The sequence below is a fragment of the Phocoena phocoena genome, chromosome 10, assembly GCF_963924675.1.
Source record: "Phocoena phocoena chromosome 10, mPhoPho1.1, whole genome shotgun sequence".
Classification (NCBI taxonomy): Eukaryota; Metazoa; Chordata; class Mammalia; order Artiodactyla; family Phocoenidae; genus Phocoena; species Phocoena phocoena.
In genome coordinates this window covers 39568810-39683443 of record NC_089228.1, presented here as the reverse complement: position 1 = coordinate 39683443, position 114634 = coordinate 39568810, and the positions used below count along the sequence as shown (strand labels likewise).

Here is a 114634-nt window from a genome sequence, read left to right as displayed (position 1 = left end):
CCATGGCAACCCACCTATAGCCTCAGCCCTGTCTTGCCCTTTCACATTTTACATCGGAGTTGGCCATATGTCCCTTGCCTGGGACCAGGCCCTCAACATGCATACGTGACCACTGATAGCAGAAAGGAGATGACACAAACGTTTTTTCCATTGCAACCTTTGAGAAGGAGACAAAACAGGCAGGGAGGCATAGAGGCCTTGTCAGTGCCTTCTACAGTGATTGACTGGTGAGTCTGCCGTTTGACCATTAGACCTCTTACCCCTGAGAAAACAGGTAACAGACTTTCATGAATGGCATAGAGCATTGTCAGTCCTCCCTGAGAGTAAAACTCTGGATGGTGAGTTCTATATGCATATGATGGCTACAGTGTGATGGGTGTGTAATGGAGGGGACCTGAGCCCAGCAAGGGGGAAAGAGGGTGCTCTGGGGAGAAAACTGCTTAGGACAAGCAGAGGGACTGGCATGGTAGAGTGAGAAGTGACACTCAATTCAGTGCTCAAGGGAGGCATGCAAGGGGGTGGGTCAGGGTGGGACTGGAGAGATGGACAGACCCAGGTCTGGAAAAGCAATAACGAGCCAGATGATTTTAGAGGGGAGAGCAGATCCTTGTCCACGTTAGCCAACACCCTGGCTTCAGTGTGTGTGTGTGTGTGTGTGTGTGTGTGCGTGCGTGCGTGTGTGCGTGCGTGTGTGTGTGTGTGTGTGTGTATGTGTATTCACGAGGGGTGAATCATCAGGGAGCCGAGCAAGGGCGTGTCGCCCCAGGGCAATGGCCAAGGGGAGAGGAGGGAAGGGAGAATAGAAGGAGGGTTGTCGCAGAAGCTGAGAGAGTGTGGGGCTGACTGGGATGGAGTCACTGCAGAGGGGATGAGGCAGGTTTACTCCCTGACAGGTTGAACAATGAGAGGGGTGGGTTCTGAGAATGTGATCATGGGCTGGTCAGAGTCCTGGTGTAGATATGAGATGAGTGTGGGGGGAGGTGACTGTTCAGTTTTGACCACATTGGTTCTGAAATGCCAGGGGCATGAAATGCCAGTTTCCCTGGGTGGGGCACTGGGCAGCAGGTGCTGTGAGCGCCCTGCCCAGATCCCCCTCACTGGGCGGCTGCCCCCCAGCCCCGTCCCCCATCTGTTTGAAATGTGCAATACGGATGCTAATGGCTCACAGGTGCCCCCTTCACAGCTGCCTTCACAGCCTCCCAGGAGATGCCTGGGGGGTTGTGTCCCCTCTGCCCTCAGTCTGTGGATGGGGACTGACTATGAGGGGACATCAAAGCCCAGCCCCCGCCTCAGTCAGTCCTAAAGCAGGGGTTCCAGGCTTTTGTGCGTGAGGCTGAAGCTCATCTCAGGGTAGAGCACGTCCCTGCTCAGCTCCTTCCTCTGCCCTATCCTGCTCCCCTCCGCCTCCGTCCTCCTGACAACACTCCTCAATAAATCAGATGCCTCTCACTTCCCAGCTGAGACCCTGCTTCTAGGGGACGTGGCCTGTGATGGTGGTGGAGCTGTGCAGAGTTCACCCACTCGTCCCAGGTGGGTCAGGCGCGGGGCCTGATGTGGAGAGAAGAGAGAAGAGCCCGAGGCGTCCAGGGTGGTGGTGCCGGAGGGGAGTGGGGTGGGCGTGGTGCTGTAAGCCAAGGGGCATTGAGGATTTTACAAAGTGGCCAGAGTAGGACAGGAGCCCACGAGGCCCAGGGAGATGACTCCTAATATTTTCCTATTGTTTGTGCAGATGTGAAGGCCACTAACTTCAGTGGGGGGCAGCACAGAAGCCAAACACAGCGAGTGGAAGAGAGCAAGAGGTAAGGAAGAGGGAGGGAATGAGTGAGGACAAGGAGGGGCTTCTCCATCCCCCAGACCCCTGCTGTGCCAAGGAGGGAATCTGGGCTGTAATCAGGCAAGGTCCTTGTGGACCCTGCCCTTGAGCCCCACCAGTGAGGTCTCAGGAGTTAGTCTGGGGGCTCCCGAGACGGGACAGGGGACTCCAGGTCAGCCTCAGTGGGGCAGAGGGAGAGAATTCTGAGGGATCTAGATATCTGAAAGGAATTGCTCTCCTGCCCGTGTGGCCCTGAGCAGGAGAATTGATCTTTCTGGGCCTCTGTCTCTCTATCTGTAATTGGGAGCAACATTATCTCCTTTAAGGGGTTGGTCTGTCATTTAGGTAGAGAAGGAAGTTCAAGGACCTCATAGGGGCCAAATGTGAATCTCAGAGGGTGAGAGAGTCAAGGAGACAATAGTTAGAGTGTGTTAGTCTCAGGGCACAGTGCCGGCTCGTCTGTCAGTGCAGGGACCCAGAGAGACACTTGGAATCCCCATCAGAGCAGGAGGAGATGAATTAAATGCAGCCCATGCACACACACAGTGGACTTCCCTGAGGGCACCGAACTGGCCCTTCTGCACTAGCCTTTTCCCATGTGGCCATTAGAAGGTAGCAGCTGGCACAGTAGGGCGGGGTACCCTCCAGACTGCCTGTGCTCTGACTCAGCAATGCCCCTGCCAGTCAGAGCCCAAAAGTCTCGTCCCACAGCCCCCATGATCTCTCTAGCCTCAGCCCGAGGATGAGGGCTGCCCTGGTCCCTGGGGTCCTACTTGCAGCCCCCTGTTCTCCTGTGTGTCACTCTGCCTCTGTGTCACCTCAGCCAGAGCAGGGTAGGACGCTGGCAGGGGAGACAGAGGGCTACATTGTCACTTTCATGGGCCCTAGGCACTTTCACCTTTGTGGACCCATTCATCCACAGAAAAGTATTAAAAATTACATTTTGTAAGTGCATTCATGTAAAGATGGATATAATCAAGGCTGCATTATATATATATATATTTTTCGTGAATATTCGTACATAAAATGGGTACTTTAATATATTCTTTGAGGAAATGAAAAACATTTGTTAGCTAATGAAAGCTTCAAAAAGAGTTGGTAGAATATTTGAAAAGACTACAAAAACTACTGTTTCACAAAAAACTCAAGCAGTTTTAATCATGTAAAATAAAATACAATAAAAAACATATCGGGGGATTATATTCAGCTACAAGCAACAGGAAACACCCACAGCCATCTTGACAGAAGGAGATGCTTATTGTCACATGGAAACAATGGATCACCAATGCCACTGAACAGTGCAGCAGAGAAACTCCCATGTCATTCTTATTAGCGGCACCATTGTGAATGTCGTGGTGAGTCAGGAACACATACTTACTAGTATTATTAACAACATAAAGTGTTTCCTACACATATTAGACACTAGATATAATCCAGAGAGGAGTGGAATCAGAGAATATTTCCAACCATAAAATACTGAAATAACTTTCAAAGTGGACACAAGAGGCCTTACAGAAAAAATTCAAACTCTGATGGATATTTGATGTGTAAGCTGTGAAGATATCAGGGGAGACTACATGTCTATAAAAATGGAAATCTAACATTTGTTGGTGGTGTTGAGGACACTCTTGACTACAAGGACACAGAATCTGGAAAATAAGCTGGGAGATGGTGTCCTTGAAGCTCCTACGTATCTGCCTCTCTCCCAGTGTGCAGGCTCCATGATCTGAAGAATGTCTTCTCTGCATCTGCTTTAAAATCACACACACAGGTGAGTTGTTGGTGAATGCTAACATGGAACCACAGAGGGGATAGATTCTGGAAAGTCTAGGTCCTAATATGACTCACAGGCAAGATATCTCCAACTCCAGATTTTTTGTATTATCACAAGTCTCACAGTCTATTCAACAAATACCAGTCAGAAGGAAACACAAAAAACAAATAGGAAAAATCATAATTTACATAACAGTATACTCTTTGACATCCTAGTCATACATGAAATTTATTCCAAGTGTTTAATAGAATGGAAAATGGGAAAAGGTTCCTATATGCACCACCACCAAAGAGGATCTTTCTCAGTAAAAAGGGTACAATATATACAATAGATTATATATCCAGGAACTGCCACACAAAACTACTAGGAAAATCCCAACAAATACCAAACTGCCATTTTTCAATGGCCCATTAACAGAGAATTAATAGAACATTAAAGAAATTTAAGCCTCACTGCATACTAGAAATACACTTAAATTCATCCATGGATCCAACAGGCTTCAAAAGTAAATAGAACAAAACTATCTAATTAAAGGAAAAATCACTACCTTTAAACGTTATGTACTATTGTTGAAAGACAATTTACAGAATTAATTCACATTAATATTAATTTGTGAAATTAGTAGAAATCCACCATTGAAGGATACCCTTGAAGAAATATCCTGAGTAAACACAGCATATTTATAAACTTTTTTTGTTTTGTTTTTGGTTGCATTGTGTCTTCACTGCTGTGCACGGGCTTTCTCTATTTGCCACGAGCCGGGGCTACTTTTCGTGCGGTGCATGGGCTTCTCATTTTGGCAGTTTCCCTTGTTGCGGTGCACGGGCTCTAGGCACATGATCTTCAGTAGTTGTGGCACACAGGCTCAGTAGTTGTGGCTCGTGGGCTCTAGAACGCAGGCTCAGTAGTTATGGCGCACAGGCTTAGTTGCTGTGAGGCATGTGGGATCTTCTAGGACCAGGGCTCGAACCTGTGTACCCTGTAGTATTGGCAGGCAGATTCTTAACCACTGCACCACCACGAAGTCCTATAAACTTTTAAAACAACTCTTTCTGGACTTCACTGGCAGTCCAGTGGTTAAGACTCCATGCTTCCACTGCACGGGACACGGGTTTGATCCCTAGTTGGGGAACTAAGATCCCCTGCATACTGTGCAGCCCGGCAAAAAAATAATAATAAATAAAAGTAAGAACAACTCTTTTGGGCTTCCCTGGTGGTGCAGTGGTTGAGAGTCCGCCTGCTGATGCAGGGGACACGGGTTCGTGCCCCAGTCTGGGAAGATCCCACATGCTGTGGAGCGTCTAGGCCAGTGAGCCATGGCCACTGAGCCGGTGCGTCCGGAGCCTGTGCTCCGCAACGGGAGAAGCTACAACAGTGAGACGCCTGCGTACTGCAAAAAACCCAAAAAAACAAAAAAACAACTCTTTCATATTGAAGGTTTTCTGGAACATTAGACATAGATTTCTTTCCATCAAGTTATCTCATGTTACTTACATTTATCTTCTCCATGGGAGCTTTTACATATTAATGATATTGGCCAATTGAAGTGTTTCCCAGGCTGTTCACAAACAACGTTTTATCTAGTAAATCCTTTTATGGTTTCATAAACTACTAAGATCAGAAAAGCCATTCCCACATTCGTCACATTTTATATGATTTCTGTCCAGTGTACAGTCTCAGGTCTTTGAAGGACTGAGAGACAAATGAAGGATTTCCCACATTCCTGTCATTGATAGGGTTTCTGTCCATTGTGAATTCTTTCATGCACTTGAACATATGTGGAAGTGAAGGTTTTCCCTTCATTTTTACATTCATAGGGTTTTTCTTAAGTATGAGTCCTTTGATGTATTTTCAAAACCACTGGATACCTATAACTTTTACCACATTGTTCACATTGATATTGTTTCTCTCCAGTGTGAATCCTTTCATGTATTTTAAGAGAACTGGGATTAATGAATACCCTCTCACATTCTTTATATTTATAAGGTCCATCTCCAGTGTGTGTTATCATGTGTTTCTGAAGGGTTATTTTCCATGTGAAGGCTTTCCCACATTCCTTACATTCAGTTTTTCTCTGGTGTGGATTCTTTCATGACTTTGAAGAGACCCGGCAGTATTCAATACTTTAGAACATGTTTTATGCTCATATGGTGTCTCTTTGGTGTGATGTCTTTTGTGTAGCTGTAAGAAACTGAAATGATTGAAGGCTTTACCACACTGCTTACATTCACAGAGTTTCTCTCCTCTGTGAATTCTTTCATGTATTTGAATAGTTTCAGGACTTTTAAAGGCTTTTCCACATTGTTTACATTGATAGGGTTTCTCTCCATTGTGACTGTTTTCATGCATTTGAAGACAACTGGGATAAATGAATGCTTTCTCACATTTCTGACATTTATAAGGTAAATCTCCAGTGTGTGTTACCATGTGTTTTCGAAAAGTTGTTTCCCACTTACATTCATAGGGTTTCTCCCCTGTGTGAGTTCTTTTGTGTAGTTGGAAGGATTTTTGATATTGAAAGACTTTTCCACATTGTTCACATTCATAGGGTTTCTCCCCAGTGTGACTTCTTTCATGTGTTCTAAGAGAACTAGGAGAAATGAATGCTTTCCCACATTCTTTACATTTATATACCTTCTTACAGTACTTTTGATACTCTCTTGGTTTGTCTTCAATGTGACATTTCATGTGTCTATTAAAGGATGAATGATGCATGAAGACTTTTGCAGATGCACTGCATTCCCATGGTTTTAAACCAGGAGTTTTCTTCTTCAGATTGAGAGTTGGAATAAGGGTGAAGTTTTCTCCACAGGAACTACTGTCTTTACTTTCAGAGAGTCTCTCTACCATAGGACTTCTTAATTTTCTCTCCTGGTTTTTGTACTGATCTTCAATATCATGATCTTCCTGCTTTCTTTCTACTGAGACCAGGTTCCGGAAGTTTTCCCGCATCACATCTCTGTAGAGTTTCCTCTGTGAGGAATCCAGTAAAACCCACTCCTCCAGGGTGAAGTTCACAGCCACATCCTCAAAGGCCAATGAGTCCATTTTGAGGTTTCCTGGGTCTGTCTGAGTCCCTCCTAACAACTCCAAGGACCAGTGCAGAACACAGAGCAACAGAAGGTACATGAGAGTTAATGGGCCAGTGAACCGGACAAGACATGCGACCTCCTGCGCTCTGTATTATATATTCATTATATATTCGTTCTTCTCATTATAAAAAAAAATTATTTAAAAATATTTTGTGGGGGGGCTTCCCTGGTGGCGCAGTGGTTGAGAGTCCGCCTGCCGATGCAGGGGACACAGGTTCGTGCCCCGGTCCGGGAAGATCCCACATGCCACGCGGCTGGGCCTGTGAGCCATGGCCGCTGAGCCTGCGCGTCCGGAGCCTGTGCTCCGCAACGGCAGAGGCCACAATAGTGAGGCCCGCGTACAGGAAAAAAAAAAAAAAAAAAAAAAATTTTGTGGGCCCCAAAAGTATCATGGTCTCTAGGCAGTGTGCCTACTGTGCCTAATGGATAAGTCAGTCCTGGGGAAGTGGTTTTCCTGGTATCAGGGCAGCCACCCTGGCAGGGAAATAAACGCTGCTTCTGTCTGGGGACAGTGGGCACTTGCTGGAGCTGCTCTGAGACCACCCCCGCTGGCCATCTGTGGGTATTGCAGATTAAGTGGGAGGCCTCATGTGACTGAAGGCAGTGCCTGGGGATTTCTCTGCCCTGGTGTCTTGTCAGGCAGAGGTCTAGGAGCTGGGGTTCCCCTGGGGTACCTCCTGTTTCTACTGGATTTCATCTCTGTTGAGTGAGATTTTGTTAAGACTAAAATCACACCTCTCCAGAACACTGGCGCCATAAATTTTTGTCAGTAAAACTGAGAACTAGCTATTACATAGAATTGTTTTGTGCTAGGACAAAGGAATTGTCCTAGCTGAGAACTAGCTTTTACATAGAATTGTTTTGTGTTAGACAAGGAAATGGAGACACAGAGAAGTTATTTAAAGCTGAGGTGATAGAGCTGGCTGTTTACCCTTAAATAACTCCATTTGTATTTCTTGAGACTAAGGGTAGCCTCCTATATAACTACAGAGCAGTTATCAACTATGTACATTTACATGGATACAACATTTTTTCCTATATGCTGGCCCAGTTCCATTGTGTCAGTTGATAAAATAATGTGCTTTAGTTTACAGCATTTTGTCACCTCCGGTATAGGATTCAGCCTAGGGTCAGGTGTATCAGGAATTTGTGACTTTCTATTAACCTCCTTTAATCTGGAACATTTCCACAGCTTTCTGAATTTTTTTTTTTTAAAAAAGTTTGTGTGTGTGTTTGTGTGGAAAGAGGTTGTTGGTTGTTAAGGTGTCAAGGTGTGTGTCATGTGTGAGGTGTTGTGAAGTGTATTTGTGAGGGTGTTGGTGTGGGCACAGGTGTGTTTGCTTGTGTATGTGTAATATATATGGTATGTGTGGGGTGTTTGTGGCTATGTATTTGAGTATAATTTTTGTGATGTGAGGTTGTATAGGAGAAGTGTGGGTGTGAGTTTGTGGGTGTGTGTGTAGGTGTCCGGGTGTCTGAAATGTGTTCAGGGGATGTGTCTGGGTGTGTGTGGGTATGTGTGAAGTTTATGAGGGTGGACTGAGTTTGCATGTGTGTGGATGTGTGTGTAAGAGGAGTGTATAAAGTGTGTGTGTGTGTGTGTGTAGTTCAGGGGTGTGTATGTGTATATATGGCTGTGCAGGGGTGTTGTGAATGTGGGTGTACAGGCTTATATGTGATTGTAGGGGTGTATGTGTCAGCGTGGTTCTATGGGCATTTGTGGCAGTGTGTTTGTGTGTAATTTATGTAAATGAAAATTTTATGTATTCACTTTAATCTCCAAAAGTTATATTTATACTCATTAAAATATACTTTAAGCAGCATAAACAGAAATAGTGACTCATTATTCCCAAGGGAAGGGGGCAGCTATGGGGGAAGAATTTGATTGAAGAGTAGAAGCAAGTTACAAATAGAATATAATGCTTATCCTATTACTCAATGTTGTATCTTTTTTTTTTGGCTGCACCAAGCGGCTTGCTGGATCTTAGTTCCCAGAAAGGGATCTAACCCATGCCCCCTGCAGTGGAAACGTGGAGTCCTAACCACTGGACCGCTAGAGAATTCCCTCAATGTTGTGTCTTTAAAATTAAAAAAGACATTTTATTTGGCAATAATTTCGAACTTATGGAAAATATCAAAAATAGTACTTAAAACTTTCATATTCTCTATTCCCAGGGTCACCTACATTTTGCCTAAATTGTTTGTTTCTCTCTTTCTCTTTCCCTCCTTCTCTCTTCCTCCCTCTCTGTCTCTGTCTCTCTCAGTGGTTCCTATGTCCCCAGGGTTTGGGTTTCATTCAGCGGTGGTCAGATCACCAGATCGGGAGCCCATCGCCAGTGCAGAGCGAGTTTGTTGCTCACAGTTCCCGGGGCGGGGGAGGAGTGGGTCGTGCTGGCCCATAGGAGAGGACAGTGACAAGCAGAGAGCCAGGGCGGGGCACTGCGGAGAAGCCCGTGTGATGTTCTCCAGGGAAGGAATGGACGAGGCTTGAGGGTGAGGCTGACCAGGTTTAGGATGGGCTAGCTTGAGTAATTTCAGTGAGCTGGGGCTGGGGTGTAGGGGCTGCCCAAGTTGTTGATGCCTGACCCTGGGGCTATTAGGACAGGGGGTTAGAGTCTCAGCAGCAGAGAGGGTGGGGTGGGGTGCTGGTCAGTTTGCATGTGAAAAGCGAGCTGAGGGAGAGAGTCTGCTGTCTCTAGGCATCTGCTAACCCTGGGAGGGGATGTGAAAACATCAGAAACAGAAAGTAGAAAACCTGGTTAACACAGGGCTACTTACATAATGTAATCACTGACACATCTGGATTATAACCTCATATCTCAAAGCTCTTTTATACATTCAATTAGTACTGTATTTTTCCCTCTTTTTCTGCCTTCTTTTGATTTTAAAAAAATTATTTATTTATTTTTTAAGATTCTTTTTGTGGGATTTTAGTTCCCTGACCAGGGATCAAACCCGGAGCCCTAATCATCGGACTGCCAGGGAATTCCCCTTTTGAATTGTTTTTATGATTCCTTTTTTTTTTTTTTTGATTTTTAAAATTTATTTATTTATTTATTTATGGCTGTGTTGGGTCTTCGTTTCTGTGCAAGGGCTTTCTCTAGTTGTGGCAAGCGGGGGCCACTCTTCATCGCGGTGCGCGGACCTCTCACTATCGCAGCCTCTCTTGTTGCAGAGCACAGGCTCCAGACGTGCAGGCTCAGTAATTGTGGCTCACGGGCCCAGTTGCTCCGCGGCATGTGGGATCTTCCCAGACCAGGGCTCGAACCCGTGTCCCCCGCATTGACAGACAGATTCTCAACCACTGCGCCACCAGGGAAGCCCAATGATTTTTCTTTATGTCTGCTTTTGGACTACTATTTATACTTCTGTTTAAATACTTTTATGTGATTGGCCTAAGGTTTACAGAATACATCTGTAATTAATTGCATCTGTATTCAATAATATATCACTTCAACATGGAGTGGAAGGAGCTTCCCACAATGCACTGACAACATTGTCCAGTGTTTTCACGTGTAGGTGATGTTTTGTTGGTTGGGAAGCCAAAGATTTCCATCTGATGCCTCTGCCTTGTGTGTTATCAACAGTGCAGGAGTGACTGAAAAATAACAATACTCAGAGGCTAGTTTCAACTTTCAAGTTTCTTGACACCATGAGGGTGAATCCACAAAACTGAATCTCTCCAGCAAAGTGAAATTGCTGCCTTTTGCAAAGTAACGAACTTGATGCTCCTGGTACTAGGACTACCCCTGTGCCAAACTTGAAATGCCTATTAAAACCTAGCCCTTTTTGGTCTTGTAGTAGAAAAAGCCACACTCCACGGGGCTCTGACCCTATGCACTCCTAATGAGATCTCTGAACACTTCTCTCCAGGCAAGGATGGTGCTTCAGGCTGTCTTTTTTAGGTTATAAACGTGCTGCTTCAGGACTTCCCTGGTGGTCCAGTGGTTAAGACTCTGCTCTTCCAATGCAGTGGGCACGGGTTTGATCCCTGGTCGAGGAAGTTCCGCATGCCATTCGGTGTGGGGAAAAAAAAAAGTGACTTAATCCAACTATAATGCAGTTAATTAAAAAATATATTTTAAAAAAAGGTGCCGTTTCAGCCAACACTGGCCTTACCGTGTCCTTTAAATTAATCTGTGTTGTTTCATTTGGTGGACATTGCACACAGTCAGGTAGATGATCTTGCTGAATGGCTGTAGAGATAGAGGTTTTAGGATGACCACTACCTCTGACTGTGAGGGGTGCTGCCACCAGGGAAAAGCCACGTTTAGGATGGTGACATTGGGACAAGTGCACAGTGGGAGTCCTCGAGGCTCCCCTGCGCAGCCACATGGTGGCAGCAAAGCAGTTTAGAAGAGAGGGGTGGATGGGCCAGGAGATCACCGCACGCCAGCTGTGGACACACAAGTGCTTAAAGAAAGCAACCAGCGGGCTGTACAGACTGCCTCCCGCTCAGGCCAATTTGTCCTAAAGAGCCTTTCCAATGACAGTGTGGGGGACTGAGAATTATGCAGCCTGGAATGGGACACTACCGCCCATTCAGGAGGCATCACTAGCTTGTTATTGGGCATTAGTGGATGTTAAGAGCCTAACAGAGAAACACCCCTATCATGGGAAGGGTGAGAAATGAAAACCCCAACAAAATGACTATTTCCCAGAGAAGAGGTAAATGGGGTATTTGGAGCGAAACATCTAGACAGAAACGTGGCCGGTCACGTTCCAGATGTGGCTCTCTCAGATGTGGGGTCCGTGTCAGAGCTTCCTGGGGACTTTGGTCCACCCAGGTTCCTGAAGATGCCTGATCCTTCAAGGCTGAATCAGCTAAGTTAAAGACAAATGTGTGGGCTGTGCCACTGCAGCTGCTCAGCCTCAGAGACATCTGTTTACACCTGTGCATGAACAAGGGCCTGCTGTTCAGAGTCTCTGACCCTCACCTCCAATTTCGGATGGGAGGAATTTCTCCATGGGGGAGAGGAGGGCCTTCTGTGCAACTGTAAGAAATCTTCCATTTTACAGACAAAGAGAAGGAGGGGCAGCTGGTGAAAGTCTGGTTTAAGTTGACATAGGTGGTCAACAGGTTGGGCAGAGGCCGCAACCGGGGGACCAGAAGCCAGGGCACTCAGCCCTGGCCCTGCTCCTTCTCTTAACCACTCTGCTCTGTTTGCCTGGAAGTCCTGGGCTCTGGGGCTGGGATGAGGATGTGTCTAAACACAGGTGAGGCTGTGCTTTGTCCAATTGGGGGTTTTAAGTGCAGAGCATGATGGGAAAGGATGGCTGGCTCAACCAGACTGGACGGGGAAATAGAGGGGAGCTGGGAAAGGTGGGAGCCCCAGATTGGGGACAAGGTGGTGACAACACTCTTGCAGCAGCCTCTGCAGGAGCCTCTGTTCCCATCTCTTGGCTGGTGTGTCCTCTGTTGGGTTAGGAGGGGGAGTGGGGAGAGTGCCCAGGGCCCAGCCTGACCATCTCAGGGCACAGCTACTGTGGCCTCAGAGATCCTCCCTCTCTTAATGCTGCTCCTTTATCCACCTCCCCCCCCCCCCACACCGCTCCATGCTTCCCTCTCCCCCTGCTTCTCTCTCTCTCTCTCTAAGCAAGAGCCTGGAGAGAGAACTGCAGGAAAATGGAGCCAAGTGGGTTTCTCTGAGGTCATTGTAGCTGGGTTCACTCTCCCTTGCTGCTGAGAGTTCCACCAGAGCAGAGTATTTGCAAGGAAGTCACAGCTAGTGAGAGGCAAACCAAGAATTCAAACACATATCGGCCTGACTCTAGAGTCTAAGGACCTGGGTAGCCCTGGGTCTCTTCTGGTCTCTTCATACTAACAGCTGCTCTTAATGGAGCATCAGTTATAGGCCAGTTGCTCCCAAGGTCTTTCCCAGGGTTGACTCCTTTGTCAGACCTTGTCCTTGAACAACCGGTTGCCTGTACCCATGGAAGGATGGGGAAGGGGTCCTCAGTCCTAAGGTTTAGGAAATGCAATGGTGCAAAGGCAGGAAAGCAAAGGGAGGATTACAGACACCCAGTAACCATGTGTATTGCTAATTATTTTCTACTGTAATCACCTTCTTTTCCTCCGTTGACTTGGGGAAAGGACACAACTTGACCAAGAGGCCACTGGGGCAACACCTGGACTGTGAAACCCAGTTGCACAGAAGCCCACCTCTCCTTCCTTCTCCAAGGCTGAGTGCGCAACCAGCGCCATCCTTCCCAGTTGCTACCTTCTGAGGTGCCCTGGCCGTGCCCCCAAGAGTCCAGCAGGCTGGCTGAGTCAAGGAGTTACCCCAGGCCTACAACCACATGGTCTTTCCTCCAGAAAACTGTACAAGAATCTCCTTCTTGGCCTGTGGCCCCTCTATTGCTTTGGCCCATGATCTTTCCGGCTGTGTTCTCACCAACTCCCACATTGACCCCCCAGCCTGGTGTCTCATCCATAGCACTGGACAGGGAGCCACTTGGGGTCAAATCAGAAGAGACTTCCTGAGGCTGTGGGAGCCAAGAGGAGGAGGTGCCATTTCTGGATGGAGGTCAGGGAAGCCTTCCCCAGGCGGAAGGGCAGGGCAAGCAGAGGGACCAGGTGCAGAGATGGGGAAGAGCAGGGGGCTCAGCGCTGTCTGAGTGGCTGCAGTGGATGGGGCAGCCTGACACCTGAGGCCTGCAGGGCAGGGGTGGAGGACAGCAGGGAGCATCAAGACCCAGACCCCGATGCCCCTGCCTCAAGGCAGCGGGGGAAATGGCCCAATCAGTGTTTGGTATGAGCCCCTAGACAATGGTGTGGAGGGCGGACAGTGGTCTGGGGAGAGCCTGGAACCAGAGAAGGTGGAGTCCGGAGGCTGTGGCTACGCTTGCGAGGAGAGAAGGCAGTGGTAGGAGCTGGGCTGGGCTGGTGGGAGGCCAGAGGGAGTGTCCTCAGGAGGAAGAAGGAGCAGGTGGGACTCCCAGGCTTTCAGCTCAGGGCTCCTGCGGTGGCACGCAGCCAATAGCAGCCAACAGCCCAATGCGGACAACCAGGGGCACTCATGGGAGTCTTGAGCTCAGAGATACAGACCAGTGATGTGTGTCCCTGATAACTAGTATCTTGAGAAGGGGTGTCCCCAGGAATGTGTGAGGACTGGGAGGAGAAGCAGCCCGGATGCAGCTGTGCCAGCCCTGCCTCTTAGGAGGAGGGTCCTTGGAGGAGACCGAGCAGGAGCCACGGGGGAGGCAGGAGGGCACCCAGGAGAGTGGCAGCAGGGGACAATCGGTCAAGGGCCATTTCAGGAGGACAGACGTGTCTCTAGAGTCTGTATAGTTGAAGACAAGGCTTGAGTGTGAATTTGGATCCAGTGAGGACTGGCCAGCCTGCAGTGGCCTTGAGTGTGAGAGGCGGCACTGAATTGGGGTCCCAGTGCAGATGACCCCTCCCATGCTTGGTTGAGGAGGGGTCAGGGGGACAGGCCATGTCTGGTGGGGACCCATGGAGAACTATTTAACCGAGAAAACAGTGAGGATGAATCCAGGACAGGAGACAGAGGGAGCCAAGCCCCTGACTGGCTGAGGGCTGGGCCCAAAAGACAAGATGGTGTGGGGTTGACTGTCTGCCTAGGGTTTGGCTAGGTGTGTAAGGCTCTAGAAGGAGCTGGTACAGTCATCGACTCATCGACATTAACTGATGGCTACTCTGTGCCAGACAGTGCCTAGAGGAGGAGATTGAGTGCTGAATACACTCCTTTACCCTATTCCTGAGGAGGCCAGAGTGTGGAGGCAGAGGGGACGTAAGACAGAGCCTGGTCTTCCCTCTCCTGGAGGACTCAATGCTCTTGAGCAACCCTGCCTATGACACTCCCCATGGGCCCCAGGAGAGGCCCAGATGTTGTCAGGGAGATGGAGAAACCATTTCTTCACCTTCCACAGGAGGCTTCCCGCTCCCACTGCCCAGCAATCCCGTGAGGCAACAGCAGGGGCTGAGGCAAGTCCAGCTCACAGCCGGAGAGGAGATCAGGGATGGGGCAGGTCAGGAAGACACGTGGTTGGGCCATTGCATCAGGCCCAGGAGGGGCATAAAGGAGGGTCCTGCATGCTGGGAGGAGGCCGACTTGGGGACCATGGAGACTCAGAGGGCCAGCCTCGCCCCGGGGCGGTGGTCACTGTGTCTACTGCTGCTGGGACTAGTGGTGCCCTCGGCCAGCGCCCAGACCCTAAGCTACAGGGAAGCTGTGCTTCATGCTGTGGATCGTCTCAACGAACGGTCCTCAGAAGCTAATCTCTACCGCCTCCTGGAGCTGGACCCGCCTCCCAAGGCCGTGAGTCAGGAGGACCCTGGGGAGGGGGCTGTCTCCCACCAGCCATGGCTACACTGTCACCCCCTCTGCTCAGGCTGTACTTCCTGTCAGGAAGGGACTTCTCCCTCTAGGTGGGCTCCCACCTCTTCCAGGAAACCTTCCCAGAGCTGGGTCCCCTCCCAGCATGAGGCTTCCTGCCTTAGCATCTCTGCTGCGGGAATAGGCTCTGTGTACACCCTGTTCAGGCTTAAGGGCCTTCTGGGAGCTCCAGGGATAGAGGGTGGTCACTGGCTCTGCCATGTGGCCTCCCTGCTAAAGTCCCCCTGCTCCTCGTTATCTCCCTACCAGGGAGGGCTCTGCTCAGCCTGGAGGTTCCAGTGACAAGGTCTTTCCCTGCAGGTGGTCCCTGACTTGCCTCAGCCCCTCCATGGGGAAGGTGTTCTTACCAGAGCTGGTCTGAGGTCCTCTCCTGCTCTCTGTGTGCACCTGAGGCCTGGAACGGGCTCTGTCCCCTTCCCTTGTGAACCCAGCACCATGCCAGGGGCCAGGCACACAGGAGGGGCTGGAGAGACTGCCATCTAGGTGGGGGCAGGGAGACAGATCAGAGTAGGAAGCATGAGCCCGAGCCCAGTCTCCTTACTTTTATCCTTGACCAGGATGGTGACCCAGACACCCCAAAGCCTGTAAGCTTCACAATGAAGGAGACCGTGTGCCCCAGGACATCGCAGGAGCCCCAAGAGAATTGTGACTTCAAGGAGAATGGGGTGAGGCTGGGGGCTGGGGGCTCCCTGGGAGCTGAACAGGGGCTTGGGGACCATTTCCAGCCCCTGGTGTGAGGCTGGGAGGTTATGGTCTGGTGGCTCCAGTTTGACCCGAGCCTCCCCTTCCAGCGGGTGAAACAGTGTGTGGGGACAGTCACTCTGGACCAGGTCAAGGGCCAAATGAACATCACCTGTGATGAGGTGAGTGGCCCCATCTGAGCTGCAGGGGTTTCTGGGGGCGTTGGACTGTGTAACACCCTTTGGACCAATTACCCGCTGCCCCTTCCAGGGCAGAGAAAGGCCCTCCTACCTGGCCCCTCCATCACCCGAGCCCCAGGCCTCCAGGACTGGCTCTGCCATCCCTTAGAGCAGTGTTTCTCTAAGTGGGGTCCCACCTGGGAACTTGACAGAAAGGCAGATTCCCAGGCCGCACTCAGACCTCCTGAATCAGACTCTGGGCTGGAGCCCAGCCGTTTGTATTTTCACAAGGCCTCCAGGGGATTCCGACTATGCTGAATTCTGAGAGGCACTGACTAGAGTAATGTGCTTTCAGCCCCTACTCCCGTCTAGCTTTGCTGGGATGGGCTTGTGACCCTGGGAAACCCCTTGCAATCTGTGGACCCCAGTTTCCTCATCTGTCTGTGGGTGTAGGGATTCAACCTTGTGCTCCAAATGTCATAGCTAGAGGGCAAACTGGGGTCCAAGTCTCCTGGTGTGGTCCTGGAAAGGGGTGTCCAGGTGGGGAGCGGTCTTGTGTTACCCCTGGGTCCATTCTCCACAAGTAACCTGGTTCTTCCTGGTTCACAGCTGCAGAGTGTTGGGCGATTTAGGCGTCTGCGTGACAGGATCCGAAAAACTTGGCGGAAAGTTCGTCCGATAGTTGGCCCACTAATCTGGTTGTCTGGGTAAATTGTGGGCCCATGGAAGAAACCTACAGGTGTCTGCCTTGGCTCAAGCTTCCGGACTCTGAAAAATAAAATATTCTGAAAGCAAATTCCTCCATTACTTAATTTCACTTGTCTCGTCTCCTCCCACTTACTGGGACCAAATCCTTAACTATGGGAGGCCTCCTATATGTGCCTGTGTGTGTGCGTGTGTATGTGTGTCTGTCTGTCTGTGAGAGTGTGTGTTTTTCTGTGTACGTATGTGATTGCACATGCAAAATAGAGGAATGGTTGTTTTTTCCAGAAGGGCATGTTGTGAGGCAGCAGGACCAAGAGGTCCAGGACATCGTCTCCATTCTCAGGTCCCTCCCATGCCATGGACCAGGCCATGAACATGCCTAAATGAACACTGACAACAAAAAAAATTGAATATATGTATATTTTTATTTTAAAAAATTTTATTGAAGTATAGTTAATTTACAATGTTTTTTTTTTAATTGAATATTTTTCATCTCAGCCCTTGAGATGGGAGATGTAATTGGCCCCTGTTGGGAGGTCTGCAGGCCTTGTCAGTGCCTTCAAAAGTGATTGACTGGTAAGAGGGCCTGCTCTTTGACCATTAGACACCTCAGTCCTAAGGTTTAGGAAGTGCAATGGTGCAGAGGCAGGAAAGCAAAGGGAGGATTACAGACACCCAGTAACCATGTGTATCGCTAATTATTTTCTACAGTAATCACCTTCTTTTCCTCCCTTGACTTGGGGAAAGGACACAGCTTGACCAAGAGGCCACTGGAGCAACACCTGGACTGTGAAACCAGGTTGCACAGAAGCCCACCTCTCCTTCCTTCTCCAAGGCTGAGTGCGCAACCAGCGCCATCCTTCCCGGTTGCCACCTTCTGAGGTGCCCTGGCCATGCCCCCAAGATTCCCGCAGGCCGGCTGAGTCCAGGAGCTACCCCAGGCCTCATAACCACATGGTCATTCCTCCAGAAAACTGTACAAGAATCTCCTTCTTGGCCTGTGGCCCCTCTAACACTTTGGCCCATTATCTCTCCCAGTTATTCTCTGTCCACCCTCCAGCACCAGTGCCCTAAGTTCTTTCCCAGGGTTGACTCCTTTATCAGCCCTCATCCTTGATCAGCCACCCGAGGTGTGTGCTTTCCAAGGACAAATTTACTGAGAGAAAAATGGAGGCACAAAGAGACTGAGAGCTTCTTCCCCAAAAGTAAACAGCAAGTGAGGGGCAGAGCTAGGACTCTGGCTTCAGGGTCTGTGCCCTGGACCATTTTATGGCATGTCAGTCATCAGAACCAACTTCCCCAGGACCTGTCCCATCTGTCCTGACTCCAGGAGAGCAGAAGATCCACTTTCTGGAGGAGTTCCCATTTGTCTTCAGAGGACACTGTCCAGATCCCCTGTTCCTTGTAGAACAGCTGAGAAGGGCACTTTTGGAGCCCGGGTGCTCCTGTCTTCCCTGGCTCAGCTTCTGGTGCCCGTTCTGTGGGAGGGCCTGGGTCGATCCTGAGCTTCCCTTCCTTATTCTTTTTTTTTTTTGGGGGGGGGTGCTGCACCGCGTAGCATGCAGGATCTTAGTTCACTGACCAGGGATCAAACCTGCGCCTCCTGCAGTGGAAGCTCAGAGTCTTAACCACTGGACCACCAGGGAAGTCCCCTGATCCTCCCTTCTTCAGCTCACAGGGCCGGGTACCCAGCTCTCCACCCCACGCTCGGTGTCTCCGAGCACAGGGGAGCTTGTCCTGAGGAGCAAGGACTCTGGAGATCAGGCCGGCTGGGCTGGGCAGCTGCAGGAGGCTGTTCCAGCCCAGGAAGCAGCCTGCTGTGTGGGCCCCACTGGGCCTGAGCAGGCTGGGGGCAGGGGGGTGCTGGGCTGGAGAGGAGGCCATGGCCCTGTCACGAGCTCCAGATGCCCCCAGAGTTGGACGGCTGTGGGTGCTGTGGGCGGTGGAAAGAGCATTGGCCCGGGAGTCCAGTCCCAGCCTGAGTCCAGTCCCAGCCCTGCCACGTGCCCCCACCCACAGCCTTGCTGAGCCCCCTTGTCCCTTGCTCTCCTGGGGCCTGGTTGCCCTTCTAAGCAATGGGAGTTGCTATAGTCAGCGCTGCTACACTTGTGTATGTTTGTGTGTGTTTAGAGCCCTTCTTTATTTCTTAGAGAAGACTTCAGAGAACCAGAAAATCAAAGTGATAAGTACATGTTGTATTTCCCAGGGAATTAAAATTTCCGCCATCTGAGGAACTCCTGAAGCAGGTACTTGGAGCTCTTCCTGCCATGACTGTATTTTGGGGGCTGGGGGCAGGGCCAGCGTCACGAGGGTGTCACCAGTGCAGTCACAAAGGCCCCTGTGCTCAGAAGGGCTTGGTACATGGTAATGACTTACTCTTTTTTTTTTTTTTTAACATCGTTATTGGAGTATAACTGCTTTACAACGGTGTGTTAGTTTCTGCTTTATAACAAAGTGAATCAGCTATACATATACATATATCCCCATATCTCTTCCCTCTTGCGTCTCCCTCCCTCCCACCCTCCCTATCCCACCCCTCTCGGTGGTCACAAAGCACCGAGTTGATCTCTCTGTGCTTTGTGGCTACTTCCCACTAGCTATCTGTTTTACATCTGGTAGTGTATATATGTCCATGCCACTCTCTCACTTTGTCGCCACTTACCCTTCCTCCTCCCCGTATCCTCAAGTCCATTCTCTAGTAGGTCTGCGTCTTTATTCCCGTCTTGTCCCTAGGTTCTTCATGACAATTTTTTTTTTTTTTAGATTCCATATATATGTGTTAGCATACGGTATTTGTTTTTCTCTTTCTGACTTACTTCACTCTGTGTGATAGACTCTAGGTCCATCCATCTCACTACAAATAACTCAATTTTGTTTCTTTTTATGGTTGCGTAATATTCCATTGTATATATTCCACATCTTCTTTATCTGTTCATCTGTTGATGGACACTTAGGTTGCTTCCATGTCCCGGCTATTGTAAATAGAGCTTCAGTGAACATTGTGGTACATGACTCTTTCTGAATTATGGTTTTCTCAGGGTATATGCCCAGTAGTGGGATTGCTGGGTCATATGGTAGTTCTATTTTTCATATTTTAAGGAACGTCCATACTGTTCTCCATAGTGGCTGTATCAATTTACATTCCCACCAACAGTGCAAGAGGGTTCCCTTTTCTCCACACCCTCTCCAGCATTTATTGTTTGTAGATTTTTTGATGATGGCCATTCTGACTGGTGTGAGATGATATCTCATTGTAGTTTTGATTTGCATTTCTCTAATGATTAATGATGTTGAGCATTCTTTCATGTGTTTGTTGGCAATCTGTATATCTTCTTTGGAGAAATGTCTGTTTAGGTTTTCTGCCCATTTTTGGATTGGGTTGTTTGTTTTTTTGATATTGAGCTGCATGGGCTGCTTGTAAATTTTGGAGATTTGACTTATGCTTGAGGTCTTGAAATTCCCATGATTTTGCACAAGGGGCCCCACGTTCTCATTTGGCAGATGACGTAGCCAGTCCTGGCCAGTGGTGACTCCACACTTGTCACAACACAGGAAGGAGGTCCTGGAAGCCATTCTGAGAGAACTTATTTCCCTGGGTACTTGACTCGAAAATGCCTGAGTCCTTGCCCTCAGCCGTGAGCAGTCAGAGGACAGGGGAGAGCCCAGGAAGGGAAGGAAGAGAGTGGGAATACAGAGCAGAAGGGGACCCCCAGAACAGTCCTTCGGTGCCTCTGGAGGGGCAGTTTCTGCCTTCCCAGGGCATCTATGACCAGATGCATTGACCTTCACTAAGACAAGCCAGGCTGTGGGGAGGGACCACAGAGGCACCCAGGAAAGGTGAAGCTGTGTGGGCCCCGTGTGCAGTGCACCGTCTCACTCCATCCTCCTGGAAGCTGGGGTCCACATAGGCCTGACCTGCTTCCTGCTTGCAGCACATAGTCTCTTGGAGGCCGACCCTGAGACCCTGGGGTTTGCAGGTCTTTGTTCTGGTAGAAGAAAGAGGGAGGATGTGCCTTCTCAGATGTGCCTTCTCAGATGTACCTGAGGCATCCAGAGTCCCCTCTGGGGAGAGGACACCCTCTTAGGCTCTCTGGGGGCAGGCCTGGCCTGCGGCCCTAGCTGCCCTGTCTATACCCATGTCCCCAGTAAAATCCCACTCACGGGAATGGTACTCACGCCCACCAGTCTGCTACATGTCTGGGGCTGGCCCTAAGCCTGATCCTCTTCTGCAAAGCTCAGGCACCCTCCCACTCAGCCTCCACCTGGGCCCAGCTCACCTTGCTGCGGAGAGGAGCTGGTTAGGCGTTTGATCAAGGTAGGGTAGTACTGCCCTCCTGCTAGCTGCTCTCCTTCTCCAAGGCCCGTGCCTGGGAAATCCCAGCCTAGCTGAGGGCTTTCCAGGAGGACATAATCTCCCCAGCTCTTTGCTTCACATGAAGTTGTACAAGGGAAAAGAGGAAGCTGACCCTGAGCAGAGGGTCCTGACCTTCATCCCTGACCCAAATTCCCACCCTCACAGCAGCCATGGCTGCCTTCCCTGCTCACTGCAGAGGGCAGGAGGGGGGTCTGAGTTCCAGCCCTTGTCCCTGTAGAAGGGTGAGTGTGGTGGGTTGAGTCGAGGGCAGTTGATCCACGTCCAGGTCTGTCATTTTTCAGAGGGTGGGAGGGCCTTGTTGGAATGATATTGCCTGTGGGTCTCATTTTACTCATCAGCTGGTCAAATCAGAGAGCTAGTGGGTGTCCCCACAGTTGGGGACACAGCAGCCTAGGGTCCAGTTCTCTTTCCCATAAAGTGTCTGGACAGGAAGGATGGCTGAGAGGAGCAAAGGAGTGGGTGATGTAGGGTCAGGGCTCATACCTGACTTTGTTGGGGTGAAGGGTACATGAGGATTTCTCAAGGACCACATGTGGAGTCAGGGGCAACCTGCCTGGGGACAAGGGCTGTGGTGTCTTTCCTGAGAAGACCTCCGCTCTGATAGGCTATGAGGACTAAACCAGGAGAGCCAGATGCTGGAGGCATGAAAGGCAGGCCCCCCATTACAGGAAGTGCAGTGTGAGGACCTGGCAGAGGACCCTACACGGGATCCAGGGAGGATGGGGAAGGGGACTTCAGTCTGAAGGGTGAGCAAATGGAAAGGCCCAGAGACAGGAATGCACAGGGAGTGTTTCATAATACCCAGTAACCATGTGTATTGCTAATTATTTGCTACTGTAATCACCTTCCTTTCCTCCCTTGACTTGGGGAAAGGACACAGCTTGACCAAGAGGCCACTGGGGCAACACCTAGACTGTGAAACCAGGTTGCACAAAAGCCCACCTGTCCTTCCTTCTCCAAGGCTGAGTGCACAACCAACGCCATCCTTCCCGGTTGCCACTTTCTGAGGTGCCCTGGCCGTGCCCCCAAGATTCCCGCAGGCCGGCTGAGTCCAGGAGCTACCCCAGGCCTACAACCACATGGTCTTTCCTCCAGAAAACTGTACAAGAATCTCCTTCTTGGCCTGTGGCCCCTCTATTGCTTTGGCCCATGATCTTTCCGGCTGTGTTCTCACCAACACCCACACTGACCCCCCCCAGCCTGGTGTCTCATCCACAGCACTGGACAGGGAGCCACTTGGGGTCAAATCGGAAGAGGCTTCTTGAGGCTATGGGAACCAAGAGGAGGAGGTGCCATTTCTGGATGGAGGTCAGGGAAGCCTTCCCCAGGCGGAAGGGCAGGGCAAGCAGAGGGACCAGGCGCAGAGATGGGGAAGAGCAGGGGGCTCAGCGCTGTCTGAGTGGCTGCAGTGGATGGGGCAGCCTGACACCTGAGGCCTGCAGGGCAGGGGCGGAGGACAGCAGGGAGCATCAAGACCCAGACCCCGATGCCCCTGCCTCAAGGCAGCGGGGGAAATGGCCCAATCAGTGCTTGGCATGAGCCCCTAGACAATGGTGTGGAGGGCGGACAGTGGTCTGGGGAGAGCCTGGAACCAGAGAAGGTGGAGTCCGGAGGCTGTGGCTACGCTTGCGAGGAGAGAAGGCAGTGGTAGGAGCTGGGCTGGGCTGGTGGGAGGCCAGAGGGTGTGTCTTTAGGAGGAAGAAGGAGCGGGTGGGGCTCCCAGGCTTTCAGCTCAGGGCTCCTGCGGCGGCACCCAGCCAACAGCAGCCAACAGCAGCCAACAGCTCAGTGCGAACAACGAGGGGCACTCATGGGAGTCTTGAGCTCAGAGATACAGACCAGTGATGTGTGTCCTTGAAAACTGGTATCTTGAGAAGGGGTGTCCCCAGGAATGTGTGAGGACTGGGAGGAGAAGCAGCCCGGATGCAGCTGTGCCAGCCCTGCCTCTTAGGAGGAGGGTCCTTGGAGGAGACCGAGCAGGAGCCATGGGGGAGGCAGGAGGGCACCCAGGAGAGTGGCAGCAGGGGACAATCGGTCAAGGGCCATTTCAGGAGGACAGAGGCGTCTCTAGAATCCGTATAGTTGAAGACAAGGCTTGAGTGTGAATTTGGATCCAGTGAGGACTGGCCAGCCTGCAGTGGCCTTGAGTGTGAGAGGCGGCACTGAATTGGGGTCCCAGTGTAGATGACCTCTCCCATGCTTGGTTGAGGAGGGGTCAGGGGGACAGGCCATGTCTGGTGGGGACCCGTGGAGAACTATTTAACCAAGAAAACAGTGAGGATGAATCCAGGACAGGAGACAGAGGGAGCCAAGCCCCTGCCTGGCTGAGGGCTGGGCCCGGAGGCAGGATGGTGGAGGTTGAAGTCTGCCTAGGGACAGGCTGGGCGGGTAAGACTCTAGAAGGAGTTGGTACTGTCCTTCATTCATCAAACTTTAACTGAGTGCCTCTGGGGTTCCAGGCAGTTCCTGGAGTTGGAGGTTGGTGTTGAATACACTCCTTTACCCTATTCCTGAGGAGGCCAGAGTGTGGAGGCAGAGGGGACGTAAGACAGAGCCTGGTCTTCCCTCTCCTGGAGGACTCAATGCTCTTGAGCAACCCTGCCTATGACACTCCCCATGGGCCCCAGGAGAGGCCCAGATGTTGTCAGGGAGATGGAGAAACCATTTCTTCACCTTCCACAGGAGGCTTCCCGCTCCCACTGCCCAGCAATCCCGTGAGGCAACAGCAGGGGCTGAGGCAAGTCCAGCTCACAGCTGGGGAGGAGATCAGGGATGGGGCAGGTGAGGAAGACATGTGGTTGGGCCATTGCATCAGGCCCAGGAGGGGCATAAAGGAGGGTCCTGCATGCTGGGAGGAGGCCGACTTGGGGACCATGGAGACTCAGAGGGCCAGCCTCGCCCTGGGGCGGCGGTCACTGTGGCTACTGCTGCTGGGACTAGTGGTGCCCTTGGCCAGCGCCCAGGCCCTCAGCTACAGGGAAGCTGTGCTTCATGCTGTGGATCGCCTCAACGAACGGTCCTCAGAAGCTAATCTCTACCGCCTCCTGGAGCTGGACCTGCCTCCCAAGGCCGTGAGTCAGGAGGACCCTGGGGAGGGGGCTGTCTCCCGCGAGCCCTGGCCACACTGTCACCCCCTCTGCTCAGGCTGTACCTCCTGTCAGGAAGGGACTTCTCCCTCTAAGTGGGCTCCCACCTCTTCCTGGAAACCTTCCCAAAGCTGGGTCCCCTCCCAGCATGAGGCTTCCTGCCTTAGCATCTCTACTGTGGAAACAGGCGCCGTGTACACCCTGTTCAGGCTTAAGGGACTTCTGTGAGCTCAAGGGATAGAGGGTGGTCACTGGCTCTGTGATGTGACTACCGTGTTTTGAGTCTGCTCTGCACTTCTTTGTTCCCTACTTGGGAGGGCTCTGCTTGGCCTATAGGTTCCGATGACAAGATCTCCCCCTGCAGGCGACCCCTGACTTCCCTCAGCCCCTCAGAGGTGCAGGTGGTCTCATCAGAGGTGGTCTGAGGTCCGCTCCTGCTCTCTGTGTGCCTGTTAGGCCAGGAGTGGGCTCCGTCCCTTCCCCTGTGCACCCAGCACCATGCCAGGGCCCAGGCACACAGGAGGGGCTGGAGAGACTGCCATCTAGGTGGGGGCAGGGAGACAGATCAGAGAAGGAAGCATGAGCCCGAGCCCAGTCTCCTTACTTTGATCCTTGACCAGGATCAGGACCTGGACACCCCGAAGCCTGTGAGCTTCACAGTGAAGGAGACCGTGTGCCCCAGGACGACCCAGCAGCCCCCGGAGCAGTGTGACTTCAAGGAGAATGGGGTGAGGCTGGGGGCTGGGGGCACTGGAGGATGCTTCCCAGGGATGAGAACAGGGGGCTTCCGGGAAGATTTCCAGTCCATAGGCTGAATTTGGTAGGTGATGGTCCGGGGGGTTCCAGTTTGACCTCAAGCCTGCCCTTCCAGCTGGTGAAACAGTGTGTGGGGACAGTCACCCTGGACCAGTCCAAGGACCAATTTGGCATAAACTGTAATGAGGTGAGTGCCCCTTCTGTGTTATGGAGCTGATAATGGGGTGGGTTGTGGAACATCCTTTGGACCAAATACCCGTTTCCCCTTCGAGGGCAGAGAAAGGCCCTCCTACCCTGGCCCCTCCCTCACCCGAGCCCCAGGCCTCCAGGACTGGCTCTGCCATCCCTTAGAGCGGCGGTTCTCTAAGTGGGGTCCCACCCGGGAACTTGACAGAAAGGCAGATTCCCAGGCCCCGCTCAGACCTCCTGAATCAGACTCTGGGCTGGGGCCCAGCCATTTGTATTTTCACCAGGCCTCCAGGGGATTTTGACTGCTGAATTCTGAGAGGCACTGACTGGAGTAATGTGCTTTCAGCCCCTACTCCCATCCAGCTTTGCTGGGATGGGCTTGTGATCCTGGGAAGACCCTTGCCATCTGTGGGCCTCAGTTTCCCCATACGTCTGTGGCTGTAGGGATTCATCCACATGCTCCAAAGGTCACAGCTTAAGGCTGAACAGGGCCCAGTGCTTCTGGTGTGTCCGTTAGGGGGTTGTTCATGTGGGGAGGGAGGGCTCTCGTCTTGACCCCTGCCTAGTCACAAAAGAAATAAATTTCATTGTGGTTCACAGCTTCAGAGCGTCAGGAGAATTCGTTTCCCGTTTCCACCTTTTCCATGGCAATGGCCACCCGCAGGGTTCTAGCCAACTTTCCACATTCCACGGATTCCCAGAAAACAGTGAAGGATTGCCTGATGTCACACCCATTAAGGGCTTTTGGTGAACCCTGAGCCCGGGGAAGAGTCCTGAGGGTCTGATAAGTTCTGGCTCAGAGTTCTGGATGGTGAAAAATAAATTCTTGTGAAAATAACTTCCTCCAGGTTTCAATTTCAATTTTCTCGTTCTTACCACTTACTGGGACAAAGTCCTTACCTCGGGGATGCCTCCTCTGTGTGTGTGTGTGTGTGTGTGTGTGTGTGTGTGTGTGTGAGAGAGAGAGAGAGAGAGAGAGATCACTCCTGTAAACATAGTCGTGGGTGAGGCCCCTGTTCCTTCCAGGAGGACATGGGGAGAGGAAGCAGGGCCAACAGCGTCTCCATTCTCGGGTCCCTCTCGTGCCCTTCACACACCTCTGCCCTCCTCCTCCAACACCCAGTAGGGACTTAAGGAGACCTGCTCTGTGTGCAGTGCTGGTGGGGATGCGGTCCCTGCTCACATGGTGGTGACAGTCTGGAGGGGCCAGACATTTGTTAAACACTCACAGAGACACAGTTCAGTCTTAGGGCTAAGCCTACAGTTACAATGCCCATAGCGTTCCATTTCTCCTTGACAATCTGAAGTCTGGAAAATCCTACTCCTCCTGGCTTTTCCTCTGGCATTGAACACATCACTGTTTCTTTAGCTGGGTCCGAGATTTCAGTGGTGGGCTTGTGTTTAGGGAACTACCTGCTACAAAAATATGCAGCATTAAAAAGAAGCATCCTGAGATGTAGAGAACAAACCTATGGACACCAAGGGGGAAAGCGGCGGGAGAGGGTTGTGGTCGTGGTGGTAGGATGAACTGGGAGATTGGGATTGACATATATACACTAATATGTATAAAATAGATAATTAATAAGAACCTGCTGTATAAAAAAATAAATAAAATTAAATTAAAAAAAAAGAAGGATCCTGTTCATCAGGGTGAAGAGCTCTGCATGAATGTGAAAGACATACAGAGTGACACATGGGTCACATCTCTGTGTGCCTGGGTGTTTCAGACACTATGCACATCCTGCCCCCTCCCCATTCTCTAGCTGACCTTTGCTCTGGGGCAGACTGGAAACACTGGGGATTCTGAACGCAGGGAGCAGCCTCAACCAACCATTGGGGGGACTCAGTGGAAAAATACCTCCTCTTCCTCACTCCTTGGGGGGTCCACTCCCAGACATGTCACACCTCCCCCTGAGGTCCCCAGCTGGCTTGAGCCCCTGTCACCCACTTCTGTGACCTGTTCATTGACACGTCCTCTTCTGACTCAGGTCCTGCCCTGTCTCCCTTCTCTACACTCGTGCTGGTGCTTTCTGGAATCACCTCCCAAACAAACTACTTCCACTAAATGCTTGTCTTAGGTCTGCTTGTGGGCCAACCTGTACCAAGACACAGATTCCCCGCTCTGAGAGGGACAGAGGACAGGATCTCACAGAGCACTTACTTTGCTACCTGTCAGGCTTGTCTCCTCTTGGTGAGCAGGTGGGGCTGATCTCAGGCAGGTTAGAGGAACCTCATGCTTCTCACTCTACATCAACCCAAGCTGAGGAAGGAATCCCTGCAGAGGACACCCAGGGAGCTGTGTTGTGTCTGTGCCAGAGGATACAGGCTTGCCAGAGCCTGTTGTTAAATGGTCAGGATTTTCTAAGCTGGTTGTTAAACTCTTGGTAGCTTGAAATCGGCCTTGATGGAAGTACTTACACCATGGAAATCAGCAAATGCTACATGTCAGGCCCATCACAGCTGGCACATCCCTGACCAACCTGAGAGAGGGATCACTCATCAGGATGATATGGGTCTGTGCTGATCACATCTGTTTCCAATTTCCTCCCATGACTGCCCATCCTGCTACCATGGCAACACTTTTCTATCCTCAGCCCTGCCTTGTCCTTTCATATTTTACATCGGAGTTGGCCAGATGTGCCTTGCCATGATGAGGCCCTCAAGATGCATATGTGACCACTGATAGTGGAAAGGGTTGGATGCTTACATTGTTTTCATCTCCACCCTTGACCAGGGAGCCAAAGTGGTCCCTGGCAGGGAGGTCTGCAGGCCTTGTCAGTGCTTTCTAAAGTGATTGGCTGGTGAGAGTGTCTGCTGTGTGACCACTGGGCCCCTTACCCGTGAAAGAACAAGTATCAGACCCTTCCATAAATGGCTTTGAGCATCAGACCAGGGCAGTAGCCAACAGAGGAGGGGAGAGAGAATGGAAGGAGGGTTGCCCAAGAGGCTGGCAGAGTGCGGGGCTGACTGGGATGGAGTTACTGCAGACAGGATGAAGCAGGTTGACTCCCTGACAGGCTGGACGATGCAGCGGTGGGGGGGTGGGGAGCTTCCAGAGAGCATGGTCACAGTCTGGTCAGTGTCCTGGTGTAGGTATGCGATGTGGGTGGAGGGAGATGAAAGTTCAGTCTTTACCAGGTTGGCTCTTAGGTGCCAGGGGGATGCTGGTCCCTTCGCGGGGCACTGGGCAGTAGGTGCTGTGAGTGCCCTGCCCAGATCCCCCTCGCTGGGCGGCTGCCGCCCCCGCACCCCCCCATCCCCCAGCTTTTTGAAATGTGCAATACGGATGCTAATGGCTCACAGGTGCCCCCTTCACAGCTGCCTTCACAGCCTCCCAGGAGATGCCTGGGGGGTTGTGTCCCCTCTGCCCTCAGCCTGTGGATGGGGACTGACTATGAGGGGACATCAAAGCCCAGCCCCCGCCTCAGTCAGTCCTAAAGCAGGGGTTCCAGGCTTTTGTGCGTGAGGCTGAAGCTCATCTCAGGGTAGAGCACGTCCCTGCTCAGCTCCTTCCTCTGCCCTATCCTGCTCCCCTCCGCCTCCGTCCTCCTGACAACACTCCTCAATAAATCAGATGCCTCTCACTTCCCAGCTGAGGCCCTGCTTCTAGGGGACGTGGCCTGTGATGGTGGTGGAGCTGTGCAGAGTTCACCCACTCGTCCCAGGTGGGTCAGGCGCGGGGCCTGATGTGGAGAGAAGAGAGAAGAGCCCGAGGCGTCCAGGGTGGTAGTGCCGGAGGGGAGTGGGGTGGGCGTGGTGCTGTAAGCCAAGGGGCATTGAGGATTTTACAAAGTGGCCAGAGTAGGACAGGAGCCCACGAGGCCCAGGGAGATGACTCCTAATATTTTCCTATTGTTTGTGCAGATGTGAAGGCCACTAACTTCAGTGGGGGGCAGCACAGAAGCCAAACACAGCGAGTGGAAGAGAGCAAGAGGTAAGGAAGAGGGAGGGAATGAGTGAGGACAAGGAGGGGCTTCTCCATCCCCCAGACCCCTGCTGTGCCAAGGAGGGAATCTGGGCTGTAATCAGGCAAGGTCCTTGTGGACCCTGCCCTTGAGCCCCACCAGTGAGGTCTCAGGAGTTAGTCTGGGGGCTCCCGAGACGGGACAGGGGACTCCAGGTCAGCCTCAGTGGGGCAGAGGGAGAGAATTCTGAGGGATCTAGATGTCTGAAAGGAATTGCTCTCCTGCCCGTGTGGCCCTGAGCAGGAGAATTGATCTTTCTGGGCCTCTGTCTCTCTATCTGTAATTGGGAGCAACATTATCTCCTTTAAGGGGTTGGTCTGTCATTTAGGTAGAGAAGGAAGTTCAAGGACCTCATAGGGGCCAAATGTGAATCTCAGAGGGTGAGAGAGTCAAGGAGACAATAGTTAGAGTGTGTTAGTCTCAGGGCACAGTGCCGGCTCGTCTGTCAGTGCAGGGACCCAGAGAGACACTTGGAATCCCCATCAGAGCAGGAGGAGATGAATTAAATGCAGCCCATGCACACACACAGTGGACTTCCCTGAGGGCACCGAACTGGCCCTTCTGCACTAGCCTTTTCCCATGTGGCCATTAGAAGGTAGCAGCTGGCACAGTAGGGCGGGGTACGCTCCAGACTGCCTGTGCTCTGACTCAGCAATGCCCCTGCCAGTCAGAGCCCAAAAGTCTCGTCCCACAGCCCCCATGGTCTCTCTAGCCTCAGCCCGAGGATGAGGGCTGCCCTGGTCCCTGGGGTCCTACTTGCAGCCCCCTGTTCTGTGTGTCACTCTGCCTCTGTGTCACCTCAGCCAGAGCAGGGTAGGACGCTGGCAGGGGAGACAGAGGGCTACATTGTCACTTTCATGGGCCCTAGGCACTTTCACCTTCGTGGACTCATTCATCCACAGAAAAGTATTAAAAATTACATTTTATAACTGCATTCGTACATAGTTGAATACAATCGTGGCTAGATACAATGTTATATATTCATTGCTATCATAGTCATGTTAATATTCTGTTCTTAAAAGGAATTAAAATTAAAATATTTTTGTGGGTCCCTAGAAGTATCATGGTCCGTAGGTACAGTGCCTACTGTACCTAATGGATGAGTTGGTCCCTAGGGAGGTGGTTTTTCTGGTAGCAGCGCAGGCGCCCTGGCAGGGAAGTAAATGCTGCTGCTGCCTAGGGAGACTAGTAACTTGAAGGTGTTGCTCTGAGATCGCCCCCGCTGGCCATCTGTGGGTACTGCAGGGCAAGCTTGAGGGCTCATGGAGACCTCCAAGGGGGACTGCCTGCGGTTTTTTCTGCCCTGGTGTCTTGGCAGGCAGCAGGCTAGCAGCTGGGGTTCCCCTGGGGACTCGATCTTCTATTCGTGACTCTTTTGAATCTCAGCTCTATTGAATGAGATTTTGTGAAACTAGACTCTCCACTCTTCGAAGCACTGGCAACATTACTTATTGTCGGTAAAACGGAGAACTAACTGTTACTTAGAACATAGACTTATTCCGTGCTGTCACAGAGAAGGAAACCAAAACGGAGAAGTTATCTAAAGCTAAGGTGGTAGATAGAGCTGGCTTCCTTAGCCTCATAGAATTCTATTTGTATTTCTTATGATTAGGGGTAGCCTCTTATATAACTACAGAGCAATTATCAACTCTATACATTTACATGGATACAGTACGTTTTCCTATATGTCAGATGATATAATCATGTGCTTTACAGAGTTTCTCACCTGCGTTACAGGTTCCTGCCTAGGGTCAGGTGTGTCAGGAAGCTGTCAGGTCTCATTTGCCTCCTTTAATCTGGAACATTTCCATAGGCTTTTGCCTCCTTTTATTCTCAAAAATGTTTCTGTGTTTCTGTGTGTATGTGTGGATGGGGGTTGGATCGTTGGGTGTTAACATGTCAAGGTGTATGTATGTGTTGGAAGTGTTGTGCAGTGTGTTTGTGAGAGTATCGGTATGTTGTGTCCCTAGGTGTGTGAGAGTGTGTGTGTGTGTTTGAGTGTAGTTTGTGTGTATGTGAAGTTGTATAGAATGAATGTGGTGTGAGTTTGTGGGTATATGTGTAGGTGTCAGGGTGTGTCTGAAATGTGTATGTGTGTCTGGGTCTGTGTGGGTTTGTGGGGGATTTATGACTGTGGGATGTTTCTTCTGTGTGGCATATATCAGTAGAGTTGAGTATGGGGATTTCTAAAATGTGTGTGTGGATGTGTGTGTATGAGGAGTGTATAAAGTGTTTGTGTGTGTATGTAATTCAGGGGTGTGTATGTGTATGTATGGCTGGGCATTCATGTGTGCATGGGTGTTGTGAGTGGGCATGTGTAGGTTTATATGTGAGTGTAGGGGTATAGTGTCAGTGTGGTTGTGTGGGTGTTTGTGGCAGTGTGTTTGTGTACATTTATGTAAATGGAAATTTTATTTATTCTGTTTAATTTGCAAAAATTAGATTAATACTGGTTAAAATATGTTTTAAGCGACATAAAAGGAAATAATGTTTTATTGACGCATTATTTCCAAGAGAAGCGTGCAACTATAACAAGGTCTTAGGGGCAAGAATTAGACCGAAGAGTAGAAGCAGTTTACAAATAAAAGGAATGTAATGCTTATGCAATCCCTCAATGTTGTAACTTTAAAAATTTCAAAAACATTTTAGTTGGTAATAATTTACAGAAAAGTAGAAAATGTACAAAAAATCTTTCATATTCTCTATTCCCAGGGTCACTTACATTTTGCCTAAATTGTTTCTCTCTTTCTCTTTCCCTCCCTCTCTCTTCCTCCCTCTCTGTCTCTGTCTCTCTCAATGGTTCCTATGTCCCCAGGGTTTGGGTTTCATTCAGCTGTGGTCAGATCACCAGATCGGGAGCCCATCGCCAGTGCAGAGCGAGTTTGTTGCTCACAGTTCCTGGGGCGGGGGAGGAGTGGGTCGTGCTGGCCCATAGGAGAGGACAGTGACAAGCAGAGAGCCAGGGCGGGGCACTGCGGAGAAGCCCGTGTGATGTTCTCCAGGGAAGGAATGGACGAGGCTTGAGGGTGAGGCTGACCAGGTTTAGGATGGGCTAGCTTGAGTAATTTCAGTGAGCTGGGGCTGGGGTGTAGGGGCTGCCCAAGTTGTTGATGCCTGACCCTGGGGCTATTAGGACAGGGGGTTAGAGTCTCAGCAGCAGAGAGGGTGGGGTGGGGTGCTGGTCAGTTTGCATGTGAAAAGCGAGCTGAGGGAGAGAGTCTGCTGTCTCTAGGCATCTGCTAACCCTGGGAGGGGATGTGAAAACATCAGAAACAGAAAGTAGAAAACCTGGTTAACACAGGGCTACTTACATAATGTAATCACTGACACATCTGGATTATAGCCTCATATCTTCAGCTCACCCATTTCCTGAAGATGCCTGTTCCTGTTCCTGGATGGATCAGCTAAGTTAAAGGCAGGTGTGTGGGCTGCACCACGTGCAGCTGTTCAGCCTCCAAGATACCTGTTTATACCTGTGCATGAACAAGGGCGCTCCACTCAGTGGGTGGAGTTGTGGGCTGTGTAGCCGCCCTGGAAGACATCCCCCAAAATCCACCTTGTTACATTTTTCACTAATTTGTGGGCAGTACACCATGAACTGACAGCGTGGTCAGGTGCCTGGCCGTGGGACAACTGAACGGTCAAGTCCCAATCTTTGTGGGGATAAACATTATGGCAAAACATAATGCTTTGTTCAGCACCCACAACCCCTGTTCATGACTCCTGCAGATGCCAATGAAAAACGGCCATTCAAGGATAACATCAATGGAATCAACAAGTGAATCAAATCTGCACTGCCCAGGTGGGGACCCATATCATGTGGATACACCATCACACAGGGAATGGTGATCCATCTACCTTCAGCATCAAACTCAAAATAAGGCCTAGCGATGCCAGCACCTGAGGCCAAGGAAGCCTGGCCAGTGTGGCTGACTGCCAGCTCCACAGCTGAGTGACAAAGGGAACTCCAGGGCAATAACCAGCGATGCCATCCCCATCTGCACAGCATACGTGGCATATAGTATTCCAGGACTCTCAGATGGTCTATGTTTCACACCTGGATTCACAAAATACATCCAATCCACAATGGCACTGCCTTACAGTAAGAACTACTGGGAGCACAGAGTTACCCAGATCGCTCCCCAGACCTTTAATGCCCTGTCTCATTTCCAAGCAGTCGGTGCCATTGGGAGATGGAATGGACTCTGACAGGGAACACTGAAAGGATAAGTGGACACCAAGGCTCACCTCCCAGCGGAGCACACACTTAAGGAAGGCATCTTGAGCTCTAAATGGGACGATTCCCTGGAAGACCACCTTCTAGTTACATAGAATGTTTAATTATGATCCTCAGAAATGAGGGAGGAGGCCCACACAATCTGGAAGACTCTCCAACCACATGAGTAATCTTTCTCACCCCACTTTTCTTCTTCCCATGCACCCCTGGAAGCTCCTAGTACTGGAATTTGCAAGTTGCCCAGAAGAGCCTTGTGGTGGGTGAGATTACCCTAGTGCTCATTGTGCTGCCTGCCCTGCTGCTGGAAGGGTAGGAGGGACAGTGGTGATAACGATCATGAACATGAGGTGACAGCCCCTAAGGTGGTCCTGCTGGTGTGGACGCCCCGTCAGGGCAGAGGGAGATGTTCTATGATGGGTCAAGGAGTATAAGGATGAGAAGCTGCTGGGCACGTAGGGAGGAGTCTGGGCATGTGGTGCCGGTGAGACAAGGGGAGGACTGGAGACGGGACCAGTGATCGCTGAGGGACTGGTCGTTCGATCACTTGGTTGTGAAGAGAGTAACTACCCTGGTGATGGGAATAGAAGGCCTTCGACTCACAGTGTCAAGGGTGGGAGGAGGCACCATTCACCTCTCTCTCAGCTTTTGTCTGCAGGGCGTCTGGCCACTTTCACCCAGACTGCTACTCTCATCCTCAGCTTGATCAACGGCCAATGAAGAGTCTTGATCTAAGGACTCTTGGAAACCTTCCCGCAACTGCTGCCCCCAGGAGTGAACAGCCTCCACCAAACAGGACAGAACAGACCTTCTGGATACTGATATGACTTTTTTAAGCCTCATCATGAAATTTTGAACTCTTTTATATATTTTGCACAGACTGTAGTAACTGTAGTAAGTTTAAATGCTTGTGGGATTCTGACCCCACAGGAGCAAGACCTCCTGCTGGGCTTGCTGCTACTTAGTATGTGGAAGTCTGGCCTATACTCACCCACAACACACAACCTAGTCTAAATTCTCTCTTGTGGTGATAAAGAGTGCCTTGCCCTAGACTTCCCGCTGGCTTTAGAGGTGGGGTATGTGCAGTTGCCAACCTGCTGCATCTGGGTTAATAGCAATACATTTAGCTGATTTGACTCCAGGTGGGAGCCTGGCCAGTCTGTGCTCCAATGGGCCTGATCATCCTCCTGGGGGTCAGTCACGGTCACTCTCGTCTGATGTTGCCTAAGACACAGAAGACACTTGGGTCCACAGCCCTTCAGTACAATTAATTTGAGTATGTGAGGGGGCAGCCTATGTCTCTCAAAATAATTCAGTTGGTTATGTGAAAATTTGGGGTGTAGCGTTGTAGGGCAATGGCTCTACCCTAGTGACCTTGCATATATGCATATAGGCCCTGCAGGCAAGGCTTGAACTGCAGCTATCCGGATCTTGGCAGAAGGCCTTGTGATCCTCCTTGGAGCCTGCTGCCGGAGTACAACAGGCCCTTTGTCCTGGCCGCCGCCAGCTTCAGCGTGGAATCCTCTAAGAAACTCCTTCTCCTCTCAGTTGAGACTGTGGCTGACTGGCTGAGTGGGGCTCTGTGGTAGTGGTGAAAAGATTCAAAGATATTATTTGGGTGTAGGATGGGGAAAGATGGAGCCCAGTCAGGTGAGGGGACGACCACTGTGATGTAACCGAAAGTGAGGTCTGGCTGTTCACCGCTCGAGAGTCAATAATGAGGCAAGGTTGGTGGAAAGGAAAGTTGGCTTTATTTCGGATGCTGGTAAGGTAGGGAGGGTGGGGAGGTTTGGAGGGTGTCCAAACGCCGATTCCCCGCCACTGACAATCAGTGGACAAGACCTTTTATAGACGGGGGAGGGGCTACATGCGGAAACAGCACCGTCAGCCTTGACGGTCATCTTGAAATTGCTCATGTGTTGGTCTGACCAGCGTCATCTTGATTGTTTTAAGTACAGTTAATCTTCAGTTCCAGGGTCGTTTTTTTCCCATTTCCTTGAGGCCAGTTCTCGGAATTGTGGCAGCTTCTGTCATGGCCACAGTCTGGGCATGATGTAGTTAACTTCTTCCACCTGGTGTGGGTTTCAGTATCTATAAGACAGCTCACAGGATGTGGCTCAGAACATTATCTGTAGCCCTTGAGAGGGAACTAAAATTCTTGGTCTTTGCTCAGTGACTAAACTATTATTGTTTTGTTCTGCTTGACTGCTTTTCTTTGCTCCTGCATTTTTTCACTTCTCTGGTCAAACTTATTCTTTGGCTAAAGTTTTCTACAGACAAAAGGCAGACTGAGGACATGGGGGGCAAGGATCATAGGGTCCTGCTCCATTTCAGAGAGAGGAGTTTCTTAGAGCTTCTGTCCTTCCAGCCACTTTCTGTGGCTCCACACACAGAGGTAAGAAGTGTGCCCTGCTTGGGGAGAGAAGAGGGCAAGGAGAGGAAGGGCCAGGAAAGAGTCGGTTCCATGGTAGGAGGGAGAGTTAGGGAAGTTTTTGTTTTTATTTTTTGATGTTTTCTTTTTTTCTGTCTTTTTCATTATTTATGACTTTGTTGTTGTTGATCTTGTTTGCTGTACCATGAGGTCATAGCAGTCCTTCCTGTAATAGAAACTGACAGCATATAGAGACAGAACTCACTGATGACCATGCTTGGGGGCTAGAAATACATACATGTACAGAGCGAGAAGGACAGTGAAAAGATTTAGTTTACCTGTGAGAACCATCCCGCGGATGTCTCGTATTAACAAGTGCAAAATAGAAACAAACACATAAACCCTGATCAAAACGAAAGCAAGTAAAACTACCTAACATTAAAACACAGTGTAAGCAGCCGCGTAGTACAGGGAGATCAACTCGGTGCTTTGTGACCACCTAGAGGGGTGGGATAGGGAGGATGGGAGGGAGATGCAAGAGGGAGGAGATATGGGGATATGTGTATATGTATAGCTGATTCACTTTGTTATACAGCAGAAACTGACACACCATTGTAAAGCAATTATACTCCAATAAAGATGTTAATAAATAAATATTTTTTAAAAAAGAAAAGGAAAGGGCTATCACATACAGAAATGTGGACATGTGAAAAATAAATAAATAAAACTAGTCTTTGGAACAAAAACAATAAATAAATAAATAAATAAAATGCATGAGAGCAATGAAAAAAAATAAAACACAGTGTATAAAATGGCATGAGAAATTTAAGTCACTCGACAGTCTTTTAGTCAAGGAAAAGCTGTGTTTGTGTCCTTTTAAATTTCACCCTGAAGGGCTTGCAGAAGTGATGGAGGTTAAAGCTGCCAGCCTTGTTCCCTCTGACAGGGGATGCAGTTCAGAGTGGGCCAGTGCTCCTTTCTCATTCTCCGTTTTGGTGGACTTTCCTGCCAGTGTGTTGATGCCCTCCCCAAGCTCCGCGCTGTGCCATCCTGTCTGTGCTGCTGAGGCAGTGAAAACTGTAGGGAAGAGAATCAGTACAAGAACACAAAGCTTGAGTCTGCTGTTGCTGATGAAACTGAGCGGTGTCCTGCGATGGGAGCCCCTCTTCCCCACGGTCTTTTTGGGTGAGTTTGGTGATTGCTCGTCTCTCCTGACCTCACTCCATCCTGTGATGTCATCACTGCTCAGAGAGGTTTCCTAGAGCCCACATTCTATTCTTCTAAGGCATGCAAAGGGAAACTTTACCCTGGCGGCTCTGTAGGTCAGATGCCAGGAGGCTTGATGGGTTTCTCTGCTCTGTGTTCACAAGGCCCAGCTAAGACGGCAGGGCTGGATTCCTTTCGAGAGCCTCTGGGGGAGAATTACTTCCAAGCTCATTCAGCTTGTTGGCAGAATTTGGTCCTCTGTGCTTGTAGGACTGAGGTCGCGAATCCCTTGCCTGCTGGTGGCTGCCGTTGTTCTCAGCTTCTAGAGGCTGTCCCCGGGCTTTGGCTCATCTTTCTCCACCTTCAGAGCCATCAATTGCCAGTGGAGTCTTTCTCTTTCTTCCAATCTCTCTGACTTCTGAGGGCTTGAATTTCTTAATACTTTTTGAGCCGAGGGACCCATGTTTTCATCTTGCAAGTTATGTAGCTGACCCTGGCCAGTAGTGGCTCCACCTTTCCCACAACACTTGAAGGAGGCCCCAGAAGCCATTCTCAGAGCAACTTACTTCACTCCGTACTTGTCCAACGTGTACGTGTTGTCTTCGCCCATGATCTTGAGCATCCACAGGGCAGGGGACAGCTCAGGAAGGGAAGAAAGAGAGTGGGAGTTGGCACAGAGCAGAAAGGGACCCCCCAGAGCAGCCCCTCAATGCTCATAGCAAAGTAGGTCAAAAAGCTGAGTCTCCAGGCCTCTTAAAGCAATGGGCTGTAGGAGAGATGCAGGGTTGGCCAAGGTGGTGTTTGGTGGGCCAGACAGAGGTGGCCAGGGGCTCATCCAAAAGAGAGACAGGATGCCCCATACTGGGCCAAGGAAAACTCACACTGGAGCCAGAGCTCTGTGTACTGCCATCAACCCTGACTCGACCAAGACCTGCTTCCCAAGGCCACACCCCCACCCTGCCTTGGGCCTCAGTTCCTTCCTTGGCCTAATGAGACTGGTGGTAAGCCCTGCTTACCTGACTAGAGTGCTGTGAGTTCAGAGGAGGTGGACATACAGGAGCCCTTTGTACCCTGAAGGACCAGACACACAGGTCACATCCTTGGACTCAGGTCTCCAGAGACAACATGTCCATGGGAGGCTGTGAGGAGGGACAGGACACAAGGGGCCCCAGGCTCCCCCCACAGTGTGGTTTCCATGACCATCCCAAGGATTACCGTCAGAGTTGTTGCTTTGGTGACTGGATGGACCCCAGGCACCCCACTCAGTGGTGCCACTGGAAGAAAACTCACTTCGATGAGGTTGCCCATGGGCACACAGGTGACTATCATGGCAGGGAGCCATGGAGGGAGCCTCTTGCTTCACCAGCTTCAGGGACAGCAGGGGGATCTGTCTCATGTCCACTTCATAGCCAGGGTTTCACACCAGCACAGCATGGCTCTCACCAAACACAGCTCTAGCCCACCCAAAGTCTTGCCACCCAACAGCCCTCCTAGTCTCCATCCCCATCCAACCTACAATCCCGCTTCCCCAGGCTCTTCCCTTGTGTGTTGTTTTCATCGAGCTTGATATCTGAAAGGAAGTTCTCCCAAGGGCGAGGGGTTGTTGCTGGAGCCATGATCAGCAGCTCTTAACTGATAGTGTGCAGTCAGAAAAGTGCCTTTAAAATCTCCAGATGACTTTATTTTGTTTTGTTCTTTTTGTTTTCTTTTTTGGTTTAATATTTGTTGGCTTCCAAGTTACTTTTTGGAAATAAGAAAAGCAGGTGCCACCTGGATCTATTGAGTTGGACCTGGGATCATGAGAAAGGTAGGGCTGAAGAAATGGAATCAAAGGAAATTGTGTTCTGATCTCCAGTCCATCCCTCTCCCCAGGAGTTGGTCCCTTCTCTCTTTACTTCCAAAAGCGCATACTAAATGTTAGAACCCGGGTGGAGCCTCTGGAGGGGCTGTTTCTACCTTCCCAGGGCATCCACGAGCAGACTTAAGACCTCCACTAGGACTTGTCAGTCTGTGGGGAGGGACCACGTAGGCACCCAGGAAAGGTGGAGGGGTGTGTGGGCCTCGTGTGAAGTGCCCTGTCTTACTCGAGCCTCCTGGAGGTTGATGTCTTTGTAGGCTCAGCCCACTTCTTCCCGAAGCTCGTGGTGTCCAGGAGACAGACCCTGAGATCCTGGGGGTTTGCAGGTCTTTGTCCTGGTAGAAGAATGAGGGAGGATGTGCCTTCTCAGATGTACCCAAGGCATCCAGAGTCCCCACGCTCTGGGGAGATCGCACCCTCTGTCACCCTCTGGGGATAGAACTGGCCTCGGCCCCCAACTGTCATCTCTACATCCATGTCCCCAGTAAAACCCACTCACAGGAATGGTACCCATGCCCACCAGTCTGCTGCATGTCTGGGGCTGGCTGTGAGCATGGCCCTCTTCTGCAAAGCTCAGGCACCCTCCCACTCAGGCTCCACCCGGGCCCAGCTCACCTTCTCACACAGCCCCAGATGCTGCGGAGAGGATCTGGTTGGATGTTTGTTGTCGTGGCTGGTGGTGAGATCCGGAGCCGGAGCCTGGCGCAGGCTGAGGTCCTTGGACAGGGAGGTAGGTTGGCCTCAAGCTTGGCTCTGCAGCAGCAGCAGCAGCACGGTCGCCCTGACGCCACCAAGTATTCTGGCTACAGTGTGGCGGGTGCAGCCTCTGTTTGGTTTTATGTACCCACCCCCAGAGAGGGGTGGCACTGCCCTCCTGCCAGCTGGCCTCCTTCACCAAACCCCAGGCCTGGGAAACCCCAGCTGGGCTGAGGGCTTTCCAGGGGGATGTAACCTGCTGCAGAGCTCCTTGCTTCACATGAAGTGGGAAGTGGGAAGGAAGAAGCTGACCCGGAGCAGAGAGAGGGTCCTGACACTCAGCCCTGACCCAAGTCCTCACCCTCACAGCAGCCGTGGCTGCCTTCCCTGCTCACTGCAGAGGGCAGGAGGGAGGGCCGAATTCCCTCCCCTGGTCCCTGTGAGACGACCAGCGTGGTGGGTGAGTCGGGGCATTTGGTCCAAGTCTTGCATCTCCTGTTTCCTGGATGGTAGATCCTTATTTGAGTGATTTAACCTGTAGGTTTCATTTTCCTCATGAACTGGACAACTCAGGGAGCTGGTGGGTGTTCCCCAACGTTTGGGGGCACAGCAGCCTGAGGTCCAGTTCCCCTTCCTGCCCAGAGTCTCATGGACAGGAAGGATGGCTGGGAAGAGCAAAGGAGAGGGGCGCTGCAGGATCAGGCCTCATACCTGAGTTTGTTGGGGTGAAAGGTGCATGAGGATTTCTCAAGGACCAGATGTGGAGTCAGGGGTAAACCCACCTGGGGACAAGGGCTGTGGTTTGTCTCCCGAGAAGACCTCCGCTCTGACAGGCTGTAAGGACTAAGCCAGGAGAGCCAGACTGGAGGCATGGAAGGCAGGCCCCCACCACGGGAGTTGTACTCTATGGACCTACACAGGATCCAGGGAGGATGGGGAAGGGGACTTCAGTCAGAAGAGTGAGCAAACACAAAGTTTCAGAGGCAGGAAAGCACAGGGAGGATTTCAGCGTTACCTAATAGCCAGTAACCATGCGTATTGCTAATTATTTTCTACTGTGATCACCTTCTTTTCCTCCCTTGACTTGGGGAAAGGACACAGCTTGACCAAGAGGCCACTGGGGCAACACTTGGACGGTGAAACCAGGTTGCACAGAAGCCCACCTCTCCTTCCTTCTCCAACGCTGAGTGACCAACCAGCGCCATCCATCCAGGCTGACAACTTCTGAGGTGCTCTGGCCAAGGCCCCAAGAGTCCCGCAGGCCGGCTGAGTCCAGGAGCTACCCCAGACCTCACAACCACATGGTCATTCCTCCAGAAAACTGTACAAGAATCTCCTTCTTGGCCTGTGGCCCCTCTAACATTTTGGGCCATTATCCCTCCCAGTTGTTCTCCCTCTATCCCCAGCACTGGTGCCCCAAGCCTGGTGTCTGATCACAGCACTGGACAGGGAGCCACTTGGGGTCAAATCAGAAGAGATTTCCTGAGGCTGTGGGAGCCAGGAGGAGGAGGTGCCATTTCTGGATGGAGGTCAGGGCGGAAGGGCAGGGCAAGCAGAGGGACCAGGCGCAGAGATGGGGAAGAGCAGGGGACTCAGCATTGTCTGAGTGGCTGCAGTGGATGGGGCAGCCTGACACCTGAGGCCTGCAGGGCAGGGGCGGAGGACAGCAGGGAGCATCAAGACCCAGACCCCGATGCCCCTGCCTCAAGGCAGCGGGAGAAATCACTGCTTGGCATGAGTCCCTAGACAATGGTGTGGAGGGCAGACAGTGGTCTGGGGAGAGCCTGGAACCAGAGAAGGTGGAGTCCGGAGGCTGTGGCTACGCTTGCGAGGAGAGAAGGCAGTGGTAGGAGCTGGGCTGGGCTGATGGGAGGCCAGAGGGAGTGTCCTCAGGAGGAAGAAGGAGCAGGTGGGACTCCCAGGCTTTCAGCTCAGGGCTCCTGCGGCGGCACCCAGCCAACAGCAGCCAACAGCTCAGTGCGGACAACCAGGGGCACTCATGGGAGTCTTGAGCTCAGAGATACAGACCAGTGATGTGTGTCCTTGAAAACTGGTATCTTGAGAAGGGGTGTCCCCAGGAATGTGTGAGGACTGGGAGGAGAAGCAGCCCAGATGCACCTGTGCCAGCCCTGCCTCTTAGGAGGAGGGTCCTTGGAGGAGACCGAGCAGGAGCCACGGGGGAGGCAGGAGGGCATCCAGGAGAGTGGCAGCAGGGGACAATCGGGCAGGGGCAGTTTCAGAACACAGAGTGTCTCCAGTGCCTGTGGAGATAAAGACAAGGCTTGAGAGGGGCCTCTGGATCCAGTGAGGGCTGGTCAGCCTGCCGTGGCCTTGAATGTGAGCCTGCAAAGAAGTGTTGTCAGTGGTGTAGATGACCCTTTCTCAGGCTCCTTTGGAGAGGGGCCAGGACAATAGGTCGTGTTTGTCAGGGACAGGGGACAGGACATTTTTAGACTGAATAAGCAGTGAAGAATCCAGGAGAAGGGACAGACAGAGCTCACTGGCTGAGGGCTGGGCCCAGAGTACAAGATGGTGAGGGCTTGACTGTCTGCCTATGGTCTGCTGGATGGGTAAGGCTCTAGATGTGGTTCGTACTGTCCTCCATTCATCAAAGCTTAACTGAGTTCCTACTGGGTTCAAGGCAGTGCCTGAACTTGGAGGTTGCTGTTGAATCACTCCTTTACCCTATTCCTGAGGAGGCCAGAGTGTGGAGGCCGAGGGGATGTAAGACACAGCCTGATCTTCCCTCTCCTGGAGGACTCAACGCTCTTGAGCAACCCTGCCTTTGACACTCCCCACGGGCCCCAGGAGAGGCCAAGACGTTGTTAGGGAGATAGAGAAACCATTTCTTCACCTTCACAGGAGGCTTCCCGCTCCCACTGCCCAGCAATCCTGTGAGGCAACGCAGGGGCTGAAGAAAGCCCAGTGAACACCCTGGAAGGTAGCCAGGGATGGGGCAGGTCAGGAAGGCTCCTGGTTGAGCCTTTGCATCAGGCCCAGGTTGAGCATAAAGGAAGGTCCTGCGTGCTGGGAGGAGGCCGACTTCGGGACCATGGAGACCCAGAGGGCCAGCCTCACCCTGGGGTGGTGGCCACTGTGGCTACCGCTGCTGGGACTAGTGGTGTCCTCGGCCAGCGCCCAGGCCCTCAGCTACAAGGAGGCTGTGATTCGTGCTTTGGATCAGCTCAACGAGTGGTCCTCAGAAGCTAATCCCTATCGCCTCCTGGAGCTAGCCCTGCCTCCCAAGACCGTGAGTCAGGAGGGGCCTGGGGAGGGGGCTGTCTCCCACTAGTCTTGGCCACACTGTCACCCCCTCTGCTCAGGCTGTACCTCCTGTCAGGAAGGCACTTCCCCTCTAGGTGGGCTCCCACCTCTTCCAGGAAACCTTCCCAGCGCTGGGTCCCCTCGCAGCATGAGGCTTCCTGCCTTAGCATCTCTACTGTTGGAACAGGCGCCCTGTACACTCCTTTTGGGCCTAAGGGTTCTCTGGGAGCTCCTGGGATGGGGGGGGTCACTGGCTCTGCCATGTGACTTCCCTGCTTTACGTCCCCTCTTAACTCGGTGTCCCGCTACCAGGGAATGACTCTGCTCAGCCTGGAGGTGCCAGTGATAAGGTCTCTCCCTGCAGGCGACCCCTGACTTCCCTCAGCCCGTCAGAGGTGCAGGTGGTCTCATCAGAGCTGGTCCCGTCCTGTTCTCTGTGTGCCCACAAGGCCAGGAGTGGGCTCTGTCCACTTCCCCTGTGCACCCAGCACCAAGCCCAGGGCCAGGCACACAGGAGGGGCTGGAGAGGCTGCCGTCTAGGTGGGGGCAGGGAGACAGATCAGAGAAGGAAGCATGAACCTCAGCCCAGTCTCCCCGCTTTGATCCTTGACCACGATGAGGACCCAGACACTCTGAAGCCTGTGAGCTTCACAGTGAAGGAGACCGTGTGCCCCAGGACGACCCAGCAGCCCCCGGAGCAGTGTGACTTCAAGGAGAATGGGGTGAGGCTGGGGGCTGGGGGCACTGGTGGATGCTTCCCAGGGAGCCTAATACGGGGCTTCGGGGAAGATTTCCAGTCCGTAGGCTGAGTTTGGGAGGTGATGGCCCGGGGGGTTCCAGTTTGACCTCAAGCCTCCCCTTCCAGCTGGTGAAACAGTGTGTGGGGACAGTCACCCTGGACCAGTCCAAGGACCAATTTGTTATAAACTCTAATGAGGTGAGTGGCCCCTTCTGTGTTATGGAGCTGATAATGGGGTGGGTTGTGGAACATCCTTTGGACCAATTACCTGCTGCCCCTTCCAGGGCAGAGAAAGGCCCCCCAACCCTGGTCCCTCCCTCACCCGACCCCAAGGTCTCCAGGACTGGCTCTGCCATCCCTTAGAGCAGTGGTTCTCTAAGTGGGGTCCCACCCGGGAACTTGACAAAAAGGCAGATTCCCAGGCCCCGCTCAGACCTCCTGAATCAGACTGTGGCGTGGAGCCCAAACATTTGCATTTTCACAAGGCCTCCAGGGGATTCTGACTGTGCTGAAGTTTAAGAGGCATTGACTCAAGTCATGGGCTTTCAGCCCCTGCTCCAGTCCAGCTTTGTTGGGATGGGCTTGTGACCCTGGGAAACCCCTTGCCATCTGTGGGCCCCAGTTTTCTCATCTGTCTGTTTGTGTAGGTATTCAACCACCTGCTCCAAGTGTCATACTGGAAGTGGATTAGGGCTCCAAGCTTCCTGCAGTGGCCCAGAAATGGGGGTGTTCAGGTGGGGTGTGGTCCTGTGTTAATCTTGAGCCAATCCCCAAAAGAAGCCTGTTTCCTCCTGCTTCACAGATTCGGAGTGTGGGGCTATTTCGATGGCTGGGTGACTTCCTCCAGAGAGGTGGGAGAAGATAGGCAAAAAGACTGAGAGAATTGGTCAGAGAATCAAAGATATCTTTGGGATATTTCAGCCCAGTGAATACTGCTAAGAATCAGCTTATCCTGGCTCAGACTTTTGGACTCTGAAAAATAAATTCTTCTGAAAACAATTTCCTCCACATTCAAATTCACTTATCTCCCCTCCTTCATCTTACCAGGACCAAGTCCTTAACTCTGAGAGTCCTCTTGGGTGTGTGTGTGTGTGAGAGAGAGAGAGAGGATCACTCCTGTCAATACAGAGATGGGTGAGGCAGCTGTTCCTTCCAGGAGGGCATGGGGAGAGGCAACAGGGCCAAGAGGTCCAGCACAGCGTCTCCATTCTCAGGTCCCTCTCGTGCCCTTCATACACCTTTGCCCTCCTCCTCCAACGCCCAGTAGGGACTTAAGGAGACCTGCTCTGTGTGCAGGGCTGGTGGGGATGCTGTCCCTGCTCACATGGAGGTGACAGTCCGGAGGGGCCAGGCATTTGTTAAACACTCACAGAGACGCAGTTCAGTCTCAGGGCTAAGCCTGCAGTTACAATACCCATAACGTTTCGCTTCCTCTTGACAGTCGTAACTCTGGAAAAGTGTGCCCCTCATGTCTTTTCCTCTGGTATTGAACACATCACTGTGGCCGTTCCTCAATGCCGTTCAAACAAAAAGCAACCAGACTCATTGAAAGAGGGATCAGATTTGTGGTTAGAGTGTGGGTGGAGATTGGATGAAGGTTGTAAAACGTACAAACTTTCAGTTATAAGATACAAAAGTACAGGGATGTAATGATGAGTATAGTAACACTGCTGTGTGGTATAGTTGAAAGTTGTCAAGAGAGTAGATCCTAAGAGTTCTCATCACAAGTAAAAAAAAACATTTTTTTTCTTTTCGTATCTATATGAGATGATGGATGTTAATGAAACATTGTGGTAATCATTTCACAATATATGTAAGTCAAATCGTTATGCTGTACACCTTAAACTTATACAGTGCTGTATGTCAGTAATATCTCAGTGAAACTGGAAAAAAGTACTTTTTAAGAGTGTAAAAGGATTATTGCAGCAAAAAGTTTGTGAACCGCTGCCCTAGAGAAACTCTCCATGGGTGTGCAAGGGGACACACAGGATAACAACCAATTGGAATACTGGTCTATTTTTACAATACATACCGTACAGCTGTGAACAAAAATGAACGGATTACCGTATATCATTAAAGAAATTGTGCAAAATGAGCTAGTAGATACGTTATAAGGCTATTTATAGAATGTTTAAGAGCATGGAAACAAGACTACGTTCTGCTTATGGGTACCGGTGGTAAAAACAGAAAACGTCCGGAGGAGAAATCAGCAGGTTAACGCGATAATACAGTCTTTCTCCGACCCGCGGGGGTCGCTTTCTGTTCTGAAACTACGCTTCCCGGCAGGCCACGCGCTGCGCCGTGACGCACTTCCTGCAGATGCACGTCCTTCCCTCTGCACCGCCCGTGGCCAGGGGCGGGCTGTGAGATCGCTTAGCGACTGGACGCCGACGGTGGTACCGTTATCGTTGCCGCTTTGCCTACCCAGGCGCAGATGTGGACCTCGCGGGAGCAATTCCAGCTTGGCAGTGGACGGTGAGTCGGGCGAGCTGGCGAAGTGCCAGGGCGAGAAGAGGGTGACCGCGCCCCCCGTCTCCCCCCGGCTCTCCGACCTCAGGCGCCGGGCTGGCGTGGGCGGTATCCGAGGCTGAGGCTGGTCCTTCAGGAGGTGTGGAGATGGAGGGTGCGGGCTGTGGGCTGTGCAGTTCACCCCTCCTGACTGCTCGCCTTCCTTGTGGGTGGGGCAGGGTTTCCTCCCTTGGTGTCCAGTACCCTATCCTCGTGGTTTGCAGCTACCTCTCCAAATCTCCCCGCCTCGACTTCCGCCGCGGGGGTCCCATTTGCGCTCTCTACTCCGGCAGCCGTTGGATGCCAGTGACTATTGAACGCTTCAGGTGTGGCTAATGCTTCTGATGAACTGCCTTCTTAATTTTACTTCCAGTTAATTAATATCTATCTGAATAATGAATAAGTCTAAAACATTTTTCCATCAGACACAAGGTTATTGTTTTGCTGAGACTATACTTCCCTTTAATCCTTGAAAATTTAACGTCTTTTTGAGATGTACTGTAAGTGTCAAATACACACCTGATTTCCAAGAGATGGTTGGGGGGATTTCCCTGGTGGTCCAGTGGGTAAGACTCCGCTCCCAATGCAGGGGAGCCGGGTTGGATCCCTGGTCGGGGAACTAGAACCCACACGCATGCGGCGCCTAAGAAGTCTGCATGCCGCGACTAAAGATGCCGCAACCAATATCCCGCGTGCTGCAACTAAGACCTGGCGCAGCCTAAATAAGTAAATAAAATAAATATTTTTTAAAAAGAGAGAGATGGTTGGGAAAAAAGTATAAACTATGATAACTTTTTAACACTATGTGTTGAAATGATAATATCTTAGATATGTTGGGTTAAATGTTATTAAAGGTAATTTCACTTTTTATTTTTAAAAAGATTTATTTATTTTTGGCTGTCGTTGGGTCTTCACTGATGCGCGCCGGGGCTTTCTCTAGTTGTGGAGAGGGGGGTTACTCTTCATTGCGGTGCGCAGGCTTCTCATTGTGGTGGCTTCTCTTGTTGCGGAGCACGGGCTCTAGGCGCACGTGCTCAGTAGCTGTGGCTCACGGACCCTAGAGTGCAGGCTCGGTAGTTGTGGCGCACGGGCTTAGTTGCTCCGCTGCATGTGGGATTTTCCCGGATCAAACCCGTGTACCCTGCACTGGCAGGTGGATTCTTAACCACTGTGCCACCAGGGAAATCCCTAATTTCACCTTTTAAAAAACTATTTGAGAAGGCTGCTAGGGAATTTTTTTTTTGGCCGCATGGCGGGTCAATGCGGAATCTTAGGTCCTCGACCAGGGATCGAACCCATGCTCCCTGCAGTGGAAGCGTGGAGTCTTACCCACTGGACTGCCAGGGAAGTCCAGGAAATTTTAAATTACATGTTTGGTTGGCACTGTAGCTCTCATATTGCTCTTGGATAACAATGCCCTGTGAGAAGGGATATTTTTGCATCTGGTAGAGCCTTCCTAGCCTCTTGGGGAAGGCTTCCTAGAGGAGCTGATGTGTCTGGAGGGCATTCTTACCCTGTCTTGTCTGAGGGGTCTGTATCTACCACATTGCATGTTTCTGTTGGAGGTTCCTGCAGAATGGCTTTTTCAGCCCCTTTTCCCTAGCCACCATGAGCCTTCCTGGGGTGGGTCGTGCTGTAGAGAGAAAAGTAAGGACATGATGGTGATTTGAGAGCATGAGATTGGAGGAGGATGCATCTCACAACCAAATGTCTCCTGAGACTCATGTTTTCTTTTCTGCCAAGGTGAAGAAGATTCTAATGGTTTGGTTTTAGAAGCCATGTTTACACTTTTAATAGATACTGAACTGCCATGTAGATGGTAGTTTGCTCCCACCAATTATTAAAGAGGCACTGTTTCCTCACTGAGTTGCGATGTCATATTTGCCACATACTATGATTAGATTGCCCTTTCTTCCACCCACCCACCCATCCATCTATCCATCCATTCATCCTTCCATCCTTCTTACTCTGCAGTCTGAATTGTAGATATGACCAATCTGTGATTGACCTGTATCATGAGGGAGGGGGGAAAAAACCTTAATTGCTTTTAGGCACTTAGATTTTTGGAGGTCACTTGTTGCCAGAGCATAACCTAGCTTATCAGTCAGATAGTGATCCTTTTCTCCTTGTCAGTCTGAAAAGTCTGGCTTTTTCAGTGTGAATTCTAGATGTCTGGTCACTCTGCATTTTCATTCAGTCATTGGCTCGATAGGCATTTATTGAAGCAGTGATAAATGAAGCTACTCTGAAACCAGAAGCTTAGATACTAGGCTTGGCGCTGCCACTTGGGAGTGATACAGTCTTGTGAGCAAGTGACCTAACCTCCCAGTGCTTGGTTCCCTCTTTTGTGAGATAGAGGTAGCAGCAGTATTTACATCATGGCTTTGTCATGAAGATTAATGAAGCAGTGGACTTAGCACGGTGCCTGGTAAGTGGTACCTGCTTAATCAGTGTTAGCTACTGCTAGTGGTAGTTCTGGAAGAAGAAGAGCTGTGTAGGATAAGTTATGCTGAAGTAATAAATGACCTCAAATCTCAATGGCAGTCTAACAACAGCAGTTTAACTGGAATCCTATCTAACCCTTAGTGGGTTAGCTTTGGCTCTTGGGTTAGCTTTGGCTCTACTTCGTGTCCTTTCGATCCATGACCACGGGTGAAAGGGCAGACCCTATGTGGGCAAGGAGCACTGTGACAGAGGGAGAAGAGCAAGAGAGATGAAACCACACAGTGGCTCTTAAAGTTGCTGTTTAGAAGAGAGACATGTCATTTGCACTCACATTTCACTGGTGAGGCAAGTCACTTGTATGTGCCTGATGTCAGTGGGTGGGGAAGTGTAACTCTTGCAGAGAAGGAAAGCAAATACTTGGGAATAGCACAATCCAGTCTGAGGAATTTACCCTAATTGCTAGGATTACAAAAATGTCTGAAGAATTGTATTAAGCACTGTCAGGGACAGGTAGTTGGAGGAGTCCTGGAGAAAATAGGATAAGTCGGAAAAAGGCTGTAAGAACATGAAGTTATATCTGGGGGCTTTCTTCTTTCTGTTCCAGCTTTTATAGATTGGTGAGAACAAATTGGCATAGTCTCAGGGTCAGAGTTTCCCTTCAACTTCCTCTCTCCTAAAAAGTCATATTGAAGAGCTTCCCTGGCGGTCCAGTGGTTAAGACTCTGCTTCCACTGCAGGGGTCATGGGTTTGATCCCTGGTCGGGGAACGAAGATCCTGCATGCCACGTGATGCAGCCAAAATAAATAAATAAATAGTCATATTGAAAAGAGTTCAATGTATGCATCCCCTTCTTTCTATTCTGTTTCATTACTCTATTGCTGCACTACTGCTAAAGCGCTTTACTATGGCGTGATAGTGTGTTGTCAGATTTTAGAAGACAAGTCTTCTTAGTCTTTATTTTCATAATTTTCTTGACTATTCTTATATATTTTCTTTAAAGGAATTTTAGAATTATCTTGTCTAGAGCCATAAAAAATCTCTGTTGTGATTCCGGCTGGTGTTGCATTGAGTTTATTTAATTTGGAAGGAATTGATTGGCTTGCAGTTTAATTCACCTTGTCCAGAAGCATGGTATGACTCTTCATCTACCTGCATATCCTATTATGATCTCCTGAATAAACTCACATTCTAGAAGGGAGATAGATGGAGAAACATAAATGTAAACATGTAGTGTGGTGTGACTGAGAAGAGACCCAGGTTGGACATAAGAGGGAGTTAAACCTCTGCCTGTGACATTGGAGTATGAGTCAAGGCTTACTGGAGCAGGAGAACCTGAGTGGTCACAAAGGGACAGTAGTCAGCAGTGGACTGAGACTCTAGTCAAGGAGTCTGCAGCACTTCAGGTTCGGTAACAGCAGTTCCCTAACACTGCTTGCCTTTCTCTGGGCCATGTTGCTGGAGGTCTTTGACTCAGGTTTGTGGTGAGACAGATAATGCAAACTTCTGATGGGGTCATATGCCTTACAGATACTGAAATGGAAGATAGACAGCTTCCCAGAAGACACTGTAGGGCCTGCGGTTCTACCTAACTGATGGGACTTGGTTCAAAACTCAGTATTGGGCTTCCCTGGTGGCGCAGTGGTTGAGAGTCCGCCTGCCGATGCAGGGGACACGGGTTCGTGCCCCGGTCTGGGAGGATCCCACGTGCCACGGAGCGGCTACGCCCGTGAGCCATGGCCACTGAGCCTGCGCGTCTGGAGCCTGTGCTCCGCAACGGGAGAGGCCACAGCGGTGAGAGGCCTGCGTACCGCAAAAAAAACCAAAAAACATAAAACAACTCAGTATTGTAGAAACTCCTTAGAGCACAGGAAATTGACTACAGCTGGAACCTAGACCAGCGGAGCCAGAAGCTGGGCATTGCATGCCCTGCACAGGGTCTGAGAATAGAAGCCCAGGTACTGTTCCGTCATGGCCATGGTATTACCTGCCGCTTCCATGAAGAGTTGGAGACGTGGGAGTAGTGGGGGTTGTTGAAGTCTCTGCCTTAAAAGAAATAGTATGCTAATCATGGGGCTTATCCAAAGTGGCTGAGCTATTTGGTGCTAGCAGCAACCTGATAATCTAGACCTTGGGCTGCTAGCTGAAGACCTGATCTCTTCCCCTCCCCTCTCCTCCTCTCCTTTTCCTTAAAGATGGCTGACAAAGGCCAAAGTGTGATGGGAAGAAGGGAGGGAGGCTGTGCCAAGTGGTCCTGAGTGAGGTAACTGGCGGGAGCCGCAGTGCTCAGGTGGCTTTGTAGCTGGACACTGCTGATGGAGGGGAGCCTCTGGCTGCTGTGTGGCTCCAGTAGGGGCCTTTCCCTCTCTGGCACTCACACCAAGGCAGGTATGGATATTGTGGGGCTGAGGGTCTCAAGTTTTGGGGGACTTTGGGGATCCCCCATTAAGGTATGTTATTCCCATTTGTGATTTTCCAGGGGGGCAGGGGGTGGTGCTTGTGGAAGCAGAGCTGGAGGAGGTGGCTCCCCCTCTCTGATCAGGCCCGTGATACTTCTTTGTAGCCAAAGCAGCAGCCTGTGGGCTACATAGCTACAGCCTGTGTGGTGATGCTCAGAGCTTCCCTTGATAGACTAACAGGTGAGTCAGCGAGCTGTGTCCAGCAGGTGGTACAAGGGTTAAGAGAATGTGTGGAAAGATTTAACAGTGTAGGATTGAGGCTGCTATATTTAGAAGGCCTGCTTGCAAGGTTGGCCCTTTGCTGGCATCTGGGAACTTGGCACTTGACCTATTCCCTAACTAACAGGTATAGTTCACTGTACTTTGACACCTGCCTTCCTTCTGGGAGTCTGGAATTTTTATAGCTTCTCAGCAGAGGGTGCCTACATGACTTAACCCCAATAAAAACCTTGGGCACCTGAGGCTTTAGTGGCCTCCCCTGAGTAGAAACACTGCACATACGTTACTGAATTTTTCACTGTTGGAAACTCACTTTGTCCCCTTATGGGAGGGAGAGAGCATGAGGAAGCATGTGCATGGATTTCTCCAGACTCTGCCTGTGTCATTTTCCCTTGCTGATCCTGTTGCGTATCTTTTTGCTGTTATAAGCCCTAACTGTGACTACAACTGTGTTGAATCCTTAGAGTCCTTCTAGTGAGTGAATGGGGGGGTGATCTTGGGGACCCCTGATACAGGAGGGATCCAAGTAAATGTAATTTTGGTATCAGTGCCAGAGAAGTTTGGAAGCCAAGGCATTGAATGCCTAGCACCTGGCTGGGAAGCTGTGCTTGAGCCAAGTTCTCAGCAGGGCCAAACTGTACTCTTTCGAAGTGGCCAGAGTTGAACCCCTGGACTTAAGGAGTCAGTGAAAAGAGACACTACACAGTTCAGCAGAGGGGAGAATACCAGTGGGAAGAAAAGAGTTCCACATCACCCATAGGGCCTATAGAAACCGGTACTCCATTGCCAAAGATGCTCCCTTGCCCTAGTCCTAGAGACCACTGGCACCCCAGAGACCAGTGGCGGCTGCAGATCAAGTTCATGACTGTCTAAGAGGGAGGTGTCTAGACCTCTTAAGTTATAGGCAGGAGCGGATGGGCACTGAGGTATTGAAGGGGAAGATGGGATTGGCTCTGACACTCCAGTGATGCCAAAACTCTTTTGTGGAACCAGGATTCCATCTGAAAGCCTAGCTGTCAAACCTGAAATGGTGACTGTGTCTCCAACTGGGAGAGGCATAGTTCCTCCCCAGTGCCCCGCTCAAGTCTGGCAGATATGAGTCCTGTGGATGTCTTTCCTGTCAGTATTCAACTACCAAGTCCTTGAGGCAATGGGCAGTACCTAGGGCAGGCCTGGTATGGTAGTCCCCTGCTAGCCCCTACCATACCCCAGACCTAATGGAAGATGTGGCACCCCAAAGAAGCAATTCCCTGTGCCCAGGATATCCCATAGGAGAGCTTAGAGACCCTGAAGGAAGTTGCAGAGGACAGAGACTTAAGGGCAGTGAGGGATCAGGACAGGTCTTCATCTGGGAAAATGCAAGGGTTTTCCCTGGTGGCTTGTCATGGTGGTGTTCTGGAAGGCTGCCTTCAAGCACCAGGTCATTTCTGGCTTGAGATGGGTCCAGTGTTTTGGTGATGGTGAGTTCTCTGAGGTGTCTCTGAGCAAGCAGGTGGCCCTGAGACTGCTCAGCCAGTACTTTAACCTGGCCACCTTCAGGAACCTGGTTGCTTATAGGAAGGCCATGTACCAGGCCTTGGAAAAAACCAGGGTATGAATTGGCAAGCCCTTCTCAGCAGTCCTGAAGAGCTGGAGATCAACCAGAGTCCATGTTGGAATGGGCCCATAGGGGCTTCAAGCTAATTGGCCTCCAAACCAACAACTGACTAGCTGGTAAACTGAAGGTGGGTTGTGCAGGCAGTGAAACATGGAATCAAAAAAAAGGAAAACAGGACCTGAAGATGCACAGCTGTCATTTCTGACAACTGCCTGCCATCTGAATGCCAAAAGTCAAATTGCTTCAATAATGGCAGAGACCTCAGGGGAGAAGACCAGAGTCCAAAGCAAATAACTTTGGATATAACAAACAAGTGCAGTCTAGAATAGGGCTTGGCAAACTTTTTATGTAAAGGGCCAGATGGTAAATATTTTAGGCCTTGTGGGCTTCATGGTTTCTGTAGCAACTACTCAACTCTGCTGTTGTATAAAAGCAGCCAAATAGGTAAATGAATGGACATTGCTATGTTCCAATAAAACTTTATTTGTGGACCTTGAAATGTGAATTACATATGATTTTCATGTGCCATGTGATAATATTCTGTTTTTTACTTTTTCAACTGTTTAAAAATATAAACACTTTTCTTAGCTCATGAATGGTATAAAAACAGGCAGTAGACCAGATTTGTTCTGTGCATAGTTTGCCAACCCCTGGTCCAGCACTTAGCTCTTTGTCCTGTGGTAGGGGCTTCTCTGTCTCCTTCTGTCCACTCTTTGAGAATGGGCTCTACCTCTGCCCAATGTGTCAGGTCCAGTTCAATTGAAGGACAGTAAAATTGAAGAAAGTAGAGACAGTAACCACCAAGTTGAACTTTAAAAGGAGAATGATTTTCCCTGTTGTAACGAATGGCAAAGATATTTTGTAGTACACTGAGCTAGAAAGGATCTTTGACTTCCTTGAATGCTGTGCAGAGTGTCCAACATGGACAGAGGCACCTGCTGGTGAAGTCCTGGACTGTGCCTGTCATCCAACACCTCTTGCCGCTCAGTGGTCTCATGATGGGGAGAGAGGATGACACCTAAGAGTCAGTTGAGGGATCCTCAACTGTGTGAGGCTCAACTTAGCTGTGTGAGGCTACTCTGTGTACCTCAGTTTTCCCACCGGCTTAGTGGGATCAGAGCCACCCTGTCTCTGGCAGGGGGAGGCTCTGAGCAGACTGAGGAGCCACCTCCTTGTGTGCTGCTCAGATCTAGCCACTGGGAGTGGTCAAATGTGGTACTCATTTTTTTCTTCTAAAACTTTAGAACTTGCAATAATTACTGGATTTTTTTTTTCCTCTTTTGCATTTATCTTCAGGAACCTCGTTGCTTATAGGAAGGCCATGTCAGAAAAACAGTAGCTAAATCACTCAAACCACAGTGCTAACTATGGTTGTGACTTGACAAATTGCCCAAGATCCTTATCAAACAACACTATAATTTTATTTTGAATTTTAAACTGCTTCATTTTTCACAGGGATGTGCAGTTCTGGATGAATGTGTAGATTTGGGACATTTTACGGGACAGAATGATGGTTTTCTAAGACATGTAGGAGGCTGTATTGTGTAAATGTCTCTCTTGAATCATCTGACACATTCTCCTCAGCTTAGTACAGAAGCCAGGGTTGCTCTTGGGGTCCATTTAGAGTGTTTCCCAAGATGGTGATTATTTCAACAGAGCTGACGTCATCATCACTTTGAGGACCTTTTTTTTTCCCCCAATACCGAGGACAAGGCCACCCTTGGCTAAATCCCTCCAACTAACCACACTGTAACCCTCTGAGGAGCCCAAGAAGGAGTGGGTCAAATTATAAGCTTCCATATGTCTTGTAGACAGGTATGCCTTATCAGTATCTCCCTCTTTCTCACTGATGTGAGGGGTGTCAAGGAGGAAGCTTAGGGCTACTGCTAAGACCCTCCTTTAGTGATGCCTTCCGCAGGGATCAGAAACATGTTCTTTTTATTTCCTCTCATTGAAGAGATGGCAGGGAAAGCTTAAGCTTCCACCCAAGATGGTTTCGTGTGTGTGTGTGGTGGTGGTGTTTTTTTTTTTTCTTTTTTATTTGAGTATAGTTGGTTTACAATGTTGTGTTAGTTTCAGGCATCCAAGATGTTAAAGCCTTGCCTTTTAAAATTCCATGGTAATTTGTTTTTTTTTTAATAAATAAATTTATTTATTTATTTTGGCTGCGTTGGGTCTTTGTTGCTGTCTGCAGGCTTTCTCTAGTTGCGGCGAGTGGGGGCTACTCTTCAGCGAGCAGGGGCTACTCTTCATAGTGGTGCACGGGCTTCTCATTGAAGTGGCTTTGCTTGCTGCAGAGCACAGGCTCTAGGCATGTGGGCTTCAGTAGTTGTGGCACGCAGACTCAGTAGTTGTGGCACACAGGGTCAGTAGTTGTGGCTCACGGGCTCTAGAGCACAGGCTCAGTAGTTGTGGCGCACAGGCTTAGTTGCTCCATGGCATGTGGGATCTTCCCAGACCAGAGCTTGAACCCGTGTCCCCTGCATTGGCAGGTGGATTCTTAACCACTGTGCCACCAAGGTAATTTGTTTTTAAGGGGAGTAAGGCAAGCTGTATTTTAGAAATGCTGTTGTAGTGGTCTTTAATACCTTCTACTCTTTACTAGTGCTCTTGTATATAAAGTAAGGAAAAACGTTGAAATTTTAAAAATTCATTTTTCTTAAATCACATTTATATTTCTGTGTTTAAAATTTTCATAAACATTTTTTCTGGGGGGCGGGTAACTGGAGCCATGTAACAAGTATGGGGAAAAAAACTATGCCTTGTCGGAACAGTTTTGCTGATTTTTAGGGTGGAAAGATGATGGGTACTTAGAATTTACCTTATTATATTTAATTAAGATCAGTATTTCTTTAAAAACATAAGTAAACAGGGAAGGGGTGTAGACCGTAGAGGTTAACTCAGGTGTTAAGGTGAGAGGTGAGAGGAGCTGAGGTCCTGGATGGGATAAGGAGGGGCTGAGACTTCTGATTCAGGTGAGAAGGCACAAGTGGCCACAGCTGAGACTCAGAAGGGTTCTCAGGAATAAACCTGATAGGTCTGGGTTCTCAAGGCTGCTGTTTCTTCCCCCAGTTCTGTCTTTTAAGGACTCTGCCAGACTTGGTAAAGAGGAGAAGCCTAGATATCTGGTGAGTTGGGGCCACCTTTCTCTTCTCTGAAATGCTAGCTTATTTCTCAGAGATTCAGCGCATCTCTCTTTCTTGGGGAGGGAGGCAGAGATGAACACTGAGGTGGCCATCAACGTTCATCAGATCAGCATTCACGCCTGTGTTTGCCGTTGTGCTAGGCACTTTAAAATGATTTCTGCATTTAGTTTTTTTTTTAACTTTTTGAGCTTATAGAAAATCATAACTAAATTTAATATGAAGAATTTAGGGCATTCTAAAACATAAGGGTAACTTTTTTGTTTTGTTTTGTTTTAGTTTTTTTTTTTTGGTGGTACGCGGGCCTCTCACTGTTGTGGCCTCTCCCGTTGCAGAGCACAGGCTCCGGATGCGCAGGCTCACCGGCCACGGCTCATGGGCCCAGCCGCTCCGCAGCATGTGGGATCTTCCTGGACCGGGGCACGAACCCGTGTCCCCTGCGTTGGCAGGCAGACTCTCAACCACTGCGCCACCAGGGAAGCCCAAAGGGTAACTTTTAATAAAAACGTGGGGTTATTAAAGTCCTAAAATGCACTATTAAAGTTCCCTTCATCAGAGTTCACACAAATAATTATATTACCTTAATAGTATCTCATAGTCTAGTCTTATACACTGGACTTCTTTTTAACTATTACTGAAATTTTCAAGCATATCTAAAAGTAGAAGAAAAGAGTTAATGAACCCTCATGTATCCATCAACTTACTTCAGTAACTATCAACTCATGGCCAGTTTTATTTTTATTTATTTATTTATTTATTTTTTTGTGGTACGCGGGCCTCCCACCGCTGCGGCCTCTCCCGTTGCGGAGCACAGGCTCCGGACGCGCAGGCTCAGCGGCCATGGCTCACGGGCCTAGCCGCTCCGCGGCATGCAGGATCCTCCCAGACCGGGGCACAAACCCGCGTCCCCTGCGTGGGCAGGCAGACCCTCAACCACTGTGCCACCAGGGAAGCCCTCATGGCCAGTTTTGTTTCATCTCCAACCTTACTGGATTATTTTAAAGCAAATTTAAGACATGGTACTGTTTCATCTGTAATTTCAGTCCTGTGTTTATCCTTAAAACAACTTTATGAGGTAAAGAGAGTCCCCCTTTGGGAGACGTCTGGTTCAGAGGGATTTCGTGACTTTCTTATAATCACACATGAACACCTAAATTGAACTCAGATTGCTCTGACTCTCAAAGCCATGAGTTTTCTGTGAGGCCTTCTTGACTTTTTTTCGTCCTAGAAAACTATTCAATAATAAAAGAACATGGAGAATTCACCTTCTTGTTCTGATGCTTCATCCCACCCTTGCTCCCCTGATCCCATCTTATTTTCTACACCAAAAGTGTAATTTACTAATTCTTGGGTACAGGACTGTGTAAAATTCTGTGAACTAGCCAAACAGAATGTAAGTACACTGTCCTTATTCTCAAAGAGCCAGTAGTCTTTGGGAAATAATGCATAGAAATAGGAAATAATGACACCTGGTAATTATGATGAAGACAGTTAAAACAAAATAGTTCAGGGAAAGACATGACTAAGTGTTAGCCTGTAGCTGTTAAAACAATGCACAGCCGCAAAGAATGGCCTTAGGTTTTGGATTGACAATCAAATTAATGGTACACAATGCATTTTAACTCTGCATTAAGTCTAGGTAGCTTCGTGAAAGGATACAGGACAGAAAACATAGCAGCTACATCATTGGTATTTTCCTCAGGGAATTTTGCATTAGCGATGGTCAGTTTCCAGGCCCCAGGACCACAGATACCAACCTTGATTGTCAGAGATGAGAGTGACTTGGGAGCAAATCACTTTCTAACAGGGAAGTAACTGCCTTATTTCTACTGCCTCCCCAACACTTTATTGAGATTGCTTTGTATAATCTAGGTCCTTTGCATTTTCATTTAAATATTAGAATCAGCTTATCAGTTTCTACAGTGAGATTTATTATTATTATTATTTTTTGCGGTACGCGGGCCTCTCACTGTTGTGGCCTCTCCTGCTGCTGAGCACAGGCTCTGGACGCACAGGCCCAGCGGCCATGGCTCACAGGCCCAGCCGCTTCGCGGCATGTGGGATCCTCCCAGACCGGGGCACGAATCCGCGTCCCCTGCACTGGCAGGCAGATTCCCAACCACTGCGCCACCGGGGAAGCCCCCAGTGAGATTATTTTTTAATATAAATTTATTTATTTATTTTTGGCTGCGTTGGGTCTTGGTTGCTGTGCGCGGGCTTTCTCTAGTTGCGACGAGTAGGGGCTACTCTTTGTTGCGGTGTGCAGGCTTCTCATTGCGGTGTCTTCCCTTGTTGCAGAGCACGGGCTCTAGGCACGCGGGCTTCAGTAGTTGTGGCACGTGGGCTCAGTAGTTGTGGCCCGCAGGCTCTAGAGTGCAGGCTCAGTAGTTGTGGCACATGGGCTTAGTTGCTCCACGGCATGTGGGATCTTCCCAGACCAGGGCTCGAACCCATGTGCCCTGCATTGGCAGGCGGATTCTTAACCACTGTGCCACCAGGGAAGCCCTACAATGAGATTTTGATTAGAATGGCTTTGAATTTTTACATCAGTATGGGGGAGAACTAACATCTTAACATTATTGAGTCTTCTGGTCCATCAACACAGTATATCTTCACTTATACAGATCTTTATCTTAGGAATCTTAACAGTTTTTGATGTACATGTCCAGCACATATTTTGTTAAATTTATCTCTCAGTATTTCATGTTTTGTTTTGATGTTAGTGTATTGGAATGACACTATTTTTTAAGGTTTTTTTAAAATAAAAATTTAATTTTAAAATAGTTTCAGATTTACAGAAAAATTGCAAGGATAGTATATAAAAAGAATTCCCATATATCCCACATCTAGTTTTCTCTGTTATTAACATCTTACATTAGTATGGTATTCTTGTCACAATTAATAAACCAATTTTTATGTTATTATTAACTAAGTCCATACTTTATTCAGATTTCCTTAGTTTTTACCTAATGTCCTCTTTCTGTTCCAATATCCCATTCAGGCTATCGTACTACATTGGTTGTCATGTCTCCAAGGAGGTGTTTAGGTCAGGTATTTTATAGATTGTCCCTTAATTGGGATTTGTCCAATTTTTTTTTTTTTTTTACATTTGGGACATCTATTATTACAAAAATAAACATCCAGCGTTCCTGTAACCAGAGAAAGTGGGTACAAATCCTCATTATTTTAGGCGTCACTTTGAGTAAGAGATACTGTTTTAGTATTCTTCAGCTGTCATACCTGAATATCACAGATTGGGTGACTTAAACAACAGACATTTATTTTCTCATAGTTTTGGAGGCTGGAAGTCCAAGATTAAGGTGCCAGCAGGGTTGGTTTCTAGTGAGAACTTTCTTCCTGGCTTGCAGATGGCTGCCTTCTCACTGTGTGTCCTCACATGGCCTTTCCTCTGTTCACATGCACATTCCTGGCGTCTCTTCCTCTGTTTATAAGGACACCATAACTTTATGATGTAATTTAACTTTAACTATCTCCCGAAAGGCCGTGTCTTCAAATGGAGTCACATTGAGGGTTAGATTTCAACCTATGAATTTTGGGGGGATGCAGTTCAGTCCATAACATTCCATCCTCGTCCCCCCATTCACATCCTTCTAGCATGCAAAATACATTTACCCCAATCCAACAGCCCCAAAAGTTTTAACCCATTCCAGCATACTCCAAGTCCAAATTCTCATCTATTTATCATTGAAATCAGGTATGGGTGAGACTTGATGTTTTTTCTGATTAGACTGAGATACAGTTTTCTGGGAGGAACACCACAGAGGTGAAATACTTTTCTTATCACATCACGCCAATGGTAGATAGTATCAGCATTCCTTACCACTGTTAATGTTAACCTTGATCATTTGGCAGAAGGAGGGTTGTCAGGTTTCTACACTGTAAAGTTACTACCCTGCCTTCCCCATAACTTATACTCTGGAAAGAAGTCACTATGCAGAGCCCACTTGAAGTGTGGGTACAGTCAACCTCTTGGAGGGTCGAGTAACTACATAAATTGTTTGGAATTGTTCTGCATGGGAAATTTGTCTATTCTCCTCCATTTATTTATTTATTTGATTTATTCATTTATTTATATCAGTATGAGTCGTGGCTATGTATTTTATACTTTGGGTTATAACCCAGTATCACTTTATTTTGTTGCTCATATTGTTTCAGGAGCTCTTTAGTTGGTTCTTGTGTCCCTTTGACGTACTCCCATTATTGTGGTTTTTTGCCTTTTTTAAGTACTTCCTTACTTTCTGGCTCTACAGTATGCTCCAGGCTCATTTTGTTTATGTCCTGCTCCAGTCCTCAGATCAGCCGTTGCTCCTTTCATTGGAGAATGATATTAGAAACCAAGATCTGTATGCTAGGTGTGCCCTTTGCTACTGGAGTGTCATTGCTTCCAGGCCCTCTCGGCTGACAGAGAAAAGAAATGTGATTGTGTATACTAATCTCTGTATATACTCGTTTATAAATATTTCTTTATGTAATTATATTAAGCTAAAGATGAGTTTGTTCTGATGCCTCCAGCTCAAATCCATTACCACATGGATCATTCTAGCCTCCTCACCTTGCTTATTTATAACCTCCCACCAACAGTGAGAAACCTGACTTCCACTATTCACCATCCACTCACTTAATTTTTCAATTCCAGTTAATAAGTATAGTGACTTCAGAATTGTTTACCTGTGCCCCTGTGGAAAACAGCTTTATCAATTAGCATATAGTACTTACTTATATATAGTTCCTTTTGTCTACAGACGCCACTCATTTCCGAAGTAAGCTACTTAGATTAGCTCCTTTTTTCTCCACCACCTTTAGGGAGGTTATTTCATATATTTGTAATACATTTTTTTCACATTCTTCATTCCATCCTGGGATCCCCTGACCTCCTAAGTGAATTTTTTAAATTTACACACATTAAGGTTTATACTTTGTGCTGTAAGGTTCTGAGGTTTTGGTAAGTGCATAGTGCCACATATCCACCATTACAGTATTATGCAGAATAGTTTCACCCCTCTAAAAAAAATCCTTGCTTCACCAGCCAAACCCTCCTGTTTTTTTTTTTTTTTCCTTTGGCTGCACCACACAGCATGTGGGATCTTAGTTCCTTGACCAGAGATCGAACCCGTGCCTCCTGCAGTGGAAGCGCAGAGTCTTAACCGCTGGACCGCCAGGTAAGTCCCTGATTTTGTTTCTTTAGCCTGTTTTTAAGGTGAGTTACATTGATTGCTTTTCAAGTGTTGAACCAGCTTTGCAAACCTATAATAAGTCCACCCTGGTTGTGGTGTATAGTTCTTCTTATACATTTTTGGGTTTGATTTGCTTGTATTTTGTTGGGGTTTTTTGTGTCTGTATTCATGAGATATACTGATCTGTGGTTTTCCTTTCTAATGTCTTTGTCTGGTTTGGGGTATTCTAATGTCTTTTCTGGTATTAGGGTAATGCTGGCCTCATAGATGAGTTAGGAAGGGCTCCCCCTGCTTCTGTTTTCTGGAAGAGGTGTGGAAGTCTTTTGTGGTACAAAAGTTTTAATTTTGATGAAGTCCAGTTTATTTTTTCTTTATGGATCATGGTTTTGGTGTCATGACTAAGAACTCTGCCTAGCCCTAGGTCTTGAAGGTGTTCTCTTATATTTTCTTCTAAAAGTTTTATAGTTTTACATTTAAATCTAATACCCATTTTGAATAATTTTTTGAATAAAGTATGAGACTTTAGGTTGATGTTAATTTTTTTAACCCATGGATGTCCAGTTGTTCCAGCACAATTTGTTGAAAAGATTCTTCTTCCTCTATTGAATTGCTTTTGCACCTTCATCAAAAATCAATTTGATGTACTCATGTTGGCTTCTTTCTGGGTTCTCAGTACTCTTTCATTGATTTGTGTCTATTCTTCCACCAATATTATGCTGTTTTGGTTATTGTAGTGACCAAATAGTAAGTAATAATTTTAATATCAGGTATAGTGACTCTCTCACTTTGTTCTTCTGCTTCCTTTGCCTTATCATATAAACTGTAGAATAAGCTTGTCTGTATCTACAAAAAATCTTGAGATTTTGATAGGAATTGTTTTAAATCTATAGATGATTTTGGGGAGAATTGACATCTTCACTGTGTCAAGTCTCGCAAACCATGAACATGGTGTGTCTCTCCACTTAGTTAGATCTTTGCTTTCTTTCATCACCATAAAGACTGTACAAATTTTGTTAGATTTATGTTTTAGCTATCTCATTTTTTTGAAGTGATTGCAAATGGCATTATGTTTTTAATTTGTTTCCATGTGGTCATTGCTAGTATATAGGAATGTGATTGACTTTCGTGTGGTCATCTTGTATCTTGTGGCCCTCATGGACTCATTTATTAATTCTGTGATCTATTTTGTAGATTATTTTGGATTTTCTACATAGACAACCATGTTATCTGCAAATAGGGACAGTTCTGTTTCTTCCTTACCAAATGTCTATGCTCTTATTTCCTTTTCTTGCCTTATTGCCTTGGCTGGAGTGTTTGATTACTTTTTGAAAACCAAAAATTATTTATCTTTAAAGTCAGTTCTCACTTAAATATAAAACATTATATTGCTTAATTATAATAAATAGTAATAACAAATATTTACTTCATGTCAGGCATTGATCTAAGCACTTATTAATTCATTTAATCCAACAACCCTGAAAGTAGATGTCATTATCAAACCCATTTTATAGATGTAGAAACTAAGACAGAGAGGTTATGTAAGTTACCCAAGGTTACATATTTTATAAAGTAATGGAGCTGGGATTTGGATTTGTGGCATTTGGTTCTGCAGGTTGGGTTCTTAACACATCCATTGTGCAAAAATTCTGGCTTTCCTTCTAGCTGAGCCAGTCTTATGCTTAAGTGAGGGAAGTAGAGGGGGAAGAGAAAGCAAGAAAGAAATGGAGAAGTTGCTGGAACATGAAAGACACAAGGTGTGAGCAAGAGAAAGTGTGAGACCTGATGTAAGAAGAATAGGGGAAAGATTATTAAGAATATGAGGGCCAGAATATGCCAGAAGAAGCTGGTCATGGAAAGCTTGAGAGGGCCCCCACGCCATTCCCCCCATAGGTCTTGGCTGCCTAATTGTGGGTCCCAGCTTGTTGTCTAGACATATGTCTTCCCTCCTACACTATACAAAGCCTGACTGCCTGGGCTGTCAGGGTGTGTATTTGACATCCCTCCCCAAACCCACACACCCAGTGATTTCTGTATTTATACCTAGTTTCCCACTCTCAATTCAGCATCATTATTATTCTTTACTCCTTTTGCCACTTCTGTGTATTGGATTTTAAATCTATTTTAGAATCTAGCTCTGAAGCAAGACTGCCTAGAAGCTCTGGCTTGTAACCTTGTGGCTCAGTCCACCACCTCAGCCCCCCAACTGTGGTCTTTGATGTGACAGAAGCTTAATTAGTTTAGTTGTAGAACTGGAGTATACATCACCAACTCCTAGGGTGTGAAAAACCACTTAGAAGGTGGGCTAGATAGAAGACTGAAATAGACCTGAGAATAGGAGGAAGCAAGTCAGAAAATAGGCATTAAGGGTGATCAAAGATAGCTGAGAATGATGTACACATGTCTCTCAATTCCACAGACTGAAGGAGCTTGGTAGTTAAAAATCTAGGGCAAGGCAGTAGTGACACAGACAACCCAGAGGTTGCAGCAGATGGTAATGGATTAAATAATGCTTGAATTCAATAGAAGTAAGTAATTTGGTGACTACCATGAGACTTGAGGGCAACACCACTTTTTAGGCATAACTAAAGAGAGAAAATGTCTCTGAATATACCTATTCTAATAAGAAGAGACCTGATGAGAAAGCATGTGGTATGGTTCTAGTATGCAGAAAGTTGAAGCAAGGTTTCTGAGACTTGGAAGAAATAAAGAGGTGAGAGAAAACTGGTGCATGACGGAAGAAAAAGCAGCTTGCAGTGAAGAGAATAAGGGCTCTGGAACCGTGAAGGACTGTTTTCCAGTCCTGTTGTTTTCTTGTCATTTGGGGAAGTTCTCTGGGCCTCAGTGTTCTTTCTCTGAAATAAAGACTGTAATATCATTCTTACAGTGATGATCTTGCGATGTAGTTTCATAAAATGTAAATATGTTCCTTAAAAAATTTTTCCATAGATTAAGGTTAAACTTCATTTAACTGGAAATGCCATTCTCAGGAACCGCTACTTGCCATCCTCCCTACCAACCATTTTATATATTCAAATATTGCCCTACACATTGAGTGAGAGGTTGGAGGGCTTTACAAAAGGCAATGTCAAAATATATACAGTGATAGGGATCTTATAAATCGCTTTTCTCAAGCAGAGAAATCTGTGTGTAAGTGTGCGTGTGTGTGTGCGTGTGTGTATGTGTAAGGTAATAAGGTAATAAGAGAGGCCTCGCTGCGTTGTGTCTTCGTTGCTGCCCGTGGGCTTTCTCTAGCTGCAGTGAGTGGGGGCTACTCTTTGTTGCGGTGCGTGGGCTTCTCTTGTTGCGGTGCGTGGGCTTCTCTTGTTGCGGAGCATGGGCTCTAGGCGCGAGGGCTTCAGTAGTTGCAGCATGCGGGCTTGGTAGTTGTGGCTCACCGGCTCTCGAGCACAGGCTCAGTCGTTGTGGTGCAAGGGCTTAGTTGCTCCACGGCATGTGGTATCTTTGCGGACCAGGGCTCAAACCCATATCCCCTGCATTGGCAGGTGGATTCTTAACCGCTGCACCACCAGGGAAGTCCCATAGTAGGTCTTGACCAGGCTGATTCACTACAGTGCCCCACCTTGCCTCCTTGCCTGCGCTCCCCATCTCACCCAGACCCCACGCATAGAGGCACCTCTCAGAACCCACACACATGACTGGTTCAGGCAGCAACTGTCTACTCCTGATGAATGCTCTTAGGCGTAAGCCTTCAGAGCGGCCGATAATTTGGCAATTAACCAGCAGGTTGAAGGAATACAGTTTGATAAAGCTTGGCGTGCCTCAGCATTATCTCCTTTTGTTCAGAGAAATATATTTTAATCAGTGTTAACAAATACTCATTCTAGACCTGGCATGAGGCACTCACATTTTTCTCTATAGTCCGAGTTGCCTCTTATTTTTTCTCTAATCTTCATCATTTCTTAATGCCCAGTATAAGCCCTGCCTCTGTGCTGCCTTTCCTTACTTCTATAGCTTGTCTTCTACCCTCCATTCGAATTTCATCCATTATAAGTTGTCACATTCATACTCCTGAACTCTGCTTTAATGTTTTCTCATTGATTCAAAAATAATTTTCCCAATTAAAATGTAAGTGTTTTAGGGCAAGGAGTGTGTCTTATAGATTAGTCCTGCTTTCTGCATGTTATAACACCAAACCAAGTGTGGAGTAATGCCCAAGCCTGCAAACCCTCAGATCCGTTACTTATGTAGCGAGATTCTTCAGGATAGCCAGTTCCATTCTCCATGTGAAAATTGATGGTGACTTGATGAGTATGAATTTGTTGGTTGATTTAGGGACCAGTGAAATTCGAGGATGTGGTTGTGATTTTCACTGAGGCAGAGTGGAAGAGACTGAGCCTTGAGCAGAGGAACCTATACAAAGAAGTGATGCTGGAGAATTTCAGGAATCTAGTCCTGTTGGGTGAGGATATGTTCTCTTCCTTAATTTTTCCATTCATATATTTATTGACCATATAGCCAGCCAATGTTCTAAGCTCTTAGAACACATCTCTGAATAAAACAATAAAGCATTTTTTTGGTCATTCTAGTATAGTGACATATACAATAAATCGCATATATAAGTAAATTATGTATGTTAGAGGATAAAATATGTATAATATATACAAATACAAGTAGAGCAGAATAAGGGGGATCCAGGGTGCCAGGGTGTAGAGGCAGGGGTGGGTGATCAGGGTAGGCCTCTGTGAGGAGATGGGTGTGAGTAAAGGCTTGAAGGAGGTAAGGAAGTTAGATATGTGGATGTAGTGGGAGACTCTTCTGTGCCGGGGAACAACCAGTGCTGAGACCCCGAGATAGGAAAGGAAGCAGGCCGGCGTGATCAGAGCACAGAGAGCAAGGAGAGGAAGGTAATAAGAGAGGCCTCCCTGTGTCCTAGAAGTTAAAAAAGCTTATAGTGTAATTAAATCTGTCCGTTTTGTGTTTTATAGGTTATTTGATATTGTAATCATATTTTTCTTCATTTATTTAAAACCTGAAACAGATTATTTGTCTAGGATGGTAAATACAAAATTATTCTGGATATTCCTGCATTCTTAAGAGTCCTGTTTTCAGACTTGCACATAAATTTCTGTCAGAAGCTTTTTCAAGAATTTTCTGTATTTGGCATAGCTATGAATTAATTAGTTCTGATTCATTTTTGTCTGCTTGGATCTGTTATGAACTGTTTTCCTCGGTTTGAATTGGCCCCATTTCACTCCATTTGGCTTCTGACCTAGTTTCTCCATCTGTCTCAGTGAAGAGTCAACCATTTAAATTTACTTTCAGCTGGCCAAACTAATTTGGTCTTGTTTTTACCTTGTTTCGTCTGGTGGTCTTCTTCTCTGTCTCTGTGCTCATGCATTTCATTGATTCTGAGAACTATATTAAAATTATCTGGAAGTAAATTAATCTTTACATGGAAACTTTGGATCCTGTTGGGTCCATTTCATATTTCAAACTGTTTTGCTGCACTTGATTCATCCTTCCTTTTCTCTATATATTTTTCTTTTATTGATGAATTACTTAAAACAAATCCCAAATAATGTGACATACCACTCCTAAATATATCACAATGTAACTAATAAATAAGGACTTTTTTCTTTAATATGTAACCACATTATCAGTAGGGCTTCAGTATCATCTGACACTTGGTCTGTGTTCAAATTTACCTGATCATCTCAAAAAAGTCTTTTTGAGAATTTGAATCAGGATCCAGACAAGATCCACACATTCCATTTTTTAAAAATGTTTCTTAAATCTGTATCAGTTCTTCCTCCCTCTTCTGGTTTTTCTCTCAAGGCCGTGGATCTGTTTGTAATGCTCTGAATCTAGAATATAAATCTGTTTTAGATAATATTCTAAAGTAGTTTTTACATAGTAGATTGTAAATCAAGGGAGAATAGTTTTGAACTTTATCAAGAAGTGTTCACCAGGGACTTCCCTGGTGGCGCAGTGGTTAAGAATCCGCCTGCCAATGCAGGGGACACAGGTTCAATCCCTGGTCTGGGAAGATCCCACATGCTGCGGAGCAACTAAGCCCGTGTGCCACAACTACTAAGCCTGCGCTCTAGAGCCTACAAGCCACAACTACTGAGCCTGCATGCCACAACTACTGGTGCCCACATGCCTAGAGCCCGCTCACCACAAGTAGAGAAAGCCCACGTGGAGCAGTGAAGACCCAACGCAGCCATAAAGAGATAGATAGATATCTAGATAGATAGATAAAATGCCATTTCCAGAAAAAAAAAACAGAAGTGTTCATCAGCATGAAGCACATGGGAATTCCCTCGTGGTCCATTGGTTAGGGCTCGGCGCTTTTACTGCCGTGGCCCGTGTTCAATCCCTGGTCAGGGAACTAAGATCCTGCAAGCTGCGCAGCACGACTGGAAAAAAAAAAAATGAAAACATCACATGACCAATGGCATTGCTGGTTGTAGTGTTTGAGTTACCACCCATACAGCACACCTATGTCTGTCACCAATATAGTATACACATGTTATCAGTAAGGCACATCCATGTCTGTCTGCATTTGTAACTGTCATGTCCACAGTGATCTGCCTGTAGCTGTAAGCATCTCATTGCTTCATTATGTCTCCTAATGTAGTCCTGTGAAATTCATATTGAAATACATAATTTTTTATTGTAAATTACTTGCTTTTATTTCTCTTTTATATTTTGGTTAGGGCATTACATTCTTTTTTTAAAATTCTGTGTATGGGGACATTTTATTAAATATGAATCTCATTGCAAGACAGTAAATGAGATGTTACAAGACATAGACTATGAAAAGGAGCCTTTGATTCTGACAGTATTGAGAACGTGTCTGTCTTCTGCCTAACCTTTTAAGTTCTTTCTTAATTAACTCTGTTCCTATCACTTATTCATGCAAAAGTATTTATTAACTGTTATATGTTAGGTCCAGTTCTGGGTTCTTGGAATACACCAGTAGTATATCTGGGAGAAGGGTGTTCCAGACATCGGAACCAGCCAGTGCAAGGCATCAGGAGGGAGTTCAGTGTGACTCAGATTGGAGGGAATGAAGGATGGAGTATAGATGGAGTCAGAAAGCCGATAGGTCGTGAAAGAATGTGGAACCCAGTGGGCCACTCTCAGGGCTTGGTTTTTACTCTGAACATTACAGGGTTTTTTGGGTTTTTTTAAAATAAGGTAAAGAGTTCTATTTATTAGGAATGTAGAATAAAGAAGGAAGAGATTGGAATGGGCTTTAGTCACCTGCTCCCATCCCATTCTTCTGTTCCTGATCCCAAGGCAGAACTCTCATGGCTCTAGGGAATACTTCCTTTGGATGGATGAGGGTCCTGGCAAGATTGGTCTCAGTAGATCCTCTGGAGCAGCATGGCTTTGAAATGCCCACGGTCACGAGACCCCTCCACAAGACCACCAGAGACAAGAGTCAAAGCCAAACGGCAAGGGTCATTTATTGCAGTTTCGAACCTGGACCTCCGCGCACTCGTTGCCAGTGACGCTAAGAGGTCCCGATGGAGTTTAGTACAGCTCTTTTATAGACAGGTACAAACAAGCTCGCGACCTTCAGGGGTGGGGAGTACTGATTGGCTAACTTTTAAACAAAGACACTAGTCACTGATTGGTTAACTTTTAAACAAAGACACTAGTCACCGTCTGATTGGTTGGATGGTTGCAAAAGGGGTTCAGCAAGCATAGTTACAGAAGCGAGAGCGGCTGGTTAAGTTTCGGTTTCCTGAGGCTTTGTTTTTCAATTAGGAATACTTAAGATGGGGCCATAGTTACAAACAGTACAAACAGGAAGATCGATGCAATCCTAGCAGCGCTCCGGCCTAATGGCAGGGCATCAATTCAGTCCTATTTCTACCAAAGTAGAACATAGCCCTTCAGCTTAGCCACCCCTCATTCTGTCCTGAGAGTAGTAAGATTGGTCTCAGTAGATCCTCTGGAGCAGCATGGCTTAGCCACCCCTCATTCTGTCCTGAGAGTAGTCAGTGCAGTTGGACTGGGTGTCTGGGAATCTCCTGATCCGGAGATCTGGATGGCTTTGTAGCCCTAGACTGTGGTCAAAACCCAGAATACCTCCTGTCCCCAGATTTAGTCTATAGGCCAAATTTGGTTAGTTTTTCCCCAAACAGATTGTTCTATGTCAGGGGGTTTAATTCTCACTGGCTTCTTTTCTCCAGAGACCTAGTCAAAGCAGCAGGAGTCTCATTATTTGCTTCGAAGCTTTTTTTTTTTTTTCCCTTAAGGACAGATTTAGTAGAAAATAATCCTTTGTATGCTGATTAGTTCAGAGTTATCTGTGGTTTGTATAGTATTTAAGAGCACATCCCAAACCCTGTTTTGTTTCTTCTTTCTTTGTGACTGTGAACAAGTTACTTAACCCTGCTCAACTATTCTTTGCTGCCTCTGCATTGGAGACACTAGACTGAGTGACTCCTACATCAATCTACTCTTTCTTCTCATAGGAAAAGTCACAAAGTACGTTCCCATGTAGGTCCTAGGATTGTTCTCTCTTGTTGGAAATAAACGGTTGTAGCTGTGTGTGTCAGTGTAACTGGTTATGGCTTAGGAGATAATTTTAGTGTAAGTGCAGATACAAAGTTGAAGATGCCTCTGATGCTTACTTGGAAGATTATTTATTGGAATAATATATAGAATAATAGGTTCTGCTGTGGGTTTTGGGGGGTTTTTTTTTGATTCAAGTAAAAGATGTAAAATGTAAAAACTGACTACAGTACATAATCTGAATCTAATCATAGGAAAATGTCAGCAACGTTCTATACATATTCTAGAACATGAGGAATGTTCCCTAAAAAAAGAACTCTATTCTTCAAAAATGCCAGTCTCACGAAAGAGACACTAAAGGAAACTAAAGAAACATGAAAACTAATTGTAATATCTGATAGTAGACTAAATCCTGTACTGTAGGGAAAATGCTATAAAGGACATTATTGGATCAATTGACAAAATTGGAATATATATGATAGTTAAAGTATTATGTAAATGTTAAATTTACCAGAGTTCAAGCGGAAGTTTTCACGGGGCAACTGAGAAGGACACAGTTAAGATGGAGTTTCCAGCCCAGTGAGTCTGAGGGCCAGACCGTGACCCCATAAAGCATGATCTCCTGTCCAGACTGTGGCAGGTGTTGAAGCAACTTTCACATTCTGCCCCTACTGTGGAAAACCTTTACCTACAGAGGAGCACGAGGGGTCCCAGACCTTTGTCAAGCCGTCTGTGTCATCCTCCCAAGCTTGGACTCCTCCCCTGAAATCTACATTCATATATATCAGACTGCCTGCTTGACATCTATTGGATGTCCCATAAGTGTCTCCACATGCCCAGAACTAAGCTCCTGATATGACTGCCACCCCCCCACCTGCCCCTTCCATAGACTATCCCGTCGAGGTAACAGCAGTTCAGCTTACTCAGTTTCTCAGACCATGAAGTCATCCTCAAGTCCTCTTTCTCTCCCAACCCATGACTGCAGCCCTCCAGCAGATCTCATCATCTCTCCCTTTAAAAGTGAATGCCGAGGGCTTCCTTGGTGGCGCAGTGGTTGAGAGTCCACCTGCCGATGCAGGAAACATGGGTTCGTGCCCCGGTCCGGGAAGATCCCACATGCCGCGGAGCGGCTGGGCCTGTGAGCCATGGCCGCTGAGCCTGCGCGTCCGCTACGGGAGAGGCCACAACAGTGAGAGGCCCGCGTAACGCAAAAAAAAAAAAAAAAAAAGTCAATGCCGAGGACTTCCCTGATGGTACAGTGGTTAAGAATCTACCTGCCAATGGAGGGTACACAGGTTCGATCCTTGGTCTGGGAAGATCCCACATGCCATGGAACAACTAAGCCCATGCACCACAACTACTGAGCCTGTGCTCTAGAGCCCACAAGCCACAACTACTGAGCCCATGTGCCACAACTACTGAAGCCTGTGCGCCTAGAGCCTGTGCTCCACAACAAGAGAAGCCACTGCAATGAGAAGCCTGTGCACCACAATGAAGAGTAGCCCTCACTTGCCTCAACTAGAGAAAGCCCACATGCAGCAACGAAGACCCAACGCAGCCAAAAATAAATAAATAAATTTATTTTAAAAAAAATTTACCAGAGTTGATAACTGTATTGTGGTTATGAAAGTGAATATCCCGGGCTTCCCTGGTGGCGCAGTGGTTGAGAGTCCGCCTGCCGATGCAGGGGATACGGGTTCCTGCCCCGATCCGGGAAGATCCCGCATGCCGCGGAGCATCTGGGCCCGTGAGCCATGGCCGTTGAGCCTGCGCGTCCAGAGCCTGTGCTCCGCAACGGGAGAGGCCACAACAGTGAGAGGCCCGCGTACCGCAAAAAAAAAAAAAAAAAAGTGAATATCCCTACTTTTATGAGACACACACTGAAGTATTTAGGGGTAAAGGGCATTGATGTATGCAGTTTACTCTCAAATGATTCAAATAAAAAATATATATATACATATATGTATACACACATATACATACATAACATACAAATGTTAGCAGTAGGTAATTAGGGTAAAGGGTATACAGCTGTTCTTTGTATTGTCCTTATTCTTGCACCTTTTCTGTACATTTGAAATTATTTCCAAATAAAAAGTCAAAAGAAGTTGAATGGAAATATAGGTCTGGTGAAGCATGTCTTGGAGAGACAGACATTAACGGCTGTGAATGATTAATGGGCCAGATCTTACTATGAGACAAGGAAGAAAAGCCCAGCGAGCCCTTCCTCTGACTACTTTGACTGAAAACTTTCTTCAGCAGATTCAAAGCCAGAAGTCCATCCCTGGCCCCTTTGCCTTCTGCCCTCTGGCCTTTGACGGTCAGCAATTTCTCAGCCACCATGAGCTCTGCAGTCATCTTATTCCATATTCATGTGCAGGAAATCAACTCCAACCAGGGGATCCTTGCCCAAATGACCACCAGCAGCGGCAGCAACAACATTCTGATAAAAGCCACTGGGGGGCCAAAGCAGAAGATCAAGGAATGGGATCTACACCTTTGTTTTGGAGTACAAATGAGAAGGGGACTTAAGTGGTTTTCTCTAGCGCACCCCAGGGACCACCAGTAAGCTCTCAGGGAGGCAACAAAGTGTTGAAGGTACAGCTCAGTCCAGCCCAGAGGGTAAGCTCTGGGGAAGCAGACAACATTCCTGAGAGGGTAGAACTCTCAGGATTTGGAGCAGTCAGGTTTAGAGGTGTGGACTAGGTTTTAGCCAGAAGTCAAACCTCTCCAGACACAGGCTGTCACGAGTGGAGATATCTCCTGTGCAGAAAGTGTGGGTGAAGCTTTAGCAGGAAGTCACATCTCAACAGACATCAGAGGACACACAGGGGAAAAGCCTTATATATGTGGGGAGTTGTGGGCAAGGCTTTATAGATGTCACCCCTCTACAACCGCCAGAGTACACACACAGGTGAGAAGCTTTATGTATGCAGGGAAGTGTGGGCAAGCTTTTAGCCACAAGTCACACACACACAAGGGAGAAGCCCTTTGCATGATGTGTGGGCGAGGCATTAGTGAAAAGTCGGACCTCATTAAGCACCAGAGGATTCACACAGGGGATAAGCCTTATGTGTGCAGGAACTGTAGCCAAGGCTTTAGGGTGAAATCACACCTCATCACACACCACAGGACACATTCAGATGAGAAGCCTTTTGTTTGCAGGGAGTGTGGGTGGGGTGTTAGCCACAAGATAATCCTAAACACACACCAAAGGACACCCACAGGAGAGAAGCCTCACGAGTTGCAGGGTATGTGGGCGAGACTTCAGCCACAAGTCAGCTCTCAGCATGCATCAGAGGGTGCACTCAGGGGAAAAGTCTTATGTGTGCAGGGAATGTGGGCAAGGCTTTAGCCATAAGTCAGCCCTCATCAGGCACCAGAGAACACACTCAGAGAAAAGCCTTAGGTGTGCGAGGAGTGAGGGTAAGACTTTAGCAACAAGTCAGTTGTCAGCCACATCAGAGGGCACAGTCAAGGGAGAAGCCTTGATTGTGAGGTAGTGTGGGTGAGGCTTTAGCTGGACATCACTCCTTATCACAGAGCAGAGGACATGCTCAGGGAGAAGCCTGACAGGGAGTGAGGGTAAGGTGTTAGCTGGAGGTGACCTCATAAGAAACACTGGGAGTCAAATCTCTCCACCATCCATTACCACCCTGCTAGAGCTCTGCGAGGGCTTCAGGGACAGTCTTCTGACCCCTTACACCCTCTGTGAGTATGAAGATGGCAGAGGTCTAGCCTCTGAGAACAGAGGTACCAAGTGATGGTCCTCTTGGAGAAGTGGTCTTTGCTTCTACCTACTTCCTTCTTCAGCTGTGTCCTTCTATTGACTTCTGTGACACTTTCCTGTTCTATTTTTGTCTACATCTCTAGCCTTTGATGCATCCTTTTTTTTTTTTTAACATCTTTATTGGGGTATAATTGCTTTACAATGGTGTGTTAGTTTCTGCTTTATAACAAAGTGAATCAGTTATACATATACATATGTTCCCATATCTCTTCCCTCTTGCGTCTCCCTCCCTCCCACCCTCCCTATCCCACCCCTCCAGGCGGTCACAAAGCACTGAGCTGATAACCCTGTGCCATGCGGCTGCTTCCCACTAGCTATCTACCTTACGTTTGTTAGTGTATATATATCCATGCCTCTCTCTCGCCCTGTCACAGCTCACCCTTCCCCCTCCCCATATCCTCAAGTCCATTCTCCAGTAGGTCTGTGTCTTTATTCCTGTCTTACCCCTAGGTTCTTCATGACATTTTTTTCCTTAAATTCCATATATATGTGTTAGCATACAGTATTTGTATTTCTCTTTCTGACTTACTTCACTCTGTATGACAGACTCTAGGTCTGTCCACCTCATTACAAATAGCTCAATTTCGTTTGTTTTTATGGCTGAGTAATATTCCATTGTATATATGTGCCACATCTTCTTTATCCATTCATCCATGATGGGCATTTAGATTGTTTCTGTCTCCAGGCTATTGTAAATAGAGCTGCAATGAACATTTTGGTACATGACTCTTTTTGAATTTTGGTTTTCTCAGGGTATGTGCCCAGTAGTGGGATTGCTGGGTCATATGGTAGTTCTATTTGTAGTTTTTTAAGGAACCTCCATACTGTTCTCCACAGTGGCTGTACCAATTCACATTCCCACCAGCAGTGCAAGAGTGTCCCTTTTCTCCACACCCTCTCCAGCATTTATTGTTTGTAGATTTTTTGATGATGGCCATTCTGACTGGTGTGAGATGATATCTCATTGTAGTTTTGATTTGCATTTCTCTAATGATTAATGGTGTTGAGCATTCTTTCATGTGTTTGTTGGCAATCTGTATATCTTCTTTGGAGAAATGTCTGTTTAGGTCTTCTGCCCATTTTTGGATTGGGTTGTTTGTTTTTTTGTTATTGAGCTGCATGAGCTGCTTGTAAATTTTGGAGATTAATCCTTTGTCAGTTGCTTCATTGCAAATATTTTCTCCAATTCTGAGGGTTGTCTTTTGGTCTGGTTTATGGTTTCCTTTGCTGTGCAAAAGCTTTGAAGTTTCATTAGGTCCCATTTGTTTATTTTTGTTTTTATATCCATTTCTCTAGGAGGTGGGTCAGAAAGGATCTTGCTGTGATTTATGTCATAGAGTGTTAAAGACATTTAGGTCTTTAATCCATTTTGAGCTTATTTTTGTGTATGGTGTTAGGGAGTGATCTAATCTCATACTTTTACATGTACCTGTCCAGTTTTCCCAGCACCATTTATTGAAGAGGCTGTCCTTTCTCCACTGTATATTCCTGCCACCTTTATCAAAGATAAGGTGTCCATATGTGTGTGGGTTTATCTCTGGGCTTTCTATCCTGTTCCATTGATCTATCTTTCTGTTTTTGTGCCAGTACCATACTGTCTTGATTACTGTAGCTTTGTAGTATAGTCTGAAGTCAGGGAGCCTGATTCCTCCAGCTCCGCTTTTCGTTCTCAAGATTGCTTTGGCTATTCGGGGTCTTTTGTGTTTCCATACAAATTGTGGAATTTTTTGTTCTAGTTCTGTGAAAAATGCCAGTGGTAGCTTGATAGGGATTGCATTGAATCTATAGATTGCTTTGGGTAATAGTCATTTTCACAATGTTGATTCTTCCAATCCACGAACATGGTATATCTCTCCATCTATTTGTATTATCTTTAATTTCTTTCATCAGTGTCTTATAATTTTCTGCATACAGGTCTTTTGTCTTCTTAGGTAGGTTTATTCCTAGATATTTTATTCTTTTTGTTGCAACGGTAAATGGGAGTGTTTTCTTGATTTCACTTTCAGATTTTTCATCATTAGTATATAGGAATACAAGAGATTTCTGTGCATTAATTTTGTATCCTGCTACTTTACCAAATTCATTGATTAGCTCTAGTAGTTTTCTGGTAGCATCTTTAGGATTCTCTATGTATAGTATCATGTCATCTGCAAACAGTGACAGCTTTACTTCTTCTTTTCCAATTTGGATTCCTTTTATTTCCTTTTCTTCTCTGATTGCTGTGGCTAAAACTTCCAAAACTATGTTGAATAAGAGTGGTGAGAGTGGGCAACCTTGTCTTTTTCCTGATCTTAGTGGAAATGCTTTCAGTTTTTCACCATTGGGGATGATGTTGGCTGTGGGCTTGTCATATATGGCCTTTATTATGTTGAGGAAAGTTCCCTCTATGCCTACTTTCTGCAGGGTTTTTATCATAAATGGGTGTTGAATTTTGTCAAAAGCTTTCTCTGCATCTATTGAGATGATCATATGGTTTTTCTCCTTCAATTTGTTAATATGGTTTATCACATTGATAGATTTGCGTATATTGAAGAATCCTTGTGATACATCCTCTTCTACCCCACTTTAGGTATTACTCAGGGTTCAGTCTCACCCTCCAATCTGAGGGACTCCTTAACCATGTCTCCTTTCTAACCCTCCAGTTCCAAACCCAGGTCCCTTTAACCACACACCCAGATTCTTCAGTCTCAGGATCTAAACCTCAAAACCATGCTATTTGGCCCTCCAAGGACAGGGATAAGGTTACTAGCAATGCCCCACCATTGGCCTTCCAATACCAGGTTTTAGGGTTTTTAAACACAGCCCCTCCTGAGCCCCTCAATCTCAGTGCGCAGTCTTTTAGCCACACTCTCACATCAGTCCTCCAGTAATTGTTCTAAGGCCCTTTGAACCAAACCCACTCTCACTTATCTTACATTCCCAGGGCCCATGTGGCCCAGGTTCCTGAGTGTTCACCTAACTTTATTCTTGGCCCTAGTGCTATATGTCAGTGGGTATACCCTGGAGGGCTGTCTACTCAGGCCCCAGTGTCTTTATTTGCCAAGAGGATATTTGCCACAAAGAGGGAGGAGAGAGATTTTTTGTAACACCCCCCACCACCACCGCCACCAAAATCTGGCTTGGTTTGGGGCTGGAGGAGAGATAAAAGGGGTTGTTGGTCCAGATGCCTTTGTCCACAGCCTCTCACCTGGAAGTGGTTGTCTCCAAGGTTAGCCTGGTAGGGGGTAAGGGCTGGGAGCACCTGGAGTGTAGGTTCCCCCCCCACACTTCAACTCAGGAACTACTGCCCGGTCTGCCACCATAGTGCTGCCCCTTTTCCCATGGCCTTAGCTAAAAGCCACAGAGGGAAGTCTGTGTTTTCTCTAGTGGTTGCCGAGCAGAGAAGGGGGGGGCCCCCCACCATCATTCCACGTGACCTCAAAGCTGCTTTCTGATAGCAACAAAAGGGGGAAAATTAATAGTCTCACACCTTGCTTTAAACATGATGGGGAAAAAATGTTTATTTTCTCTTAAAAATCCATGTAGAAACTGTAGAGACAGCACACAAGTCTGGCCCAGCAAGACCACTGTCAGGCCCAGAAATCAGGGAGAGATGCAGAGGGGACCTCTGTCCAGGTGGGTGCAGATAGCTATGGATGCCTTCCAGTCAGGAGTCACTCCTTCATGGACAGGGGTTAAAATTGGCCCCATCTCTGCAATGATAGTCTTGAGGTGTTGTGAGAGCTTCACAATAAAGGATTGTGGGAGGAGACGGGATGGGAAAAGGAGGCAAACACTTCCAGGACTGTTGGGCTTCATAGAATTTCCTGCCAGGGAGGAATAGCTGGATTTTTGCTGTAGGGGCTGGTGGCTCATTTCTTTCTTTCTTTTTTTTTTTTTTTTTTATAAATTTGTTTATTTATTTATTTTTGGCTGCATTGGGTGTTCGTTGCTGCGCACAGGCTTTCTGTAGTTGCGGTGAGCGGGGGCTACTCTTCATTGCAGTGCGTGGGCTTCTCATTGCAGTGGCTTCTCTTGTTGCGGAGCATGGGCTTTAGGCACACGGGCTTCAGTAGTTGTGGCTCGCGGGCCCTAGAGCGCAGCCTCAGTAGTTGTGGCGCACGGGCTTAGTTGCTCCACGGCATGTGGGATCTTCCCGGACCAGGGCTCAAACCCGTGTCCCCTGCCTTGGCAGGCAGATTCTTAACCACTGCACCACCAGGGAAGCCCTGGTGCCTCATTTCTGATGGGTGATAAGGCATCTCAGACTCAGGACTGCAGGACCTGGTAAGTAAACCTGAGATCAAGGCAGCCCCTGTGTTCTTGCTGGCCTTGTCCTTCAACCTCACCCCAAAAGTGCTCGGCTTTGTCTCTTTCGGGGTAGTTTCATTTAGCCCTCCAAATGCCTCGCCCCTTTTTCTTGAGCTTTGTCCCCCAGCGCAGATTTCTCCCTTTGTTTCCCAAATTTTCTTCTAATGCTGGAGTGCCCACAGGATGGAACCGTGGGGAGGAGGGACCTCTTTGGCTTTGGGAGGGACCAGAGAGGGCACCCAAGGGGCTACTTGCTGTATCTGCTTGTTTCCCAGCTTCCATGGGGGTGAGGATAGAACCTTTCAATGTCAGCTCAAGTTGCTGTCACTGATTCCCTACCTTCCACCTCCCTGGGTAATAGAGGCACCCCTACTACCTCACCCTACTTTCGCACAATTTTAACACGTCAGGGGGTCTGCATTTAGAGCCACTTTCCCATGGGGCTTTGTGGGAGTGATCTCTCGACTCCATTCCAGGGGTCCTGGTTTTCTGCAGCTGTTTCCATCATCATTCCTTCTTTTCCCTTGCCTTGTTGCCCCTACTTTCCACATCTTGAAGAGGGCATGAAGAGCCCTTCATACCCTGACCTCAGTAATACCTATTTTTGGGCCTTAGTGTGAGAGGTGGAATTAAGGCCCCCAAAACTGGCTTCTGTTATTCAGATGCTGGGTGCTAGGGTAAGCCTCTTCAGGAGAGGAAGAGAGGAGGATGGCTATGAGGCCCAGGCATTTGTGAGTCATAAGGGGATCATGGGCTCTCAGAACCTTAGAGTCGCAGACTGATGAATCCTAAGTGGCTCCTGGAGAACTGGGATAAAGGGAGCATCACATTAGGCATCCAAGGCTGCTCATTTAGGCAAGTGAATCCCACTCTTCATCTTGACCTTGGATGATTCAAGGGCTCATGTTCCCCAGGGCCATATATGACCAAAAATAAGCCTCTGGGAGAATTTGTGGAATGATGAATTCATGGGAGGGAATTCTTGGGTAGAAGAGTGTTTGAACTTGGAGATTCCAATTTAATGAGAAAGGATTTTGTGTGGTGGAAGGCTCACAGGTGAGAAAACTTGTGAATGTTCTAAAAGACACTGTGAAGAAGTATCTGTCTTTTGACATATCCACATTTTGCTGGATTTCTATTTTACTCCCTATTCTCAAGCTGAATCTGTACTGAAAGTATTTTTAATTTTAAAATTTATTTTAAAATTATATTTTAATAAATTTTATTTGATTTTAAGTGAAACGTATGCAAATGTAGAAATAGAAAATGAATTTACTTGATTTCAGGTTGAGACAAATACATACAGCCATCTGCTGTAAAGAATCATTTTTAAATTTTAGAAGTTATTCTCATAGGAAATAATGGTCACATGGAAGGTATATCTGCATCTGGGAGATAGTAGTTGCACAGCATGCAGTATCTGGTATGATTTTGTTTTCCCACTATCGAACTTATCTTTGGAAGATGAACCAGTTCTTGAAGTCCAGCTCTCAATCCAGGGCTCTTTCCTTTCTGTCCCACTGACCTTGTCCACTCTGAGTTTTCCAACAGCCGTTAAGTCTTTAAAGCTGTGATTTCTCCTGCTCCTGGGGTTCTATCTTGTGTCTGTTGAACCAGTCGGAAGGACAGATCACTTCTGTATATGTGACAGTCCCTAAATGCACATGCACATTCTCATTACAAGCGTGTAAAACATCACATCAGTTATGCAGTCAGCAGTGAAAGCCACAATGACAGTACATTGGGTCAGCTCAGAAGCCCCACTCCCAAGGTCACTTTAGCTGCCCTTCCCCACTGTAAACCCATCAACTGAATTTGGGTGCATTTTTCCCCCTTTTGGAAGACCATCCAAGTAGTTTAGTATATGTACATCAGGGGCTAAAGCCACAGCCACCAGGAGACCAGGGAAGGCAGAGTCCATGGGGGACAGCAGGGAGGCTTTTTTCCTTCTCTGGGTTCTCACCCCAGGGTTGGTGCTGCTACCCCTCCCTGTGTGCCTCCTGGCATCCAGTGAGCACCTGGGTGATCTGTATGGCTCCATGGCCACCATGCCACCGTGACTCTACACTGCAGTCCTCAGTGCTTTTGGCCACACCTGCACTCAGCAGCCCCTTCCCTCCCACAGGACCAGGTAGGATGGTGACTTAGGCACTTGTACCCAGCAGAGATATAAAAATTTGAACCTCTCCTCTTTGAAAATACCCCAGGAACTTCCCTGGTGGTCCAGTGGTAAAGAATCCGCCTTACAGTGCAGGGGATGCGGGCTCAATCCCCAGTCAGGAAACTAGATCCTACATGCCGTGGGGCAACTAAGTCCGTGTGCTGCAACTACTGAGCTTGTGCACCTCAACTAGAGAGCCTGCGTGCCGCAAACTACAGAGCCCACACACTCTGGAACCTGCACGCCACAACTAGAGAGAAGCCCGCACACTGCAATGAGCCTGTGCGCTGCAACGAAAGATCCCACATGCCTCAGTGAAGACCACACGTGCCGCAACTAAGCCCTGACGCAGCACCCCCCCCAAAAAAAATTAATAATAAATAAATTAATAAATACAAAAAAAAGAAAATATCCCAGCATACTTGAACAGCATGTGGCCTTTGGTCCCCCTTGGGGACAGGGAAGCTTGGTCCCTCCTGGAAGCAGCTGCAGTTGGGATAAAGAGGAAGGGAATGTGGAGAATGCTGCTCTGTGCCAGTATGGAAGGCTTTGCATTTCTCACTTTTAAGTGGCTGCCTCATGGTTCAGCCAAAGGAACTTTGGTTTCTGAGTGTTTTCACTCCTCAGAAAGTTCTGTCTTCTTTGCTGACATTTACTTCAGCTTTGCAGACCGCTTGGCTAAGGATCACCTTTCAGCTTGACTGCAGAGCTGTCTGTCCCATTGTCAGAGCATTCTTCCCTTGTCTCCTGGAAGAAAGTAAGCAACAATCAAGGCCACATCTAGGGGCTTGTTACAATCCTACCTCTCACCAGTCAGCCTATAAATTTTTATCAAGAGGTAGGACAGTGGGGCCCCACTGGGCAAGAACATTTTCTGATAGATCCCAGTACCATATCCCTGGAACTGGCCTATGGGATCCTTTGCCCTTCTTCCAGAAAGCCATGTCTTTATCACAGCATCACATCCTCATTGCCAAAAGAACATTTAGAGGGATGCTTAGGACTCATGGTGGATTGTCCACAAGTAAAGAAGAGAGACAAGGAAAAAATCCAAATATATGATGTTGGTAACAAGAACAACCAGTCGTTTGTAGGTGAAGAAATCAGAAATGTAGATAATTTGCCCATGTTCACACAACTAATAAGGGGTGGTTCTTGGATTCAGCTTGATATTCAGGAATAAGGATTCCAAGGTAGCATACTGAAGGTTTCCAAGGTGGAAACCTCTGTGATAGGGCACTGCAGAAATAGCACCTGGCAAAAATTTGTGCTTTCTGTGCCTAGAAAGGCCCTTTCCTTGTTACTGGGGGTGGGAGGGGCATGGAGGAGGAAAGGGGGAGATCCTTTAGCCAAAGAGCATCACAGGAAGCATACACTGAAATAATGCTATGACTAACTGGGTCATTTGGGGCTTGTCATGGTGGTGGACCATGAGAAAAACAAAGAGCTATCATATGTAAGTAATCAACCTTGATCATCATGAGTTGCTGACATTGCTTCTCCCCAAGGGGAAGGGAAGAGTACATCTGATCCCAGGGGATTCTCTGATGTGCTTCATACCCAGGGATAATCTTCAGTGGACCCTCACAGCAGTCAACTCTTACATCAGGGTGAAACATGTAAGGGATCAGACACGTTAGAGATAAAGGTCTGTTTCCCCAGTATATAAGCATCTTAGACCTGTAAGTGCTGACTCTGGGGAGAGGAATTATAATATAGTTGGTAAAGGATGGAGATAATAAGAATCAGTTATAACTTCATGTCTAGTTGCAGTAGTGGGAAATGGCGGGGGGGTTCCCCACTAATCGGCTTATGTTGAGTCTTAAATAGAGATTGTGGCTCACCAGCATCTTGCCTGGCTCTGGGATATGCTGAGCTACACGTAGACCAAAGCATGAACAGGGAAGGACGGCCTTGGACAACTTCTATACTCCATCTCTTGGCCACATCCTTACCATGGCTATTGCTGAACCCAGGTGAAATCAGAGAGCTCCTTAAGTCCATTTCTCTTGTGTTCCTCCCAGGAGCTTCTCAACTGATGTGGTGCAGGAAGCCTTTCTGGCAATACACAGATTTGGACCTGCAGGGGAGTTCATTCTTCCTGTGGAAATGCTTAACAATGGATGATGGAAACCAGTGGGCAGGTCCCCAGCTTCTTGGTCTCTGATGGGAGGGAGAGGACTTCCAGCTAGATAAGAGGCCAGTTGTCCACAGTGGTGACCACCTCAGTACCCCTTTCTTGGGTTGGCTTTCTCTTCACTGTTTTACTCTCCCAGTGCCTCCACTCTTATTTTCTGAGATCACTTCCCAAAATAAACTAGCTACATATAAGCCCTCATTTCCTGCTATGCTGTTAGTTCAGGAGAAAAAAAGACCACTCAACTGTGGCTACACTGCCAGTAACCCAGTTACCACCCAGTCTTCCATAATAGTACCTTTGTAGCGACAGGCAAAGCTGAAAGAGGAGAAAGATTCCATGAAAGTCTTATCTTGTCCACAGTTCCCAGACCTGTGAGTTAAAAATCTTAAACCACTAACTAGATGACCAACCCCCCCCCAGCCCACCTGCTTATGCAAAATGCTCTGAGAGAGACAGGAGGAGCCAGTTACTCCCAGGACCCCAAATAAGTGTGTAGCTCTTGATGCCCACATGGAAGAGACTTATCTCTGTGAGAAAACTTTGGACCACAGAGGTTTATATATAACATGCGTTTCAGAGGGACTCAATCACATGAGGATTGTGGCTTCTATTTCTAGGGGGAAAACTGCTGGAATTTCTCAACTTCCATCACTCTTTTTTTTTTTTGTACGCGGGCCTCTCAGTGTTGTGGCCTCTCCCGTTGCGGAGCACAGGCTCTGGACGTGCAGGCTCAGCGGCCATGGCTCACCGGCCCAGCTGCTCCGTGGCATGTGGGAATCTTCCTGGACCAGGGCACGAACCTGCGTCCCCTGCATCGGCAGGCGGACTCTCAACCACTGCGCCACCAGGGAAGCCCCATCACTCTTGATTTAACTCACTAACATGTTTCCTTAAGCCTCCAGCCCAGCTCATTTGAGCCACACACCCTCCCTGCCTACCCTGCCCTCTGCTCCTTCGGAAACCTTCTTCCTCAGTCATCCAGGCTTCTCACTGTGAGAGACTCAGGCAGTATTGGTCCTCCAACCCTGAATCCTAGCTTTGTACTCCACTGAGCTGGGTTTCTGTCTGAGCTGTCAAAGGGCCTATTTTATTTTGTTAATGGGTTCAATGAATCAAAGTTCTATTTCTGGTAGACTAATATTACAGTTGCTTTCATAAGAAATCAGTCATGTACTTTGGCCATGGTGCCGTTTCTGTGTTCCACATTCCCTACAGGGGACAGGAATGCTTACTTTAACCTCAGCATAAAGAGTGTGAGATCAACTTACGTGATTTCATTTGGTTTCAACTGCTCTTGGTAAAGTGGTAACTAGAATTGTGTCCTACCCTAATCATAATCTATCAGCTATCTCTATGCATTACCTAAGTTTATATATGAGAAAGCCACTTTTAACTGTACAGTCTTGTCAAAAACATTGTCAGTAATTAAATGTGCTAAAATAGACAAAGGAAAATAGTGTGAGATTAAGTCATACACTGAGAGGTGTGATTAACTTAACTCTTTCTATCTGAAATCCAAAGAAAGAGAAGAAGAGATCATTTAAATTGTCATTTATTGAGATCTTGGGTTTTTGACCTTATGTGCATGAGTTAGTTTAATCCTCACAGTAACTCTGAAAGTTAAGTATAACTTTCTCATTTAACACCTGAATTGAGTGGAGACAAATATAGCTAAAGTCACATAGCTAGAAAGTGATAGAACCAGGATTTGAATTCCGATCTGTCACCAAAGCTCCAGCTTCTAATCCCTGCACCTCCTTTCCAAACAATTTGAGAGGAAACACTGTGTTCACCCACACATTCTACCTTTCAAATAACTCAGAACACCCTCACCCCAACCACAATCTCCAAACTGCCGACCTGTTCATTCATATCTTCTTGTGCACACAGGTTTGCCACCAAGTGGGAACCCTCCATTGTCCTCTCTGTCCATTTGTTTTTTGTGTCCAGTTTAATCCTTGGATGATTGTTTCAACTATTTACTTGCTAAGACTAAATATTCCTTGTCCCTTTGATCTTTCACCAAGCCTGCTCATGAAATCCCTGATCTTGGATAATTCCACCAATTGCACATTTCATGGCTGCAACTCACCACAACACATGACAAGGCATGCAACTCATATTCCAAATACAGGGTCACAGAGTTCTTAATTTGCCCTCAGAAATGCCTCGTAATCCTATGTCTCATGAGTCAGTTCCCTTTCCCATGCTTCATAAGTATTATTTCAAACCTTTTCATGCTTTATGAATTTCATCTTTCCCCTCACTTTCAATAGATGGCTTTGACTCCTGTTTGACAAATGAAAGAGATACTGCTGAAGAAAGAGCCAACATCCCCACAATGAAACATGCAAGCATTCCTATGCCTCTCTCCTATAGTGAAGGAGGAGCTATCTTTAATTCCAAAATTGACCTTTTCCTCTAAAGTGTGTTTGTGTCCTAGTCCCTCCTGCTTCTCAGGAATTTTAATGATTCTAAATTATATTTATTGTAAACCAATCCGTCTCTAACGACTCTACTTCCTTAGCATTTAAGCATGTTCAAATTATTACTATTCTGAAAAATTCTCTTCTAATCCCATTTTCTTTCCATCTACTGTATCTCTTAACAGACTTGGAAGTAATCGCCTTTTATTCACTCTTTCATCCCAAACACTTCTCAGTCCTCTCCACTCTTTTCTGTACCCACCATTTAGTGGACACTGTTGCTGGAGCCCAGCAATAATATTTTTTTAATTCCCCTTTTTGCTCAGTCTTCATTTCTCTTGCAGCCTCAGCAGAATTTGATTACCTTTTTCTTATTCCTATCCTCTCCCCACACTCCTTCAACTGTTTTCCAGCTTCTGTGGTCACCCTCAGCCTTTTGTAGGGTACTTCACCACCACATGCTGGATTGTTTCAGTCCCAGCATTCTCCTGCCTCCCCTCCACTCTGTGCACTCTGTTTGCCAGTCACATCCATTCCCTTCACTTAAATCTCTAGTCACTTCACTCTACTCAGTCACCAAGGATGTCTTCTCTACAGTGGCCATATAAGTGGGGACTGAGGGGCACGTGGAGCAAGAAATATTCACAGGTACAGAGCTTTAAGGATTAGATACGAAAAATGGAGGGAAGGAGAGTGCTTCTTCTGGCTGCTTACCGATAGCTGGGGCTCCTGATCAGTCTCTCTTGTCAGTTTTCCTGGTGTTTTCAGCTGGCCTTTGTTTAGCTTTGTGGGGGAGAATGCCGCAACTAAAATATCGCACATGTTGCAACTAAAAAGGTCCTGCATGCTACGACTAAAGATTCCACATGCCACAACTAAGACCCGGCACAGCCTAGATAGATAGATATTTAAAAAGAAGAAGAAAAAGAAACCAACCAGTCTCCTCTCGAATGGTGAGTGTGCACGCCATACCGTAATGGGCTGCTGAGAAAATGGGGGTGAGCCTGTCAGTGCAGACAACTGATATGGACTTGTCTGTACAGAGATGAAGAAACAGGTAGCCAAAGGGGAAAATGAGGTTAAAATGATTTTGAAAAATGGGAGACACCAAAACATGTTTGAATTCAAAGGGGAAGGACTCAGTGGAGAAGGGTAAAAGTGCAGTAAAGACTAGACAACCAAAAAAGCGAGGAGATGGGATTCAGAGCAACATGGAAGGACTGGCTTAACAGGAAGCAGGACCCATCCTGTGTTGTAACAGGAAGATAGAAGAAGATGGGAGCATATGTAGACATATACTTACAGATTCAGTTGTAAGAAGATTCTCTAAGACTCCTAGGTATCCCACTCTAAACCCACAGGTAGTATGACAGTATAAATGCTTCAACCCACTGTCTTCCACACAAAGTAAGCTCCCTACCACTCCAGAGCTGCCGCTCTTGCCAAGGTCACAGCGATCTCCATGCTGCCATACTTAGGGGGTACTTTAAGGGATTCATTATTCTGGACTTCTCAACAGCATTCAACATTGCTTCATTATCTAAACACTCTCTCCTCTTGACTTTCCTGATCCACACACCCTCGGTTTTTTCCTTCCTTCTCTGGCTATTTCTTCATCTCCTTTGTTGGCTTGTGCAAGTATTTGTTTTCATAAGTTCTATATAAATTCAAGGCTCCTCACTACTTTCAGTTTGTAGATTGTCATGGTAATGGCCCCCAGTGATTCACACCTCCCACTCTCCATGCCCTATGTGTGGACTCTGGGCTTGGCCATGTGACTTGGCCTTTGTCAATGGGATATCAGCAAACATGACACAAGCAGAAGCGTGATGAGCTTGTGAATGGGGGCCTGCTCTCTTGGAACCTTGAAACAACCATGCTATGAAGCAGCTCAGGATGAAAGACCACGTTGGACCCAAATGCTGAATGCAGCCATGTGAGTGAGTCCCAGTGAGCCCAGCAGAATCACCCAGCCAATCCACAGACACATAAGAATGAATCGTTGTTATTGTTTTTTAATATTTATTTATTTGTTTATTTTTGGCTGTGTCAGGTCTTAGTTGTGGCACATGGGATCTTTCACTGCGGCACGCGGGCTCTTTGTTATAGCGCATGGGCTTCTCTCTAGTTGTGGCGCGTGGGCTCTGTAGTTGTGGAGCGCGGGCTCCAGAGCACGTGGGCTCTGTAGTTTGTGGCACGTGGGCTCTCTAGTTGTGGCGCATGGGCTCAGTAGTTGGGGTATGCGGGCTTAATTGCCGCATGGCATGTGGGATCTTAGTTCCCCGACCAGGGATCGAACCCATCTCCCCTGCATTGGAAGGCGGATTCTTAACCACTGGACCACCAGTGACATCTCTAAGTCATTGTTTTAAGCCACAAAATCTCGAGGTGATTTGTCATGCAGCAACAGATAACTGTCATCCTCAGCTACAGCAGAGACATGGCTAGCTTTAGTGGCTTTGTGCAAATCAGAAAAAAAAAAGTGAGTCATAACAATATGCCTCTACTGGGCAGACATACTTTTGTTCAAACGAAAGGTGCCCCTTCTTCCAGGATGCAGCCCTGTGCCAGGTGCACAGCATGGATTTGAGCCCACAGTCAGCTCCGTCACTGGGTGCCTCATGCACTACATAAGCTGCACACTGTGTGTGAACCTCCTGGGAGATTTCTTCACGATTCTCCCTTTTTTATTTTAATTAATTTATTTTATTTATTTATTTTTGGCTGCGTTGGGTCTTCGTTGCAGTGCACAGGCTTTCTCTAGTTGCAGCGAGCGGGGGCTACTCTTTGTTGCAGTGCACAGGCTTCTCATTGTGGTGGCTTCATCTTGTTGTAGAGCACAGGCTCTAGGCACATGGGCTTCAGTAGTTGTGGCATGTGGGCTCAGTAGTTGTGGCTCGTGGGCTCTAGAGCACAGGCTCAGTAATTGTGGCGCACGGGCTTAGTTGCTCCGCAGCATGTGGGATCTTCCCGCACCAGGGTTCGAACCTGTGTCCCCTGCGTTGGCAGGCGGATTCTTAACCACTGCACTACTAGGCAAGTCCCACAATTCTCTCTTTACTTAGCATAGACCAGAAACTTGACTTCAGGACAGATTTAATTATTCCAGTTAGGGATAGAGACAGTACATAGAGTAGTGCTCCCAGCCTGCAGGATTCAGTAGAATACTGACTTTTATTAAGGAAAATAGACCAAATGTTGCTAATACAGTCACTGCATTTTTCAGGCAAGTCAGTTAGGCAAGCCCCTCCTTGAAAAAGGATGAACAGTTCTCAGAAAAAAAGGAGCCATCATTCCTCTGAACCACCCATGAACATTCCAGAGAAGAGGTAGATAGAGAGTTAGATTCTAGAAGAGGTAGCAGTGAGGAGCTAGGCTCTTAAGCAAGTGGCGGTGCCCAGCAGAGATGGCACAATGAGCCCCAGGCCTCCCTGGTCCTAGGAGAATGCTCTGGACCAGAGGTCTGCGAGAAAAGGCTGGGCAACTCCATCACTCTTCACAGACCAACAGGCCTGCGTCAGGTTGGCCCTGGGCCTCCTGTTCCAGCTGCAAAGTGGATGCCTCCCTCTGGATTGTAGCGCACAGGGCCACAGCGCAACTGGGGCTCCTCTTCCTCATACCAGCGCTGTTCACTGAAGTCGGGAAAGAAGGCTGCGATCTCTCTACTGGCTGAAACCACAGAGTCTGTAAGGGGAGGTAAAAAAGAGAAGGGGTTCTCATAGGGAGTTTAGGATGGAGGCAAGAGGCAATCACAATCAGGTTCAGAAACCAGAGCCTATACTTCTCCTGCCCCTAAGTCCTGGGGCCGCATCTGCTGAGGTGGCCACAAAGGGCCAGAAACACAACTGGGAAGAAAGCTCACTGAGGGACCTGGCTCTCAACCCCACCATATGCCCGCCCACCAACCTCAAACCAGCTTCGCTTATTAAATACAGTGGACACAGGAGGCAGACTCACCTGAGCCATGGGTTGTATTACGGGTGTCAGTGAGGCCGAAACTCCCACGAATTGAATCTGGGGCCACGTGGCGTGCTCGAAACACTCTGGTGGGTCCCATCACTGTCCTCCAGAGCTGGATGGCATCCTTGTGGGCGAGGATGTAGGCTCGGATTGGCCCACTGTGAACAAATGGAGCACATGTCAGGAATCTGGCTATCGGGTCCAGGAGGGCATACCATGAGTAGAGCACAAATAAAGGCACACTGGACATCCTGAGAGTCTCCTTGCCTTTCTAGTTGAGTGCCAATACTGCTTCTAATAGAAGGTGATGGAAGGCCACTGCGGATGATCAAGAAAGGCCACAGGGATCAGAAGAGTTGCTAGGTAGCATTCAACAATACTCTTCTACAGCTCCTGGAGCAGTTAACTACCATGGGACAAGTGGCCACAAGGTCAGTGTTGGCCCAAGCCCATGTTTCTTCAGACACTTGACACTGGTTACAAGTTTAAAGAGTGGCAAATAAAATTAACAAATCTATTTAGGAGGCAGGGGAAATAAGTCTCAGTGGATGAAGATGTTATAACCAAAATGAGAAATACCTGGCCATGAACTCCACCAGCCGCTGATAGAAAAAACGCCCTGCAAAGAGAGTACCTTCATCAAGACACTGGTGCCAAGAGAACTTTTTATACTTCTGACTCCCTATTTGGAATGATAAAAACTGTTTTAGAGAAAAGAACAAGGACCTTGGCGTCTGACATACCTGGGTCTGAATCCAGGCTCTCCAACTTGCAACCTGTGTAGTTTCGGGTAAATCATTAACTTCCCTAATTTAGTTTTCTAATTTGTGTGCTGGGGACATAACAATACCTACTTCATGGGGTTGCTGGGGAATTAAAAGAAATCATGAGCCTTTGGACAATGTCTGACAGAGTAAATTGGTAACTAGTGATAGTATCAGGACATAAAACTAGGTTACTTGTTGGGACCATGATGTAGAACCCTCCTAGAAAACATTTAAAAAATACTGATAATCATGAAAAGTTTGTGTATAAACCAAGATTTTAGAAGACTGGCTGCAATTTTACGGTTCGCAGGTCAGAGAGAGCCTGACATTGTGTGGCCAGGTAAAATCTCTCTTGTGATAGAGAAGCCTCCCACTCAAGAGGACTGTTGGTCCTACCTTCATGCTCTTGGTAAAACTTCTGGCAATCTTCCTTTCTCCACAGAAGTTCTCTCATTCGTACAATAAGGAACTTGTTGCTCAGAATCTGCTGATGAACAGCCTGGATAAACACCACCCCAAAGATAAAAGTCAGTCAAAGGGACCATTTGAGTGAATGGGAGACCCAGGCAGACCAAAAGAACCCTGAGGACCCTTCAGAGCCTAGGACTTGAGGGTCTTTCCCATTGGTGGGTCAGAAGAAAAGAGACGCCCTGTTGCTGTCTTGAAGATGGAGTGAGCCATGTGATGAGGAATGTGAGTGGACTCTAAAAATGGTAGGCCCCACCTGAAGGCCGGCAAGGACATGGGTCTATCTCAGTCCTATAACCACAGAAACCAAATTCTGCCAACCTGAATGAGTATCAAAGTGGATTCTTCCCCAGACCCTTTAGATAGGGCCCAGTCAGCCGATACCTGGAATTTGGCTTTGTGAAACTCTAAGGAGAGAACCCAGCCCTCAGCCAAACCTACTGGACGTCTAAATTCTAGAACTGTGAGATAATGAGTATTGTTTTAAGCTGCTAAGTTTGTGGTAATTTGTTACACATTAGTAGAGAACTAATATACGTACATTGTCTTGAGGTTTGGTTTTTATTATTGTATTGGATCTTTTCTTATATTTTATATCTGTCCCAATTCTCCAGTAGATTTTTAATGTATATTTATTTTTGGCTGTGTTGGGTCTTCGTTTCTGTGTGAGGGCTTTCTCTGGTTGTGGCAAGCGGGGGCCACTCACTAATCGCGGCCTCTCTTGTTGCGGAGCACAGGCTCCAGACACGCAGGCTCAGTAGTTGTGGCTCACGGGCCCAGTTGCTCCGCGGCATGTGGGATCTTCCCGGACCAGGGCTCGAACCCGTGTCCTGTGCATTGGCAGGCAGATTCTCAACCACTGCGCCACCAGGGAAGCCCTCCAGTAGATTTTTAATCTCCTTATGGTCAGAGTCATGGCTTCTAACTTTGCCTCCACACCATCTAGCACAGGACTGTGTTGTCAGTCTTCGCAAATGGCCCTATGGCACCTGAAACAAAAGCAATGCCTCCGACATACAGTAGAGGCTTAGGACTTGTTCTTACCTCCAGAATCAGTGGGTGAGCAACTGCATCAGGCTTGATCAGAGCCAGAGTAAGCTGGAGAGCCTGAGGGCTCCGTAATATCGAGGTCATCTCCCTGCTGCCATCAGAGAGTCAGATAAGAGACCCATCAGTGCTGCACTCCCCACCCTTCCTATTCTGGAGCCGAGCAGTTTTGCAAGTCAACTAGGGCTCTCACTCCGGCACTGATAAAGCACACGACAGTTACTTAGTATTTAATTTGCCCATTTGGGTTCATGGGGCTGAGGGAAGGGAGTGGTAGAGGGGCCATTCAGGTTGCCCAGTGGAGCACATAATCTGGTTAGTGCAACTGTAAACCTGTGAAAGAGTGACCCATTCAGAAGTTCAAGTTTAAACACGACCTGTCTCTGGCGATACTCCTGTCCCTTCCTTTCTTTTGTGTTTTACAGAGGATTTACAATTTACATTCCTAAAGAGCAGCCACAAGGGTACAATAACTGTTCCCACAGTGCCCTCCCATCAATTATAGAATTTGAAGATTGGATGGACAAGAATTGGGATCTTGCCAGGATACCCCCCAAAAAGTCTGCTGGATACATACCATTTCTTATCTAATCTTACAGATAAGTCAGGATCTATCACGCCCAAATCAAACCCTTTAATACACTCAGCTGTCCTCAATGGCAGGGTTTGCAGACATGCAACTCCAAGGTCAAAGACAAGTTGTAATCATTTTGTATCTGAAGCAGCTAAAACTGCCTGGCACAAAGGTGCTTAATCAATTTTATTGACTAAATGAACCTATACAGTCTTATTCTATTCATCTTCAGAGAAAAGAACAAGACACTATTTCTAGTGTCTAATCATGATGGTGTAAGAGCTCAATAAATAATTGTGAAGATGATATAAAGAACATAAAAGTATTTTATAAACTGGACTAAGAAAACTTGAGATCTCTTCCAACTTTGAAATTCTGTTTACATGTAAGAAATTGATCATCTCTGCAGGACTAAGGTCTCAAAGATTATCTGGTGGAACCCCTAAATTTGCCAACAAATACAGAGAAGGCTTACATGAACACACAGGGACAGAGTCTGGACAACTGTCTCTTTATTCTTAGCCCGAAAGTAGCCTGACAATCACATTAAAAGCAGTGCTAGGGGGCTTCCCTGGTGGCGCAGTGGTTGAGAGTCCGCCTGCCGATGCAGGGGACACGGGTTCGTGCCCCGGTCCGGGAAGATCCCACATTCCGCGGAGCGGCTAGGCCCGTGAGCCATGGCCGCTGAGCCTGCGCATCCGGAGCCTGTGCTCCGCAACGGGAGGGGCCCCAACAGTGGGAGGCCCGCGTACCGCAAAGAAAAAAAAAAAAAAAAGCAGTGCTAGGGTCTGGCCCAAATGGAGAAACTGTGCCAAGGTCTCTCCTATTCATGTCCCTTCTACAGCATTCAGCTTGATGCTCCACTCAATCCACAAAGCTAAGCACAGTCTAACCAGTACAAGATCAGCCAACCCAGTTTCCCTAACATCCCAGGTGGTGAGTAACCCAAAAGCGAGCAGAATCTTTGCCATATATCTAGGGAGCGACACCCTTGGCACCTCCCCTTCCTCACCCTCCATATCCATGATATCACTGAGTTCTGGCAATTTTACCTAGCCAGTGTATCTCAAATCCATACAATTCTCTCCTTCTCAACTGCCACCACCACAGTCCAAGACATCATCAACCCCCTCTGGACTTCTGCAACAGCCTCTTCAGTGGTCTCCCAGTTTCTACTCTTGCTACCCTCTACAATCTGTTCTCCACATAGCAGCCACAGTGAACTAAAAATGCAAATCTAGTCATATCATTTCCCTCCTTAACCCTTCAAAGTGTACCCTGCTTTTATGATAAAACCCCAAAGCCTTATCATGTCCTACTAGGCTTTGCATGATCTTATCCCTGCATACCTCTCTAGCCTCATCTGGAACTCCACACTCCTTAAGTTGCTTTTGCTCCAGCCTCACGGGCCTTACAGCTCCAAGACATTCTGGCCTGACAGCCTTTGCCTGAGAAGTTTTCACAGTCCAGAAAGTGCTTCCTCTGGTTACCTCCTACTCACCCAGTAGATCTTAGTTCGCTTCCCCTGTTATACATTCTCATGGCTCCTTTCACGTTTTCTTTAGTTAGCTCTTCCCAACTAGAAGGTCAGCTCTATGAAAGCAGGGATCTGTTTCGCTCACCATCGTATCCTCTGTACTTATGCAGAGTGCCTAGCACATAGATGGTTCTCAACAGTATTTGTTGAATGAATCAATGAATCAATCTGATTCATTTATTCCAAGACCAGAATGCTAGGGGCTATCCAGCGGAGGACATGGTTCCTTTCCTAATGCCAGCTAAGTTATGCCTGTCTTGGACCTTGGTTTACAACAAATGTTAACAGGTCAAGAAACTTGCTCAACATAAAAGTCACTCGATTAGAGAATTATAAATTTTAGAAATTGCCTGGGCGTTTGCCCCCACAACAGAGGCGCCTATTCTGCTTCCTGGAAGGCGCCAGCCATGCCTCTCATCCTCCCAAGCGTGTCGGAGACCTGCAACCCGTCAACTCAGCTTTCTGCTTCCAACACCTGAAGCCCCGCCCCCCACACTCACAGCCTCAGCTCTAGACACCGCCCTCTTCCCCACCCTGCTCTTCCATTTCTCTGGGCCTGCAGCTGCGCGACCCAGGCCCCTTGTACCGAGGCTTAAGGCCACACTAGATTCTGAGCTATTCGGAGCCCCAGTGTGCTGGAGTTCGGGTCCGAGTCACCTGATTCTCCCGCCGCGCAGGCCGGCCACCAGGCACTGCGATAGCTAGCCTTCGGTACAAGCGGGGTCCTTCAGGCATTCGGCCGGGCAGCCTGCCTCAGGGTCCTTGCCGGGTGAGGCGGAGTGCCCCCCAATCCAGGAGGCCCTGCAGCAGGAAGGCCCGCCTTCTGGTGGCCCTTGCGTCTCTCCCGCGCTTGGCCCGGACTGGACGAGGAGAAGAAGCTATGCCGGGCGGTAGCTGTTCTTCCGAGCCTGGCTCGGGCGCCCCCAGGCGGAAGGGAGGGCCGGGCCTGTGGCCCTGCTCGGGGAGGTGACTCAGAGAGGACAGGATGGGCGTTTCAAGGTGGCAGCCCGTCAGTGAACATGCGCGCCAGCGGGGCCGCCGGAGTGGGCCTGGCCCCACTCGATCTCTCTTTTATTCTCTGTCTGGGGTAGTGCCTGGCACATGGTTGGTGCCCAGTATTTGTCGGAGGGACGCGGGAGACAAAAAACTTGTGTGCGCTGAATCGCAAGTTCAGAGGCAGCCACTGAATCCTCTTGCACTGTTGGTGGGAATGTAAATTGATACATCCACTATGGAGAACAGCATGGAGGTTCCTTAAAAAACTCAAAATAGAACCACCATACGACCCAGCAATCCCACTACTGGGCATATACCCTGAGAAAAGCATAATTCAAAAAGAGTCATGTACCAAAATGTTCATTGCAGCTCTGTTTACAATAGCCAGGACATGGAAGCAACCTAAGTGTCCATCAACAGATGAACGGATAAAGAAGATGTGGAATATATACAATGGAATATTACTCAACCATAAAAAGAAAATTGAGTTATTTGTAGTGAGGTGGATGGACCTAGAGTCTGTCATATAGAGTGAAGTTAAGTCAGAAAAACAAATACTGTATGCTAACACATATATATAGAATCCCCCCCCCAAAAAAAAATGGTCATGAAGAACCTAGGGGCAAGATGAGAATAAAGACGCAGACCTACTAGAAAATGGATTTGAGGATACGGGGAGGGGGAATGGTAAGCTGGGACAAAGTGAGAGAGTGGCATGGACATATATACACTACCAAACGTAAAATAGATAGCTAGTGGGAAGCAGCCGCATAGCACAGGGAGATCAGCTCGGTGCTTTGTGACCACCTAGAGGGGTGGGATAGGGAGGATGGGAGGGAGGGAGACACAAGAGGGAAGAGGTATGGGGACATGTATATGTATAACCGATTCACTTTGTTATAAAGCAGAAACTAACCATTGTAAAGCAAGTATACTCCAATAAAGATGTTTTTAAAAGTCTTTGAGCACAGAGGGATATGTGGAAGCGAAGGAGCATAGCTAATATGGGGGTGGTGAGGGAGGATTCTTGGTTGGAAAGCAGGTGTACATAGAGCATGAGGGAAACTAGTCATAGGCCCTTGAACATGTCGCTAAGGAATTTGGGGTAGGGTGTGGGGTGGGGTTACCATGGAGTCCACTGAAGCAGTCCAGGGTGAGGGGATGAGAACTGAGGGTATTTGTGGTGTGTTGTATAATGTATGGAGAGGGTGATGACAGTGGGTATGGAGAAGGGACAGTGTGACAGGTTGAATAAGGGTGGTACTTTTTTTTTCTTGGAGAGAATCACTGAATTTGAGAAGAGTGAAAACAAACTATAAATGTCATCAATTAAAAAACATTTTTTAAAACTGATTTTGTGCCTGCATGTACATGTGTTGCACTCCTGGAATGTTGGAAGGAGGGTCTGTGGTTCTGGCAGCTTGTTTCCACAAGGTGTCTTTGGGAGAGTCCATTTCTTACCTGTCTGGCTGGTGAAGAAGGCACATGTCCATTGCTGCCTTCAGAGGATGAGAGTAAACTTACCAAGTCCCACTAACCCAACATTTAGTTTTAGCCTTTTTTCCCAAATGCACAGGGTCCAACTTTGTTTCCCACCTTGATCTTCATTTACATGCCTTTGGGCTATAGAGATTTTGCTGATTTTTAGGCCATGGCCATTAATTCACCTTTGTGTCTGTCTGTCTTACACACACTGTAGAAGGTTTTAGTTCCATATTTTATAGTTGCTTTGACCATCCTCAAGAGTAAGCCTATGTTATGAAAGTACGGGCAGATGTGATTTTAGGGGGAGACTCAATAAATAACACCCTTTTTCTAAACCGGGGCTCATAACTAACGGAAATAGAGGAACGGCAGGCAGGTGGAGACTAAATGTCAACTTTATACTGATGGAGCTGTTGAAGAATATAACTTAGTGTGAGAACCTGATGCACCTGCCTTCTAACCGTGTGCTACCCAAGTTCAATACCTAGTCTCTTATAAGCCTCACTTAAAACAACAGCAACAACAAAATCTAAATAGTTGACAGGACCTATAAAATTATCACAGCATTCCCTCAACATTCACAAAATTACTCCCCAGCCCCTAGCAGATATAGCAGGGAAAATTTTGTCCCTAGAAACCTGTCAAAAGATACTCAGTTATATCTGTGGGAAGGTGAATAAGCTGGAAAATCCTTGATTCGGTTTTGCTGGGACTGAAGTAATTCTATACTAGTTATGACTCTGAACTTGTAAGTCTGAACTCAGTTGGGAGAATCACCCATTAAGAGGTTAATTATGACTTACGTTCATTCTATCCAGAGGGACATCTACCTGTGTCTAGTCTTGTCTCTAGATAGTGGTATTTAAGACAGTGCTGCCTTCGTGCAGTGTTAATTTACCGTAGTAGCAGCAGCCCCAACCAGGTCTTCTTTGAGATTTTTGAGATGTCTTTCTTTTTCATCCAGCATATTTAAATTACTTAATACCATTTCCCCTTTGGGTCCTGTGTTTCTGGCACCCCAGGACCGCCTTGAGGGTGGGCTCTAATGACACAGCTTCACTAGCCCCCTGTGAGCAGTCCTCAGGGGCCACTGCCTTCTGCTGTGGAGTTGCTCATGCCCAGGACACCTGTCTCCTGTGGGGGGCTGGGGGGTGGAGTTCCTTTATCCGGCATGTTTCAGTTGAGACTCATTCTCAGCAGGTTTTTTTTTACCTGAATCTGCTGTCCTGAAGTTTGTTCTTCCAGGGACCCAGTGAGAATCAAGACCTTTGCTATGTTTTCCTCAAGATACTGTCCTCATCTTCTGAATGTGTCAGGTGAGGAGTAGCATTGCTTTTAGGCACTTCTCTTTGAGGGTTTTTCTCTCTACTGTTCCTGTACTCCTTTCCAGAAGGCTCATTGAGTTTCTAACATTTTATTGTTGGAGAGAAGGAAGACCCATAGGGCTGGCCCTTTGCTGGACTGTGGATGGTGGGGAGGAAATGCAGTTTGCCTCTCAGCTGTTTTCCAAGATGTCAGCTTTCTCTTAAGAAAATATCTCTTCCATTGTTTTCATTCTTGCACTGCTCCTAATCTGATAGGGCAGGTTTCTAAAGCTCTGCCTTTCTTCCTGAACATATGTGATTCTTTGAGACAATGTTCAGGCCTAGGTTTTTCTCATCATCTTTTCAACTTCTGTGGCTGTGGTCATCTCATTGAATGTTTTTTCTACTTTAGTCTAAGAAGATGGCATGTTTTGGTGGTAACAGGGCACTGTTTCTTTTTTGTTATAAATAAAACCTATCACTCTTTTACAATTGAAGCTGCAGTGTAAATCTCAGAACTGTAAAACCATGGCCAGAGTTTTTGAAAAACAGACCATCAGGCAGGGAGTGACCCTTAATCCATGTAGGAAAAAAATGCATGCGTTCCTCCAATTTTGTCCTTTGGCCTTGAGTATGGCTGAGAACATAAGGGATGGAATCTGGTACAACCTTTCCGTGCTGCCTGCTAGGCTGGTACTAAAGTTCGGAGCTTACACACTTGTGTTCTTAGCATATGTGGAACTTAATTGTGACTTAAAGCCCCTGGCCTCTCGAACCAGCTAAAAATCATAGTAAAGGGCCAAATAATTGTTTTGCCTCTGAGGTCTAAAAGGCCTGTAGAGGGAAAGACTTCCCCACAGTCAAATCTGTGCCTCAGCAAGGCTGCTTCACTGAGATCCCCTCTGCTGCTTAGGGTCTGCAGGTGCCCCACAAGGCTATGGGTGTGTGCTAATGAAACTGTGTGAAACCGTGCACCTCAGATTGGGACTTGAACCCACGTGCCGGGACTCAAACCCAGCCTAAATCCAGAATGGGACATGCGGCCAGGACTCGAACCCAGCCAAAACCCTGATTGGGACTTGAACCCATGCAGCCGGCCAAAACCCACAGTCTTCCAACTGAGATCACACACCTGGTTTCAGGACTTAATGAAGCTCAGGTTCTTGATGTCTCATCGCAGAAAGAATTCAGTGAGAGACACAGTGATAGGTAATAAGTGGATTTATTTAGAGAGAAACACTCCACGGACAAGAGTGTGGGCCATCTCAGAAGATGAGAAAGGCACCAGACTATGGGGTTGTCAGTTTTTATAGGGGTGGGTAATTTCATAGGCTAATGAGTAGGAGGAATATTCCAGCTATTTCAGGAAGGGGTGGGGATTTCCAGGAATTGGGCCATGCCCACTTTTTGATCCTTTTGGTGGGTCTTGGAACTGTCATGGCGCCTGTGGGTGTGTCATTTAGCTTGCTGCTGTGTTACAGTGAGCGTACGCAGAGGCTCAAGGTCCAGTGGAAGTTGACTTGCCCTCCATCTTGGACCCATTTGGCTCTAATCAGTTTATGTCATGTCCTTGGGCTATGTCATTCTTTCGAAGGTTGTGCCCTGCCTCCTTCCCTCCTGTTTCACTAAGGCCAAGGGCAGTGTTGGCCTTACATTCAACATGGCTAACTTGAAAAGCATTTGAAATGCCTCAAATACTGGTCCCATCATAGCCTCAACTTACATGTGATGTTGTGATCCCCACATTTCCTTACCTGGTCTATGTTTTTTACATTCTCTGCCAAATCATCAGATCCTAACATTCCTTAGAATAAATCTTATTCCTCCACCCCGGGCAGCGCCTACTCCTGTAAAACTTCCGACACAGAGTAGCAGAATCTGTGGCTAAGTGGTTCTCGAAATAAGGGAGGAGGAAGGAGCCATGCTACAATTGCCTGGCTCTCTGTCCCTGAAGCTTCACCCAGGAGAGCAGAGGTGTGCCAAGAGGCCAGGAGTGTTCAGGGGAAATCCTTCCTCCTGGACCCAGGGGATCAGGCCAAGAAGCATTTATTTTTAATAGTAATAGTATGAAAATAACATACAGACAAGTTGCAACCTGTATGTTTGGGAATTAGTCAAGAGCTTGACTTCAAGAAGAAAATAATTTCAGTTTGGGATGTGGTGAGTTTGCAGTGATAGTACATTCAAGCAGAACTAGCTTGTTGGTGATTGAGTAAGGTTAGGTTTAGGAGTTGTCAAAGTGGGGATGGTTGGAATATGTGTGGACTTAAAAATTATTCACAACCTAAAAGTTATGTTGCATTTGGTAGGAATTTTTAGGACCTCAAGCCCAGGAGGCAGTATCTCAAGTAACCCTGAGAAAACTGCTCCAAGGAGGCGAGGCAGGGAGCCAGGTTATATAGATGTTTTGTAACAAAGTGCAGGTAGTCGGAGTGCAGGTAGTCGGGAACATCAAAACATTATTGTTAATTAAAGAAAACCAGATATCCCAAGTTAAGGAATTTAGTGCTTTTCTGTGTACAGGAAGATGCAAGAGTCTGGACTCACTGAAATCATTCCTGTGATATGCACCTCAGCTATCTGGGGCCAGTATCCTGTATTTTCACATCCTGAGTTCCCTCAGGGCTCACCAGCTCTCAGGAGGGCTGCAAGTGCAGATGACTGTGACATCCTTTGTTTACTGATATGGCAGGACATATTCCATTTCTCATATGTCTGAAGAATTGACCATGGGAGAAAATGCAGACAGAAAACAGAAGGCCAAGAACCAATCCTCCCCTTGTCAAAGAATAATTTTAAAACTTTTACTTTATACAAGGGAAAACGATTGAGTGATTGATTGATTTAATCCAGCAAAAGCGAAAACAGGATTTCTATAAGAGAAAAAGTAGAGAGGGAAGAAGGAAAATTGCATATAGTGTTACCAAGTCCAAGTTTGGTCTGCTCGCCACACGACGGGCCAATAAATCGGAGAGGAGGTGTTGAGCCAAGAAATACGACTTTATTCAGAAAGCCGGCAGAGGGTTTTGGATGCCAGTTTCTTTTCTAGCACAGAGAGGGGGAGGAGATGAGGAAGTAAAGTAAAAAGACAAACGTTTTGCAAATATCCCCTGTAATGGCCAGCCTCAGGGAGGGGATGTGTTAATTTCTTCTTTCTTGCAGCCATCCACAGGTGGAACAGGGTCCGGATGTTTCCCTGAACAAAGGCACTTTGGTTTAACATTCAGGCAGAGGGGCAGGGTTCCTGAGGCAGGCCATTATGTATAGACAGTATCCTTTTAGTGAACAAAAGTAATGGGAAGCAAAGGTTAAACTAAAAGAAACAGATTCAACATGTTGTCAGACTTGGCTCTTCCCTGTTACAGTAGTTTGAAAATTGTGGCTTTTGTTTTCTGCAGATAAGCTGCTGATTAGCTAGCAGCCAACAAAGAAGCCAGTTACAGTATTCTGCCCTGGAGCAAGTGGATGGATTACTAAATAATACAATTTCACTTGGTTGTAGTTTTTCCTGAAGACCTTAGAAGATTAGCTCAAGTGTATATGTCAGGCAGTCTCTGGATAAATACTGTCTATCTATATCCTTTGTAAGCACCTTCATCATAGTTCTGCCAGGTCTGTACTATTTCCCTTATCAGAATTTCTGAACTTCTGCCTTTTAGTCAGCTTCAGCTCTAATCCAAATTGGCCCTGAGGACTTCGTGTCCTTCTGAGGCAGTAACATGAATTGAATGTTGTGTGAGGGGAGTGGCTGTTTAACAGTATTTAGACCCCTGAATATTAAACAGCAGAAGATGGCAAAAAGAGCAAGGGAATCCTAAATACTATTCAACACATTTGGAACCCATTTCATGTCCAACTTACTCATTGATCTGTGTAATCAGGAGAATAAGTCCCAAGGATTGGTTTAGTCAAGTTTAGCTAATGAAGTGGCTTTCTTTCTCAATTGATTGTTTTACTTCTGTAATATAAACCCTGGTATTAAAAAAATGTTAGCAGTTGCACAGTCCCCATTTTAGCAGGTCAGTATGTAGTTGAAGACTGTCCTAGCCAGTGAATTTATTGTAGTCTGTTGGGCCTCCAAGGTTTGAAATACCTTAATTTGCTGGGGGTGTTTTGTTTGTTTGGTTGGTTTTTTTTTTTTTTTTTTTTGGCCACGCCATGTGGCATGTGGGATCTTAGTTCCCCAACCAGGGATCGAACCCATGCCCCCTTCAGTGGAAGCACGGAGTCTTAACCACTGGACCGCTGGGGAAGTCCCTTAATTTTCTGTTTGCATCATAGTTGAATTATGAGTCACCTAGCCAGGGTAAAAGGTCTTTGTACAAATCAGTGAAATCCAGTGTCTTTGGTCCCTTTTGATGAGTGTTGGTCTCTCAGTAACATGAGAGTAACTGAGGGTTTTGTTTTGAGTACTTGGAAAAGCTAGATAATAAATTGAGGAGTTGGAAATTGGCAGTGAAGGACAAAAAAATTAACATAAAAGGAAAGAGAAAAGAAAAGGAGGAAGAGACAAATAATAAAATATAAGGGAGGAAACTGTCTACCAATAGTATTATCTTCTTGATTGGTAAAATAGCAAGAGGAAACTGTCTGCTTCTAGAAGCCATCTGCTTCTGGAGGCCCTTTAGTGAGCCTCAAAGTTGGATCACTACGTGTTTAAACTAGGAAGCTTATATCCTTGGTTATATGTCTAATAGCTTAAGAACAGTATTTGTGATTAAGAGCACCTGAAATAGTCCTTTCCAGTGAGGTTCTAAGACTGATTGTTCCTAAGTGTTCCCACCTTACCAAAGAAGAGACACTGATGTATCTTAGTGTGTTTGTGTCCTCCTGTTTCTAATAGGCCAGCCTCTACCCAAGGTGACCAAAGCAGACATCTCAGTAGCACTCCCAGGGGAGCCAGAAGCTAAATGGGACTTAGCCTTTTATAAAATAGGTGTTACAGCCAGCCCCAATCTAACAGGTCTAACGGCATTAAGTCTTTCTCACTGCATCTATAGAAAAGACAAAACTTTAAAACTTAGGTTGTTCAAGAGTAATTTTTTGCTTCTTTCCTTATAACCTAGTCACCAAGGCCATTAAATTTTTAGGTAAAATTTTTTTCCTGATTTCTAGCTTTAGGAAAAAATAATCCTAAAGAGCTAACATTAAGAAGTTTAAAAATTTTTAATATATATGTAAAAATATACATATGTGTGTATATGTGAGCACTTAATACAGCAATATTCTTTCTAAAAGACAATTAGAATAAGATCTTATTCCATTAGATTTTAAGATACCTCCTAATCTTATTTATTAATTCCCTTCAGAGGCAGACAAGGAGTATTTGTTTATTTGCTCCAAATTTTTGTATTTATAAAGTGGAAAGTTTTATCAACTTCTGAACAAGTTAGAATAGTTCACTGTGACAAGAGCAGAATCTGTAGAAATAAGTTCTGTTATCTACCTCAAATGCTGATTACGTACATCGCAGTCAGGTCCTTCTGAGTGGTTTTATGGTTGTATTCTGAATTTGGCACAAAGTGTGTACTGTCAGCAGGACTTCTGTGTCAGAGTCATACATCACCAAGGTCGCACTACATAGTGCTTAGATTGCACCACCGGAATGAGAAAGAGACATCATTATGTAAAACATGCTGGGACTTTTTTTTTTTTTTAATCTTTATAGACTTTGTATTTGAAATCTCACCATACAGCTTCAAGGTGATATTAATGTAGCTCTAGAATTAATTCATATTAGAATATTTCAAATGCAAAGGAGCAAAGCTGAATTTACTTGTTGGCACTGTGCTTAGTTTGAGTTCACTGTATAAATAGTACCTTAGATAAACTGGTGAGCAAACCTTATTTCCAAGGCAACTCAACCAGAGTGAACCTAGAATAGGAGAATTATTTGAGAGTCAGTGATGCTTTTGTTTAAATGTTTGGACTAGTTGTTAGGAGACATAGTCCACTATGGGCCCTGAGCATCCCTGTACATTCTGGTTGAGTGTTCCCGACTGCAAGGCTGACCCATTTCTGCTACTGAGAAGTACCTGTAGTGGGTCATATAGGCAACTAAGTAGGTCAGAGTGACCACCACATAACTGCTCGTCTCCAGGGGAGGGATTCTGACTGACTTACTGCTTGCTACAGTGTTTGCTGCTTGCTCAAAAGAGCTGTGCCCTTGTCCCTGGGTTCCTCTCTTGTAATGGAACCCACGGTGTGTGTATCTGTTACCTGGTCCTCCACATTGCCCCGTGGGAATTGGGGCTTAAGGAACCAGAGCAAATAACCTGACATTCTGGATATTACTTTTGCTGAGAGTAATAAACTCTTATCTCTGATTCAGTTTTGTGACTTAACGTCAGTATTTTTGAGAGTACGGTAAAATCCATGGCTCTTCACAATTCTTGACAATAGTTACCCTGAAAGTAGGAAAGGGGAAGATTAAAATAGAGGAAATGGCATGAATATTCACACAATGAATAGATAATAAGCCCCTGATTGAGAGATTATTTGTTTTAAAAACACTGATAGACATTTCTGTCTAGCTTTGAATCACCATCTCTGCTGACAACTGCTAAAACAAATATTTTCTGTGAAAAAAAAGTACACTTACAATACCTTCACACTCACTTTTTTTTTTAAATTAATTAATTATTGGCTGCGTTGGGACTTCGCTACTGCGCACAGGCTTTCTCTAGTTGCGGTGTGTGGGCTTCTCATTGCGGTGGCTTCTCTTATTGTGGAGAACAGGCTCTAGGCACACGGGCTCAGTAGTTGTGGCTTGCGGGCTCTAGAGTGCAGGCTCAGTAGTTGTGGTGCATGGGCTTAGTTGCTCCACGGCATGTGGGATCTTCCCAGACCAGGGCTCGAACCTGTGACCCCTGCATTGGCAGGCGGATTCTTAACCACTGCACCAGCAGGGAAGTCCCCGACACTCACTTTTTAGATGAAATGTATATTGTTTTCTTTTGCTGTTAATGTTGTAAACTGAACTTCTGATCCCTTGAACTCAACTCCTGTCATTAGCCATCAAATTTTCCAAAAGACTCAGGCATAATTCTTGGTTCCTTTCTTTGCTTCATTCCCCTCAACAATCTGTTAGTCAACCTTTTGGTTTTAACCTTCAACTGTATCCTGAATCTCATCTCTTCTTACCATTTCCTAGCCCAAGTCAGCCTCATCTCTACAAGGATTATCTATTCTTACTCTTCTGTGGCTTATTTTTCATACAACCACCAGATTCATCTTTTTAATGCATAAAGCAGTTCACATCACTCCTCTGCCTAAAGAAACTGCTGTGTTTTCCCATTCTACTGAGAACAAATCCAAACTTCTCACCATGGCCCTTAAAATACTGTGTGACTTGGCCTTTGCTGACCTGTGTGCCTTCACAAACCACTCTCCCCTCACTCCTACCATTCCACTACCTTGTTCCCACCTCAAGGCCCCCGCAGGAAGTGCTCACTGCCTGAAAGCTCATCTCCCCAGTATTTGCTTGATTCACTCCTTGGCCTTGTGTCATCTCCTCAGAGAGGCCTGGCCAGACTTTACTATCTAAAGCAACACCCTTTCTCATCATCCTCTTTCCCATTACCCTTTTCTGTTTTTATTCTGAGGACTTGCACCTAACTTTGTTGCTTTAGCCCACCCTTTCTTTTGGCCTTACTAAAGAAGAGAGCAGAATCTGGCTAGCAACCCTCTAGCTGTATCACTAGCTTCCTCTCTATATGTGTGGATGTGTGTGTGGATGTGTGGATGTGTGTCTGTGTGTGTGTGGATGTATGACTAGAAATCTACTGAACACAATTAGTAAGATTGCAGAGTGCTTCAGAGGAGACATGGTGGTTTTCCTGAGCCAAGTAAAGAGGACCCCAAGAGCCCGACTTGCAGATACAGGATAGTGCCTACAGGAGAGGGAGATTGGCATATCCCTCCCCTACTGATTCCTTGAATCTCAGGGCCTGGTGTTGTCCTGGTCAAAAGGGGCGTGCAATGAGAGAGTTGGCATGTTATCTCCTGGAATTTGGGGCTTGACATGTTATCTCTTGGAATTTGGGGCTTATGTGACCATAGAACCTGCTGCCTTCTGTCTACTTGGAGAACCTGCCCACAGCAAGGAAAAAGAGGGAGTTACCCTCACCCTGCCTCCCTAACTGTAACAAATCCCAACCCTAGTCCCTAACCTTACCCTAAATCTTATTTCCTAAGCCCCTAACCCTATCACTGACAGTGATCTAATTTATTTGACTTGTAACCTAACCGTAGTTCTTCAGACCCTGACCCTGACTCATTCTCTTCTGAAGCTGACCTTGAAACCATGATGCTTGTCCTTAAACTCAAGTCCTAAACCTTAGGCCCTTGGTGCTGCTCTAGCATCTAACCCCACCCCAGTCCCTAACCACCACCCAAATATCTGACCCTTGATTTGGATACTTTTGATCCCTGACCACCACTCTAACCTTAATATCTCTGATACAAATTTCCAACCCTAACCCAAGCCCTAGCCCCTAAACTCATAACCTTTAACCCCTAGACTTTGTTTCTAGATTCTGAGCCACTGACATCCTCTAACCTCCTAATCCCAACCTCTGATCCCTAAACAACAACCCATAAATTCTAACCTCTGATTCTGGAATCCTAGACTCCCAACCCTGACTCCACAAATGACAAGCCAGTACTTCACTCAGCTATGAGCCACAGACAAGGGGAGTTGTAGCAACTCAGACTATGCACAAGTCAGATGACACAGTGAGTGAAGGCCAGCAAATTAATCCACCCAACACTGAACATGAGACAATAGGAACCCTAGTAAGCCAGAAAAACTTCCCTAAATACAGGATATGATGGATAACAGCAAGCCTGAACAAACCTCCAAGTCTCAGAAGACGGGCAATGAAAGTCCCAGTCACTGTGGCCACACCTCTATGTCCCAACACAGCAACCTCACTCAGCAAGTCATCCCAACCTTCCCAAGATGGAAGAGAATAGTCCTTAGTAAGTTGCAAAGCTCTCAGTCATGAGATGGGTGGCTCAGTAAAGCCCTGCCCTAGGGCACAGCAAAAGAAACCTCAGCAACACAATAACCACCATGACCCAGGAAATAAGTTAGCCAGCATTGCCACCGCCACCCCGTCTCCCTCGCACAATCACCTGGACTCCAGGAGAAGCCCTAGCAGACCAGCTAGCAACCCAGCTGAACAGGAGACAGGAACCCTATGTGAAACGAGCTCCTTCCCCAACTCATTAGGGAAAATAAAACAGTCCAATTTTAAAATGGGCAAAGGACCTGAATAGACATTTAATTTTTAAATTTTACTTTAATACATACATATTTTTATTACAAAGATGTGATCAATAAAATGTTTTTCAAACATAAAAAGTATTACATTTGGATAACATTTTATGGGGAAGTGGAACATAAATATAAGTTATAAAAGAACAGTGTAGAATTACCAAATTTTAAAGAGCTCATTCATGTAATTTTATTGAATTTTTGAATTTTAATTAATTAATTTTTTATACAGCAAGAATAGACATTTTTCCAAAGAAGATATATGAATGGTCAACAGGTACATGAAAAGATGTTCAACATCACTAATCATAAGGGAAGTGCAAATCAAAACAACAATGAAATATCGTCTCATACCTGTTAGAATAGCTGTTATTGAAAAGATAAGAGATAATAAATGCTGGCAAGGATGTAGAGAAAAGGGAACCCTTGTGCACTGTTAGTGGGATGGTAAATTGGTATAGCCACTATAGAAAACAATGTGAATATTCCTTAGAGAGTTAATAGAACTATCATATAATCTAACAATTCTGCTTCTGTGAATATTTGCAAAGGAAACGAAAACACTATGTTGAATAGATATCTGCATCCCCATGTTCATAGCAGCATTATTTACAATAGCCAAGACATGGAAACAACCTAAGTGTCCATTGATGAATGAATGGATAAAGAAGTTGTGAGACCGTGTGTGTGTGTGTGTGTGTGTGTGTGTGTGTGTGTGTGTGTGTGTGTTTATGAATAATTCAGCCGTAAAAAAAGAAGGGAACCCTGCCATTTGCAACAACATGGATGGACCTTGAGGACATTATGCTAAGTGAAATAGGTCAGACAGAGAAAGACAAATACTGAATGATCTCATATGTGAGATCTAAAAAACAAACACACACAACCAATTCATAGAAAAAGAGAATCATTTACTGAAGAAGCAAATCAGTGAGTTTGATCATAGCTATTGGTTCCCTCCAGCACTAGCATTCTCCTCTAAAGGGATATAAAGGCAGTCGTGTTTCACTTGATCATCTGGGGATTCAGTAAGTTCTTTAACGGTAAGTTCAGGATTTTTCCTGCAAGGGAAATATGTGCTTAGATAAATTAAATTTGGGGAAATTAAGAGAAAAACTACCATACTGGTAACTATACCCATAGTCCATCAAGAGGAATGCTGAGCAATTATTCTATGAATTAAGGCAGTCTAGAGACATCCTAGACATTGAAGAAGAACAAAAGCACAAAATGGAGTGGAATGAGAAGAGGAGGGCTATGGATGTGGATGCTTATGCGATTCTTTGGTCCCCAGAAGAGCCTATAGGAAATTCCATGGGGCAGAAAAGGTGGAGGGTAGACAGTGGAGTTGACATGAAGCAGAGTCTGGTCAGAGGCACATAGGCTGTTATTTAAGGCATAGAAAGTGGTGTAAAAGAATAGAGTCTAGAACTGACCCTCCAGGTTCAAGACTCAGCCCTGCCAGTCCCTAGCTCTGTGGCCTTGGGTAAGTCACATCTCCCTCTTGACCTCTGCATCTCTGAATATGAAATGCAGCTAATAGCAACATCTTCCTCATGGTGGGGGCTGTGAGAAACACAGGAGAGGAGGTGCAGGCAAAGCATGTGACAGTGTAGGACACATGGTTGACTATCAGTCAGTGATAATTGTTAGTCCCCCTGTGGGAGATACCATATTCTTTATGATCTTGTCAAGAACAGAGTTTCTGGGGGAGGGCGGGGAGGGATAAATTGGGGGATTGGGATTGACACATACACACTACTATATATAAAATTGATAACTAATAAGGACCTACTGTATAGCACAGGGAACTCTGCTCAATACTCTGTAATGGCCTATATGGGAGAAGAATCTAAAAAAGAGTGGATATATGTATATGTATAACAGATTCACTTTGCTGTACACCTGAAACTAACACAACATTGTAAAGCAACTATACTCCAATAAAAATTTTAAAAAAATAAACAGAAACTGGAAAAAAGAGTTTCTGTTTTGCTTTAGTGAAGGACTGTGGGGAGGGGCCGCTATTCATTTGTTCATTCATTCATTCATTCCCTTTCTCCTTACACCATAGCCAGCCATTTTAATGATTTCAGTGCATACCATTTTGTTTACATGTGTTTGTGCAAAATATATATTTGTGTTTGTTTATTTTTAACTTATGTTACAATGTTGTGTTACTTGTATTAGTCCGTCCCTTGCTTTTTCTCTCAGTGCAATGTTTTGATATCTACCATATTGCTAAGTATACATCTGATTTATTCTGAAAGCTGCATAGAACTCTATACAGCTCTAACCTTGATTTCTTGACTAGTCTCACCCAGGCTGCCCCCGAACCTGCTGCCTGCCACCATGAATAACTGCGGTAAACAAGTATGTCACTTTACAAGTATGAGAGAATTTCTTTGTGGTAAATGCTAGACCATCAGATACATATATATTTAATTACTTACTTTGCATCAGAAGTGGTAGATTGCTCCTCAGAGTGACTGTAACAGTCTTCCCTATTACCACAGATAGTGAGAGTACAGATATTTTCAACGCATCACCAGCATCGGACATTACCCAGCCTTTTGATTTTTGCTATAACAGGTGCAAATTGGTATCTCATTGCTTTAGTTTGAATTTGTCTGGTTATCCATATTTTGAACATCCTTCATATGCTAATTAGTCTTTTATCTTTATTATTCTATAAAACCATGGCCTCTGCCTATTTTTCTATTGGTTTATTGTGTATTTTCTTATTGCTTTTTTGCATATACATTCCACATATTAGCTTGTTGTTTTTAGGTGTGGCAAATATCTCCTCTTGTTCTGCCAGCTGTCTACTAACTTATCCATAGTGTCCTTCATTTATCAAAGATCTTCTATCCAACTGTAATATTGATTGGGAATTAAATGAACTTTTAGAAGAGTATAGAAACTAGCATAGTCATAATACTTAAGTTATAATATAGGAGCATGGACTGTCCATTTATTCATATATTTTCTCTTTGGAAATCTTGAGTATTCTTATTCTTTTTATTTATTTATTTTTGGCTGCATTGGATCTTTGTTCCTGCGCGCGGGCTTTCTCTAGTTGCAGCGAACAGAGACTGCTCTTCGTTATGTTGCACAGGCTTCTCATGGCGGTGGCTTCTCTTGTTGCAGAGCACGGGCTCTAGGCGTGCAGGCTTCAGTAGTTGTGGCACATGGGCTCAGTAGTTGTGGCTCATGGGCTCTAGAGCGCAGGGTCAGTAGTTGTGGCACACGGGCTTAGTTGCTCCACGGCATGTGGGATCTTCCTGGACCAGGGCTTAAATCCATTTCCCCTGCATTGGCAGGCGGATTCTTAACCACTGTGCCAACAGGGAAGTCCCAGGAAAAGAGTCCTTTGAATCCCAAACTTTTACAGGCAATAAGCAGACTTCAAAAACTACTCAGCTGGGCTTCCCTGGTGGCGCAGTGGTTGGGAGTCCGCCTGCTGATGCAGGGGACACGGGTTCGTGCCCCGGTCCGGGAGGATCCCACATGCCGCGGAGCGGCTGGGCCCGTGAGCCATGGCCGCTGAGCCTGCGCTTCCGGAGCGACGGGAGAGGCCATAACAGTGAGAGGCCCGCATACCGCAAAAAAAAAAAAGAAAAAAAACAAAACAAAAAACTTCTCAGCTACAAAATTAGGCTACCATATATGGAAAAGGAAAGATGACTCAGAAGACAGAACCAAAAGCCTAGAGTGAAGCCAAGAGTCATGAAGAATCTTTCCCAGGCCTTGACTCCTAATAATGCCAGCATATTCTCTATTGGATTTCAAATTTTCTGTGTAGAGGTGATTCCTTGGTGTTTCCCACCACCCCAAACCACCTAATTTTTCCACTTTCTCCTTTTTTGAATGTGAGTGTCTATAATGTTATCCTGTGCCTGCCCTACCATTGTATTTCGGGAATGTAGGGGACAAAAATTTGAATACTTAGTTCTAAGATTTTCACATCGAGATGAACTGAATCTAAAGAGCCTCACCTAGGCCTAGATCCTATATTTTGAATGATGTTGTAATGGTATGAGATACGTGGGGGTATTGGGAAATAGTGTATTTTTTTTTTTTTTTTTTAGCGAGTGTATTTTGAATGTGGGAGAGAGGTAAATCATTAGGGGGTACAGGGTGTACTATGTCAGCCAGCCTTTAAGATGGCCCTCAATATTCCTTGTCCTATAGTATTCATGATCTTATGTAGTCCACTCCTGCATTGAATAGGGCTGACTTTTGTAACCAATACAATATTGTGGAAATGATGGTGCATAACTTCTGAAGCTAAATCATAAAACACTCCTTCTCAAGTCATTGGCTCATAGAAAGCCAGCCACAATGTTAGGACACTCGAGAAGCCCTACAGATAGGTCTGTGTGGTGAAGTACTGAGGACTCCTGCAGTAGCCAGCACACATTTGCCGGCCTTATGAGTGAACCATCTTGAAAGTGGAACTTGGCTTCAGCCTCACAGGAGACTGAGCCAGAACTACCTAGCCAAGCTGCACCTGAACTTCTAACTACCAGAGATAACAAAAGCTTGTTGTTGTTTTAAGCCACCCAATATTGGAATGATTTGTTATACAACAATAGATAATACTACACAGGCAAACTGTTATAGTGTTAGGAATCAAAATAGTGATTACATTGGAAGGTTGGGAGAGTTAGTAAATAGAGCAAGAACAAGAGGACTTAGAAGTAGTTATATTGATCACTGTAATAATTTATTGAACTTTGTTCTTTGCTCTTGTACGATATACTTCACAGTTTTTAAAAGGCTAAAGAAAAGTCTAGAAGGGAAACTCTTCTGTCTTGATTGCAATGTACAAGGTTGTTGACAGAATAACAATTATAATAGTTGATGACTTTGATACCTGGCAGAATTCTAAGTATGTTTCATGTGTTGTGAAATGTAATACAACAGCTCTGTAAGAAGCCACAGGGGTAACTTGGGGAATATCACACTGCTAGTAAGAGGCAGCACTGATTTGAGCCCAGGTAGTCTGATGGTTCTTTATATCAATCATGTAGTGAGTTCCTGCCTTGGAATATATTTCATAGTTCCTTTTCCATGTTCACTACCTCTTAAATAATTGAGATGTTTAGGAGAACTGTCTGCTTCTTTTCCCAGAAGCAAGAAATGGATCTAATTTGGAAGAGGCTTCCAAATAAACACTGGCAGGTACTACCAAAAGCAGTCTACAGGTTTAATGTGATCCTTATCAAATGACCCATGACATTTTTCACAGAACTAGAACAAATAATCCTAAAATTCATATGGAACCATAAAAGATCCAGAATTGCCAAAGCAATCCTGAAGAAAAAGAACAAAGCGGGAGGCATAACCCTCCCAGGCTTCAGACAATATTACAAGCTATAGTAATCAAAACGGCCTGGTATTGGCACAAAAACAGACATATGGATCAATGGAACAGAATAGAGAGCCCAGAAATAAACCCACACACCTACGGTCAATTAATCTTCAACAAACAAGGCAAGAATATACAATGGGAAAAAGACAGTCTCTTCAGCAAGTGGCGCTGGGAAAGTTGAACAGCCATGTGTAAACCAGTGAAGTTAGAATACACCCTCTCACCATACACAAAAATAAACTCAAAATGGCTTAAAGACTTAAACTTAAGACATGACACTATAAAACTCCTAGAAGAGATCATAGGAAGAACATTCTCTGACATAAATCATACCAATGTTTTCTTAGGTCAGTCTCCCAAGGCAATAGATATAAAAACAAAAATAAACAAATGGGACCTAATTAAACTTACAAGCCTTTGCACAGCAAAGGAAACCATAAACAAAACAAAAAGACGACCTACAGAATGGGAGAAAATATTTGCAAACGATGCGACGGACAAGGGCTTAATTTCCAAAGTATACAGACAGCTCATACAACTCAACAACAAAAAACCCAACAACTGAATCCAAAAATGGGCAGAAGACCCTAAATAGACATTTCTCCAAAGTAGACATACAGATGGCCAATAGGCACATGAGAAGATGCTCAACATCGCTAATTATTAGAGAAATGCAAATCAAAACTACAATGAGGTACCATCTCACACCAGTCAGAATGGCCATTGTAGAGTCTACAAATAACAAATGCTGAAAAGGGTGTGGGAAAAAGGGAACACTCCTACAATGTTGGTGGGAATGTAAGTTGGTGCAGCCACTATACTGGAAAACAGCATGGATGTTCCTCAGAAAACTGAAAATAGAATTAACATATGATCCAGCAAGCCCACTCCTGAGCATATATCCAGACAAAACTATAATTCAAAAAGATACATGCACCCCTATGTTCATAGCAGCACTATTCACAATAGCCAAGATATGGAAAAAACCTAAACATCCATCGACAGAGGAATAGGTAATGAAGATGTGATACATTTATACAATGGAATACTACTCTGCTATAAAAAAAGAATGAAATAATGCCATTTTTAGCAACATGGATGTAACTAGGGATTATCATACTAAGTGAAGTAAGTCAGAAAGAGAATGACAAATACCATATTATGTCACTTATATGTGGAATCTAAAATATGACAAATGAACCTATCTATGAAACAGAAACAGAATCATGGACATAGAGAACAGACTGATAGTTGCCAAGGGAGAGGGCATTGGGGGAGGGATGGGGTGGGAGGTTGGGGTTAGCAGACGTAACTATTATATATAGAATGGATAAACATCAATGTCCTACTATATTAGCACAGGGAACTATATTCAATATCCTATGATAGGGACTTCCCTGGTGGCGCAGTGGTTAAGAATCCGCCTGCCAATGCAGGGAACACGGGTTCGATCTCTGGTCCGGGAAGATGCCACATGTCGCAGAGCAACTAAGCCCGTGTGCCGCGATTACTGAGCCTGTGCTCTAGACCCCACGAACCACAACTACTGAAGCCCACGCGCCTAGAGCCCGTGCTCCGCAACAAGAGAAGCCACCGCAGTGAGAAGCCCATGCACCACAATGAAGAGTAGCCCCTGCTCGCCGCAACTAGAGAAAGCCTGTGTGCAGCAATGGATACCCAACACAACCAAAAATAAATAAATAAATTTATTTAAAAAAATATATATATATCCTATGATAAACCATAATGGAAAAGAATATTTAAAAATATATATGTATAGGGCTTCCCTGGTGGCGCAGTGGTTGAGAGTCCGCCTGCCGATGCAGGGGATACGGGTTCGTGCCCCAGTCCGGGAAGATCCCACATGCCGCGGAGCGACTGGGCCCGTGAGCCATGGACGCCGAGCCTGCGCGTCCGGAGCCTGTTGCTCTGCAACAGAAGAGGCCACAACAGTGAGAGGCCCGCGTACCGCAAAAATGTATATATATGTATAACTGAATAACTTGGTTGTACAGCAGAAATTAACACAACATTGTAAGTCAACTATACTTCATTTAAAAAAAACACTTGCAGAATGAAACAATGGCAGTAGGTGTGAAGAGTTCTTTGAACACGTGAAGTGTTACTCTCATTCTTTAGGGTACTATGATCTGGTCAAGCCCAGCAGTCTAGTATCATGCATCTGGTGACCCTCCTTCAGGTGCATCTTGCATTCATGGTGGATTTGGAGGGAAGTGTCAAAGTGTGGAATTGTTGGGATAAGGATGTTCTGGAGATCCTCACCATGCCTCAGGCCTGTTTTTCCCTGGAAGCCTTTCTCACAAAGTATGGCCCATTGCTGATGGTAAGTGAACCCTGCATCCTGAGGGGGCCCACAAAACAAAATGCCTGCTGTGTTGACAAACGTTGTGGCCCTATTACATCACAATCTTCTTTGAGTTATTCTTATCACATACCCTGAGGGTCACAGTATACCAATGAATGTTGGCTATGCAAACCTCCATACCATCTTGGCCTCTGGTCTGCTTCAAGTACATTTCCCCAGTCATTCTTCTAAAAAAATTTTTCTCTGAATTATTTCATACCTATGTCTCTTCTTTCAAGTGTGTATTATTGTATAGTACATGAACTTGGACATGGACTATGTGTGGACAAGGCAGTATGGTTTTGGGGACACTCTGAGATAAAACAATAGTATTGATGTAACAACGAGTGAATAATTATCCTTGAGAAGAGTGCTTTGGTGCTTAGAAAGTTTTATTTCTTGGGATTATCCCAACAACTTTGTGAGGCAGGCTGGTCAGAGTTGTTTTTTTGTTTTTTTTGTTTTTGGCGGCATTGGGTCTTCTTTGTTGCACATGGGCTTTCTCTAGTTGCGGCAAGCGGGGGCTACTCTTCGTTGTGGTGCATGGGCTTCTGCATGGTGGTGGCTTCTCTTGTTGCAGAGCATGGGCTCTAGGCACGCGGGCTTCAGTAGTTGTGGCACCTAGGTTCAGTAGTTGTGGCGCACGGGCTCTAGGACGTGCAGGCTTCAGTAGTTGTGGCGGGCGGGCTCTAGAGTACAGGCTCAGTAGTTGTGGTGCACAGGCTTTGTTGCTCTGTGGCATGTGGGATCTTCATGGGCCAGGGATCGAACCCGTGTCCCCTGCATTGGCAGGCAGATTCTTAACCACTGCGCCACCAGGGAAGTCCCTGGTCAGAGATTTTAATCTCCATTGTGTGATTAAAGAAATAGTAGCATATCTTGCAGCTGACAGTACTGTCTCCTGTATAGTTTAGGATTTCATGTCTCTTTCCATTGACATGATAGTGATGCTTTGGTTTCAGGTAGGCAATTGTGAAGGTGACATCTACACATGGACGGGGCCTGAGTTAAGGAAAGTTTCTAAAGTTAATGCATTTAGGGACTTCCCTGGTGGCGCAGTGGTTAAGAATCCGCCTCCCAGTGCAGGAGACACGGGTTTGATCCCTGGTCGGGGAACTAGATCCCACATGCATGCCGCAACTAAGAGTTCGCATGCCGCAACTAAGGAGCCCTCGAGCCACAACTGAGGGGCATACATGCTGCATGCAACTAAGACCCAGCACAACCAAAATAAATAAATAAAATAAATTAAAAAAAATACCTTGGT

At 46.8% G+C, this 114634-nt stretch overlaps 5 protein-coding genes across 5 annotated transcripts; 4 read left to right on the top strand and 1 right to left on the bottom strand.

The window, feature by feature from the left end:
• The first annotated feature begins 14763 nt into the window (after positions 1 to 14763).
• Positions 14764 to 16610, top strand: CAMP (cathelicidin antimicrobial peptide). The gene is made up of 4 exons (XM_065884875.1): positions 14764 to 14961; positions 15597 to 15704; positions 15831 to 15902; positions 16509 to 16610. Exons 1-4 carry the CDS (start codon positions 14764 to 14766, stop codon positions 16608 to 16610), a joined length of 480 nt encoding a protein of 159 aa, XP_065740947.1.
• Positions 16611 to 23840: 7230 nt separating this feature from the next.
• On the top strand, positions 23841 to 25682 carry LOC136129557 (cathelicidin-4-like). Its single transcript, XM_065885917.1, has 4 exons — positions 23841 to 24050; positions 24686 to 24793; positions 24937 to 25008; positions 25611 to 25682. Exons 1-4 carry the CDS (start codon positions 23853 to 23855, stop codon positions 25680 to 25682), a joined length of 450 nt encoding a protein of 149 aa, XP_065741989.1. The 5' UTR covers positions 23841 to 23852.
• Positions 25683 to 42392: 16710 nt separating this feature from the next.
• Positions 42393 to 44208, top strand: LOC136130018 (antibacterial peptide PMAP-37-like). The gene is made up of 4 exons (XM_065886409.1): positions 42393 to 42590; positions 43225 to 43326; positions 43470 to 43541; positions 44146 to 44208. Exons 1-4 carry the CDS (start codon positions 42393 to 42395, stop codon positions 44206 to 44208), a joined length of 435 nt encoding a protein of 144 aa, XP_065742481.1.
• Positions 44209 to 52356: 8148 nt separating this feature from the next.
• ZNF589 (zinc finger protein 589) lies at positions 52357 to 72192 on the top strand. The gene is given in 6 exon segments (XM_065885916.1): positions 52357 to 52563; positions 55656 to 55697; positions 65201 to 65327; positions 71660 to 71697; positions 71699 to 72089; positions 72092 to 72192. Coding segments are annotated over 6 exon segments (906 nt in total).
• A 15170-nt stretch (positions 72193 to 87362) lies between these two features.
• Positions 87363 to 93308, bottom strand: NME6 (NME/NM23 nucleoside diphosphate kinase 6). Its single transcript, XM_065885799.1, has 6 exons — positions 93218 to 93308; positions 90447 to 90543; positions 89331 to 89433; positions 88747 to 88786; positions 88165 to 88325; positions 87363 to 87891 (listed from the first exon to the last, which is right to left on the bottom strand). The coding sequence occupies exons 2-6, from the start codon at positions 90534 to 90536 to the stop codon at positions 87725 to 87727; spliced, it is 561 nt and encodes a 186-aa protein (XP_065741871.1). The 5' UTR covers positions 90537 to 90543; positions 93218 to 93308; the 3' UTR covers positions 87363 to 87724.
• Positions 93309 to 114634: the final 21326 nt, after the last annotated feature.

Bases quoted from the DNA above. Each gene is read 5' to 3' on its own strand.
- CAMP (XM_065884875.1), top strand. From the start codon at position 14,764: ATGGAGACTCAGAGGGCCAGCCTCGCCCCGGGGCGGTGGTCACTGTGT. The intron at 15,705-15,830 runs GTGAGGCTGGGG...CTCCCCTTCCAG, and splicing joins GTGACTTCAAGGAGAATGGG to CGGGTGAAACAGTGTGTGGG. The intron at 15,903-16,508 runs GTGAGTGGCCCC...CCTGGTTCACAG, and splicing joins TGAACATCACCTGTGATGAG to CTGCAGAGTGTTGGGCGATT.
- LOC136129557 (XM_065885917.1), top strand. From the start codon at position 23,853: ATGGAGACTCAGAGGGCCAGCCTCGCCCTGGGGCGGCGGTCACTGTGG. The intron at 24,051-24,685 runs GTGAGTCAGGAG...ATCCTTGACCAG, and splicing joins TGGACCTGCCTCCCAAGGCC to GATCAGGACCTGGACACCCC. The intron at 25,009-25,610 runs GTGAGTGCCCCT...TGTGGTTCACAG, and splicing joins TTGGCATAAACTGTAATGAG to CTTCAGAGCGTCAGGAGAAT.
- LOC136130018 (XM_065886409.1), top strand. From the start codon at position 42,393: ATGGAGACCCAGAGGGCCAGCCTCACCCTGGGGTGGTGGCCACTGTGG. The intron at 42,591-43,224 runs GTGAGTCAGGAG...GACCACGATGAG, and splicing joins TAGCCCTGCCTCCCAAGACC to GACCCAGACACTCTGAAGCC. The intron at 43,542-44,145 runs GTGAGTGGCCCC...CCTGCTTCACAG, and splicing joins TTGTTATAAACTCTAATGAG to ATTCGGAGTGTGGGGCTATT.
- NME6 (XM_065885799.1), bottom strand. From the start codon at position 90,536: ATGACCTCGATATTACGGAGCCCTCAGGCTCTCCAGCTTACTCTGGCT. The intron at 89,434-90,446 runs GTAAGAACAAGT...GTGTTTATCCAG, and splicing joins CTCACCCACTGATTCTGGAG to GCTGTTCATCAGCAGATTCT. The intron at 88,326-88,746 runs GTATTTCTCATT...ATTTGTTCACAG, and splicing joins CTGGTGGAGTTCATGGCCAG to TGGGCCAATCCGAGCCTACA.